The sequence below is a fragment of the Schistocerca cancellata genome, chromosome 2 (assembly GCF_023864275.1).
Source record: "Schistocerca cancellata isolate TAMUIC-IGC-003103 chromosome 2, iqSchCanc2.1, whole genome shotgun sequence".
Lineage (NCBI taxonomy): Eukaryota > Metazoa > Arthropoda > Insecta > Orthoptera > Acrididae > Schistocerca > Schistocerca cancellata.
The window spans coordinates 460,775,936-460,920,114 of NC_064627.1; the positions used below are offsets into that span (position 1 = coordinate 460,775,936).

The following is a 144,179-nucleotide window of genomic DNA, read 5'->3' on the forward strand; positions in this document are numbered from 1 at the left end:
AAGTCCCGTAGTGCTCAGAGCCATTTGAACCATTTTTTCACGCAATTTGGGTGCATAGGTCCTGAGAAGTCAGTACCCAGAACAACCACCTCTGGCCATAATAACGGCCTTGATACGCCTGGGCATTGAGTCAAACAGAGCTTGGATGGCGTGTACAGGTACAGCTGCCCATGCAGCTTCAACACGATACCACAGTTCATCAAGAGTAGTGACTGGCGTATTGTGACGAGCCAGTTGATCGACCACCATTGACCAAACGTTTTCAATTGGGGAGAGATCTGGAGAATGTGCTGGTCAGGGCAGCAGTCGAACATTTTCTGTATCCAGAAAGGCCCTTACAGGACCTGCAACATGCGGTCGTGCATTATCCTGCTCAAATGTAGGGTTTCGCAGGGATCGAATGAAGTGTAGAGCCACGGGTTGTAACACATCTGAAATGTAACGTCCACTGTTCAAAGTGCCGTCAATGCGAACAAGAGGTGACCGTGACGTGTAACCAATGGCACCCCATACCATCACGCCGGGTGATAAGCCAGTATGGCGATGACGAATACACACTTCCAATGTGCGTTCACCGCGATGTCACCAAACACGGATGCGACCATCATGATGCTGTAAACAGAACCTGGATTCATCCGAAAAAATGACGTTTTGCCATTTGTACACCCAGGTTCGTCGTTGAGTACACCATCGCAGGCGCTCCTGTCTGTGATTCAGCGTCAAGGGTAACCGCAGTCATGGTCTCCGAGCTGATAGTCCAAGCTGCTGCAAACGTCGTCGAACTGTTCGTGCAGATGGTTGTTGTCTTGCAAACGTCCCCATCTGTTGACTCAGGGATCGAGACGTGGCTGCACGATCCGTTAAGGCCGGTTCCCACTAGGGCTGCCGCGCGTCAAAACCGCGCGTCAGCGGCGTGGTTGCCATGGAAACGGCGTCAGCGGCAAGGCGCGGCGGGCTCTGCGTCGCGGTTTGCCCATGTCGAACCGCTTCCGCTGCCGCGTGACGCGCTCCAGGTGCGCGCCGCCAATCACAGAACGCGCTGAGCGTGACGTCAGGTACGGCACCCCGGGCCTCACGAACTTCCGCCGAAACGCTGGCGCGGACGCGGCGGCAGCTATGAAAAACATATCATCCGATTCCAAGGAAACTATTCGGTAGAAAAATTTGATTCTTGGGCATGTTACAGCCTGATATCTTCTCTCGATAGAGGACCGAATTTCTTTTCGTTATTCGTCGTGGTTACTTGCTGTATCGCATTTACGTAAACCTTTACACGAAATTTTAATGAGTGTGCAGAGGTGAAAACGCATTGCGTGGACTTTGCGTACAGTTCATTTTAGGTTATACATTATTGCGTATGAAATTTAGTCAACATATCGAAATTGTTTTTAAAGCTGAGAGCAGATCGATAGCTATCACCGTTCTCGAGATATTGGATGATATGTCGGCGGACGGGCTGTGCCGTGACCGCAGGCGGCTCGCTCGCGACGCGTCCGATACTTCGTCCTGCTCGTCGTAAACCATGTGGTTGTATCAACCGCAAATTTCGTAAACGTTTCAAGAAATCGAAATGTGTTTTTTTGCAAACGATAACTTGTGAAAAGTCATGTATTGCGTCACATGATAAATATCCTAAATCTGTTTATCTACCGAGATATGAAAGTAACTACAGTTTTTCAGAAGGGATAGATGAATTTTTTTTAAACGGCATTAATAGCATGTCGAATGAGAAGTTAAACCAAAACTAATTTGCTGGTATGTCATAAGATGTAATTTACTAAATATGTAGAGATATTGATTATTTCCTTTCTTTTTTCTTTATCCAGTGTACTTTACTGATTCAAGACGCGTTTCGCCTTTTACTTTAAGGCATCTTCGGTGGAATCTAGAATGATTCAGTTTTGTTTTTATATGTGATACTTGCAGATTATAAAATAGTTCACATCTTTTTTTACGTGAATGACTGACTACTTATAGTGAATCGAGTTTTTGGCGGACATATACGTTTCCCCTCACCTGGTCACATGCTGGAGGTTGAACTAAAACTTAGATTATGGAACATAAGCACATTTTCATGTTCGCTCTTTTTTCTTCTGTCACTCTAGCAGTAGACGTTTTACTGAAAACTCTGATTTGAAGTCGTAACTACAGTGTGTTCGCCTCATGTCCCTTCCTGTCTGGTTTGTTTATGTACATGTTGCCAAACTGCAGAATTATATGCTGAAAACTAATGTTTGTTTATTTTTGTTCTCCTTATATCTGTATGTGTGTGTGGCTAGCCGGTCATAGTTATAGAAAGTTGAAAGTGAATCCAGTAGTTGTCAGACAGTGGTTGAAAGATTTGGTGTTCAGCTGATTTCAGTTTCGGTTTAAATGTTTTGTGGAGGAGTGCATGGAAGAGTAAATTCACTGCTTACATTAATATATAAAATAGTAGAATAGTATTTCAACAGATGATTATTATCAGAATAGTATCACCCAACCCCTTTGTCCTCACTCTTTGACGCCCCATAATACGTCCTGTCAACTAACCCCTATTGTGGTCAAAGTTGTGCCGTAATTTCCTCTTCCTCCTCTATTTAATTCCGTACCTCTTCTTTAGTCACACGATCCTTGTATCTAATGTTCAGCATTCTTATGAATCACCACGTTTTGAAAGCGTCTATTGTCTTTTTGACAGAACTGTTCATCATCCAAGTTTCACTTACATACAAGGCTGCACTCCACACAAATACCTTTGTAAAATAGTATCCAACCATTAGAATTTATATTCAGTGTGAACAAATTTTCTTTTTCAGCAAGCTTTTCTTGCTATTGACAGTCTTCAGTCAGGTTTGCGTCTGCACCAGGAAATGCCTTACAATTTAAAATCTGGTTTCGAAAACTGTTCCAAATACATATTATTCTTTCGTGATTCTTAAGCAAGGTGCTGGCGATGATTAAATGATGCTCTGTGCGAAGTTCTATCAGGTGGCTTCCACTTTCATCCCTTCCACCTAGCCTTTGTGTTCTTACTGTTTCGTGTACCTGCTACCATATCACATTTTAAATTTTTGTCTCGCTTAACTATCTGAATAATTTCTTTTGTCGTACATTGTTTCAATGTGTTAGGAGATAGTGAACAATCGTGAACGGTAGTCATGAAATCTGTTCATGGTGAAATGAGAAAACATGAATAATGAAATATGTGAAAGAGTACACTGTACAGAAAATGAAAAATTGGTATGTCTACACCCAACTTCGTCTTTCCTTCATGTAGGTGTAAGATATAGTTAATCAAACGCACCGCGCGTTTCAGTGGGTCCTGCCCCGTACCTCAGTGGCTGTCCGTCATTGGCTACCGCTAACGCCTGCCGCTTCCAGATGGGAACGCCAATTCCGCGAGCCGCCGCGTCAACGCGGAAAACGCTTACCGCTGCCGCTGCCGCACGCCGCGCTGCCGCGCTCTAGTGGGAACCGGCCTTTACAGCCACGCGGATAAGATGCCTGTCATCTCGACTGCTACTGATACGAGGCCGTTGGGATCCAGCACGGCATTCCGTATTACCCTCCTGAACCCACGATTCCATATTCTGCTAACAGTCATTGGATCTCGAACAACGCGAGCAGCCATGTTGCGATACGATAAACCGCAATCGCGATAGGCTACAATCCGACCTTTATCAAAGTCGGAAATGTGATGTTACGAATTTCTCCTCCTTACACGAAGCAACACAACGACGTTTCACCAGGCAACGCCGGTCAACTGCTGTTTGTGAATGAGAAATCGGTTGGAAACTTTCCTCACGTCAGCACGTTGTAGATGTCGCCACCTGCGCCAACCTTGTGTGATTGCTCTGAAAAGCTAATCATTTGCACATCACAGCATCTTCTTCCTGTCGGTTAAATTTCGCGTCTGTAGCACGTCATCTTCGTGGTGTAGCAATTTTAATGGACAGTAGTGTATATACTCATAGCCTAGAAGACTTTCTGACATATAGATCGACTTAGGTCCCTCCTCAAGACTGGTCGCCGGCAGACTATGGTACCTTTGACTAAAGAATGAGAGTTGTTTATACTGGTTTGGTGTGTACTTGTTTTGTTACTGCGTCGGTTCTAGTCAGGTAAGTCACGATAAGTCCGTGGCTCACATGCGAAGGAAGTGTACCATACTAGCTGCAATGGGTTCGCTTTCCTGCTGCGTGGTCGATATTTCCACTCCGTCTGCGCCTTGCAAAGTAGTAACTACCTGGCATAATAGCACAGTTATTGTTGTATCATCAAGTAGCCTACAACGCAATACATTCGGTCAGCTTTGATAAGAACCACTTTTGCAGTCCTTTCATTTACCAAAAGATGTATCTCAATTTCTCTCCATTTGCACCAAGTACATCATTTTGTGGTTCATCGCTGTCCTCGTTCAATTCCAGTAACGCCGCCGAAATTTCATTGTTGAGCATTGCAGTTACTTGTGCTGAAGTCTGGCATAATTGTTAACTATACAGGGTGATCCATTGATCGTGACTGGGCCAAATATCTCACGAAATAAGCGTCAAACGAAAAAACTACAAAGAACGAAACTTGTCTAGCTTGAAGGGGGAAACCAGATGGCGCTATGATTGGTCCGCTAGACAGCGCTGTCATAGGTCAAACGGATATCAACTGCGTATTTTAAAATAGGAACCCCCAATTTTTATTACATATTTGTGTAGTACGTATAGAAATATGAATGTTTCAGTTGGACCACTTTTTTCGCTTTGTGATAGATGGCGCTGTAATAGTCACAAACATATGGCTCACAATTTTAGACGAACGGTTGGTAACAGGTAGGTTTTTTAAATTAAAATATAGAACGTAGGTACGTCTGAACATTTTATTTTGGTTGTTCGAATGTGATACATGTACCTTTGTGAAATTATCATTTCTGAGAACGCATGCTGTTACGGCGTGATTACCTGCAAATGCCACATTAATGCAACAAATGCTCAAAATGATGTCCGTCATTTGGCAATACGTGTAACGACATTCCCCTTAACAGCGAGTAGTTAGCCTTCCGTAATGTTCGCACATGCATTGACAATGCGCTGGCGCATGTTGTCAGGCGTTGTCGGTGGATCACGATAGCAAATATCCTTCAACTTTCCCCACAGAAAGAAATCAGGGGACGTCAGATCCAGTGAACGTGCGAGTCATGGTATGGTGCTTCGACGACCAATCCACCTGTCATGAAATATGCTATTCAATACCGCTTCAACTGCACGCGAGCTATGTGCCAGACATCCATCATGTTGGAAGTACATCGCCATTCTATCATGCAGTGAAACATCTTGTAGTTAACATCGGTAGAACATTACGTAGGAAATCAGCATACATTGCACCATTTAGATTGCTATCAATAAAATGGAGGCCAATTATCCTTCCTCCCATAATGCAGCACCATACATTAACCCGCCAAGGTCACTTATGTTCCACTTGTGGCAGCCATCGTGGATTTTCCGTTCCCCAATAGTGCATATTATGACGGTTTTCGTTACCGCTGTTGGTGAATGACGCTTCGTCGCTAAATAGAACGCGTGCAAAAAATCTGTCATCGTCCCGTAATTTCTCTTGTGCCCAGTGGCAAAACTGTACACGACGTTCAAAGTCATCGCCATGCAATTCCTGGTACATAGAAGTATGGTAAGGTGCAATCCATATTGATGTAACATTCTCAACACAGACCTTTTTGGAGATTCCCGATTCTCGCGCAATTTGTCTGCTACTGATGTGCGGATTAGCCGCGACAGCAGCTAAAACACCTACTTGGGCATCATCATTTGTTGCAGGTCGTAGATGACGTTTCACACGTGGCTGAACACTTCCTGTTTCCTTAAATAACGTAACTATCCGGCGAACGGTGCAGACACTTGGATGATGTCGTCCAGGATACCGAGTAGCATACATAGCACACGCCCGTCGGGCATTTTGATCACAATAGCCATACATCGACACGATATCGACCTTTTCCGCAATTGGTGAACGGTCCATTTTAACACGGGTAATGTATCACGAAGCAAATACCGTCCGCACTGGCGGAATGTTACGTGGTACAACGTACTTATACGTTTGTGACTATTACAGCGCCATCTATCACAAAGCGAAAAAAGTGGTCCAACTAAAACATTCATATTTCTTTACGTACTACACGAATATGTAATAAAAATGTGAGTTCCTATTAAAAAAAAAACGCAGTTGATATCCGTTTGACCTGTGGCAGCGCCATCTAGCGGGCCAACCATAGCGGCATCTTGTTTCCCCCCTCAAGCTAGACGAGTTTCGTTCTTTGTAGTTTTTTCTGTTGATGCTTATTTCGTGAGACATTAGGCACGGTCTCTATAAATGGACCACCCTGTATAATCTGATAAAACTACTTTCATGTTTCGAAGTCGTACATTTTCAAAACTGATCACTACGTCGAAGTCCTGATCTGTGGATATGCCTACTACAATGCATTTACTGTTAGTCACATTTAGCTTGTACGTTCTAGTGAAAGTGAATAACCATACGTTCATCACAGCACCAAACAATGCTATAATCCGTTCATCATCAGAATAAACCTGATGTAAACAAACACAAACGCGATGATTCGTCAGAAGCCATAGCATACGTGCACTGGTGTTGTTACGCTCTTGAATGTAGGTCCTACTTACGTGTTAGGTATCTTATTACTAAGTTACGTTAAATGAAACTTTAAGATATTCAAATGTATTAACAGTCATGAACGTCTTTCTTAACCACGCTTTAGCTATGTAGTTTTTATTTCAAAACTCGTGTACAGTCACAGCTTCTCCAGCGCTGCGCTCTGATTGTCGCGCTGTTAAAACGGAATATGTAAATGGCTGAGGCTGCTTTCTGTTCCGCAGTGAAACACGCGCGTGGAAGACGGTTGAAAAGCGCCGAGAAATAAGCTGTTCTTAATGTTATTCATAAGTTTACGGAGATAATCGGCCTTGAAGTATTCCCAGTGTTGTATACACTGCAGTTGAAAAAGTACTCGGCATTGAACGTATAGCGCAGTCGGTAACGTAATGGAATGTGAAGGACATGCAGTTATTCGCGCGTTGGTTCAAGGCACAATCGAACCTCGAATGTTTCTATACCCGGAGGACAAACATTTTCCCGCCGCCAAATGTCACTCTATTACGTGGGTCAAAGGGTGGGAGCTCGCTTATCTCTTTCATGAGGGACCTAAATCTCTCCTCGACTTCTGGACCTATTTACGAACAGCCCATGCAGCTCTCGAAAACACGCCACGTTACCGAACATTATTTGCTAACTATCTTCGAGGGGTCTTTGTTAGACCTCCACTAAATTGGGGGTGGGGGGGGGGGGCTGGCTCAGAGGGCACCTACCCCTCCTCCCCCGGCGGTGTCTGAGTTTAAGCCGCCTAGGATCGATTCTACTTCTGACCTCCGCGGATGGGAGAGCGCCTCGCAGATTGCGCGGGTTTTATTTCTTTTTGCTTTCCCTTTTTCTTTTCTTTTTCTTAACCGAGAATTTATGTATTTTTTCTATGTCGGCGATGTGTTCCACATAATTTCAGGATAATAGTGAATATTACAAAAAACACAATGCAAATAAATAAACAAAAAAGAGTCACTCCATTATCATTTTTTCTTGTCTCGTTCAATTTGAAATACCTATATCTCGTAATTGTAAAACTCCTCATCATTTTTTATGAATAATGCACGTCTTCTTGTTTCTAATTACATATTGAACACGAAATTCCTGTTTCCATTTCAAATAAAAATTCTTGATCATCGATGTTTTATGAAAGACTGTTCTTAAAAGTTGTTTAAATTAAGAAAACATAACAATTTCATTTTTAAGGCAAAAATGAAAACCCAAATCCTCTTTATTTGGACTATGTCCATCGTTTTATAACACAGTGGTAGGTATGTATTGTACAAACATGAAAAACAATCACTTTCACAGCATCGAGCACATCATACAAATGCTGCATTTTTACATTTGCTACTGTACCATTACAAATGGTTCAAATGACTCTGAGCACTATGGGACTTAACTTCTGAGGTCATCAGTCCCCTAGAACTTAGAACTACTTAAACCTAACTAACCTAAGGACGTCACACACATCCATGCCCGAGGCAGGATTCGAACCTGCGACCGTAGCGGTCGCGCGGTTCCAGACAGAAGCGCCTAGAACCGCTCGGCCACATCGGCCGGCGTGTACCATTACAATATGACCCAACAGAACTGATGTGGAACCAAGACGCGGGACTTGGCCCGAGAAGTAACAAGACTGTTAAGCTGACAGACGTACTGGAACTAACGCACGCAGCTTTTTCACACGTCACTGCCGAACGCTGGCGGGTTATAGAACGGCTCTCATAAAAGAAGAGAAATTGCTGCGCCTGGTTGGCTTCGTGGGTTCTGTTGTTGATAGGCTCGTTATCAACGTAGCAGGTGACACTTCCAGAACTGAAATGCATTTCTCGGATCCGGATGAGGAAGGAGCTAAGAGATTACCAGATGACTGACTTTAAGTAGTACCTTCAGTGGCTTCAATATGTAAGTGCACGGTGAAATCCTTCAGTACTCTCTTACGTTACACAGCTTATGCAGAAAAATTACACTGTGGTTTTTTAGCTAAAAACGATAACGTGTTGCGGTTTTCATCTAGTCGTCTAAGAAGAGTATTGTGGGAGATTTCCAGTGTATTATTTCATTCTGCTTAAAAATTAAATGACATTCGAAGCGGATTGTTCCTCTGCTCGTTTCTTTTTACGCGTGAGCTGCAGCTGGCCACGTCACTGTAGGCTAGCTGTACCAACTGACCGGCCAGTGCTGTCCAAGTTTAAATGCGCCGGTAAAGCTGTTGTCCCGTACTATCGCTAAGTCGATGTGCGCGTAACGCACAGCACAAAATGTACCCTTATTATCGTACTTGGAAGTACACGAGACAGCTTGGCTGCAGTCTCACGTGAAACAGAAATCCAATGAGGTTCCAGCAGACGCGGAAGAATACATAGTGCAATGTTTACATCAGGTTTATTCTTATGATGAACGGATTGTAGTGGTTCAGATGGCTCTGAGCACTATGGGACTTAACTTCTGAGTCAGTCCCCTAGAACTTAGAAATAATTAAACCTAACTAATCTAAGGACATCACACACATCCATGCCCGAGGCAGGATTCGAACCTACGACCGTAGCGGTCGCGCGGTTCCTGACTGTAGCGCCTAGAACCTCTCGGCCATTCCGGCCGTCGATTTTAGTGGCTAAAGTTACCCATAAACTACGTGGGAAAACTAAATGTTGTCATTTTTCCTTAAACCACATTTAGCGGTTGAAATTTACATATGAATCATGTATGCTGCAGTAACACTAAGTGCAGTATCACTATACGACTTTATCAGATTTTCAATGATTGTCCCCTGTTTGCTCCCATTCATAGTCTATTAGGTCCAATATTACGACTTACAGACATAAACATAACGATAGCAGACACCCTGACAACTACAGAATCAAGTCTGCGCCTAACAGGTAATCAGAAATCGCGCTGCAGAGAAGAGGTCGACAATGGTCTACTGTTGGATGAAACTGTGGGAAACTGTACCCTAAAATCTTTCTTAGACTCTTCGTTTCATAACCACACCTATGCAAGATTGATAATAGCCAATTCTGAGAGATCTCTGCGTAAAGCTGCAGACAACAAAAGTATGTAAGTGGAGCAGACACGGACGGAGGATCATCCTAGCGAAGATATGGGCTGCAAATGGGGAAATCCATTAACATAAGCGACTTTGACAAAGGTCAGATTATAATTATGCAGAGCCTGTGAACGAGTATCTCGAAACGGCGAAGCTGGTCGAATGCTCACATGCTACTGTCGGTAGCATCTACGAAAAGAGGTAGAAGGGCAATGAAACTATCATTAGGCGCTAAATGGTTGGCCGTCCACCACTCGCCACAGAACGTGGAGTTTGGAGGATTGTCTGCTCTGTAAAGTAGGATAGACGGTGATCTGCTGCATCTCTGCCGAAAGAGCACAATGCTGGTACATGCACAAGTGTTTTGGAGAACACCTTTCATCGTACATAAATTACCGAACTATCAGTTTACTAAGTCACGGCTGCGAAATACTGACACGAATCCTTTACAGACGAATGGAAAAAAACTGGTAGAAGCTGACCTCGGGGAAGATCAGTTTGGATTCCGTAGAAATGTTGGAACACGTGAGGCAATACTGACCCTACGACTTACCTTAGAAGAAAGATTAAGGAAAGGCAAACCTAGGTTTCTAGCATTTGTAGATTTAGAGAAGGCTTTTGACAAAGTTGGCTGAAATACTCTCTTTCAAATTCTGAAGATGGCGGGGGTAAAAAAAAGGGAGCGAAAGGCTATTTAAAATTTGTGCAGAAAGTAGATGGCAGTTATAAGAGTCGAGGGACATGAAAGGGAAGGGAGTGAGACAGGGTTGTAGCCTCTACCCGATGCTATTCAATCTGTATATTGAGCAAGCAGTAAAGGAAACAAAAGAAACTTCGGAGTAGGTATTAAAATCCATGGAGAAGAAATAAAAACTTTGAGGTTCGCCGATGATATTGTAATTCTGTCAGAGACACCAAAGGACTTGGAAGAGCAGTTGAACGGAATGGACAGTGTCTTGAAAGGAGGATATAAGATGAACATCAACAAAAGCAAAACGAGGATAATGGAATGTAGTCGAATTAAGTCGGGTGATGCTGAGGAAATTAGATTAGGGAATGAGACACTTAAAGTAGTAAAGGAGTTTTGCTATTGAAGGAGCAAAATAACTGATGATGGTCGAAGTAGAGAGGATATAAAATGTAGAATGGCAATGGCAAGGAAAGCGTTTCTCAAGAAGAGAAATTTGTTAATATCGAGTATAGATTTAAGTGTCAGGAAGTCGTTTCTGAAAGTATTTGTATGGAGTGTAGCCATGTATGGAAGTGAAACATGGACGATAAATAGTTTGGACAAGAAGAGAATAGTAGCTTTCGAAATGTGTTGCTACAGAAGAATACTGAAGATTAGATGGGTAGATCACATAACTAATGAGGAGGTATTGAATAGAATTGGGGAGAAGAGGGGTTTGTGGCACAACTTGACAAGAAGAAGGGACCGGTTGGTAGGACATGTTCTGAGGCATCAAGGGATCACAAATTTAGCATTGGAGGGCAGCGTGGAGGGTAAAAATCGTAGAGGGAGACCAAGAGATGAATACACTAAGCAGATTCAGAAGGATGTAGGCTGCAGTAGGTACTGGGAGATGAAGAAGCTTGCACAGGATAGAGTAGCATGGAGAGCTGAATCAAAACAGTCTCAGGACTGAAGACCACAACAACAACAACAACAGTTGAATACGGAGCTCCGCAGCAGGCCACCCCTCCGTGTTCACATGTCGAACCAACGACATCGTCAGTTACGATTGAAGTGAGTACAGGACCATCGTGATTCGACCGTCGATCAGTGGAAACGTGTCGGCTCTTCGGGTGAATCACATTTTTGCTAGGTTGTTGCTCGTCTCCACAAACGCCCCCATCGAGGTCAACAGCGGCTTGAAACGTGCAGCGGGCAACGGGCACAGATTGGCGAGAGCAGTACCTTGCTGTGGGAGACATTATCTTCTGATTGCATGAGACCTTTAGTAGTAATCCAAGACACGTTGACAGCTGCGAACCGCCTGCATTCCTTCACGCTTGATGTCCTCCCTGTCGGCGAGGTCATTCGTCATCAGTATAATCATCCGTGTCTCTGAGCCAGAACTGTGCCACAGTGGTTTGAGGAATATTATAGTGAATTCACACTGATATCTCGGCGACCAAATTCGCCTGATGTAAATCCTGTGAAACCCTTCTGGGTCGCTATCGGGCGCCATCACCGCGTACTCAGATCAGCAGCCTCATGACTTAGACATCTAATGCCTCATACCTTCACAAATCCACAGCCAAACTGTCGGATTCCTGATACGCAGAATCAGTGATGTATTTCGTCCCAAAAAACGGACAAACAAGCTATGAAGCAGGTGGTCATAATGTTTTGGCTCATCAGTGTATGTAGCACTGCAAATACAGAAAAAAACCATAAAATGTCATAAATTAGTGGTAAAAATCATTGTATGTATGCATTATACTATGCACGACTATTTCGTTTTGAATATTTTTAGTCATTCCCACGTTCTCTGTCCTTCTTCCACCATGACGCTCACAGCCCTTCATGATTAATGCCTTCCAGCTTTATAACTGTCTGAGGTACGAGGCCTAAATCGTCCTACAGTGATCTGTGGTTGCACATAGTTCACAGTCTAACATATACAGTCACGGAACTCCTGCTCGTTTTTGCTACACATTCTGTTCTATGCTAACAGCATGCCATTGGACTTAGGGTTGCGTTGCAGTTGCGTACAGATGAAAAAGCTTGTGGAGGATAGAGCGCCGTGAAAAGTATCAAACGCCTAAAAGATTCTTTTATATTGACAAATTATGACACATAATTCACTGATTTCGGCGCAAAATTCACTGTCTTCGGCACAAAATTCACTGATTTTTACACAAAATTTACTGATTTCGACGCAAAATTGACTGATTTCGACACGAGATTACTGATTTAGACACAAAATTCACTGATTTCGTCACAAAATTAAGTGATTTTTACCCAAAACTGGAAAATTAAGTTGCACTCTCTATTAGCTTTAGAGCCTGTCAAATGAAGAAGTGATACGGGTGTTTAAACTCTGTCACATGTGGTATACTTGGAAGCAGCTTAGACTGACATCAGGTCGTTATTTATATGACGAACTACTTAAAAACGCAACGCTACCCCAAGCACAAGATGGCTTTCTGCTTATAAGAAGGAGGAATGGAGTTTAGTGTACCATCTACATCGAGATCGTTAGTGCTTGCAGTGATGACGATACAAATCGGTAAATCGGTAGTTACATTGTTGAAGGAACCACATTGACATACTTCAGAAATTGTTTAGAAATCCTTTGGAAATGTTGGATGTCTATCTTTGACAATTAACTTGCTATACATCTTCTGCGGCTTTGCTGAATGGTCATACAGTGCTGTCAATTATCTTCGTTCACAAACCTGCGACACTTGTTGCCGTTCATCTAGTTTACGGCAAGGCAAGGCTTCAGGCAATCAGAAACGTTACGTTAGTTCTTTTACAACTACAGGGTGTACATAAAGCCCGGGAACACTTTCAATTATTTATTGCACAAGAACCAAACATTGTACAGCTATCATACATAGGTCATTTTGAAGAGAAGCACTGAAAGTTTTTTTTTCCTTGTATACCGCCACAGTGTAGTTTGGTAATATGCCGATAATCAGCGCTAGTCGCAAACATGGCGAGTTCAGGTGTGGAGCGAGTTTTCTGTGTGTTGGAGTTCGACAAAAACAAGTGTGCTACAGCTGTTCAGCGGATGTTTAGAACCATTTACGGTAAGAAGCCACCAACAAGGAAGCCCATTTACTACTGACACAACAAATTCGTTCTGATGGGTTGCTTGTGCCCGGCAAACAGAAGCGGACATCCCAGTCTTAGTAAAGTGAATGTGGAGGGAGTACGGGAGACATTCATAGGGAGTCACTGGATATTCCTACTTGGACATGTTGCAGCAGTGGCTGATGCCTCACATGCAATTGGACTCTCCGTTCATTTTTCAGCAGGATGGGGCTCCACCCCATTTTCATCGTGAAGTTCGTGGGTACCTGAACACGGAGTTGCCGCATCGATGGATCGGCTGTGCTACAGAAGGGGACAGCTGTTTCGTGAAATGCCCTCCCTGGTCACCAGATCTCACTCTGAGTGACTTTTCTCTGTGGGGACACATTAAAAATCTGGTGTATGTCTGCTCGACCACGTGATGTAGCAGAGCTCCAGGAGAGAATACGTGAAGCAACTGCCACAGTCGACGATGTCATGCTGGGACGGGTATGGCAGGAATTCGAATACCGTATTGATGTCTGCCGGGTCACTCATCACTCATGGTTCACATATTGAATGTTTGTAAAAAAAACTTCCGGGGTTTCTCTCCAAAATGCAATATGTGTGACATCTGTACAATGTTTAATTCTTGTGCAATAAATAATTGAAAGTGTTCCCTGACTTCATGTGCACCCTGTATTTGCAACACTTGTAGGTACAAGGCATTCACATTATTTCTGCCAAGCTACACTGTGCGACTATGTGGAGCAATTGAGTTATTTGGATACGGCATGATCCAAACTGCTGGAAAACTTTTTTCTTTACTGTTGCACGTAGCTTCAAAACACACAAGTACTACTGATGTCCGACCTCAGAAGGCAGTACCATTCTCGAGACTTTCTGAGTTTCAAAACGTGCATTCCAAGTGCTCATTTAAGCACCAAGGACCTGGTCTTTGACATCATAAAGTATTGGCAAATTGTAGGAGCTTGCCCCGTGCGGCCTCCTACGGGAGTGTAGAATAGATGAGCGGAGGTATGGTGGGGGAGTCGTGTTGAGCGCCAGGACGCTAATAAAACATCATTCAATTAATAGACATTTATTTCAGAGTGTTTTACAATCACTTTGCCTTCACCCACTGCTGCGTAGCAGTGGCTGTGCTGAACCCGCGTTGCATGAAGGCACAGGGTAGCATGTTAGCGCCCAGCAAAGAATCTGCAGGCGCGGGCCTGGCATTGTCTAAGGTTAGTGTCATGGTTCCATTGTAGGAGGGTCTGGGGACTCACACGTTGCTACAAAGCGAAATGGCTGTGGACATCTGTTGAAGTCTCAGCCCTCTCGTTGAGTCAAGCTGTGCTTAGACTGAGCCCAGCAATCTGCATACCCTTGTTATTGGTTGTTGAGATGATATGTAGGTGGAAAACCTATCATCGACACGGGGGACAGTTTGAGAGGCAGTCCTTGCACAAAACCAGAAATGTGGTACTTGTACTGCCCAGGAGTGGTGGCACAGGTGGCCTGCTTCTAAGTTGAACAGCTTGTCGATGGGTACATTGGTTCTTCAACCACAGAAGATTGGCCTGGCCCTCGTATTCAGTCAGTCACCGCCATTGTTATCAGCAGGAATGCAGCTCATAGAGCTGAAGTTTCCTCTACAGCCAGAGCATTGGGCTCTAAGGGGTGGTGGCCACACACACTATGCTCTATTCACCAGGGCATCCTGCAACTGATAGATCTGACCTTCCTTTGGTATCAGTGATGCAGACGGAGTGGCCTAACTCTGAGAGTGAGTGAAAGGAGGGTTTTATAGCAGTCAATGGCTCGATTCCCCCCCCCCCCCCCCTACTCGTGACCAAATGTGCTCTGGTTTCCTGTGTCTGTCAGCTCTCTCGGCGCGCCTACGTTGAACTTCAGACCTTCAAAACGTTTCTTTTTGCAAAGTTTACAACCTGAAAGGCGTTCTTATGACATACCTACGTGAAGTTACTCCACATAACCCCTTTACAGAAGAGTATTGTGTCTGCTCATGCTGTTGTCTAAGTGTTGAAGCAGGTGTTACAGATATTCTCACTCGCTCACTATGAGGCAATAAACACCTTGTATGTTTATATTTCGATTCTTTGGAGTGCTCACATTGGTTATGCTACCGCATCCTCGGCACACGTGTTCCACAAAATTGTTCCATGTGTTCTCACAAAATTTTATTCCTACACATAATTACTGTTCTGCTGTGCATCAAAATACTATGCATTGCAGGACGAATTCTGCATTTTCTAATAAATTCGTCATTAAATAATGTCATCAGCAATGGCTTAACAGGGATCGAATTGCACCATTCTTGTACTGTGTGCATCCATCAAATGTAACAGGAAACGTTTTCATCAGAATATATTTCACTCAAGAAAGGCGACATATGCCCTGTCTGTTCAAAAACCACACATTTCCGTCCCTTTCTTTAGGATATGCTTATCAGAGTCAGAAGATATCTCCATTTTACTGAACTTCCAGACATTTTTTCACCCATACTGCTTCATATACAGCACTTTGTAATCATGATCATAGTTGTTCGAATTCATGACATAGTGTTCACGTCGTCATGTCCGAACTCAGGAAGAAAATGTCTATCTCATGCTCGTCAAATAGCCAGTAAGTTTTACGTATTGTGCGTGCCATGTAAGATCGCTAAAAACATTCCAAAACCACGTCCCTGTCGATCGCTTGCAACTACGAAAACCTGCAGTTACAGGAACATACTTCACAGCCCTATTATTCCCCATTATTCTCAACAAATGAAATATCTGTCTCTTCACTTACGCTACTATCCACGGTATCCACCGGGAACTCTGCTCAGATATGACTGCTGACAAATTTCTATCACTCCAAAGCCAATCTAAAGAAAAAAGTTAAAGAAAAATGTGTACGGTAACTACCTCTGTCAGGATACGGCAGTAGTGCTGTGCAGTTGGTGCAGTAGATAGCACTGTGGGTTAGCACACAGGAGGTGGAGGGTTCGGTTCTCGGTCATGGGATATTTGTTTTTATTTGCTAAAAGTAGTCTGCGTGGAACGGTATCTGGCGACTTAATCGTCGTACAGCGATTACAGTGGGTCTGCTACAAAACATTTGCAGTTACAAATTACGAATTTGGAAATGTAAATACAATCGTTTTCATTGGTCAGCTTTTAAAGAAACCTTTTGCACATCTTGGACACGAATTGTTTCCCACCGTTACATCTACTAGATTCCAAACTTGTTTTGTGTGTATCCTCCCCCAGTGATCCCATCGATTAATACCAGTTTTAATTCTTGCCACGTTTAGGTCCATTACAATCAATTACGCCTTACGTCATCAGTAGGACTAGTAACGAGCTACGCAAATAATTTCGATGGGACCGTTGGGGGAGGATACACAGAAAACAAGTCTGGAATGAAGTAGATGCACTGATGTGAAACAATTCGCGACCACGACATTCAAAAAGTTTCTTTAAAAGCTGGCCAATGGAAACGATTGTATTTCCATTCCTGTGTTCATAATACGTAACTGCAGATGTTCTGTAGAAGACCCCCTGTAATCGCTGTATGAAGATTAAGTCGCCAGATACCGTACCATGCAGACTACTTTTAACAAACAAAAACAAGTAATCCACAAACGAGAATCGAGCCCTCCTGCATGCTAACCCAAAAGAGTAGCCACTGCACCAACTACACAGCAGTATTGCCGTCTCCTGACAGAGGTAGTTATTGTACACGTGATTACAGTATTGCCAGATTGCTGATCTTTGATGTCCATTTACTGCCAGAAATATGCGCAGGACGAAATTTTGTGAGAAACATTTTGGAATTGCCAATATGTGAGGAATCGCACTGCAAAGTCCGTTTGCGCGAATTTTTCTTCACCCTGTACATTTTCACCAAACATGTATTTGACTGTGGATTTACCTTTAAGAAATCGGTGAAAATTTGTGTAAATAGCCCGAAAACTTCTTTTTTGAGTGCCTCCATAAAAAGTTGAATGTATGTACATTCTGTAGCTGGCTTGGTGCTGCATATTGTTATTGTTAGTCAGAGGAGTATGAAGCGGCGTAGCTTTAGTGTTGTTTCATGCTGGAATGGTAATAATGTTGCTATAAATTGCTCCCACAATCGTCAGAATACATCATCGCTGGGTTAGACTCCTCTGATGCATGGTCTGAGTCATGCACCATGTGACGTCAGCTGGTCTCTCTCTCACAGGCAGGCTCTGTCACCCTCCGGTCTGTCAGCGCAGAAGATCTGGTCTCTATGGATTTAGGAATGGGCAACATGCAATCGGCGAAACATGAGGTAGCCTTGGGGGAGGAAGGGGCGCTCATCATTGTTTAAACAAATAAATAAATGTTCCTATGCTATTACACACAAAGTGACAATTGTTTAATCCAAAAGTGAGCTGGTACGTTAAACTTTGGGCAACTGGGAGTGGTGGAGCTAGGAGGTTTCTAGGACATATAATTTATTCAAAATGGCGGATGTCCCCTCCCACCTACCCCTCATCCACCGTCATATAACGTCACACCCTCTCCACCCACTCCCCCAGAAACGGCGGAAAATTTTAGTAGGAAAATTAGGGCAATTGGGCTACCTCCACTAAACCAACTCTCCCACTCCTCCCTCCACTTCTTTGGTGTCACCCACTTCCACCACCACCACGACCCTAGAAGTGGTAGGATATGGTCAGTCTCGGTCCAGCTGCTGAAGAGGGAGATTAGATTAGTGTACTTTATTTATTTTTGGATGGAAACCATCATTCTGTGCTGTAGAGGAAGGCAGGGTATTTAATTAATTAATTAATTGATAGCTCAACTGGGGTACCTCCAGTAACCTCACTTGGAGATGCCTGTGTGTGTTTGCCTCAAGGTGCAGAGACGGACTGAGCTGGTTTGCACTACATCCACCAAAGGCTGCTGTTACCTGTCCCACTCTTACCTCCACTCCTATGACATCACCCACCCCCACTATCACCCCTTCCCTTCAAATGGTACAGTCTCTGTGCAGCTGCCAGAGAGGAAGGTTAGGTTAGTGTAATTTATTTATGATTGTTTTTGGAGGGATACTGACTACTGGACTGTCCTCCACACTCCACCACCCTCTTTTCACTGCCCGCCACCCCTGCTTCTGCCACTCCTGCCCCCACTTGTTTCCAGTTGCTTGTATATATGTTCACTAGAAGTTTGATGACTGCTGCCCTAGTTCCTACAATACAGCCACCAGAGTGAGAAACTTTTGTACAACTATCCCAACACTCCTCCACTACCTGCCCCAACTTTCTACCGCCCCTATCCCAATTTTTTGCTGTTTGTGTGTGTGACTTAGGCTGCTATGTCACTTGAAACTGTTCTACAACCACTGCACTGAGGAGAAAAGCTCAACTGTTAGTGCAGGTGTTACTACATGTCCTAATTACATAATTACATTGCTATAGATTGGTGGGAAACGCCTTGTGTGCTCACCTGAGAATCGATTCCAAAATCTTCACACTCAGTTCATTCATTTGCAATACTGTATCACACCCCCTGCACTCAAACATCGTTCAAGGCACTTAGTATGAAAGGATGGAACATCAAACTATCACAGAAGTACAGGAAGAGTTGCCTCCTGCAAATCTACATATGAATAGCTGCTGGGGGTGGGGCATATTCATAATTTCACATGTACCAACAGACTCATACATTGTTCAAAGCACCTGGCATGAAAGCGAGAGCAAGCAATTGACTGGCATTCATATTTTCAGCAGCAGAAGCACCAGAGATTTTCCCTGGCTTGTCACCATGTCACTGAGGAAAGAAACCCTAACAGCTCTACTAGAATAACACACATTGAGTTAGCAGCCAAAGTTTCAGCATCAGAAACAACAGAGATTTGTCCTGGCTTGTCTACGAGGATGGACTGAAAAGTAATGCCACCACCTTCGTAACTCTTCAACAGTTGGCAGCATTGGTATGCGGCAGGTAGTGGCTTGTTCCGTAGCCTCTTCTCTACAGCTCCAGTTGGTGGGAAGCCTTAGCACTGAACGGTTGTGTTGTTACAGTGTAAAGTGTGGAACGCTGCGTAGACTGTCGGTCAATGTCATTTAAGCAATGTGCAGTCTTTGAATTCTTGACAGCATAGGATGTCGCCACAAAGAGAATGAAAGCAGTTTATGGTGATAGTGTTGATGTGAGTACTGTGCATCATTGGACGAGTAAGTTTACAGATTTTGAGGTGGGAACATCTGACCTGCGTGACAAACAAAGAGTTGGACGTCCTGTGACAGCAACTATAGAGTTTCACAAGCAAAATGTTGACAGATTGATTCAGGACGATCGTCGTATCACTTAGAGAGAAATTGCAAGCACAATCGGCATTTCACAAGAACATGTGGGTCACATTATTGCTCTGCTTGGCCATCGGAATATCTGTGCACGATGGGTACCCCCACAGCAAAGCTTCAGAGACTGAATCTCACCACCGTACGGCATCTTCCATACAGCCCAGATTTAGCATCATCTGACTTCCATCTGTTCCCAATAATGAAAAACGATCTGTGGGGACATCATTATGCTTCTGATGAAGACATTGAGAGAACTGTGAGACTGTGCTTGCGGAAACAGTGTGTTGACTTCTTCCGTGACAGCTTAAGAAACCTTGTTCATCGTTGGCAGAAATGTATCCAATTGGCTGATGATTATGTGGAAAAGCTAATATTGCTAATTAAAGATCACATTCTAAGGATTATTACTGCGTTTGATTTATTAAAATATTCCCATCTAAACCCAATTAACTATGCTAGAGGCATAACTTTTCATTCAATCCTCGTACATGACATTGAGAAAATAAATCCTAACAGACCAACTAGAAGAACAATAACTGAAAGAATCATCAATTAAAAAAAAAAAGACATATAATCTAACAACTAAACACCACTCGAAAACAACAGCCTTGATCCTTCAAATACACACATTCACACATCATGGTAAATGCTTCACTGCTCTCAGAAAGAAAAAAAAACATCGAAATTAGCGCGAAAAACCATCACCCGCCCTTCCTAACTCGAAAACAGCGAGCCGTAATGCAACACACATCGTAAAATGAACGGAAAAGCGTTGTAGTAGCGTCACCCAGCTATCGGAAATAATTCCCTCACCTCCCTTCACCTACCCGTCCATCCTCCATCTCTCCCATCCCCTAGACCTCTCAGAAATAGAAGTGGATTTTATAGTCTGTTTCAGAATCTGTTGTCAGTGGTACATAAAGAGTTCCATCAGCTTCAGGTGGAATGCTTTGTTCTGTGAATGTATTTTTCAGTCCATGGAACAAGAACGAAATTCCAGAGAACTGTCCAGAACGCTTTTTCTGATGTCCGCTGGTTGGGAGAAGAGACTGCCACTGTCACCCACTGCTGACTGCTGTAGCTGTGAGCAGGCACCAAGGCGGGCCACGGTTGGAGACAGAATCTCTGGCGAAGCACATAGCTTGGGCGTTAGCGCTATCAGTGCAGACAAAAGCTACACATACACAATAGGCCGTGACTCTAGTGGGCTACAAAACAAAGTGAGAGAAATGACGACAAAGTATTACTTGTCTAAAAGTGCAGCAGCCACCGCTTAACAGAGACACGTGCTCCACGCCACCAGCAGTCGCCCCCAAAGATGCTCGCCATTTTGAGACAAACATTTCAGTCTAACAGTTGTATTAAATATCCACACACCTCTTATAAGCGAGGATCTATTAAAAACACAATTGCTACCATAATAAGACATTATTGTCTTCACGAAAATAGGCGCAGTCCGTTTTCTTTTAGTTTTATGAGCAAAATCGTTATAGTTTGAGCATTCTTTGTGTACAAGGACAGTACACTCATTTCATTACATTATCAATACAGAACAGCATCTATACAATCATTTTTACGTTTGACTGTAGGATACATTTCATATCTCTCTCTCTTTCTCTCTATCTATCTATATCTCTCTATCTCCCTGCCTCCTATTATTTTGTTACATCCAACAACGTGAAAAATACTACAGCACTGCTGCCAGTTACAGATGATCAAACTGCAGAGGTTGGAGCCCTATAGCGATACATTTGAAATATGTATTAACTTATCTCACATCTCCTATACATGTCCACCCTACGTAAAATCGAAAAAACTTCCACTATTTTACTGTGAAAACTACCAACCACTGTAGAATGTCCTCGTTATTTCAGAAACCTCATCAGAGTGAAGAAAAGGTGAGAACTTAAACTCCAAAGGAAAAAAAGACATAAAGTTTAACAAAATCTCTATATCAACCGATTTCTTTCAGTTTGATGGACAAAATTACATAGTTTGAGAGCGTTCCTGGCGTTCAAATCGTTGTATGTAAATAAACTGTCGTGCATGTGGGTATTACAAACATTTCAGATACTTGAAATAACGTTAATAATAGGCCTACATCCTTTCACGCTATCTGCTCACATGTCGGAAAAAACACAACATCGGCAACAACAAGCTATAATTCAAGAGGATATCGTTTGTATGCAATGGCTGTCCCATTTTACCAGTGCAATGGTACATCGTGCTGGCGTTTATGAAACGTAGGAAACAAGTCGTCAGAGTATGCCTTGTAATAGAACTTTCTAACGTCACCTGTTAAAGAACCCTAGAAGATTTTACCGTTTGCGTGCTGACACTGGACATATTTTCCCCTTAACTCTCCTCTACTGACCTGTGTGTAAAGTTTTTGTCACCTGTACGTGAAGAAGAAGGGTGTACCCAGCAGCAGAGCCTTGCATGGTAATTTTCTAAGAAAATTGGTCATAACACAAGGTGATGATCAACATCGCTCTGGATATAATCCGTGGCAAATCCACATTTGAACACCAACTCCGGCTTGCCCTAGGTCATGGAAGACATCTGCGGCACATGCATAGACACAGACGTACAGAAAATAGAGCAAATGCATTGGATTTGTAGAATATGTGTTTGGAAATGACTGGCTGTATTTGAGTACAGTGCTACACTATACTGTTCAACTAATGTGCTGTTCTATCTTGTACATAAGTATAGTACTCACAAAGGACTATCTCCCTCCATCCAACAGAAGTCTAGGACACAAAATAGCGGAATTGGGATGATCATGTGCTGTCATTATGGATCTTTAAGAGTGTAAAAGGATGTGTGATAGGTGCAGCAGGACACCTTGATTTGTTGTTGTCACTGGAGAATGTAGACAATCTTGTTACGAATATAGGTAATATAACTTGTATCGAAGATCTTATGCTCTTTAACAGGAGGAATTTAAATGTGCTTACACCCCCTACAGAATTGTTTTGCGAAGATATTTCCTCTTTGCAGGGCTCTAGCACTGTCGAAAATAACATACAAGTGGTTGAAATCGTGACTTCGCGATTGGTAATATGCATGCAGAACCTCTATGTGTATGTGTTTAACCCTGGCAGCAGGCGACTGTTGCGATTCGAATGTATAAGTTCCTACCTGTTTGTGTATAAATGACCCTACTGGGGAGACACGCTCTGTTGGTAGGGAGAAGGGAAAATCTTATCGGCCCAGTTTCTGTTCCACCCTTTCATACTTAGTACCTTGAACGATGTATGAGTTCAGGGGGTGTGATACAGTACAGCAAATGTATGCATTGAGCGCGAAAATTTTGGAAGTGAATCTCAGGCAAGCACACAGTGCCTTTCCCACCAATCTATGGCACTGTAGTTACATAATTAGGACATGTATAAATACTTGCATCAACAATTGAACTTTTTTCTCAGTGGGGCGACTGTAAAACAGTTTCAAGTGATATTGCTGCCTAAATCAGACGCATTCGCCAACAAGTGAGGACAGGTATGGTAGAAAGTTGGGGCAAGGGGTTGTGGAATGTGGGGTGGTTGTAGAACAGTTTGAACTCACTCTGGTGGCTGATTGTGAACTAGGGCAGTCAGTCTTTGAACTTCGAGTGAACATATACACATGCAATCGGAAAAAGGTGGTGGTGGGGAGTGACAGAAAGTGAGGGTGGGGGCAGGGCGCAGTGGCGTGTGGAGGAGAGTCCAGCTGTAAATAAATTACACCAATCTAACTTTCGTCACCGCCAGCTGGACAGAGACTGACTATTTCCCACCACTTACAGGGGAGGGGTGGTGGTGGGGTTGGTGGGTGACATCGTTGGAGTGTGGGTTGGGGCAGAGGAGGCGAATGGCGTCCTCTGGTGGATATGGTGGGAACTAGCTCAAAAATAAGAAAATTAATCTTCCTCTCAAATGCAGAATGACTGTTCCCCTCCAAATATAAATAAAGTACACTAACCAAACCCTCCTCTTTGGCAGCTAGACAGGAATGACCATTTCCTGCCATTTCCAGAGGCAGGATGTCATAGGATTAGGGGGTGGGTGGAGCTGGATTAGTGGAGATAAACAATTGCCCTATTTCCCCCCATATCCAGGGATAGGGGTGGGATGTCATAGGGGTGCTGGGGAGGTGGAGGGGGCAGCCGCTGTTTTGAATAAAATGTCTGTTGTAGAAACTGCCTAGCCCCACTACTATTGGATTGGAGTAAATTATTGAAATATAGTAGGTAACAAAACCATTCCCATCCTGCTACACACACCATGTTTCAATAAAGATGACCTACAAATGAGATATCTCCCCACTTAATCATAGCCCATAGTGATTTTATATATAGCACAATTGGTCATCTTGGACTATTTCATCTGAGAGATGGGGGAAAACGTAGAATGTTTTAATATATTATCATTTTATATTTGGCGCAAGTGGCCAAGTCCACCATCTTGGATTTTTGTACATCCCATCTTTTTAAAATGAAATTGTTTGATTTTCTTGCAATTTTTTGAATTTCTCAGCATTTTAAACAGGACAAGTGGCCAAGTTCTGCCTTCTTGGATTATGATGTCAGAGGGGTGTGGGGTGGAAGGGAGTGGGGATATAATTTGCAACACTGCATAATGTCATCAGAAATATGCCGACAATGCAAGCTGCACATGTAGCCCTATTTCCCTCTTACTGAGGACAAGTGATAAGTTTTGCAGTCATTATATTTGGACATTGCTGTCACATACGCACATGCTGTCCATACAAATGTTTCTTTGCTGGTCTGAAAGTGATGTGTGGAAGAAGAGGTAGAGGGAGCATCTCACAACACTAGAGGCAACATTTGGAACGAAGTTGATGTACAGTTGGCAAGGATTGAAATGAAATCAATGTTTTATACTTTTTTTGGGGGGCGGGGGTCTTCAAGAGATAAAATGTGCGGGTGTGTAGACTATTCAATCTTGTCTTTTGTTTAACAATTGTAAATAGCAGCATATATCTGTATTATATAATGAATGATAGATTTCACATAGAAATAGGGATTGTACAATGGTCCAAGATGATTAACAGTAGTTGATTTATTTATCAATTGATTACTTTGATGGGGAGACTGGGAACATCATGGCATTATAGTTTAATGGCAAAAAGAAACCTAAGCCTTATAAGCAGCCTTACAGTCAGAACTATTCCAATACTTGTCCACAGTAATATAGTGAAACAAAGGAAAACTTAACTCATGATGGGTACACGGGGAAAACAGTGCAACCATGTTTGGTTTATTCCAAGTGTACAACACTGTTTTTTTTTGTACATTCTTGCAAATAAGATACTTCATAATGTAAAGTGATAGGGCCATAAACTTCATTTCTCAACACTAGTCAATGCACACACTACCATTCTGGCAATAGAACTTGATGTTTGGTTTCTATCTTGTGTACCAGAACTTACTGTTTAATTACCTATTTTGTGACTGATGAAAGCAGAACTTGGTGAATTTTGACTTGGGTAATGTGAGCTGTTTGGTTTCCTTCTTCACACTGCTAGTGCCAAGGTATCTGGAAGACAAAAAAAGAAAGGTTCCCCACCTTTGTTTTTTGTCGTAGCGATGGGCAGCAGGCAGAAATAAAAATTCAGTGAAGATGTTTGGAAAGAGATCGATGAACAAAGAAACCTTACAGCAACTTTCCAAAGAACGGAAACATAGGGTTTTGGACATTTATTTGGATACAATAAATATTTAGAGGGAAAGGTTTTGGAAATAAAACCAAGGGGAAGCCAACAAAGAAAAAAGTAGCAGATCTACTGGTGGTAAAAAGTATCAAAATTATCAAGAAATGAAGATATAGATGAAAGGCTGCAGCAAGACGACATTGTCTTTTGAAGACTTGATGATGATCTTCGTTTGCATATCACTGTAGTGTTTTATGAGTGTTCTGAACATTTCATTTGCACTCTAAAACAACTTGCAATTATTTGTGAATACTCTGCAGAACATAACGTACAAGAAGACTCCTTGTCATTTTCAGTGGTCTGTAATTCTGAAATAAACTGAAGTTATGCAAGGTGATTACAAACTATTTTTCGAGTTTTGACGCCTAATAGCTTCAGATTCATAATGCTCACCCATGTGTACTAATAACCAACGAAGAGAGCATAGTTTAAAGTTCCTTTTGTTCATGTCACTGCAGATTTCACAGTGATTCGCCAGGTGGCATGGTATTAGCAGTTTGCAAACTAACAACTAATAAACAGAAAGCATTTTGTGTGCTACAATATGAGAAGACTGACTCCATCATTACTGTGAAGCACACAGTCTGAAGACAGTACAGAATAGAGCGTTACAATGTCTGCTTATGCTGCACAAAAAATCTCATTGTTGCAGTGGAGATTGAAAGAGATCCACCAAAGGTGGGATATCTTCAGTGCTGTTTCACATAGCAAAATATATGGTAACTACTTTTTTCCTGGAAAAATTGTGATAAGTACACAGTACCTACACATGCTGCAAGATTGGTTGTTTGCTAAACTGATATTCCAATAAGAGCTGCGCTTTTTTGGTGTAGAGTAGTGTACTGTTATTTGAACGTGGAACTTCCCAGCTGATGGACTGGGTGTTGCACTTGGGCTGATTTGTCGCTCTTTAGGCTCTTGAGTTATTCTGAATTTACGGTTTGTGAGTTTTTTCTTTGGGGGTACGTGAAAGACGGTGTTTGTGTACGATCTTGGCAGACAATACCGACTGAACTTCAGGACCGTATTGCGACTGTGCTGGCCAACACTGACAGTGACATGGACCGAAATTGACTACAGCATAGATATTTGCTGTGTAACACGAGAACACAATGAACATTTGTAACGATGTCTAAGGAACTCGAAAGTGTACTTTTTAATACACTGAGTCATTTACTATTTTGAATTTAATACTTTGTGAAACACTTGTATCCAAAACGCGATGAATCATTTGTGAACACCCTATATAATTGAAACCTATCACTTCAGTTTATGTATAAGATCATTTTTACAATGGTACTGCAGTTCCCGCAAATGTAAATATTAAATGCTAATGGTTCACACATGAACAATGAATGATATCCATTGCAACGACGAGACATTACTTCTTGCCAACGACGTCTTTAAGGACAGAACGCAAGCTGGGTTTGGGCAAGTATGGAGCAAAAAATGAGTTGTGGCGATTTGGAAGGGACCATTTGCCGGACCCCATGGAAAATGGAATGGTAAATCTGGATGGCTGGGTGTTGAGGATTTTGAACCCTGCTCCTCCCAAATGCAAGAGAGCCCTACTGTTGTAGTCATCGTAATTCGTTATTGACTGTTGATGAAAATAATGAAAATAGGAAATTTTCGCTTGAGATACGTGATATTTAGGTTACAAATGACGTATATATCACTATTTTGGGCTGATGTTTACATTTAAGGAGCTCACTTCAACCCACCAACGATTTCGCCACACATTTATTTATATATAATACTAATTTTTTCTCTCATGTGGGAATCATTATTCGTTTTTAATTTTTTTCATAGTTCTTTCTGTTCTGAGATAATTTACTTTTATTCCTCTCTAGATTGCAAGCCTTGTCCAGCCAAATGACACTCGTAAGTAACAACAACGTCAAACATCGTGGCGCGGTCTTCGCCAGTGGCAAAGTTATGTTGTGTTAGTGCGGGTTGTCGCAGGTCCAGGGACAGCAGAGGCGGGAGGGACAAGTCGTAGAATTTTTTAATTAAAAATGAAGTACATTCTGGTCACTGGTGGTGTAATTAGTGGTGTTGGCAAAGGTGTAATAGCTAGTTCATTTGGTACAATTCTTAAATGTTGCAACATTCCAGTTACTTCGATTAAAATTGATCCATATATTAATATCGATGCGGGTACATTTTCTCCATACGAACACGGTAAGAAATAATTTACGTAGTATTTCTTTTCCGTAAAATAACGATTGAAACATGCACAAAGCCTGAACCGCAAAACAGAATTTTTAGTTATATGTTATCAGTAAATCATATTTGGAAGCTACTCGTACAGTAAATTGACAAAGCGCCATAATCCACGTGGTTTTTTTAACGACGATGGGAATATAGTTTGTGATGACTGTGATGTACATTTGCGTTACACAAATGCAGCTGATTTTTGATATAACTTGAGCGACGCTATCCGCCGAATGATTTCTTTCCGCCAAAATATTATTTCATCATTGAAAGTTCACATCCTTCAAACGCCAGCAGAAAGACTAATTTGTATGCGAAAATCGCTGAGGAAATCGTGTAAAATAAAATTTAGTTTTGCATTTTCGCAGTCTTATATGATGTCCTTGACAGTCTTTCCCCCCGATTAATTTTCAGGTTTCACAATGACTTGCCTCATAGATTGTAACTATCATACTTGTTATATAGGTCCATTTTTCTTGTAAGAAGAGTCCTCAGTTGGAATATAAAATTTTAATTGGGAGGGATTCTAGTTAAGCCTTGTCTGTAGTGGATATTTATTTTATCACTAGGAATTGCCTGTATTTGAAGTAGATGTCAAGGTAGATACTTTAAAAAAAGTTTCCTAAAATTGTCTTTTTCTTAGTCAGGCTTCCATATGAAATGCAGGTGTAAAATTTAGTTCCATGATTCTGTTTATCAGAGTGATTCAGTGAGAGCATAAATTTGGAATAGATGTTAAGTATTTATTACTAAACCAAGAAAGATATGGTTAGTATGGTAGAAATGCTTTAGCTTTGCAACAATGTGATTCTCTTCTCTTCAGGTGAAGTTTATGTTTTGGACGATGGTGGAGAAGTTGACCTAGACTTGGGAAACTACGAGAGGTTTCTGGATGTTACACTTCACAGAGACAATAACATTACCACAGGAAAAATATATCAGCATGTGATTAACAAGGAGCGGCGGGGAGATTATCTAGGGAAAACAGTACAAGGTATTTAAAATAGTGAAACTATAGATGACATTTAGTGCTTGATCTTGTTCTGTAATGTGATCTTTTTGTTCTTGGATATGTGTGATGTGGGTATTTTTATATTCTGATTTGTTTTCATTTATTTCTCACTAGCACATGGAAATTTCACAAGTAAAACTTCATAATTGAATAAACAAATTAAAAATTTTCAATTGTTAAGTATTCCATTTTGATTATGACAGAACAGAAAATTGAAACCGTATGTGAAGAGATAGTAAAGGGAAGGAAAACTGGGTCAAGTGAAGATCCCTGTACTGGATGCTGGCTTTGAACATGAAATGTAATTATAATGCAGTGTGTGCTGTCATATATGTGCAAGCGGAAGGAGAATAGAACAGTGGAAATATTTCTTTTGCATCTGTTTAGGTTTTTGGAATGTAGGTTTTCGTCTCAGTTAGTGAAGCCAACAAATGTAAATACAATATGTTAGCTGCAGTGATGATGTACTTACCTATAGCATAGCCAGATATCTTAGTAGGTGGAAAGGTGACAGTTTGGTTGGGAGATGATGATGTGATATCGAATGCTTCTGCTAATCTGAAAAATTTGTTCTAAGTCATATAGGCCTATCAGAAAATTAAATACAGGTACTGATTTTGACACATCTAGTCTATTGGTACTTGTAAATCATATCCCGTACCTACCTGCCTGTATTGCTCCAGGGCTTTGTGTAATTATTTTCTTCCCTTCATCACACATACTGTTCATAAAGTCTTCCTCGAGCCTTGAACTCCCTGAGTCTGAATTGTTTTAGAAACCTTGTAAGCCACTAGTTTTTTTCCAACTTTAGTTATCAAACTGTCCATTCATTTTTACAGGTATCTCTTTTTAATTTGTGTTATTGAGAGCTGGATTCATACAGTAAATATTGTTGTTGGACAAGTTAGTCAAGTACTTTAAATTTGAAAATTTTGAAACCTTAAAAATGTGTTTAGGCCTACTTCTACGTCTGTAGAAGTAAAAAAAAAAAATTGAACAGTACGATGAAGAGGGGAAGTTAGAACCTGGCCCATCTACATCTGTCACAGCTGTATTCTGTTTACTTAGTGGCTCATATTTATTGTGATGAAGGAATTTCGAAAAAGTGTGAAAAGTATATCATACATTGTTGTTAGGTTTGTTTTGTCTTGGTGCTTCAGTAGTTATGAATCCTTGAGTAGGCCTAGTTGATAAGAATCACTTGATTAGCCACAGCTAACTTTCATAGGATCTCAATTTTATTATAGTCGTTCTTCTGGCCCTTCCAACTTTTTACCATTTGTCTGTTTGGTGTATTTTTATAAAAGAAAGTACTTAGGTAAGCTCCCAGAATCAGTGGCTCTTTCTTCTATGAGAAAGACTGAAGTGGAAGGAAGAGGGCTAAAGGGAAAGGACTTGAGAGGTTTAGGGGAAGGGGTAGGTTTTAGGAAAGTCGCCCAGAATTGCAGATCAGGGGAGACTTCCTCGGTGGGGTGAGAAGGAAAGACTGATTGTTGGGGACTGCACTGAATGAGATTGGAAACCTGAGGCCTTAAAGGTGGAAGACACGGTAATATGCACAACAGATATTACTGCAAAATCGTTGTGTGCAAGTTAATAAGAGTGAAAAAGCTAGGTGCGTTGTATGTAACAGAGGTGGGAGGAGGCAGTGAAAAATAGACAGATCAGAAAAGGAAAGACGTATAAAACTAAAACACAGGGAAGAAAGGAGTAGTACGTGGGAAGAAGTGCTGAGATGGAAGAAATTAAAATAAATTAAGACCAGGTGCCTGGTGAGAACCAAGGACATGTGGTAGTGCTAGTGCCCACCTGCGGAGTTTGGAGAAACTGGTGTCTGGAGGAAGAATCCAGACGGTGCTTGTAGTGAAACAGGCTCTGCGGTCACAACTGTCATGTTGTAGAGCATGCTCTGCAACAGTTATGGGGCTGGCATAAGTGGTGGTAGGGGAATGCATGGGGCAGGTCTTGAAGCGACGATGGTCATAGGGGTAGGACCCATAGGGTAGGGAGATGGTGCAGAAGGAGCATAGGATCTGACAAAGATTTTGTGGAGATTGGGAGGGTGACAGAGCTATTCTAGGTGTGGTGGGCAAAATCTCAGACAGAATGGATCTCATTTCAGGGCATGATTTTAGGAAATCATGGTCTTGTCAAAGTAGCTGATTAATACATGTAAGACCAGGATAATACAAACTGACAAGTGATGTACTCCAAATTTGTTTTTTGGAGGGATCAGAAATACCAGGATTGGATGTGATAGCCCGGGAAACCTGTGTTTGAAAGAGGCTGGTGGGGTAATTGAGTCCAGTGAAGGCTGAGGTGAGAATGCTGGTGTATTGCTATAAAGAATCTGTATCAGACTAAATGTGTTTGCCTTGAATGCCAAGGTTGTATGGGAGGGAATATCTCACATAGAAAGGATGGAAACTGTCAAAATGTAAGTACTGGTGTTAGTAGGTTTAATGTGGACAGAATTGTATAGCTGGCCTTAGGTGAGGACGAGGTCAGTATCTAGGAAAATGACATGGGACTCATAATAGGACCATGTGAAATTTAATTGGGAGAAGGTATTTAAAGATTCTAGGAATTTAACAGATCAGCATCACCATTAGTCCATATGGCAAAGATGTCATCAGTGTGACTGTCCCCGCTGCAGGACTTGCCCTACACATTGTCCTACCACCACCTATACCAGCCCTGTAACTGGCAAAACATAGACTATCAAAGGAAGAGCCACCTGTGAAATTTCACATCATGTACCAACTGTTATGCAAACACTGTTTGGCCTTTTACATTGGCATGACTACCGACAAGTTATCATTTTGGGTGAATGGACATAGGCAGAGGGTGTATACTAGCAACACGCACAATCCTGTTGCAGAACTTGCTCTGCAACATGACAGTCATGACCTCGGTGCCTGTTTTACCTTATGCGCCATCTAGATTCTTCCCCCAGATAATATTTTCTCTGAACCCTACAGGTGGGAACTAGCACTACATGTCATTGGTTCTCTCCAGCCACCTGACCTTAATTTATGTTAATTTCTTATGTCTCAGCATTTCTTCACAGTAACTACTCTTTTCTTCACTCGGTTTTAGTTTCCTACATCTTTCATTACCTGTCTATCGTGCATGATGTGTTTGCAGTAATATCTGTTTTGCATATTACCCTGTCTTCCACTTTTAAGCTCTCAGATTTTCAAATCAGGTCCAATGGAGTCCCCAACAGTCAGTCATCCCCCCTCTTCCTTCCCCTGCAATGCATCTGCCAGAAGAAGGAGCCACTGGCTCCAAAAAACTTACAAATTGAAATACCATACCTTTATATGTGTGCTATCCTGGTGCCACTTGTGAGTAGATTTTTTTTTATCTAACCAATTACATTTTATTTTCAGTAAAATTTTTGTTTGGCTTGGGGTGATATGACACCCATTACACAGCCCCACTCCTTTTTGATATGGTCTGATCAGGAAAATCTGTGCAGCACGTAAGGATGTTACTGGAACTTGTATGCTACAACCTATTTATCACTGCCAATATCTCTTTCATAGACCTCGGGCTATGCTCCCAGTCAGTCTTGTCACCACAAGTTTTTTTGCTTTCATATTCATTGGCTTCCCAAACTCTCAACCAAACTGTTGCCTTCTGAACTAACCAAGGCTTTGAGCTACCCTAGAGATCAGGCTGTCTTCGCAACTAGGTTCTTTGCTTTCGCATTCATTACCTTGGCCTTCTTGCAACTCAAGTGTCGCCTTTCCCCTTAATCTAGACATTACTAGGCCACATGCCATAATAGAAATAATAGGATGCGGTAACAGCAGAAAGTAAAGATAATTCTGCCTACACAATGCGTGTAATTTCTCTCTTATTGGGACAAAAAATCACTATTGTTTACAAGTTACTTCTGATCAGACTATCACAAAACAAAAGTTTCCATAATTATACAGATCCCATAATAACAGTTCCAACATTTAAAAAATGCCAAATTGCCTATAGCAATTGATAACAGAAATACCCAGTTGCAGCAAAAGTAGAAAATTAATAAAGGGCCATCCTTAAAACAAGAATAATTCATAGCTGTCTGTCGTGAACACAACATTCCAAATTTCAGAATAAATTGTTAATAATATTTCACCATACAAATTGCCAGAGATATCAACAATAGAAACGGGAATGTACTGCAATAGTAAAATCTGAAGGAAGGGCGATCTACACAACATGAGTAATTTGTGTGAGCCCATCACTGCAAGTAAAATTGTGTATTTTGATCTTTATTTACATCGTAAATGTCAATATCTGACCAAAAATATATTTGCAGAAATAACGTGAGTAATTCGTATTTTCTCATTTCCCAGCTAACAGCTTGTCATTTTATCTACGAATGCGTCACCAATTGGTTGCCACCAGTCATAAAAGTGCAAGCGTTGCCAACATTTGTGCTGTACTGTGAAAAAAACCAGGATGTGGATAGCCCATAGCAAAGTTTAGCTGCTTTTTCTCTTGCTTTCTTAGCCACCCATGACTCAGCTGCCCTCTTCTGGCAATGGGCAATGTTGAAGCATGATCTAAGTCTCAACACTGTTTGCACTTATGTTACTGTCTTTAAAAATTCATATAGAAGGAAACCAGAGCATTTGAGATGGTGTGCTGTAGAAGGCTGTTGAGAATTATAAGGACTGATGATAAAAGAAGTGAGATTCTCTGCAGAATTTTGCTGTGTGCAGAGACAAATTAAGTTTTCTCAATAGACTCACTGAGATGTCTTAGTGTTAAGTTCTGACTTTTAAGAGTAAGTGATTACCTAGAACATCTCATAAACTAGCAGCTGATGATAATTTCCTGGGGACAGTAGATATGTGACATCAGGCATCTGCTGGTGATGACTGAGAAATGTCTATAATTTATGTCAGGTGTACCAACTACTGTTGGGACAAGATGTAGTTACTGTGACGGAGCACTCTCTTGCATTTTAGAAATAGTTTTTACCTTGTGACACTGCGTTTGATAACAATTTTGAAGCTTTCCATGTGGCAGTGACAGTAAATTACAGAACAATGAACATTGTGTTATATTGCCTAGTTGAAACTGAAACTTAATCTTTATGGTGCATGTGTGCAATTGCTTGTTTCCCTCTTTTTGTGAGTCTAGGTGTTGCATATCAACTGCTAATGAACTGATGAGTGTGTATTTACATTTGCAACTCTGTTTGAATACTAATGTTCATTCTTCTAGTTGTGCCACACATCACAGATGCAATTCAAGAATGGGTTGAAAGAGTTGCACACCAGTCAGTCAGTGATGATGGAACTGTACCACAGGCAAGTGAAACTCTTAGAGAGTAGAAAATGGAAATTTACATCCATGGAAATGCCAGAAATAATATAATATTTATAGCCTATAACGCTAGATCACATATGGACTTGTTCAAAATTTAAACAGTTTACTGTTGTTTGTAAGTGTCTATTCAGACACACTTCTATTAGGTGAGTAGCATCCCAATTTCTTTTTCAGTGGTGTGCGTATTCACAGTAGGCTGTGCAGATACATCAGATGTATTCAAATACTTAAAAAAGCCTACATAATAAATGTTCCAATGTAAATGAACACATCATAACTTTCCATCTGTTATTATGTAAACATACACTTTACATCTTTTTCATAGTTCTGGATAACCACGTAAATCATCTTTGTCATAGTCTCTTCTTTTGCAATGAATTGGTGTTAAGGGAGATGTGTTGTCTAGCGTTAAAAGGTTTTTTGACTTTTAACATTTAACCAAATATAACATTGATGTTGATAATTCATGGCAATGTTTGCCGACAAGATAAAGAATGCAACCTTTTAACACTAGATTGCGTACTCACGGCAGTTCTCCTTGGCCGGTTCTTGGTACGACTTGGAAAAAGAGAAAAATTAATGAATGATCGATGATGCGTCGGTTCTCGATTGTGTTTAGGAGACGTACGGATTGATTGCGTGAAAATAGTTTCTCAAATGACCTCTTAACCCGGATTGCTTTCACGCAATCAGACTCTTCAATGAAATTACCTAAGGGACCTATTTGAATAATAATAAAAAAAAAATTGGAAATGAATGCAAAACAGTGAAATTTTGTAAAAAAAGTTGTCAGATCGTAAACTGAACACGTTAATGGTCTCCCAAATACAATCGACACACCGCGATAAAGAGCGAACCTGTCACAAAGTTCATTTAAACATAAACATGATTTGTGGTTAATTTAAAGAAAAGAATAAGCATAGATTTTCTGTACAGTGGAGGAAAAGTATATTTTTAAAGAAGAAAGGCGTTAAACTATAAACATTACCAAATTTACAATGAATACAAAACTTACATTTTTATGTTTTTCTCATACATGGAGCAGTCCAACAATCGCTGCTTTTGTATGTGTGATATTTTGTAAAAATTAAATGTCCTGGCGTGCGCGTTAGTATTTTTTTTTGTCACTAAGTTTACAAAAGCGTTTTCTTTCTTGATGATAACGTGGTTTTTCACACTAAACTTGTAGCGGTGCTACACAAAACGTCTTAACAAGTCGGCAACCAAACATCAAAGGTAATGAAGTACATGTTAACATATCGGCGACCAGAAGTACAACTAACTATAAAGACACTAGAATTTTCCTAACAAATGATACATTGTTCTTTCTTCTGTTTCGCAGCTTCTTGCTATCAAGCGCTGCGGCAATGATTTTAAATATCTGCGCCCAGCGAGTCATAGTATTTAAAAGTACCTTTTAAACGCTGGCCGCGCGTCTTGGTATAGGCGCACGTTATAAACAGATTTCGTTTCTGTACTCTCGCGTTGTCATGCTTAGTATCACTGCAAACTACAGCTTGGTGGCTGTCCTTTTCTCATATGCAAAATGTCTGAAATCCAATAATATCACATTGCTTCCCGCGTGAGGAGCGATGACTCCGTCAGGATCATCGAGACTCACGCGTAGTCGTGATATTATTGCTTTCGTGAAACAAGTTAGTATTACTTGCATAAATTCTTTACAATAGATTTTACACACTGCATCAGACAAAGTGGTTAACATACAGAGTATCGAGTAAGTATATTCGTACGACTGAAATTGATAGTAATTTGTCCATAGGGTAACTACATGACAATTGAACTGTGTCCTTTCTAATGTATTGTACAAGGATAACAAATGTTCATTTCTCGGTAAAAGATAATGAAATTAAGATAGAGAGACACATACATAGATACATTATACATGGCATAATAAATATAAAAAAAAAACAAAGAAATAAATTACTTGACTTCGCAGGAAGTCTGGGTGCTGTGTGCACTCGTGGAAAAAATATGTTACAAAAAATTGACATTCTTGTTTTACAGTGACATACTACAGGAATATTTTTGTCGTTGTTTCGTCGAAGATTTCTTGCAGTAAATACGTAGCACTTTACTTATTTGTGGCTTTTATGACCTGCCAAAAAAAAAAAAAAAAAAAAAAAAAAAAAAAAAAAAAAAAAAAAAAAAAAAAAAAATGTTTCACTACACTTGGGTAGGTATGAGTTGCACTGGGAGTGGTAGAACTTCGGGTATAAATGATGGCACTGCACTTGAGTGGGGAAATTGATTACATTTTCACAGTGGAGGAAAAGCAGGGCATCACTTTCACTGTGAAGTTGGGGTAGTTGTCGGGGTGTGATGTTGCGTTGGAAATACGTCGTGGGTCAGGAACTGGAAGACTGGTTCTGCAACATGTTGAGCCGTATGGTGGCGGTCTCTATTTCACTTGACACTTGTCCGTGCTTCCATTCATGTTTTCGTACATGAAAAATACAGAAAAAAAAATCTGTATTAGAATGTGCTTACTTACTAATAACTTAGTCTAAAAGAAAATTGGGTTAGGTAAGGATAACAATTGTTTATGTACATAAGGTCTCATTCTCTTAGGAATGCTTAGTTCTCATATTTATCTATTTTCCTGGTTTTATCTGGTTCGACACGTTTTCGTCATTACTCGGCCTGGTCAGTAAATTCGGTAGCAATTGTGAAAATCGAGCTTAAGACTCTTCCGATTAGTATCTTTATAATTTCACAAGGTACATGAGTGCTTAATTCATTGCTTTATCATATTTTATTTTGAATGCATTTCAAACACATTTGGCATCCGCGCTCGTTGTGCAAAGAAAAATTGATTGTTGAGCGCTCAGCGTACACAGTGTTACGTCCGTTGGTCACAATCACGTGATAATAACTTGACAGTTCCACAAAGCTAGCAGCAGTATTCTGCGAGAAGCAGAGCGTTAGGTGTCTACTAGCCGTGGTGTGAGTTTTTACACAGTTTTTCATCGACTCTGGATTACGGAAGCAGCCAGATGCGGTGACTCCCGCAGTTGTTTCGAAGAATGTGTCCGTGGAAAGGCGTACAGTACCGTTTGTGGTAAGTACAACACTTATTCACTTTCACTCTTCGGCTTTCTACATCGTGGTTTCGTGGTACAAGTACTTATAACATTACTTCACACGCGGTATTTCACGCGTGTCCTTGGAGTTATCACCTTTTCAGTTCACACGTTATTATTAATTCGTGTTAACATTTATTTGGTCGTCATGTTAAGGTTCACACGCACCACTTTTATACGTGTCCATTAATTACTTGTCTATGGTCGGTTCACACGCAGCAGCATATACGTGTCCATTTATTACTAACTGCATTATTACTACAAAGTACAGTTAACATTTAGTATACATATCATGTCTAAAAATTATTTACAAAGAAATATTTAGTCTCTGTGACTACAAGGCCTGACGAAAAGCGTGTCTCTTGTTCGTAGTTTGTGCTTCCAAGGCACTTTAGGTTTACACTTTGTTCGAAATCTTGTTATTCTTTTCTTTTTACAACAGTTACTCTTTTCGCAAGTTCAGCTCTTTTATTTTCTCTCTATTACGTCGTTAGTTTGAAGACATAGTCAATGTGGCTTCGTTTACGTGATGAACAGTTCGTGTTCAAACTACCATTAGGGAAACTGGGAAGCTCGGTGTTCCCTGTCGTGCAATTGCACATAACAAATCTTAATTGAACTCGCAATTTGCGGAGAATAAGCGTAGCCCGTCGACAACCAATGTGTCACGACTATCCATTCGTATAGCCTGTATGTATCAATCATGCAACCAGCTCGTAAAATTCACTTCTCTACTGGATAAAGTAGGATGGTAAGGATACTGGTTAGAGGAAAACACAAAAGACTTTTATGGAGTGAAGAGTTTTGATGGCAGAGTGTTAATGACGTATGATATGATGAGCTTCACATAAATTATTATCACCTTAGTTTTTCATAACAAATAGTATAATTAAATCGATACAGTAGTTTCAGTGTCGTCTGATCCAGCTCTCTAAACAATTTTCTATGCATATCTAAAATTACTTAAACCATGCATTAGCAGTGAACTGTGTCTGTTAACTATCTCCTGTTCCATGTATCGTAAAATTGTTTTCTAAAAAAAAATCGTCGTATCTCGAGGACCTGAAATAGATATTTCTAGTACTAAACTAATTTATTTATAAATGATCTTTGTATTTCAGCTGCACTGTGCCGTAAAATTGTTATGAGCGTATACAGTTTTCTCCGTATTATAATAAAATAATTGAGTTGCGCACTTCTTTCCTGCTACCTGGATCGTTATTGACTTACTTGATTCTTATATGCTAAGCTGCTGCTTTTTGCCTGCTGCGTTTCATAGGTGGTCTCATAAAATTTGTTGTCACACTCCTTATGCATAACATAACATTTACCTCATTAGAGTAAGCGACCTTGATAATTTTTATTTATTTATTTATTTATTTATTTTTTTACCTACGAGCAATCATTCTGGTCTGAATGATCATTTTAATTTATTTCATTCAAGAGGAGAGAGCTTTGCTATACTTAAAACTAGTGATAGCAGGTGGCACTTAGCACGTCCCTACTATAATATTTATTTGTCAGCTCTTTCGGCTGTGGCCGTTCATGGCTCAATTAACTTAAAACTAACTTACATCTAAGGCAAATCTTGCTCTCCTACAATAAATGTGTTTTACTTAAGGTGCTCATATAAATTACTTATCTTGTTGTGGCAGGTCGACAGGGTGTTAGTCCTGTGCATTACTCTTACATACGTTGGTACTTCACACATAGTATGACAACTTATAGTGTGTGTGTATATTTTATTTTAGCAGCTTAACTTAACAGATATTTTCAATGGTTGACTCGGTATTTCTTCAAGTCTGCGTGATGAAACAATCCTTTTATTCGTCCAGATACAGGGTCAGCTAATAGATAGCAACCAATGTGCGGCTTTCTTAAGATAATATATGGTCCTTCATACAAGTGCTGCCACTTGCGATTCTTATGATGAATCAAAGATGGTTTGAAGTGGGTCTTTAATAGCACTCGTTCATTTATACGATACGATAAGACTTTGCTAATGTGTTTGTCATGCGCCTTTTTTCTTAGGTTGGCATGAGTTGTTAAAGATATGAGAGCTTATTGGTTCCGCAGCTTCCCCGTGGAGGCATAAAGAAGCTGCTAATGGTTTTCCGACTGGGGTGGAGCTGAAATGTCAGTTATTTTTATTTGACTAGTATTTTGCGACCTACCAGGTCGAAAATTTGCGTTCGTATCCCATATGACTTGTGCATCTGTTGGTTGCGTGTTAATTGACATCGCGTTTGGTGCTTGGTTCGCCTGTGTGTAAAAAATAGTCGGATTTCCTTGGCTGTTATAACCGGCGGTGTCAGGAAAAGCATCCGACGAATTGTCCTGAACTGTTGGTTGGGTTGGTGAGAAAATGTCGCATTTTTCGGCTGTGAAAAATTTATTTGCTGGGAGGGAGTGAAGTGACTCGGCTGACTGTACTGTTGTGGATTGTTATAATTGTTCCATTTCTTTCCCTTGTGACGATTTCCATTATTCGTCTTGTTGTTCTGGTACTGGTAATTACCGTTATGATTTATCGGTGAATTACCGTATTGTTGCTGTGTGTTTTGATAAATCGGATTGTACCTATTCTGGTGTGGATGTTTGTTATATTGTTTTCCATTACGGCGGTTGAAACTGTTATGATTGCCGTAAGGCTGAGCGTTTGGTTGTCCCGTGTTATGTTGGTACGACATTCCATTGACACAGTTTGTTATGTGCTGCTGCGGAGCGGGCGGTCCATTATTATAATTATTCCGCGCGCTCGCACGCACATCCTCATAGATCATATCCAAATTGTCAAGAACAGAAAGAAAGGCTTCTAGGTCTTCTTCACTCACATTAACTAGTTTTTCTCTTATTGACACAGGAAGTTTTGACTTTAAGATCATGATTACATCTTTGGTTGAAATGGGCGTGTCCCAATACTGAATTTTACGTAGATATTTTTCAAAATAACGTCTCAAACCTCCTCCTTTGGTGTTGAAAGGTTCGGCATTGTAAACCTCTTTTCGGAGTCTTTGTTGTATACCTGAACTCCAGAATTTATTCAAAAAATGCTTTTCAAAATCTGCATAGGTGTGACATTTGTCTATTATTTCTGTACCCAAATTGATCCTTCACCGTGTACATAGCCTAAGATGAACTGTATCCGCTGCCTGTCGTTCCATGATTCCGGAAAAGCGCCTGTGAATGATTTTAGAAATACCATGGGATGTATGTTTCGTTTTTCAGGTATAAAAGGCTGAAAAACTCTGTGTTTTAGCACACTCTCGTCTCGCATTAGTTCAACGAGTGTTAGTTGATCGGCATGACTACGTGACGTAGAAGTTTCGCCACGCGTATTATTTACTGTTGGTGAGAATTGTACCTGACACTCGGGATATTGACGATTATCGTGTTCTGGCGGTAGCGAATACTCACTTTGATTGTCACCTTGCAATTCCGTAACTTGTCGTCTCAGTTGATCTATATCATTGCTTAGCTGACGTTTCCATTCCGGAAGATCGTGGCTAAATGCTCGTCTGATTTCACCTAATTCACTGGTTAAAGTGTCACCAGAAGTACCGGGAGCGGTTAAGATTTCTGCTGTAGCAGATTTAACCGTACCCTTTAGTTCAGCGTGTACCTTGCTGACAATGTACTGTTCTTTGGATTGCATCCACTCTTCAAATTCCCTATTAAGTGTATTGCTTATACCGGTGTTGACATCTGCGATCTTTTTGTCAATATTGACATCGGATATTTGCTGAGCAAGGTCTTCGACTCGCTCGCCAACGTGGTTGACACTTTCTGTCAATTGACTTACTCTCTTTGAAACATCACTGTAATGTTTCAAAGAGTCACTCGCAGTTGATTTACACACATCTATTTGGGCCTGCATATCTATGAACTTGCTACCAATATTGGTCTCGGCGGATTCCACCATAGAAAGAACACTATCAATTTTTGCGTGTACGCTTGCGTTTAGCTCGCTTGCGTAAGCAGTGGTAATGGCTTTAATTTTTTCTTCCATGGTGTCATTCGATTTTTTGATTTGTGCTTGGATGTCGGTAATAACAGAATTTATATTGTTCATTCGCACTTGAGTGTCCTCTACCCTTGATTCTAAACTGTTGAACCTGCTGTCACTTTGGTTTGCTAACTGACTGATTTGCGTTTCAATATTGTCACTTTGGTTTGTTAACTGTGCCATTCGAGTGTCAAGATTACCCATGTTTGCTTCAAAACTGGTTTTCATATCAGCAAACAATTTTAGTATATCTGACAGCGAGCATTCATGTGACTGCGACGCGGTCTGTGGCGCCGACAGCTCACGTGTCGCTTCGTCGTCTGTTGTTCCCTCACTACGAGATTCAGGTTTGTTTACACCCGCGCGCGGTCTAAGTTGCCTTGGTTGCTCATCAGCCATCGTAAATTTAAAGTAGTTACACTGCACGAGCTAGAAAAGATAATTTTTTTTTTAATTATGATTTTCACTTGTCAGGTGCGCCAAGGATTTCGCGTCCTGATTTCTCAGATATTGCTTGCGCGTTATAAACAATTGAAACTCTGACACACGATAATGCCAATATGGCAACGAGAGAGATAAAATAAATGAAAAACACTTATAGAGCACTGAAACTGGCGGCCATTGTGATTTACTAAAATGCACAACAATGGAATTCTTACTAACTATTTCTAACTATTGTAAGGGAAATGATGTGATAGAGGCGGATCTAATAGTAAAAGGAAACAGAAATTTGGAAATTAAATTGCTTGAGGAAAAGGAAAAAAAGCGTAGAGAGTGAATGTCACGAGCCGACTGAATGCTCGGTACGCAAAGCTTCAAACGTAATGAAAAATCGTACTCACATTAGTTGTCTTGCGCGCTGATATTTATTGCTGTTGTGGATTCTTGCTGCGATTTTCTGCATATGCGTCCTTTATTTATCACTGGTTTTGGCTTCCAATTTTCTCCAGATGGTAGCATGAAAATAAAAAGAACAAATTAGTTTTTTAGTCAAGTCCCTGTTCGGGCGCCACATCTAGCGTTAAAAGGTTTTTTGACTTTTAACATTTAACCAAATATAACATTGATGTTGATAATTCATGGCAATGTTTGCCGACAAGATAAAGAATGCAACCTTTTAACACTAGATTGCGTACTCACGGCAGTTCTCCTTGGCCGTTTCTTGGTACGACTTGGAAAAAGAGAAAAATTAATGAATGATCGATGATGCGTCGGTTCTCGATTGTGTTTAGGAGACGTACGGATTGATTGCGTGAAAATAGTTTCTCAAATGACCTCTTAACCCGGATTGCTTTCACGCAATCAGACTCTTCAATGAAATTACCTAAGGGACCTATTTGAATAATAATAAAAAAAAATTGGAAATGAATGCAAAACAGTGAAATTTTGTAAAAAAAGTTGTCAGATCGTAAACTGAACACGTTAATGGTCTCCCAAATACAATCGACACACCGCGATAAAGAGCGAACCTGTCACAAAGTTCATTTAAACATAAACATGATTTGTGGTTAATTTAAAGAAAAGAATAAGCATAGATTTTCTGTACAGTGGAGGAAAAGTATATTTTTAAAGAAGAAAGGCGTTAAACTATAAACATTACCAAATTTACAATGAATACAAAACTTACATTTTTATGTTTTTCTCATACATGGAGCAGTCCAACAATCGCTGCTTTTGTATGTGTGATATTTTGTAAAAATTAAATGTCCTGGCGTGCGCGTTAGTATTTTTTTTTGTCACTAAGTTTACAAAAGCGTTTTCTTTCTTGATGATAACGTGGTTTTTCACACTAAACTTGTAGCGGTGCTACACAAAACGTCTTAACAAGTCGGCAACCAAACATCAAAGGTAATGAAGTACATGTTAACATATCGGCGACCAGAAGTACAACTAACTATAAAGACACTAGAATTTTCCTAACAAATGATACATTGTTCTTTCTTCTGTTTCGCAGCTTCTTGCTATCAAGCGCTGCGGCAATGATTTTAAATATCTGCGCCCAGCGAGTCATAGTATTTAAAAGTACCTTTTAAACGCTGGCCGCGCGTCTTGGTATAGGCGCACGTTATAAACAGATTTCGTTTCTGTACTCTCGCGTTGTCATGCTTAGTATCACTGCAAACTACAGCTTGGTGGCTGTCCTTTTCTCATATGCAAAATGTCTGAAATCCAATAATATCACAGTTGTCGGGACAAAAAACCACCATTATTACTTACCTCTTTCATTTTTGTCAGTGTTGACTATAAATTTTAATTTTAAAAATGTTTAATATGTTCCTGTCATGCTTTTTATTTTTATAAGTGTTCTGTAGGGGCATTTTCATTCAAAGTCACAGTCGTTTCCAGAAAGTTATCTCCCAATGCAGTGAGATTTCTTGTCATTGAAACCACCGTGTCCTAATTTGAAGTAAATATTTTCATCTCAAATTGTAAACAAATTCAGTAACTGTCATAGCAACGTGCAGAATGTTGGGTTTAGTTGTGTGTGATACTCGCTTGCAGTGCAATGTCATTTCCCATTATGTCAGCTTGATTGTTTGATGAATGCACTTACTTTCAATGTTGGAGTCACATTTCCCATAGGGGTTTTCCTGAGTGATTGTGTGTCCTTCGTGAAGCAGTTCCTGCAACTGAGATACTTGAAGTTTTTCTACTGCTTATTGCCTTTTGCCAACATCTTTTTAGACTCGGGCAACAGTATCTCTAACCATTTAAGTGTTTCCACGCAGTTCAGTAGGTGACAATTTGAACATGAGCAGTCTCTGCCATTATTATGGCATCAATTGATTGACATAGCAATTACATAGTATTTCTCATTGTTTTACAATGGAAAAGCCAGGATGGAGTAATGACAATTTTATGAAAAGGATAGATTGCTACTTACCGTAAAGCAGAGATGTTGAGTCACACAGGCATCTTTAAAAGACTACCAAACACGTAAACTTTTGGCCAGAAGGCCTTCTTCCGAAATACACGCACGCGCACATGCTGTCTGTGGCTGCTGGGGTTAGGCTCAGTCTGGCTGCGGCTGCGAGTGACAGCAGTCGTGTGTGTGAGCTGCATTTGTGTGTGTGTGTGTGTGTGTGTGTGTGTGTGTGTGTGTGTGGTGTCTATTTTGGAAGAAGCCCTTCTGGCCGAAAGTGTGTGTTAAGTAGTGTTGTTGTACCTGTCTGTGACTCAACATCTCTGCTATATGGAAGTAGTAATGTCCTTTTCATAATACTGTCATCACTCCACAAGGTTTTTTAAGTGGTTCCGTTTTGATTATGGGTGCATATTTATGGGTCAGCAAGGTCTTCAGGCTTCAGCATTGACATTGTTGAGCATGAGGAGACCAAGCTGGCAACTGGGGTGTTTCTGACCACTTGTGTGCCTAGCTCTAGGTGAGCCACCACTTCACCATTTGACAGCAGCTCCTGGTAGTGTGAAAAAAAAGTAATACTGTCCCGTGCCTTACTGTGGGATACATCTGCTCATAAGCAATGAGATCATGTGTTATCCATGTGAAGCATTACTTGGTGCTGTCCAAAATTTCTCTCTCCAAACTCATTGTGAAGAAAACAATTGCTTGTCTACACTAAAAAAAACAGTTAATTTTTAGCGCTAAGAGTGGCCTGAGCATTTCTTATTCTAATAGAAATTTCTTGAGTTTCTTGCAGGTATGTTTTCAGAAAAAGGTTAATACTTTTGCCAGTTGTCAAAGATTTTGTCTTTAGCCTTCTACTATTGGTACAGATAAAAAATGAAGTGCATGCTCCAGGGTCAAAAAAGTTACTTCTGTTGGAAAGAAAGTATTGATCAGTCTCTACTGTGGCCATTAACAATGTTGGTGCTGTTTCTCTCTCGCTCGCGTGTGCGGGTGCGGGTGCGCGTGCGCGTGTGTTAGTTAGATGCAGTCAGGACATTTTGTAGCCAGTATGAGATTTCATGCAGAACTCCAGTATCATGGCTGCCAATAATTTTGATTCTGATGCTGTATCTATCACACTACTCTGGAAACTTCTGAGTGCAGTATGCTTGTCATCTTACAAGTGAGCAAATACCCTTCAGTTGTATTATGCAATAAATGATTTCCAGAGTGAATTTTTGACTCTGGAGTGGAGTATGTGCTGATGAGAAACTTCCTGGCAGATTAAAACTCTGCCAGGCCGGGATTTGAACCTGGGTCTTTTGCCTTGCACAAGCAAGCTGTGTCTCTGTAACATCCTTTTTTCCAGGAGTGTTGGTCCTGCACGTTATGCAAGAGATCTATGTGAAGTCTGCAAGGCAGGAGATGAGGTACTGGCAGAGATAAAGCAGTGACGACAGACTGAGTTGTGTTTGGGCAGCTCAGTGGTGAGTGTCCCAGATTAGAGTCCCTGTCTGTCAGGAAGTTTCGGTTTAAGTGATTTGTCCTTGTATGGAAGATGAGACTTCCTGTTGTTCACCCATTGTATTGAAGCCCGCTGTCTCATTGAATGCTATGAACAGCAGGTACACTTTTCTGCAGCATCCTTTGTTTAGAATTGATGCAAACTTGAAACAGTCCCTTTGGGCTTAGAAATGGTAAATTTAAGTGTACAAATAATAGTTTGGAGTGCACTGTTTGCTTATATCAGTTTGTATTTTCTCTGCTGATTTTTGTTTCCGTGGTTGGGATTTGACATATTCTTTCTAAAATTTTGTGTTATCGGTTTCCACTGGGTGCATGGTGCTGAGACAATAACCATGTGAGAGTTTCTGTGCAGAGAATATTTCAGTTTACTGGTCTTTGTTCAGTAGAAGAGGACTTGATGAAAGACATGTGTTGTTCATCTGCAACCTCCAAATCATTATGAGAACAATGGGAAAACAGCACTTTCCAACATTCAGAATGTTTTGGTTGTGTTTAACATTATGAATCCAAATATGACAGAAGCCGACGAAATCATCTTACATTATGAAAGATGTTGCAGAATGTGGCAGGAAAGGATTGGACGAAATTAGTATGATCAACTCCAGATTGTGGTCCCTACGGCACTTGTCGAAGACCACCATTACCTTGCCCCTGTGATACGCCAGATAGTGAAAGGAACTGTCAAAGTAAGCAAGAAATGGCATCCACAGATGTTGAATCCATACATCAGGACTTAATAGGGAATGTTGAAGGAGAGGTGTCTCGATATTTAGCACCAATCTGCCACACCAAACATACCATGAAGAATGGATTTGACCAACTTGGAGTTAAACTACAGTTGTCAAATGACAACCCAGCACCTGATCAACGTGGATACAACCAACTCCTCTACCATGTGTAATGCACCACAGAACAACAGACATTTGAAGAACAGAGGACAACACATTGGTGTGTTTCCAGTGTGGATGCACATAACACGTTCTTAGCTGTTCTCCTCTACTTCTCATCAAGAAGAGAAAAGTGCAGAGACAATGTCCATGTCCTCCATCTGAAGCTTTACTACAGTCAGAGGCAACAAATCAATGTTGGGACTTTCCGTTCAAGGAAACTGAAGACCTGCTTGACAATCACGAAACTTTAGTGGGAGATGTCGCCTCCAATCCTCATCATGGAGAAAAGGATGTAACAACTTGATCAGAATGAGAGAATCTGCAAGTGCAGCCATGCGGAGGACGTTTGATAATGTCAGGGCCCAGGTACTATAGTAGGCTCCAGTGGATCTTCCGAATCATCTGGTTGCTGTCTTGGATATGGGGCAATGCAGTGAGCTGTGGTGCATGCAGTGTGGTTTAGTGGTTAGCATGCTATGGATCACCAGTTCAAATCTGACCACCAGCCATTATTGGTATTTGCTATCAATCATTCTTGGAAGGTTCTTGAAATTTCTTGTGTTTGTAATATTTGTATGTTGGTATCTTCAATGTTTGTATAAATGGCAGCACTCTCTGTCCAGGAATTCAGTTTTGTTCTGTCTGTATACTGGTGTTAGTAACAAATGTACTTTCAGTGCTAAGTGTTGTATTTTGTTGAAGACTGTGCTTTCGGATGTAGACTTAGATGTGGTTACAATTTGGCAATAACACCTACAAAATATTTAATATGTCCGGGTGGAGTGTTGAATACATGTTTATCCACGTGTCTTCCACCTTCTCTGAGAGTACTGTTTGTTTGTTTAGAGTGCCAGTGTCTACAAGTCCTGTTTTGATTCGACTGTGGTATAAACCCTTCACCCTCGTCACCTTCCAATACATACATTACTTCTATTTTTTGTGTGGGTATCCATTATCAGTTACTGTGATGTATGTGTGACACACCTCTTGTACTGTTATAGGTGTGTATTGTTGAGCTTGGTGGCACAATTGGTGATATTGAGGGTATGCCGTTTGTTGAAGCTTTCCGCCAGTTCCAATTCAGAGTCAAAAAAGAGAACTTCTGCTGTGCACACGTGTCCCTGGTGCCTCAAGTAAGTATAGCATTCCCACTTTGTGTAATGGCACGATTTAGACACAGATTTTTTTTCATCAAGTCATAAAATATTGTAAGAGTACAATGAGAGATATCTTTAGATAACTAAAATGTGTCCTGAATCTACCAGCCCCGCTCAACTGGAGAACCGAAGACAAAGCCAACACAGTCAAGTGTCAGAGAACTTAGAGGACTTGGGTTGTCGCCTGACCTGATTGTCTGCCGCAGTGAGAATCCCATAGGGCAGGCTGTCAAAGAGAAGATATCAAACTTCTGCCATGTGGCACCTGAACAGGTATTCTTCATTTCAAGTCCATTTACTCTTGCCCATATTAATTTACAGTCAGATATATTTTTGATCTTGATAGACTTAACGGTTCTTCTGCATGTTGCTTTAAGCATACCTGATAAGTCTAATTTATATGTATTCTACATGTTGCCAAAAATTTCCCTACCTTCATGTGTAGGCTTAAAATGAGAAGGTTCTGGTTGGCAAAAAGCTGAAAATGTTGATATAGATTTAAATATTGATGCAATATTTAATGATTGTTATTCAATTAATACTCTTGAAATAACTTTCAAATGGTTCGTATAACCATGAACATTTATTGAATAACCGTGTACAGATATGCTTTATGAGTTGAGATATCACTCACACTGAATAGATCTGCCGATTTCTTACAAAATTGTTTACATGTCCATTATTGTAGAACTTATTCATTGGCAACTGTTAATATCTACTCGGAAGCACCCATTAAGCAGTCTGTGCGGTATTGGGAACTCCATAGCACACTTGCTATAATGAAAGGTATCTGCTGGCAAAGTCCAACCACTGTACAAGGCACAAAGAGTACTTCAAATTACCTAATACAAAACAAGTATTTGCACTAATACGGAATATCCTGTATATTAAATTGATGCTCCAGTTCATTATCTATGTGATGTCAAGGACACAGGAAACTTTGCACTTCTAATGCTTATAGGAATAGTCTCCAATTTAATTTTGCAGAAATTCTGTAGCCTCACAAAACCAACTCTTCATGTCTAATATGATTCTGAGAGTCACATGAACTGTGGGGCAAGTTCACAGTTAATATTTCAAGATTTTCATTCTCCACCATTTCTTAACACTCAAGTGCTGAAACCTAGCAGACTATTCTTTCTCCTGTGTGGCTGCCCAGACATTGACGGAAGCAAAACCTGTTAGCCCTGTCTCATTATTGGTGCAAGACAATGTCTAAATCAATTTTGCTAAAAGTATGGACAAAGTTTTTGTCAATTTGTCTCGTAATACCTTCCTTGTGAAACAGCTCCGTATGTGGGGAAAGTCTCATCAGCCACCTTCAGGTGCTAATGTGATCTTAGTGAACCATGTTGGCAACAGGAGTAGCATTTACAAAAGGACATTCCACAACAAGCACAATTCACAGTGACTCTACAAACTCAGTTGACAGCTGCCAGTGCAGCGTCCATCTGTTTATGAACAGCAACCAATTCCCCCTTCATGATCCTGCAATGGTCCCAGTCCTTAGCTGTATCTGATGGTGAATGTAACTTTTACAGGAACAAAAAGAAGTAGAGATCTTTAGTGAAAAGCAAAGATAGTGCTTTATTCCCAAGCAGAAACATGATAAAAAATTAAACTAACTACAATGTAGTATGACAAAGTTCGCCAAAACTGTTATTATATGAAAAGCAAACTTCCTCCATCATTTCATGGTTGGATACTGCAGCACTGCATGAGACAACTATTGATCATATTGTTGTGATCCACAAACAGGCAGGCTTTTATTTCACCACAAACAGGCTGGCCTTTATTTCACTGTTTCTCCTGCAAGTAAAGGTGACCATCTCATTATCATGCCGTGCGCCTGTCATATGTATGTTCACTTGTTCTTCAAACAGTGGTAAGACATTATCTATGCACAGCAAAAGTACACTCTTTTGAAGTTCGGTATCTTTTCTTGCATAAGGTAATCCCAGTTAAGATTTGCCTACAGTGTTCGCAATAGTTGCTTTATAGTCTGTAGCCAGAGTCAGAATCACGTAAAATCTATCTGTGAAACAGTGTAACCCTTTATAGATGGATCTCACTGTGCCATTCCTCTCACCTGTGTAACAAGTGAAATCCATACATGACCTTTGACTGTGACGAAACAGTTTTATGCCATATTTATTTGTCTTTTATGGCATTTTCTGTATAAAATGCAAATGCAAACAACCACAAAATTTACACATGCCGTTAATTCATGAAATAATGTATATTCACCCTTGAAACACACGTACACCATTACAAAGAATATTCTTACCTTCTGCAGTTGGTCACGATCAGTTTCACATTTGTTCTTGATTAGTGAAATGTCGTTTACTTGAACATTTATTAGAAGGGACTGAAGTCTGTCAAACCTCACAACATTTGAACAGAAATTGCATTGTACAACAGGATTCTGGCACCAAAAGGTCATGCAAATTGTGTGTGGAAGAGAGGGAGCGAGGGAGAGAGCGGGTCTAGAGATGTGCGGTTCTCATCTAAACAGAGCATAGTTCCCAGAAAGTACATCAGTTTCTGGCATGTGATCAAAGTTCACTCTGTGTGATCATCTTACCCTTAGCCTCAAACTTCTGCACTCTTTGTGTGTAATTTCTGAAGGAATAACACTACTGTTAGCCTCTGAAGTGAAGTGGCTGGATGCCTACTCCCACTGTCTGCTTCAAGCACCAAAGATTGTAGATTCAGTTTAAATCATTCAAGGATTTTCTACCCACAGGATTTTAAATTGGAAACTGATTAAAAATGGAGACTATTTATTACAAACATTCTTCATTATAATTCCAAAATTTCTTTTTGAGCTTAATGTATGTCATCCACACGTTCATCCACTACATAATCTCCCAGAAAAAGTCCTTATTTCCTCTAAATATCAAGTGAACCTGTGAGTAAATTTATTATCTGTTGAATATTGATGGATTAAAAAATTTATCAGTCATTAAAATGTGAGAGGTTTTTCTGCCGCATGGTCATTCTTTATTTAATCAATTTAATTTCGTAAATTCTGGATCTTGATTTTTCTGGATACCTCCTACCATGCTGTTTATAAACACTGCAATTTGTAACAGTTTTCGACTGTATTTTTTGTTTATGGATTTTAAAATATAAGAGCTTCAGATTTTCCAAATCTTTTGAGGAATAAATTTGAGTATAATTCCAAAATTATTGAAGTCATAGAGTTGGCTCTAGAGTAATTTTATAGAACTTCACCTTTGCGTTAATGTGGTATGCAATACGGCATTATTGTAAAAATACTTTAATCTTGTAAAATTCTACAAATTTTGGTTTTCCAAAATCTCAAACACCCTTCTATTTATTATCATAAAATGTATTTCTTTCAAATTTCTGTTTGCATTTTATATAATTTTAAGGTGGGGAAAGGGTGAGATGGAGGGGAAATTTATTTTAAAATACAGTACTGCAATTCACTGACTTTTCTTAGCACTTCATATCACAAAGAATGGTGGCTTTAAATTTACTCTTGGATGACAGTTTTTACAGTGTAGTGTTAACAGATAATAGTGCATATGCCAAGTTTGAAAAAGACTGTTAACCTCTAAAGTGTGTGTTAGTTTTGGTACTGGGTGATATTAACATCACTGAAGCTGATTTTGAAGATAATTAACCTCATTTCTGTTGTTAGTTCATATTTGGTATAGTGATGCAAACCAGTTTTCCAGCTAAACAAAACAATTCAAAACAGGCACAAATTCTCATAACCTATGATTTTTTGGAAAATAACATATTAGTGCCTCAAGATGAAGTTCATTCCTAATGCTGGACCATAACTCACACTGCATCTTTTGTTGTTTACTACCAAGAGGATAGTACTGATCTCTCAAACATCTGATTTATATCTTCATTTGTGACTGCTTACTGCATGATGCAGTGGCATTCAGTGTTTTCTATCAAAGCTGATGAAACGAGGAGTCCCTATGGGCTGCCCTTTGTCTTCATGCTTTTAGTATTTGGTCTGTGAGGGGACATAAACTTCCAAAAGCGGTACACCACACTGAATAAAAAAGTTCATTATTTTAAATTACTAATTGCCTGAAAATGTAGGTATGTATGATTAATTAAAATTTGGTACAAAAATGAGAAACATCAAATAGAAAATAAAACGTTTTAGTTTCTAGAAATTGAGTGTGATACAATTTTATAGTTTAATGAGGTATTTTCACATTTCTTTATGTGCAGGCACAGGCATTCTAATTCTATAAGTATGAAGAAAATCAAAGAGGGCCAGTTCACACGGTTTCCTTGCCAGTAACAAAGGAAAAAAATTGCCTAATAGAAAAATATTTAATTTTTCTAGTGGCAGTGCCACATAATGTAAAAACATTCTCAGCACGTCTTCACAAGGCATAACAATATTGATAAAGACTGGACTGTTTTTACCACAGCACATAGTAAAGAAGGGCTTATGAACAGTCTCAAAAGAATTGCTCCTGAAACAAATTTGCAGAAGGCATTTGAAAATAAAGCCATGACACTTGAGCAACTGTAGAAGTGTAAAAGCCATAACAGATATGACGTTATAACTAACAACTTTTAGCATTGTACTTGATAATAACATAAAAGCTGAAATCTAGATAATACAGAATATAAATATAATAATACAGTGAAATGGCAATTCACTGTTTTAAACAGTATTGGATGACTGTAGTTAAAAAACCATCAAAAACTTTTTATCTATAGAAGCTTTACTCAAGAAACGATTCCTGGCACAGGTTTTGAATTATGTACAACAGAGGAATACTAGCAGAATGAAATAAAATTGTTGTCCTGATCAAGTAAGTCAGAAATAGTCAAAGGAACTTGTACACTACATTCTCTTATTCAGAGTGCCTGAATATCAGGTTGCAATTCAGTCATACTACTTGAATAGTAAATCAATCGTACACATTCATAAGATGTGCATGCATTGAAATTCTGCAACTTAAAATTGCCTTAACCAATCTTACCAGTGCTCAAAGTGGGTGAAATTGGCCCTTAGTCTAATAAGTTTGAAGTTATTGGGTTTTGTGTTCGGATGGAATTCAAGGGGACCTGTTGCTTTATTTTTTTAATTATTCTGATAGGTATTATGTAAGTAAATAATGCATTGTGCCAAAAAAGACAGTTGAAAACTCTTCTAACATAAAGACAGCAGATGGTCATTAATGTCATTTTGCCACAGTGTGTCTGTTTCATGTAAATTTTACAATTTAAATGTTGTGTCAGGTGTGCTATAGGATTAATAAAAATGTTATTTAGGTCTTAGTAAGCCTAATACCTCAGTGTGGTTTTTGAAGGACTGTTCACAGATTATTAAAATGTCTTTCAATTTTTTATGTAATTTAGTGTGTTGTATTTAATTTCATTTCTCCAGTACTCATTTTTCTCTGCCTTTAAATCCGAACCACTATTTGTTGCCATGAATTTTTTTTGGGAAAAAAATGGAAAGGGGGGGTTTTGAAATTTTCCAATACATGTTTTTTGGGTTTTAATAAAATCTTAACAAATGTTACAATGTCCCTTGTCACATGTATCAAATTAAAGCTCAAATAGAGCTCTATTCAATGACAAGAGTTTCAGCTTCTCCTAACATCTATAATTTTGAAGTTAGGTGTTTTTGTTTCAAGGCCCTTTCAAAACAATGATCAGTTTTCATTCATTTAAATTGGGGAAACAAAGGAGCTATGCATTAAGAGTGTGAAGCCCTATGGGCTATAAACCTTTGGTTGACTTGAAATGGGTTGACTTTTTTTTAACAGCAAATTTCCTTTTCAGACATGTTAATGTAATTGAATGAATGTCATTTCAGTTTGTAGATGGTGGAAAATCAAAGGAGAAGTGCATCTATTTAAGGATAGATCATTACTCAACAAATGGAGTTGGTGGTGAGCAGCAAATAGGCATGTAGAATATACTGATTATCACATTCTTTTCTACTGCTCCGTACCTACTCAGTTTGATGACTAGTTACCTGTCCTATAATAGATGTACAAGATAATAAGCATGCAATACTATTAACAATGTGAGATATAGTTGAAATTGCAGTGTAATGGGTTTTAGCAGGAGGAGTATTCTGGCAGAAATGTCTGTTATTGGCAGGAGCCCCCTGAAAACTGTTGGTCTCTCTTGGGTAGTACAAATGTTTCGACTTAGCCTTCAGTAAACATTGGATATGTTGACAGTATCCGATCTCCATTTGAATTCCTTTCAACATTCCTAAATGTTGACCTGCGCAACAAAAGTATTTTTCGCTTACGCAAATAAGCTTATGTTTTTGATGATACAACTCTTGAAGTCAATGCACGGGCAATGTCTGAATTCCACTTCACCCTTTTGCTTTCATTCAATGGCCATCTTATTTGCAGTGAATGACAACACGTTGCACACACTCCTGTGTGATTTGTTTTTTCTTTCATATCAGATGACGTTTTTGTCCACATTAATGAAAAAACATAACAAACAACGTTTATTTTACTTCATAAGGCTACATCACATCTCCTTGTATGTACAACATTCTCGATATTCTTGCCACATCAGTTCTGGATAAAATCTCAAGCTTTCGACGATTACCTCCATCTTCATCATCAGGAGCTGACTGTCTTCACTGCTGCTGCGGCAGCCTTATTTATAGCCCTTGGAAGGTTTCTGATTGGTCTTATGATTGGTAGGCGATTACGTACTGCTGTCGCAGACAATGTCACTGTGTGCGCCGGTGGCACCACCCCTTCTGTTGGAACATAGTCCTTGGAAGGGATGTCTCTGCTGCTTCTTTGCATCAAGCGCTTGTTTCCATGCACAGCTCAGATAGTATCCGCTATCGCGGTTTAAGTTGTTTTGGTTCATTCTTATTTCAACAGCATCCTCAATAACAGAATCCCAGTACGTGGAGGCATGGGACAGAATTTTTGTTTCATTGAACAAAATTTTATATTTGTTCATGAGGCTGTGCTCCGCAATTGCCGATTTCTCCACTTCCTTATTTTTAATATAATGTTGGTGTTCTGCGCAGCAGTCGGAAACGGTACGAATCGTCTGACCTATATAATTACTTCCACACTCGCAGGGTATATTATATACACCAGGGACCCTGAGGCCGAGATTGTCCTTAACAGGGCACATAATCTCTTTAATTTTCTTAGGAGGACGAAAAATCGGTCTTATACCTCATCTATGCAGGAGTCTTCCTATTTTGCTGGAAATCGTGCCACAAAAAGGAAGAACCGCAATCGGTGTTTCATCCTGTGAGTGTGGAGCATTTTTACGTTTTTTTGGATAACGCTGCCTTTATATCGCGTGCACCATAGCCATTCTTTTGGAATGCGTACTTCAGATGGTTCATATCAGACCTTAAGTGGTCCTTGTCAGAAACAGTTTTTGCTCTATATACCAACGTGTTCAAAATGAGCGGGATGATAGCAACTCTGTGCATTCAGGTATAAATCGGTATGCGTCGGCTTATATTGTACAGAGTGGCCAAGACAGACGTCCGCCTGTCGTTGTACTAAAACGTCTAAGAAAGGCAGTCTCCCCTCCTCCTCCATCTTGACAGTGAACTGGATGTTCGAATGTAAGCTGTTCATGTGTTCCATGAATTGTTCGAGAGCTTCTGCACCGTGTGGCCAGATCATAAATGTATCGTCAGTATAACGATAAAATAAGGATGGACGGACGGGAGCCGAATTTAATGCACATTCTTCTAAATTCTCCATAAAAAAGTTAGCCAGTGATGGAGACAACGGAGAGCCCATTGCCATACCGTTCGTCGTTTCGTAAAATTTGTTACCATACAAGAAGTAGGTGGTCGTCATCACGTGCCGGAACAACTTTATTGTTTCAGGAGGAAAAAGATACGCCAGCATTTTCAAAGTGTCCTCCACTGGAACTTTTGTGTACAGCGATACCACATCCATGCTAACAGATGAGAGTTGGTCCAAATGACATTTTATACCTGAATGCACAGTGTTTCCATAATCCTGCTCAGAAGAGAGCCGTTTTGAACACGTTGATATATAGAGCAAAAACTGTTTCTGACAAGGACCACTTATGGTCTGATATGAACCATCTGAAGTACGCGTTCCAAAAGAATGGCTATGGTGCACGCGATATAAAGGCAGCGTTATCCAAAAAAAAAGAAACGTAAAAATACTGCATGCTCACAGGATGAAACATGAGGTATAAGACCGATTTTTCGTCCTCCTAAGAAAATTAGAGAGATTATGTGCTCTGTTAAGGACAATCTCGGCCTCAGGGTCCCTGGTGTATATAATATACCCTGTGAGTGTGGAAGTAATTATATAGGTCAGACGATTCGTACCATTTCCGACTGCTGCACAGAACACCAAAGCCATATTAAAAATAGAGAACTGGAGAAATCGGCAATTGCGGAGCACAGCCTCACGAACAAACATGAATTTTTGTTCGATGAAACAAAAATTCTGTCCCATGCCTCCATGTACTGGCATTATGTTATTAAGGAGGCTGTTGAAATAAGAATGAGCCAAAACAACTTAAACCGCAATAGCGGATACCGTCTGAGCTGTGCGTGGAAACGATCACTTGATGCAGAGAAGCAGCAGAGATGTCCCTTCCAAGGTTTACGTTCCAACGGAAGCGGTGGAGCCACCGGCGCCCACAGTGACATTGTCTGCGACAGCAGTACATAATCGCCGACCAATCAGAAGCCTTCCATGGGCTATAAATAAGGCTACCACAGCAGCAGTGAAGACAGTCAGCTACTGACGATGATGGTAGAGGTAATCGTCGAAAGCTCAAGATTTTATCCAGAACTGATGCGGCAAGAATACCAAGAATGTTTTACATATAAGTGCAGTTGCGAAAAACTTCGTTCCCATCACCTCTCTTTACTGCTATCTCTTTCTGTGCATTTAGTTTTCTTAAAAGTTCAGTCTTGTCCCTCAGTTCCTTAATCTCTAAATCCTTACACTGCACTGAGTTCATAAACAGAATCATTAGCTGTGGTCTGGTTGACTTACTTTCTTTTCGGTGATGTAGTTTTTAGTCACCAAAGCTCGTTTTAGCAAACTTCTTGCTTCACAGCATTTTGCTTGACTTCCAGATCTCTGAGAAACGAGTTAACTTTTATTATTCTTGGAATTATTTACTTACTACTATACAACTACACTAATTTCTCATTATTAATCAATTAAATGCTAGGCAGAAGTGATATTTTATCATTGACATTGATGCCACAATAGCGTACTTCAGCAAAATTTAAAGATAAAAATTCACTAACTCACAACCTTCAACCTGTCGAAGACCTTACCAGTTTAGTTATGCAGACATTGCAACTTATAGTGTTGCTATTAAGTCCTTAGATCAGCATGCAAAAAGCAAGTATAAGAGTTCAGTCGCAAGTTGTACTGTATTCTTACATTGAATTAGTTAACACATCTTGTACAAAAAAAGACTATTTTCATAAGAAATAAAACTTTAGTATCCAGGAGCAAAACTAATAAATCTGAGCAATACAACTTACCGTATTTACTCGAATCTAAGCCGCACCTGAAAAATGAGACTCGAAACAAAGGAAAAAAAAAATTCCCAAATCTAAGCCGCACCTGAAATTTGAGACTCGAAATTCAAGGGGGGAGAAAAGTTTTAGGCCGCACCTCCAAATCGAAACAAAGTTGATCCATTGTAATATGAGACACAATTTAGGTCGAATGAATGACGATACAACTACAGTAGTTTGGTTCGAGTCGAAAGCTTAGCAGTTAAGCATTACCAGGTAGCCATTGCTATGCGTCAGGCGCTCCGTCCGTATTTATACGGATACCCTTCCTTTTTCACGTGCTTCGTCTGGTTTGAATCGATTGATTATTTTGCTTTAATCTGATAAGTGCCGTTTTCTATGTTATAGGTGTTTACGTCAGTCACTCTAAGCTGAAAATGCATTACTATACTGTGTCATGCATTGTTTGACGCATTCGATAGTGCGTGTTTACGGCCTGTCGCTGCTCGCGGCATGACTTGCTTTTGTGCGCGCTACCGCCGCCTACAATTAAAAAAAGAGAGGAATCGTCTCATTAGCGAAACAATGGCAAGAGACTGCTATTTGTTGTTACTTACACTGCTGCTTTCTTTGATAATGATCAACAAGAACCAAATAATAGACTGCGTATGATATAACATGTTCTGAACGAGAGTTTGGCGAAAATTTTTCTCCGTTTGAAACTCTTTGCGGCCGCTTCTTTAGTACATCAAATTCTGCACAGAAATTAGTCATCTTAGATTTAAAAATCTAGTCAGTTGCCGTGCTTCATTTCTGACTGTATCACTATTAGGCATAAGAGTAATACGAATATAAACATGACACGATACGTATATTCTTCCGCGTTTGCTGTTGTCTCACTCTAGTTTCGTAGTTTATTTGGCAGACAGGATTTAAATGAGATAGAAGCAAACACGAAAGAATACATGGCAAAATGTTTATATTCGTATTATTCTTATGGTGAAGAGAACACTGCATGTGTATTTCATCAGGTTCCTATTAGCAACCATCTATTCTCACAGGTGGGAAAAAATTCAGAACGTAGAGTTGGCCATATTGACAAAAATCCCAGTATTACCAGTCGGATTTTCGTAGTACATTGAAATTCGAAGATGAACAATACGGAATTTGTATTTACTTCGTTGGATAATGTATGAAAAAGCAGTGGTCGAAACTCGGGCGGAGAAAAAAAACTCGTCTTCCAATTTTTATGTTATTTACTGACGCAGAGGTTTTGGCGCCAGTATTTATCTTTGTGCGTACAAAGGATGCCTGTGTAGCGAGCGCTACATATATTCGACGGCAGAAGTTAGTTGTGGCGGCACCTATCAACATTTTCAGAACTTCCGCTTGCTTTGCACTCGATTCTAAGCCGCAGGCGGATTTTTTGATTACAAATACCGGAAAAAAAGTGCGGCTTAGATTCGAGTAAATACGGTATTTATTTCCTACACAATATACTGAATCATTCACTGTCATAGAGTAAGCCAGTACCACTTGAAAAAGCATTAAATTTATGTGAATTAATTTATTTTAAGACAATTTTCTAGTTAGAACTATTTTCAGTGTTATTTATGTACTGACATCTTATCTTTCCACTCACATACTTGAGTTCTGTAATTTCTTTCCCATTCCAGTTTGGAATGTTTACGCTGGGTATTACTGTGGCTAGTAGTTTCTTTATTGAAGGTAACACTAAAGTTTGTTTCTCAAATCTCATTGATACTCTTTGGGCTGAAAATCAGTTGAACACACATGCAGTTTTCATATTCACTTTGTCCGTACATTTGTATTAAACTATCCATTCATGTTGCAAGTGCTAGTCTTTTGGAAAACCATAACAACTAATGTTTGTAGTATTTTGAGCAATATTAATGAATTGTAAAGAAAAAAATGGTTCAAATGGCTCTGAGCACTATGGGACTTAACTTCTGAGGTCATCAGTCCCCTAGAATTTTGAACTACTTAAACCTAACTAACCTAAGTACATCACTCACATCCATGCCTGAGGCAGGATTCGAACCTGCGACCGTAGCGGTCGCGCGGTTCCAAACTGTAGCGCCTAGAACTGCGCGGCCACACTGGCCGGCCAGTGAATTGTACCACAGTGTAATTATAGAGGCTTTATTCGTGATTGACATACAGTAAGTTACTTGCTTTGGATGCCCGCCATGGCTTCTGTGTTGTGCTGAATGCACAGCCATGAGAATTCTCAAAGTGAAGTCAAGGCATGCAACCACATCTGGGAATTTTTTACTCACCAAGAGCCAATTGGTCTTTCATTTATCATAGAAAATTGAGTTAAATATTCTCAGTATTAAATTTATCAAGACTTTGCCTGTAGTTCAAACTAAAGTAATACACAAAAGTGGAGACAAAATTCTGAAAGTGTAAAATTAAAGGTGATTCTTCAGCAGCTGTAAGTCCTGAAAGTGGGAGACTATGGTTCAGAGTTAAGTGACTGTTCTTGTAGTGTACTGTAGATAAATGGAGTTTAAGATGTGGTAAAGACTCACACTTCATTTGTTTGAAGCTCTTGTCTTTTGCATTTCCTTTTCGGGTGTTTTTTATTTAGGCAAGTTACTTCATGTTACCATTACTTATATGAGCATTGAAGATCATATTGCTTCTACTGAAACATTAGTAGGTTGTTTTTACTGGCATATCAGTTTTTGTCTTGTTCCTCTGTATTCTTTCTTGACCTAGACAGTATATAATTGTTCCTCAAATTACTCTCCATACTGAATGTTTGTGGTCAGCTCAATTCTAAAGAGCCAGGTAAAACATTCAAAGGACCAGTATTAGATCCTTGTTGATTGAAGAAGTTTTCTGTCACTTCACGCTACTTTCACCTCTGGCAATGTTTGTTGTTGTGAAAAATGACAATTTGTACCACAGTTTGAAGTCCATTTTAAACTGTGGTTTTTATGCAACTCTCTGGGTATGTTAACTTTAAAGGTGGGTGTAAGGTAAGGGCATACCAACGTTACTATGATGATCAAACCAATCTTTCAGGTTGATCGTATTTGTAGCTTTTTTTTTACTTAAAGCTTAAGTATTGTAACAGAATCAAACAATGGAAAATCTAGGAAGGAATGTAACAGTATTATGAAAAGTTGCTACTCACCTTATAGCAGAGATGCTGAGTCGCAGATAGGCACAACAAAAAGACTGTTAGAAAGTGAGCTTTCTTCCAACAAGACCTTCATCGAAAATAGACTCCTCCCCCCCCCCCCCCTCACACACACACACAATGACCGCAGTCTCTGGCTGCTGTGGCCTGGGTCGGGCCTCAGCAGCCAGAGACTGTGGTCATGTGTCAGAGTTAGTTAATTTGTGTGTGTGTGTGTGTGTGTGTGTGTGTGTGTGTGTGTGTGTGTGTTTTCAACGAAGACCTTGTTGGAAGCAGCTGACTTTCTGACAGTGCTGCTTGTGATCTTTCCATTTTTATTAGTAATTAATAACATTTTCTGTGAACTATCTCTTTACAGTCAGAAGAATGAAAAATAAACAAAATGTGCTGTAAAATTAATAAAAAATGTGGAAAGTAGGATATGTAACATTGGCTTTACCCAAGAATTATTGCAAAACAGTAGTTTTCCATGAAAATATGGAATGCCATTCTGCTACTCTTTAGTGTATCATTCTGTGAACATGTGCAGTAAATATTCTGTGCCATATCTCGACCATTAAGTTTCCTTAAACCCTTTTAACTGTGTCAATGGCTATGATGTTAGATCAATTTGGCGAACTGCTCAGCCAAAATTTCTGAATTGCCAAAGTGACTGGGTAATCAAGTCTTGCATCCAGAGTACACTGCAAAACAATTGTGCTGTGGAAATGGACGACTGCATAAAACAATAGGGCCAGTGGAATACTCTGCAGTTGCACATAAGGTGCCTCAGGCAGGCAACATTCTGCTATAACTATGCATTTAAATTGTTAAATTAATCATAAGTCAATGTGAGTACACTTCCATTTGTTATCAAACTGATTTTTATTCCCTGTTTCTTTTAGGTTATATGCATCCATGATTTGAGTTCCATCTATCGTGTACCATTGTTAATGGAATCACAGGGCATTGTAGAATTCTTCAGCGACAGGCTTCAGTTGAATATACCAGTACCAAGGCCCCGACGCTTTATGCAGAAGTGGAAGAATCTTGCCGAAAGGTATTGTGCCATAAATTTATAAATACAACATGTAAATAATGTAGGATTAAAAAAGACCACTCATCGAAAAGCAGAAGCATTGAATTGTCGATAGACACAAACAAATGAAAGAAATGTACTAGCTTTCGAAGTTGTCCTCGGATGAACTGCAAGTGCGCGTGCACGTATGCCCCTACATGACGCAGGCTAGATTAACTGTCTTTCCTTCAAGAACAAGAGTGAAAATTGGTTGAAAGCTGTTACTTTGTATATACACTTTGCGCTCTTTGTTGAGCATCATGAGGATGAAGGGGAGATGGAGACCACTTCCATGTTGCCAAGCCTAGAGCCTGCTGCATACAACAGGCATATCTGTTCAGGTATGCAGAGTCAGTTTCATGCAAGGTGCCAAAATGTAACAGCTGCAATTTTGGTTTAATTGAATGTCCATTGGGATTTCAGTTTTTGGAACAGTTAATTTGTGTAGCAGTTAGTTATGCTTATGGGTTCAGTTAATTCATTGAGCTGCATGCCAGTCTGGTTACTTAAAGCCAATTAAAACATGCAACAACGTGAATAAACACCTGAAAGAGAGTGTGTAGAATTGTGTGAAACATAAATTTCATTTTGTCTCATCTTTGAAGCCTCTGTGGTCTCTCACAAAGTCCCATGGCCAGAACTCGTGCACTCTTAGCAATACGTAGTGCGCAATAAAAATTGTGTGTCATATTGCTTGGTGGATTACTCTTGTTGGTGGACCAGAGTTAATCACCTGCACTGTTAAACTACTAAATCAATCTAAGAAAGATTTACCAGGCTCACTTAGGCATAGGAACACGAGTTAAAAATTGTAACTACTTAGATACCACTAAGAAATATAACTGCTTTCAGAAAGACTCCCAGATCAGTCCTTTAGGTTGTAAATATACATCACAAACAGTCTCTATTCCACTTCTAGCCAGTTTCTAGTAACTCTTGCTGATAATCCCCTTCGAAACAAAACAATATAACATTTAAAAGTCAAAAAGGGAAAACGACACTCACAAACACCACACTTCAAATTTCTGTGGCAACAAATGAAATTTATTTTGGCTTCAATTAGGTCTTGCCCAACCTATCTTGTTTATTATATACTACTGTCCTGCAAACTAATGGCCCTGTACACTGCTAAGAGACATCTACTTACTGAGCATGTGTACTGTCACTCAGCTACTGAAGTGCCACACTGCAGGGTTTGAGGCCTCCCAACCCTTTCTGCCAGCTGTCTTTTAACGAAAAGTTTCCTCTTGACCTAGCGATATGCCATCCTTCCTTATTAACTGCTGTTGCTGAACTGAGTTGTATGGAATGCTTGCACTGTTGGTTGGTATCAAATCACATGCAAATTGAATCGCCCACATGTTATATCACTTCACTCCAATGATTGGTGCTACAAAAGCAAGCACCACAGAATAGCTATATGTACAGGGTGAACATTAATAAAACTGACAAATTGTGGGGACAGATTCTTGACTGGAAATGGAGGAATAAAGGTCCTATGTTCATATGTCAGAAATTGACAGTGTATGTTAAACGACAACAAATCACCCCAGAGCACAGTACAGAGCTGCATCACATCCATGTCACAACAGATGTTCAAAGTGGCCTCCATGGGATGCAGTGCGCACAAAGTACGTGTAATCGTACTTTGGCTTTCACAATGTTGGCAGGTCACTTGCCTGGAGCTTCCTTTAGGATTTGTATCAATATCCTGTAAAATCTGGTTTTCCAAATGTGGTGTAACACAGTCTGCCACCTCCATGTCCACACCCAAAAAGGGCTTGAAATGTTATGTGTTGTGGTTGGTGTCTGTGAGGATACTTGTTTTGGTATAGCCGTGCTGCCTCTCAACCATTTCCATCTGCTTGGCTGTACACAATCATCATCACGTCTTGTTCCTGACGTGAATACCGGACAATTCTTCTACTTGCAGTACAGTGCATCAACCACACAGCCTGCAACACAAAAGGTACACATGGCACACGGTCAGAGGAACTTTCATTTGTCAGTGGCATCTACCAAGGCAAAGATATATTTCTGGACACATGTTCATGGTACTTTTTCCCTCCATTTTCAGCCAGGCATCAGTCCCTGCAGTTTGTCAGTTTTATTACGTACATGAGGAAAATAACAAATGTTGTAACTGGTTTTCATCAGTTTATCATCAATCATCTGCTTAAGAAAAATCACATTTCACATCTTCACAATGCTTTGTCGGTTGCTTCTTGGCTATAGAGACAGACTGCGACTGACAATAAATGCAGCACACTTGGTGCAATGTCGTGAAGCTATGAAATATGGTCTTTCTTTCTTAGATGGTTGCCTGATGATTTGGTTGTTGAAAAAGGATACAAAATTTGTCACTTTAGCGATTCAGATTGTATTATAAGTAAAATAGTAATACGCAAGTGCTGTTCCTTCTTAAACAATGTGCCCAAAATTACAGAAATGTCACCCATAATAAGTATATTTTTACAAACTAATTAGGGTACAGATTCTTTCTATAAAGGCTAACGAGTTTTCATGTACCATTTATGCAGATCATATTTTGACAAACTGCAACATAAAATGTTTGATTTAAGAAATTTTAAGAACCATGAACTACTATCACCTTAGTTTGTACTTCAGTTTATATCAATTCCATCATGATGTTTGAGTTTGTCTCAACCATGTGCCTACAAATTTATGATTTTTTTGTTAACACTTTGTGTTCTGAGCTGTAACACTTAAGCATAAGCTAAGTAAAAAGACTGTTTTACACTATTTACAGTTATAGTAAATCAGAAAGTTAGTATAACAACAAAAGCATTAACGTGAATGAAAAATTTATAAATTTTAATTTTAAGTGGTGCATAATACCTTTTTCTCACATTAACATGTATTTCCATAAAGCAATTTTTATAACATTGTTTTGAAAAGAGGAAAAATTGAGCAAGTACATATGCAAAGAATTTATCAAAGTAGTGTTTAGCAATAAAGCATAAAGCATTTTTATGCACAGTAAATACAATTGAGAACCTTTCATGAAACAGTACTCTTCCTTTTATGACAAATTTTGAAGTACAGTAATTTATAAAGCATGACTTTGCAGTCATTATACTGCTAGCGTGTATCTTAGCATCACACTTTTTCCATCTGTTTCTTACCTCTCTGAGAGCATAGCACTCATTTCTGTGAACAAAACTATCTTCCATTTTGATAGTGTGCAGGTGAAAGATGAGAATTTGTGCTCTGTAACTTCCTCACATTGTTGGGGTTACACATTAGTTTAATAATAATTTTTTTTAGGAAGAAAGAAGCCTCCGCAGATGTACTGCTCACATCTAAACTTGTACTGCACTGTTAAGATTGTCCTGAAAATGCAGCACTATGTAAAATACCAATTTTGCTCATAATAAGCCCTCACCCTTGGTTTTATGGGCTCTTCAAGAGTTTTATCCAGGGGAATAATGCCAGTACTTACCTTTGGGTAACTTAGTCAGCCATACACTTCTAATTCACTGCAGAAAGTTATCTGAAAGTAAAACCATGTTGGATTAACGAGTGGAAGAAAATTAAAAGTATTTTGTTTTAAATATTCTCTACCTGAACTCTCTGAAATGTATTGTAGAAAAAAAAGGGGGGGTATAACCTTTAGCATTTTCATCACTGATAAAACTGCGCCTTGTCATTTTGGCACAAGTAAAAGTGTGCACTAGCCATAAGAAAGAGACTTCTTCAGAATGACCCCACACCATGTAAAGAACAATAATCTAGTTGAGGTTTCTATTGAGGTGCCCAGTTGCTTGGAAAGCATAATGATGTGCACAGGACTCAAAGGTAACATTGAGGAAATGTGCCTTCAAAACTGTGTGTGGCATACTTTAAGGCAGGCCCACTGCACCTGTATAATTTCAGGTGTCAAACACCAAGTGATAAAGGCTTGTATTAAACTTCAGTTCCCTCTAGGTTTTGTACATGAAGCTTTTCCATGTGCTACACACTCTGACCGCACTGAAGGGGTATCTGTTCTCTACCAAACAAAAGCGCTGGCAGGTCGATAGACACACAAACATACACACAAAATTCTAGCTTTCGCAACCAACGGTTGGTTGCCTCGTCAGGAAAGAGGGAAGGAGAGGGAAAGACAAAAGGATATGGGTTTTAAGGGAGAGGGTAAGGAGTCATTCCAATCCCGGGAGCAGAAAGACTTACCTTAGGGGGAAAAAAGGACAGGTATACACTCGCGCGCGCACACACACACATATCCATCCGCATATACACAGACACAAGCAGACACACACACACAGATAGGGAAACATTCCACGTGGGAAAAATATATTTAAAAAGAAAGATGATGAGACTTACCAAACAAAAGCGCTGGCTGGTAAGTCTCATCATCTTTCTTTTTATATATATATATATATATATATATATATATATATATATATATATATATATCTCTGGATCTAGCTACAGCTATATCTATCTATCTCTTCGTTCAATTACAGATTTTCTTTCATCATTACTTTTAAAGTATTTACGATCAGTGTCTTTTAAAATTCTTTGCATTGGTAAAGCACTTTCTTTGATGCCAATTTTCTCATGATTACGTGATGTCGGATACTCATCATTTGTATACATTTCAAATAGGGTATGCATTAAAAGTAGGTTGTTCCAGCTCGTGTGCCCACACGTGTTCAGTCGGGTGCTCCCGGGCACAGCTGACTGTGGGCCGTCTGTCGGCTTGGGCTGCAGTGCATGTGATGTTACTGGTCTGCTCTGGAAGTTGTGAGCAGGGGTAGCCAGGTGGCCAGCATATACCAGGGCAGTTCAATAAGTAATGCAACACATTTTTTTTCTCGGCCAATTTTGGTTGAAAAAACCGGAAATTTCTTGTGGAATATTTTCAAACATTCCCGCTTCGTCTCGTATAGTTTCATTGACTTCAGACAGGTGGCAGCGCTGTACGGAGCTGTTAAAGTGGCGTCTGTAACGGATGTGCGTTGCAAACAACGGGCAGTGATAGAGTTTCTTTTGGTGGAAAACCAGGGCATCTCAGATATTCATAGGCGCTTGCAGAATGTCTACGGTGATCTGGCAGTGGACAAAAGCACGGTGAGTCATTGGGCAAAGCGTGTGTCATCATCGCCGCAAGGTCAAGCAAGACTGTCTGATCTCCCGCGTGCGGGCCGGCCGTGCACAGCTGTGACTCCTGCAATGGCGGAGCGTGCGAACACACTCGTTCGAGATGATCGACGGATCACCATCAAACAACTCAGTGCTCAACTTGACATCTCTGTTGGTAGTGCTGTCACAATTGTTCACCAGTTGGGATATTCAAAGGTTTGTTCCCGCTGGGTCCCTCGTTGTCTAACCGAACACCATAAAGAGCAAAGGAGAACCATCTGTGCGGAATTGCTTGCTCGTCATGTGGCTGAGGGTGACAATTTCTTGTCAAAGATTGTTACAGGCGATGAAACATGGGTTCATCACTTCGAACCTGAAACAAAACGGCAATCAATGGAGTGGCGCCACACCCACTCCCCTACCAAGAAAAAGTTTAAAGCCATACCCTCAACCGGTAAAGTCATGGTTACAGTCTTCTGGGACGCTGAATGGGTTATTCTGTTCGTTGTCCTTCCCCATGGTCAAACGATCAACTCTGAAGTGTATTGTGCTACTCTTCAGAAATTGAAGAAACGACTTCAGCGTGTTCGTAGGCACAAAAATCTGAACGAACTTCTCCTTCTTCATGACAACGCAAGACCTCACACAAGTCTTCGCACCCGAGAGGAGCTCACAAAACTTCAGTGGACTGTTCTTCCTCATACACCCTACAGTCCCGATCTCGCACCGTCAGATTTCCATATGTTTGGCCCAATGAAGGACGCAATCCGTGGGAGGCACTACGCGGATGATGAAGTAGTTATTGATGCAGTACAACGTTGACTCCGACATCGACCAGTGGAATGGTACCGTGCAGGCATACAGGCCCTCATTTCAAGGTGGCATAAGGCCGTAGCATTGAATGAAGATTACGTTGAAAAATGGTGTTGTGTAGCTAAAAGATTGGGGAATAACCTGGTATATTTCAACGCTGAATAAAACAACCCCTGTTTCAGAAAAAAAGTGTGTTGCATTACTTATTGAACTGCCCTCGTACACAGAATACATGCATTAGAGCTGCATGGTGGTTAGCCTACCCAGCCTGCAACTGCCTTCGTGTGAGCTGATGGGTGCCCCGCAGTGCCCAGGCCTATGCATCGGTGTTGAAACAGGCTTCCTTAAACCCTCTTTGTTTTCAATCATCCAGTAGTGTTAAAGTTTTTCTTGTGATTAGAGTGCTATTCATGCAACATGAAAGTGAAGTACAGATTACGACTCAACATGCAGAGAAATCGTAGAGACGCAGATAGGCTAAACTTTGAAGCTATCAGATAAAAAAAGGCCTTCTTCCGAAACAGTTTGTTCTCTTATTGACACTACATGCGTCTGCTGTCAGTTGTTATGCTTTCAAAATATCAACTGATTCATGTTTAAAAAAGTTATAAACTTTTGACCTCCTCAGTTGCTTGATAAGTGCTTCACTTTTAGTCTCTTATTCTCCTGTATTATGTTACCTACAAAGCAGTGTTACCATGATTTACGGTACAGCCTTTGTTAATAATACATTGTGTTTTTGGACACATGACATTTTCATTGAGGCTTACAGGGTGTCCAGAGGCACTAAATCGCATTAAATCTGTAGTGTCCTGTTGCATACTCTTCATCTACTTCTACATCTACATCTACATGACTACTCTGCAATTCACATTTAAGTGCTTGGCAGAGGGTTCATCGAACCACAATCATACTATATCTCTACCATTCCACTCCCGAACAGCGCGCAGGAAAAACGAACACCTAAACCTTTCTGTTCGAGCTCTGATTTCTCTTATTTTATTTTGATGATCATTCCTACCTATGTAGGTTGGGCTCAACAAAATATTTTCGCATTCGGAAGAGAAAGTTGGTGACTGAAATTTCGCAAATAGATCTCGCTGCGACGAAAAACGTCTTTGCTTTAATGACTTCCATCCCAACTCGCGTATCATATGTGCCACACTCTCTCCCCTATTACGTGATAATACAAAACGAGCTGCCCTTTTTTGCACCCTTTCGATGTCCTCCGTCAATCCCACCTGGTAAGGATCCCACACTGCGCAGCAATATTCTAACAGAAGACGAACGAGTGTAGTGTAAGCTGTTTCTTTAGTGGACTTGTTGCATCTCCTAAGTGTCCTGCCAATGAAACGCAACCTTTGGTTCGCCTTTCCCACAATATTGTCGATGTGGTCTTTCCAACTGAAGTTGTTCGTAATTTTAACACCCAGGTACTTAGTTGAATTGACAGCCTTGAGAATTGTACTATTTATCAAGTAATCGAATTCCAACAGATTTCTTTTGGAACTCATGTGGATCACCTCACACTTTTCGTTATTTAGTGTCAACTGCCACCTGCCACACCATACAGCAATCTTTTCTAAATTGCTTTGCAACTGATACTGGTCTTCGGTTGACCTTACTAGACGGTAAATTACAGAATCATCTGCAAACAAGCTAAGAGAACTGCTCAGATTGTCACCCAGGTCATTTATATAGATCAGGAACAGCAGAGGTCCCAGGACGCTTCCCTGGGGAACACCTGATATCACTTCAGTTTTACTCGATGATTTGCCGTCTATTACTACGAACTTATGTCTGCTTTAATTTGTGCCAGGTATTGACTAACAGAAGAGGAGAAATAAAACTGTATTAAAGCGCTTCTGGATACAGCACAGATCCATGTCTGCTTAGTCTCCCAAAAGAGAATACTCAGGGTCTCAATTCCTCTGGAAAATGTGGTATTCTTGGGAATTAAGTTTTACCTGGAAAAATCAGGGAAATCACAAGGAACTTCAGGAATTCAAAAAAAATCTAGTATTGAAATTTAATTTTATGTCGAGTTTTATAAATCACAAACTTTAAAATACTTAATATTTTAAAGTGTGTTAATTATATGAATAATATTCAGTGTAAGTTATTGGTTGAAGTACATTGGTTAATCCCTTAATTACCATATCTCTCTCTCTCTCTCTCTCTCTCTCTCTCTCTCTCTCTCTCTCTCTCTCTCTCTCCAAATTGTGTTCCATAAAGTAATACTTTTTTATTATTGGAAAATCCTATAATGAATGACCACATAACATATAAACATATAAAACTGCTTTTAAAGCTCAAAATAATGAGCTACAACAATTTTGAAAATCACCAATAATAAAATCCTGAGTGTACTTGACTAAAATATCCTGAAACTTGAAGTCATTTTTTAGTTTGTGTGTAGCTGTGAAGTCTAACAATCCATTTCACAAGTTTCCTGTGAACACAAATCATGAAGGATCTGGCTGGAGCACAATGGATGTATTTATCTTGTGCCACTGGTGATAACTTGTCACTCATCTGACAGTCAGTCATCACTTTCTCTCTAATGAAGTAACATCACACTCTTCTTCATTTTCTGAGCTGCTAATTTCGGGGTCATTATAGTAATCCTCTTTACAAAGCACTGCCTAAACAACAATATAGGAGAGAGTCAGAAAGTGTGTGTTTTTTGTTTAGTTTACAAAGCTGCACACAGTAAATATGATATCTATTGGGAACCACCTCAACCAAAACACGACAGCCAAGCCACAAATCTCGTACCAGATACTATCTAGTGGTCGAACAGGTAACTATCAATGATGAAATGGATATAAGTGGGATACTGTTTTTTAAGTTTCCCGAGTATACTAAGGATCAAAATAATAAAAACAAGATAACACAGGGTTTTATGTTAAATGTTTTAACTACCGCTTGTGGCTAGTATGCGTCAACTGAGAGGAAAGAAAAGTCATTATTGCTGTATGCCGTCCACACTTGCTCACCATTAATTTGTAAGTATCTTCTGACACCATCTTCCTCCCCTACACCTGGAATTCTTAGGAATTTTTCTTTTTTTTCTGGTTTGAGCAGCCACACTGATACTTGTTAACACACACTTTCAGTTCATGGCAACTAATTTAAGTTGCAAGGGAGGTGATCAATACTAGAATGATAAAGTACACCTTGGAAGATCAAAGCTGTTGGTAGCATTATCAGGATATATACAAAAAAAGAATACATTTTGTGGGCAGAAAATTTCGTGTCGAAAATCTTTAGCTTTTGATAGGTATCTTATCCCAGGATGATACAGAATCTTCTTAAAGACTTATAATCAGACAATAAATCTTATTAACTTACAGGGTAGACACACTCCGTAAAGATGTAACAATTGCTCTTGTTGGCAAATACACGAAGTTGGAGGACTCTTATGCATCAGTAACTAAGGCCCTACAGCATGCAGCTGTTTGTGCTGGATATCATCTCAGAGTGAAAGTAAGTAAATTTTTGAAAATGAAATTTGTATGTAAGACTTTGGTATGAGAAAGCAACATTAAAATTTTGAATTTGATGGGAGAAAAATTAAATTCCACAGTTGCCTGAGTGAAGTTAATTTGTAAGGGCAAATGAAACTGCTGAGAAATGAATGAGTTAAAACCGTATTTATCTTGAAGATTTTGCCCTTTGGAAGCTAAATTTACTGGGGAAACAAAGAAACTTGTTAGAAAATTTATGGAATCAAATGCTAAATGCTTAGTCATGTATAGAATATGTAATATGTAGTTACAGTAAAAAGTTGAATCACAGAGATGTTATTTAAACACTTACGGGAGAGTGGTGACTTGTTATTGTGTAATATCCTGAAGTGAGGGGTCAAAAATATTTTTGGGGCTGGGCTGAAAAAAAAAAAATAAAAAAAGGGTTGTGTGGTGTAACAAGAAGATAAATGAAATATATGTGCTGGTAATAGATGAGTTTGAAGAAACCAGTTAGAACAAGACAGTGGCAATAAGAAAATTGGCAGAAAGCATAGAATTAACTAAGAACGATCAGTAATTAACACTGAAAATAAATGAAGTGCTGTGGAAAGAGAATGACCTGAAGACAGAGAATTATTGCCGAGTACATTGCCTATATCTAAGTAGAAATTAAAAAAAAAAAATTCTCTAATACTATATATGTATGGTTAAAAAGTAAACACACAGTTTAGTCCCATTACATAATGCATTTAATTGAGGATATAGTTTCACAATAGATATTCTGTTATTACTCTTGTGTAATAGTTTCTAAGCTTCATCAAATTCCTGGCAAACATTGTTATTTTAAGGAGATGGTGATGTACATCTTTTAAATGTGTTTGAATAATCACAATTTGACTATATATCTGTATGTCACTTTCTTGAAACTACAAATTTCATTCAAACAGCACCCCATTGTCAGGTATCTGTATGCTATGAAAAAGACTGTAATTCGGCACAGTGAGCATGTATAACATCAATAGCATAACCTGTACTTACAGAATAGGCTTGACACTTTTTGTGATACAACAGACTCATCTTTATGCTACATCCTGTTAACAAGTTGCATGATACAGAGTACTTTACTGCTGTGCACAATTTTGAAATGGATAATATTCTTATTAACATTGAGGAAGATGCAGAAGGTCATAAGTGGATGCATGTCCTGTAATTACAGTCTTTGTCCATTAATATAGGTAAATGTGACGAATGTTTTGTGGGTAATGATTATTGTTTTAGGTTTGAGATCATTGTGCATAATTATGGTCTTTTTGTGGCTTACAGATGCCAGAGGATGGTCTGTCGTTTGACTGAAAATGGTAGTTTTGATGATTTACCATAATGCCAAATAATGATTTTTCAAAAACAATGTTAAACTTCCCCACCCCATAAGAGTTTGTGTCACATGACGTCAGAATTTACTATCGTCTACCTGAGCTTTACTGAAACGGTGGATAAAAAGAATAGTACAATAGAGGATCATATCACTAAGATTTTGTTGGCTGTAAGCCGTATTAAACTTTTCAAAATGTGACTCATTACATATATTGTTCATAATGGCCAAGAGCTTATATGCATGTAACATAATCCAGTTTTGTAAATGGTGTTTTGGTTAATTTTGGACTTAATTAACATTGTAAATAAATATTACCCTTCATTTACCATTCATGCATTTTAATGAACTACTGAAGGAAGGAAATGAATGAAAGTGAAGTTGAATGCTTTTACCTGTGCTTTCGTAAATTTGTCGTCATTGTAATCATCATCATCAGTTATTGGCATCAAACATGACAATATAAAAATATTAGAAAATTGTAATTGCATTAATTTCTCTTTAAAGCATGAAATCATATTTTTGCAACTTCTTTTTCAGTACATTGAAGCGGCAAATTTAGAAGAAGCTACTAAAGCCAGTGAGCCAGCGAAGTATCATGAATCTTGGCACCAATTGTGTGAGAGCGAGTAAGTCCTTGCCTTAAAGAACAGTTCGGAACAGCATTAAGTATATAGTAAAATTACTGGAATGTGCTGTTTATTGGTCCTTTTGTGGTCTGTTAATTGAGACAGTATTATTTAATTTGAAAAGATTGTTTTACATTGAATAATTGTTCTAATAAACAGAGTATATATTGTTGCAAACAATATTTGGGAGGATGGGGCAGGGGATACTGAACTTCATACTTACCTCAGATTACCTTTATCAGGAGCATGTTAAGTATTTCCTTGTAACCACCCAGGCATAAGGAAAAGTGCACTTTAATTTTCAGCATAGGAATTTAGTGCATGTAATGTTACTACTCTGTCCAGTCATATTAATGTAACCACCTGTCAAAAGCCTGAATAACCACTTTTTGCAGTATGGGCTGCTGTGAGACATGCAGGAAGAGTGTCAGTGAGGTTCTGGAAGGTACTGACAGGGTTGTGATGTCATGCTGACGCCAGTGTCGTGGCCATTTGCACCAGGTTTCTCAGTTGGTCCATGGCGCTATGGCATTTTCGAGGTGGTCCCACAGATTCCCAATTGGGTTTAAATATGGGGAGTATGGTAAACTCATGCTGGTACTCTTCGAACCACGTGCATGCGCTGTGAGCTGTGTGTTATTTTGCATTGTCCTGCTGGTAGATGCCATTGTGTTGAGGAAGCACAAACTGCATGTGGAGTCCGCCGCTCGTGGTCTCGCGGTAGCGTTCTCGCTTCCCGAGCACGGGGTCCCGGGTTCGATTCCCGGCGGGGTCAGGGATTTTCACCTGCCTCGAGATGACTGGGTGTTTGTGTTGTCCTCATCATTTCATCATCATCCAGGAAATTGGCGAAATTGGACTGAGCAAAGATTGGGTAATTGCACGGGCGCTGATAACCACGCAGTTGAGCGCCCCACAAACCAAACATCATCATCATCATCATCTGCATGTGGATAGGTTCATTCGTGTGTTGATCCATTGTGCCTTCGAGAATGATGAGATCACTCATATAATGCCACGAAAACATTTCCCAGATCATAACACTCGCTCCTCTGACCTGGACCCTTCTGACAATTGTTGCAGAGTGTTTGCTTCCAGATGTTTCATGCCAGACATGCCAACTGCCATCATGTGATTAATCTGAAAAAGCCACCTACCACCCATCAGTGGATGTCAAGTTACGGCTTTGACATGCAAATTCTAGGCTTGGTTGCTGATGAACAGCAGCCAGAAAGGGTGCGTGAACCAGGTGCCTGCTGCAGAGGCCAATATGCAGCAACTGTTGCTGGATGTTTGTTGAAGAGACATTGTTGGTGGCCTCTTGGTTAATATGGGTGGTCAGTTGCTCAACTGGTGCATGTCTATTTGTCCATACACATTTTCGCATCTATTGTCACCCATCATCTATTGCCTGTGGTGCACAATAGTTGCCTTGGTAACGGTTTTTGGTAGTGCCATTTTGCCATGCACGGTATACTTTAATGACAGCAGCATGCAAACAGATTACAAACTTGGCTGTTTCAGAAATATTTCCAACCGTGGTCTGAAAACCAGTGGTCATGCCCTTCTGGACATAAGATAAATTGCTCCAATTCTGCATTGTGACAATGACTGCAGTGTTCACCCCACCCCCACCTCCCTCTCCCTTCTACCTCATCCCAGACACACTTTATATACTCTCCAATACTGCTGCTGCCACCTACCATCCGCGAGTAGTTGTTGAACGTTTACGTCCAACACAGGTGATGGTTTCATTAATGTAACTGGACTGTTGGAGTATAAGTTTAGCATATCTTGTTATTTAATGTTTGTATAGATCTTTGCTAGTTGGCCAGAGAAAGGTCTGATTTTATTTTTCAGTTTTTATGTTTATTCTGTAAAAAGTACGTACATATGCATAAAAAGAGTGAGGCAACTATAGTCTGATTAAAATTCCTTGTTAGTTGACACTTCACACATTGAAGCTGGTTTACTCCAATCAGAGTGCTCGTCGTCATGCTTGAACTGTTCAACATAGCCAGACTGTGACAACAAATTTTCAGTTCACTTTCAGCTGGCCTATTTCATCAGACATGCTAACCACGCCAGAAACAACATAGACACAATGACTGTAACATTTCATACACAGCCTAGCCAAACTGCTGGATCCTTCCGCACAATATGTGATTTGGTGTTCATATATTCAATTATCATCATTACAGAGATCGGCCTACAGTAGATCAGCTTCACACACCATTGTGTGAGGCCAAATATTTTGAAGGTACCTAATTGTAATTGCAACTGGTTTTTCTTCCTATCATTCTTTTTTTCATTTGGAATATGTTTGTCGCCTGTAACTTGTAACAAGGGCCAACCAGGGTGCTTAGCAGTTGGTAGCGCATGTAGCGAGTGGAGGATAACTAATGAAAGCTAGAAACTACAGTTCTCTCTTAGTGCTGAAACTGACATTTTTGTGGCTCGAGTTTGCTGGTAGAGAACATCTTTAATCACTGTGAATGAAGTTAGTGTGAATAATAGCTGCAACAGGTTGTTGACTGTCAATTCCTGGATACGCTGCACATCAGGAGATTGTGGTTAGGCTAGGACACAAGTGTAAATTCAGGGCTACAAGACACGTCTGCCTCAATTCCCTCATTGGTCACTAAAAATCAGCTGTGAGCAGAGCACCTAGCTTTACCCTCATAGCTGATCACAGTGGCTTCAAACGTTATTCCATATTGTATGTAACGGCACTTTAGCACTGACCCCGCTGTGTTTGAATGTCACCTTTAACCAGGCAGCAGCTGATGATGTGGCAACATTGTAACGGCAAGTGACAGATGTCAACTACCAAGTAATGTTAATCAGATTACAGTAACTGTGTTAACGAATGGGTCTTGTATTGATTGTTCCCATTGTTGTTACCAATAATTCTATCGCTGATTTCTCTAAGGCAAGAGGAAGTGCTGCCAAATGTGAATGGTAGGAAGTAGGCTGTGTGCTTGCCCACTTACGTTTTCAGTGCACATACATTAAAAGTTGAACTATTTCATGTATTTCCACACAGCAGAATTTATTGCAGTTGGCTGATTGGAAGTGTCTCCAAGAAGCTTTACAAAAATAATCTATCTGCTTGTGAAAGTAATGATACGAATATAATAGAGGGAAACATTCCATGTGGGAAAAATATATCTAAAAACAATGATGATGTGACTTACCAAACGAAAGCGCTGACACGTCGATAGACACACAAACATACACACAAAATTCTAGCTTTTGCAACCAACGGTTGGTTCGTTAGGAAAGAGGGAAGGAGAGGGAAAGACAAAAGGATGTGGGTTTTAAGGGAGAGGGTAAGGAGTCATTCCAATCCCGGGAGCGGAAAGACTTACCTTAGGGGGAATAAAGGAAGGGTATACACTCGCACGCTCGCGCGCGTGCGCACACACACACGCACATCCATCCACACATTACAGACACAAGCAGACATATAAAGAGGCAAAGTGTTTTGGCTATGTGTGGATGGATGTGTGTGTGTGTGTGTGCGCGAGTGTATACCCGTCCTTTTTCCCCCTAAGGTAAGTCTTTCGCTCCCGGGATTGGAATGACTCCTTACCCTCTCCCTTAAAACCCAAATCCTTTCGTCTTTCCCTCTCCTTCGCTCTTTCCTGATGAAGCAACCGTTGGTTGCGAAAGCTAGAATTTTGTGTGTATGTTTGTGTTTGTTTGTGTGTCTATCGATGTGCCAGCACTTTCGTTTGGTAAGTCACATCATCTTTGTTTTTAGATATATGTTTGTGAAAGTATTTAGAAATGCCAACCACTATAAAAACTACATAAAAGACTGCTTAATTTATTTGATACTTCATGTCAGTAAAATAATTTAAGTGCTATGCCATTTTTGTTGAGCTGGGTTGGCACAGATTTTTAATTAAATTCAAATATACATCAGTATTACTGTCAAAAAGTGGTAAATTTAGAATTTCATAGAGCTTAAAAAGGCAGACATTTCATAATGATGAAGAACAGTATTGAAGACTAAACCATCCATAATTTCGTAATAAGGTTTCTGAAAGAACCAACTTTGAAAAATTTTTCTTTCAGTCCAGTGTTGGAAATTAATAATGGAAGTAGCTAAGGTAAGAACTCACTTTATTGCTGAGGCTTTGAGTGATTGATTGGTACATAAACAAGACCAAAACTGTGGCTAAGCTTCCAGATACTTCCTTTCTGCCCCCTCCCCCGCCCCCCCTCTCCCCACACAACCCGCACAACAATAAGATGGGAGGGAGAGACAGAAAACGTGTGGAATAAGAGAGTGGGCTTAACTACCGAACTGTAGCATCTCAGTGAACGGCCAACTCCATCACTAGATGGGCAAGCATCACGCTCTTCAGCACAGTTTGAACACACTGTGAACACAAAATATTTCACTTGAGTGGCTGCTTCACAACTCATATCATTTGCATCCTTGCCACAAACATCAGCTGTTCTGAATTACAGAGATGGGAAATATACTTGCAACCAAAAGGTATTGTTACCTTATGGTGATATCTTTTTCCCTCGTGCAATCTTTGAGTAGCAGAGTCAAATAGTGGCTAGCACGCTGAATGATTGTTGCAGCTGGAGTGCCAGATACAATAAAACGGTCTGGAAGTATACGAATAGTCAGAATGTTGAAGTGTTTGTATTTATATTGTGATAAAGAGCAAGTTATATTATTATAAATAGTGTTTTGATGCAAGTGCTGCACGTGAAGAATTATTTAATTCCTTCTAATGATTGGTATATTTTCTGACTTTGTGTTTATTATACTGGTGTTTATTGTTCCCTCAACAATTAAAGCCTTAAAAGTGCTTGCCATGACCAGGCAATTCTTGGTGAGGAACAAAGTTGGGAGGATAAACTGAGAGAGCCGTTAAAATTGGCATCATAAAAGTGCTGGGGGCATGTGCCTACAACAGGCGAGTGGATCCCCATTATGTGGAGGGGAAAGTGTTGCAGGCCACACAGCTGGAATGGGGCAGTGTTTAACAAATGGTGAACTGAATAAATGAATTGTTTTCACATGATTTAAACGATGGAAGAAACATGCGATTGTGATTGAGCAGCCTTCAGCATCAAAGAGGAGGAAACAACAGCAGCAGCAGCAACAGTTAAAGACTACAAGAAGTAAGTTCATAGGAAACAAAATTGCAGTTTTACTAAGAAGTATTGGTATAAAACGTTTGATTGAAACTGTATTATTTTTGGATTGTGAAATACAGGTGTCGATCCAGAGGGAACTTTGTTCAGCTGTGTTAGAACTGTAGTTTAGGTGTTTATTCAAATTGTTGAGGGTGAACTATTATGAAACTACTCATTGTGGCTGAAACAAGCAAGAAGTGCAGTGAACTCAGTTTTGAAGAATGGTGGCAGAAATTTTGGCAAGAATGGGAATACAAAGAGAAGAAAGAGAAGGAAAGGCAATGGATAAGAAAAGATTTATAAAACTAAAAGGCAGCATCGTAGGTAAGAAAAGAGGAATAAACTATAGAACAACAATGGAGAAAATTTAAAAAAGAATGTAGATCATTTTTGTGGCCATCATCTCACGAATTTGGAAAAGAGTCAGACAAGAGGATTTAGAAGCTGATGATTAAGTAGGAACTCCGAAATTGGACCCAGGCTTATGAAAAAAAGACCAAACTGAAGCAACTACAGGTACGAGTGAAAAAAAATCGGAGTGAATACCGATCTAGGCAAAGTAAAGGGCCAAAAGAAAAGAGCAATGTACAGCCAGTGGATAAAAGTGTAGCTAAAATACAAGGATAAAGGTATATTATGGAGAGTTTAGTAGCATCATGTTTGTATGTTTTGCATGTTAGAAGCAGATGGAATGACTGAACACCAAGTGGAGGTTAACTATAGGGAATATGCCATGAAGATGTGGAAGGGTGAAAGGGAGCAGATGATTACATCTAAAAAGAAAATGATAGAGAATATGTAAGCATTTATATGAAGGGCAGCAGGCAGATTCCATGTTTTTAGATTTCTAGAAAGCGTTTGACATGGTGCTCCACTGCAGACTGTTAACGAAGGTACAAGCATGTGGAATATGTGAATGGCTCGAAAATTTCTTAAGTAATAGAACCTACTATGTTGTTCTCGGCGGCGAGTGTTCATCAGACGAGATGATGATGGTGTCTGGAGTGCTCCAAGGAAATACGATAAGACCACTTATTCTCTATGCACATAAGGACTGATTTTGTTCTCTATATACATAAATGAGCTGACAGATAGGGTGAGCAGCAATCTGCCACTCTTGGCTGACGGTGTTGTTGTGTGTGGGAATTGAGTGACTGTAGGAAGATTCTAGATAACTGCCATTATTTCTAATTGTTGTGAAGAAGAGCAACTTTCTTTAAGTGTAGAAAAATGTAAGTTTGTGCAGATGAGTAAGAAAAACATTCTTATATGTATGATGTTCAGTTGCAGCATTGGTAGTGTGCTGCTTAATATTGTCACATCAGTGAAATGTGTAGTGTAATGTTACAAAACGATATGAAGTGGAAAGAGCAGGTAAGGTAGTAGTAGGGAAGATCGTCAACTTTGATTGGGAGAAATGATGGGCAAACGTACCAGTAACAAATCCAGCAGTGAACTGCTTTGACGTGTTCCTATAACCTGACGTAGTGGAGGTCTTAAGCACTTGAACACTACTCAAGAATGTTTCTTATGTAAAGGAGACTGAGTGTAGAACTCTAGTGGAACCCTTTGAGTATTGCTCAAGTGTTTAGGACACCCACTAGGTCAGATTACACGAAGACACCAAAGCATTTCACTGGCAGGCTGCTAGATTTGTTACCAGTAGGTTTGCTCATAATGCAACTGTTATGAAGGTGCTTCACGAACTCAAATCGAAATCCATGGAGAGAAAACCAATCTTCTTTTCAGAATACAGTATTAAGAAAATTTAAAGAACCAGCATTTGAAGCTGAGTGCAGAATGTTTCTACTGCAGCCAGTATACATTTTGCGTAAGGACCATGAACATAAGAGATATTAGGGCTTCTGTGGAGGCATATAGAGTAATTTTTTCCTTGCTCCAGTTACACATGGAATAAGAAAGTAAATGACTAATAGTAGTGCAAGGTACCCTCTACCAAACACCATACGGTGGCTTGCGAAGTATGTGTGTTGAAATAGATATACTTCTGTATGTTAGAAGAAGACTGTGGGGAGCAGGCACAAATAGATTATGCAACATACTGCAGTTTGATACAGCATCTTCAAGAGGAAGATAACCTTATTAAAGACGAGGAAACTGCCCAGAATATCACAGAAAAGTTACCAAAACTGAAGCAAACTGACCAAAATACCATTAAAGGAAAGTGCACAGAGAAAGGGTACGGTGAAGAAAGGAGGAGAAATCATGGATGAGACAGGAAAACCATATGAGACAGAGGACTCAAAACTGTTTTTAGAGACAGAGGACTCAAAACTGTTTTTAGAGACAGAGGACTCAAAACTGTTTTTAGAGACAGAGGACTCAAAACTGTTTTTAGAGACAGAGGACTCAAAACTGTTTTTAGAGACAGAGGACTCAAAACTGTTTTTAAAACATCATGTATGCCTTGAAAAAAAGAGAGGAACATATTTTACAGAGATTAATGGATTGGCAGAAAGGACAGACTGCGAGCCCCATTATGTTGTAGCAACAGCTAGAATACTGAATACAGATGTGTTCATAAAGATTTTAAAAGTGTGCATGACTGTGTTACGAGAGGTCACTTAGGCCCAGTTTGTTTCACTTCAAGTTGACAACACATCAAAACCAACAGAAGATCCAGAGGGCACTGCAGAGGCACTCCCTTCCCCTCAGCAGCAAGCTCAGCCAAGTCCACAAGGCAACACTGTGCAGGTGCAGGGGCAAGTCTCCTGACTGACTGCAGAAGCCACAGGTGGGGTCAGCTGGGCATGTCTCTGCACATGTGGGGAATGCCACTACCAACAGCTCTCAGGTCAAGCACAACGAGAGGTAACGGCAACCTCCAACACTCGTGTCATGCTAACAGCTGCTATTTGTGACTACATGGGCTACCTCATGAGAGTCCTGTGACCTGCCCATCTTGGTATCTTAACTGAAAAAGCCAAAATTATAAAAACCTAAAATAAGAAGAACCAAAATCAAACAACAAAGGAAATGAGAGAGTATTAGCAAAATCATAAACCATGAACAGGGTCGTGTTAGTACGAGGGTTGCCCAGTAAATAATGCCCCATATTTTTTTTTCTCCGAAATAAAAAATATTAGAAATGTGACACTTTAGGTGCGAGTTATTTGAAGTTTCCCGCGTGTGTACGCAAAGTTTCAATTTCCTCCGACAGAGAGCGGTGGTGTAGGAATGTTCTAAAATGGCGTCTGCAGGTGACATCCGTTATAAACAACGTGCAGTGATTGAATTTCTCGTAGCAGAGGAAGAAATCGTGGGCAATATTCATAAACGCTTGTGCAAAGTCTACGGAACATCTGCAGTCGATAGGAGTACTGTTGGTCGCTGGGCACAGAGGGTGAAAGCATCAGAGGGCGGTGCTGCGGAGCTCCGAGATTTGCCGCGGTCGGGAAGGCCTCCCACGGCTGTCACACCTGACATGTTGCAGCGGGCTGATGTTCTCATTCGACGGGATCGACGCATTACGACTCGACAATTGGCACTGGAGTTGTCAGTAAGCAAAGGAAGTGTGGATGTGATTATCAATCAGCTTGGATACTCAAAAGTGTGTGCAAGATGGGTTCCTCGGTGTCTTACTGTCGATCGCAAATCCCAAAGAAAAGACATTTCTTTCGATTTGTTGCGACGCTTTCACGTTGACGGGGAGGCCTTTTTGTCACGGATTGTGACAGGTGATGAAACTTGGGTGCATCATTTTGAGCCCGAAACAAAAAGACAATCGATGGAATGGCGTCATGCTTATTCTCCACAGAAGAAAAAATTCAAAACAGTTCCTTCAGCCGGAAAAGTCATGATGACTGTGTTTTGGGATTGCGAGGGCGTAATTCTCATTGATGTGATGCCAAAAGGCAGTACCATTAATTCAGAGGCTTATGTCAAAACATTAGACAAACTTAAGCAGCGCTTCCGGCGCCTTGGGCGTCATGTTAACCCACAGGATGTTTTGATTCAGCATGATAACGCTCGTCCTCACACAAGTTTGAGGACTTGTGAACACATCGCGAAACTGGGTTGGATAGTGTTACCCCATCCACCCTACAGCCCCGATTTGGCTCCTTCAGACTTTCACTTGTTTGGGCCAATGAAGAATTTCATTTGTGGAAGACGTTTTGCCGATGACGAAGAAGTGATTCACGAAGTGACAACCTGGCTCCGTAGGCAGAGTACAGATTTTTACCGGCAGGGAATACACGCTCTTGTGTCTCGCTGGAAAAAGGCCGTCGAACTTGAAGGAGATTATGTGGAAAAATAAAGCAAGTAGACAAAACATCAGTCTTTCACATATGTAAATTTGATTGTTGTGGAATAAATACTTCTGGAGAAAAAAAATATGGGGCATTATTTACTGGGCAACCCTCGTACTATGCAATTAGAGCTGTCTGTGACAATACTAGTGTAAAGTGCTTGTGAAAGAAGTTAATTTATAATACTTGTCTATGATTCTAATTTTATTATCTGCAGGAGGTAACCTTGCCTTATGGTATATTATCTTTGCTTTGTTGTAATCTTGGAGTAGTAGTAGAGTAGTGGCTAGCTTGTTGAATGGTTATTGTGATTGGAGTGCAAACATATAATGGAATAATTTGCAAGTACACAGACAGCCAGAGTGCTAAAGGATTTGTATTCATGTTGAAAAAAAAGGACAAGGTGCAGTGTAATAAATAGTGTTTTGATACAGTTTCTGTGTGTGAAGAATTATTTAATTCCTCCTGAAGATCTGTCTGTCTTTATGCTTATCTGATAGATATTCACTCTTTCCCACTCTGATTATAGCCTTGTACAACACATCCTTTGGCCCTCCAAACCTCCTGGCCTTAATCTCTCTAGTCCGAACCAGCTGCTAGCTCCATCCATGTTGAAAAGGTTCTTGTTTGATTCATTCTACACTTAAATCATCCTTCTGACAGTATCCCTCATCCTCTACCTCAGCACTCTCCTCATCATTGTGTGTGGTGTGCAATCTCCCCCCCCCCCCCCTGCCCCTGTGTCGCAGGGAGTTTACTGGTGCTGCATTCCTTTCCTGTGCATGAGCTGCCTCACTCTCTCCACTGTCAGCCATCCCTACCTTCAACCTTCCCTCCGTCCTTCGTGTCTCCTTCCCCTCGTTGCCCACTCCACATGAAACCACCTCTCATCATTTTCAGTCTTGTTTATATGCCTGACAGTCACTCCACATCTCAGTTATAGAGTGAGGTTTTACCTTAGCTTCTTCGATTGCATATATTCATAGAAGGATTTGCCATTACAATCTTCGGAATAAAAAAAATGTTCACTCTCATATTGACAGGTACGTAAACTCAGTGCATTTTGTTTCTGACATGTATCTTCCAATTTACAGTAATGATGATAAGATTATAAGTTTGAAAAACTATCTGTGCATGATTTTCAGTGGTGTGATAGTGCCTGGAGGTTTTGGCAAACGTGGAATGGAAGGCAAGATTGCAGCGTGTAAGTGGTGTCGTGAAAGTGCAAAACCTTTCCTTGGCATCTGCTTGGGCCTGCAGGCAGCAGTCATTGAATTTGCAAGGTACCATGTTTTCTTTTTTTTTCTTTGTTGTAGTCTTTATGTATCTGTTTAGCATTCTCTTTGTGTTATGGAACATATACTACTTCCAATTTCTTGGAGAAGTACCCAAGACCTTTAGTATGCATTTAGTATCTTTTTCGTTTTGTCTACTGTTTAGGTTGGTATCCTACCAATATTCAAAGTACAGGGTGTCTGTAATTAAAGTTCCAGTTTCAAAACAATGTAGACGGAGAATCAATCCTCGCAATGTGGTCAAATTTTAATTACTAGCATATTATTGATGTAGGTGGAAATGCAATGAAACAAAAAAAAAACTGAACAAAAAATTTACTAGTAGATGGCACTGCTAGTGTCTTAATGTAAATAGGTTTGGCTACAAATGGCAGATGGCTATGGTTTGAGTTTCCACATTACACTAACTGTATTTTTCAGTGTGTCTGATAGTACAATTTCTGCAGTCGGCAACTGTGGCACTGTTGGTTTGGTAAGCCCATCCCATGTGGTTGTACCACGTCGGTCAGGAAAAATTGGTTTTTAATTGTCCTGAGGCCAAAAACTGCCTAAAAGCAAAATTACATCACTTTCTGATTGTTGTGAGAATGATGCAAGACATTCTCAACATGCTGTCCACCGTTTTCTGCCAGAAGTTGAAATCGAGAAACGACATGTTCTACAACAGATCGGAGGGTCTCGGGGATCACATTCAGAATGCATTGCACAGAGCGCATCTCCAGTTGAGCTATGTTCGTAAGTGGAGGCATGAACACACATTTCAGACAGTTCCATAGCCAGAAGCCACACAGATTAAGATCAGGTTAACTGGATGACTAGGCTGTAGAGAAATGATGGCTGATATTCTAACATTTGTGAAATGCCACTTCACTGGCTGTGCAATGTGTGGAGTAGTGCCATCATGCATTGGTGTGCATAAGACTCTCATAGTGTTAACTGGTTGTGGTACAGGTAACAGGACCCACAGAACTGATCTATTCGAAACACTACATCCCTATGAAAATCAATGCCGTCAACTTGCACCACACAGTGACCTTCGCAGAAGAAGTGGTACCGGTTGATGAGCATGTGGATTTTCCATTGCCCATGTTCTACAATTCTGCATGTTGACATGTTGTTGGAGATGGAAATGGACTTTGTTTGTCCACAGAATATTCCATGGCCAGTCATTGTCCATTTCCAAGTGAGCAAGAAATTCCAAAGTGTGTGTTTTTCTTGCTGCCAGGTCAACAGAAAGCAACGTCTGAACATTGCTAATTTTGTGTGGATAGCAATGCAGGACATTCCATGCATAGTGCTCACCGGCATGTCCTATGTTCAGGCAATTCCCCATGCACTACATGTTTCCAAACTACCACTCAAGCCCTCTTGCAATGCTGTGGCCACATCTTCCACAGACGTCAGATCAACTGCTTTAGTCCCTCTGCCACATTGCACTTCAAAAGAAGCTGTCTTTACAAATTTTGATATTTTCTACAGACTATAAGACATCAGACGAATGCCTTTTTACATGCACTTGATGTCTGGAACTTCTACTGGGCCACTAGTGCACAGTCACTTCCCTTCTAAAAGAGCTTTAGAGTGTGTGTTGAATAATGTGCTCGGTAGATGCAAAATCGGCAGGGCATGTGTGCAGAGGGCGGTAACAGTGAGATGGCAGGCAGGCAGTTTATGGGAAATGCTGAGCACTGGAGGGAAAGTACCATTTTAAACTGAAGCCTACATTCACATCTTTTGTAAATATTAAGTGGAGCCCGTACACACCTATATTTGCTTGATGACCATTCAAATGGATCCACAGTCACCTATGCTTTGGCTCGTATCTAAAATGAGTTCCGCTGAAAATATAATAACAGTAGCTATTTATTTTCGCGTGCCTTGATAACCATTTATAACTTTCAGAGAAGTGTCGTGAGTCATGAATTTTGAGTAAAACCTAGATTTCTCTTGTGGGCATGTTAGAATTTGCTACTTCCCCCAAAACACAGTGGAGTTTACACAGTGTCACCTCACTAATATATTGATCAGAACACAATTGCAAGAGAATTCTGAAACATTGATGTATTAAGCTTATTAAGTGAGGACCTGAGGACAAGGTAGATCAACAACCGATGAAAAAGCGCATCCTCGGTACAAAAATAAATGTGTAATTCCTTCACTTATGTTGTTTCAATACCCACAGCATTTCTCATTTCCCAAGCTATTGATGGTTCTTAAAACTACATTCTTTCATCAAAAAAGTTTGTAGTTGGTGGAATAACAGAGTAGATAATGACGCTCCACATAATAACCACCGAGCGAGGTGGCGCAGTGGTAGCACACTGGACTCGCATTCGGGAGGACGATGGTTCAATCCTGCATCCGGCCATCCTGATTTAGGTTTTCCGTGATTTCCCTAAATAGCTCCCGTCAAATGCCGGGATGGTTCCTTTGAAAGGGCATGGCCGACTTCCTTCCCTAATCCGATGAGACCGATGACCTCGCTGTTCGGTCTCTTCCCGTAAACAATCCAATCCAACCAATCCATAATAACCATATAATGAAATACTTTTCTCTTTGCATGCTATCATTTGCCAAAATCATGTTTCAGTATCTCATTTCATTCATGAAATACGAGGAATGTTATGGATATTTCATTCTGGCTTTATCGCTGTTGCACATGATCGCAAATGAGTGTGCTACATAAGACCAATTTTCTCAAGATTTGGGATAGAGACCTCCACCTAAATCTAAAGAAAAATTCAGTATCTTAGCTAAATTTCATACACAGCAACATATTTTGTAATATGCACCAAATGCAAAATCATAATGACTATGACCAAAGTGGTGGACACGTCATTAAGAAGCGGACATATAAAGGTGCAAGTAATGCATATAGTTTCTGCTAAATCTTTTGAGAAATATTACAGCGCGAGCACCTCGATTCTGTTGTCTCCGACTGGCCAAAAGTCTGCAAACTATATCAGCCTCCCCTTCTGAGCAAAAGAATTAACTCTCGAAGTGCTTTGGATGAAAATTGTTCAGAGTGCATCGGCCACTGTATCCTGCACGGATTCTACCAACTTCATATGATCCTTCATGGAGACAGTCACATTGGGCACCTCGGATGCTAACTGAGGAACACTCATGCACTGGACATCTGTTGGTGTGCATATTCTGAGGCATCTGTTGGTCAAATTTTCATTAAATTTGTTTTGTTACATGACATTTCCCCCTCTGTCAATTATATGATGATCATATTTGATGTCGTTCTGAGCTGTGGTTCTCTTTCTACAGTGTTTTGAAACTGGAACTCTAATTATGGACACCCTGTACCTTTTGGGTATGAGCAGTGGTAAAGTTACTTTTTAGAGTATTGATGAAATCACCATTTTCGTTTTAGAAAATGTAATGGAAAGATAAATTGGTGTATAGCTCATATAACTAAAATTAATTTCTCCACTGAGATCACTGTTTGAATTGCAAATATTTCTTTAGAATCAGAGGTACAGACTGTTGGATTGTTTTATGCATTTGATATGCTGTGTTTAGTTCAGCAAAACCAATAATACAAATTTATTTTTGATGTTATAGATATGTTTGCTTCATGAACATTCCTTTACCCAGCAGCAAACTCAAACAATGAAATCCAGTAGAAGAGGCACAATGTAGATGTGCTGCTAAGGACTGTATGTAAATCCCTTCATGGAAAGATAAATGTGTTGCTTAATTTTCATGATTCGCAGAATAGAAATAAAGAATTTGATGGTGGGTAACTTTATGTAAGAGTAACAAATTTGAGATAGTTTAAACATATTTGCACCTATGAATTCATAGAAAAGTATGGAAGAAACTTGACAAACAGGCTCCATCACTCTAGACTCTTGTACACCATTTCATTGGCTCATGCCATTGCCAGGCTACAAATCCAAAGCTCATATGTTCAATACTCAGTCATTCCTTGAATTTTAATCTGTCATTGATCACTTCATTCTCTTCTGACGATGTTCGTCAAAGTGAATAATATCGAGAATCATCATCGGCGTTCACATTAAACTGTAGCTCGCCATGTGACTGACTGGATAAGCAAGATGAAACGTCAAGAGTAAGGCAGTGGTGTACCACCTCCGAGAGGACCTTGCCCATTAAAGCACTGTAGTGTTCAAACCAATCTTCAATTTGACGACAGCTTTACCTTTTTTTACAGCTCTGGAATGTTGTGGAATGGAGGTTTGTACTCTTGGATTGTCATCAGAGGAGTCTTTTTACAGTTTCTAAAGCAGTGCTTCATTCAGTTCCAACCAGAATGAGGAGAATCTGTACTGGATAATATGCTTTCATTTATTTATTTTAGTGGAAGGTTTCATTCATTTCTCCTTCAGAAGAGCTGCTACAAAAAATGTGTAGTATTTTTTCTTTTTTTTATGATGATGAGTTCTCTGAAATTTTCAAGAAATAGTACAGGAGGATGATTTAAGAACAATACAGAAAGCATAGCATCCTACTCACCTTGTAGAGAAGATGTTGAGTCAGTGACAGGCACAATGGAAAAGAATGCTAATTTGTATAAGCTTTCGGACAAAATAGGAAAACAAACACGCACACGCACACAATTCAAATACACAAGGTCAGTGTCTTGGGCACTGTGGGTCGTCTGCGACTGACATGAACAGCAAGGATACAATACGGCTCGCTGTAGTGTTTCATGATACTTCTAATTTCTGCACAGGTGTAAAAATCCATATCAAGTCTGTCCGTATTACACTTGCCACTCGGCATTATAGCACTCTGTTTTTCTCCTGGGCATCCAGGGACTGTGTGAGAGTCCATTCAGATGTGGGTGGTAAGTAGTTAACGTCCTGCGAGATGTCACAAAGATTACTGCTGATGCTAGTGTCAACTGGAAAACTTTTTTACAATTACATCATCACACAAGGTGTTCCTTGCTTCGAAATGACAATGAAACCTTGCAATTTCCATAGCTTAAGCAGTTTACACAGATTTGGTGACAGTGTAGCAGGAGTAGCCAGCACAGATTACTGTCCTAGATTCTGATTTGCCAATTTTGGAAACTTTTCCAAGCAGTCAGTTCCAGTCTGCTGGAATGGCATTGCTTCAGGTAAAATTGGTATCAAATGTACTGGAGGCAATCGTGGCACTTCTGTCACTGGCATTCCTTACAGTGGGTCATGTGGCCAGTGATACTTGCTTCTGATTCTTTGTAGAGCCTTCACCAATCCCAAGTGATCAGATGTGGGAGCACCATGGAAATATTGCAGGATAACTGGCCATAGATGAGCTAGGATGGTGAGCAACCATTTCTGCCCCTCTGGATCATAATTTCTCGTATGCTATGTTCTGTTTCTCCTTTGCTTCTTTCTTCCTCCCTTCTTCAAGGCTTGTATGGTTCTGCAGCAGTGCTCTATCTTCCCTCTGTTAAGCAGCAGTGTCATTAAATGCAGCGATGAGATTTCATCCGTGCTGCTGTGTTCCAACAAAGCATTCCTCGAAAGGCAGTTGGCTTCTTGCAGTGACATGCGCTTTTGTATACTATCGCGATTTTGTATTCCTTAAGTCTCAGTGTCCTTCTTGTAAGTTGATCTGACCGATCCTTGATGCTAGAGAGCTAGCCTAGAGAATGGTAATCCATCATAATGGTGAACTGTATGCCAAATGAATACAGCCAAGACTTGTTGATGGCCTTGGACAACTGCGAGGCACTCTTTCTGGATTGTAGAACAGTTCATCTTGGCGTTGGAGAGTACTCTGTAAGCAGAAGCTGTCACCTTTCCGGGACCTTCCTGAATCTGCACAACTACTGTGCATATCCCATAACTGCTAGCATTCATATGAAGTTCTTTCTCATCATTCTTCTCATACAGTGTGACTGAAGATGATGATACACCTCTTTAAGGGCAAGGAAAGATCTTCCTCGAATGAATCCCTGCAGTAGTTATTGGAAGGGACATGTCGTGATATAGAAGTCCTTTATGAACAGCCAGTGGTACAAGTACACTCTGAGAAGACTTCTCATATCACAGATATGCTGAGGAGTCAGTGTATGTGTGATGCCCTTATTTTCTTTTTATCAGGGTGTATTCCATCACCATTAACTAGATGCCCAAAGGTTTTATTTCTTGGTTGACAAGAGGCATTTTTTGGATTGAGGCAGAAGCCTGCACTTTGACCACACTTAAACATGGTTGTCAGGCAATTTAAATGTTCTTCAAATGTCTGCAAAGACACTTCTATCATTTAAGGTGTTGAATCAGTGTCACATCCCAGCTCAGATTCTATCACAAGCTTTGGGTGAAGGTGTGGCCTGCGTGGCACAATCAGAACATTGGCAACAATGCAGGCTGAAGTCTTAGCAACGGTGATTTAGGAACAGAGAAGAGAAACTGTTGGCTTTGTCGGAAGTGAATAAAGGTATAAACAGTTGAAAAATTCAGCGTAACAACAGTCTGTTTTCCAATTTTGAGGTGTGTCGTACAGTGGATGTGAATTTTTCCGCATCAACAATTACACTGTAACACTCTATATGTTAGTTCTTTCCAGCAACTGCCGATTCCTGAATTCTACGTTTTGCTATCGTAGATAAGTGCTCTGCTTGCAACTTTTTCTGACAATACACTATCAGATACTGTAACTACAGTAGGAGGCAAGTGTGAGATAGTGCTTGTTTCTGTCTTTATTCTGATACACAGAAAAGAATAATAATCTGTTGTTCGACTCACGCAGTTAGATTTACTATTTACACTAGGAGATAAGTGCAGGCACTTGTTCCTCTGTATGTTCTGAAATACAGAAAATGCTATTAGTTGTTGCGACACACACAATTGTTCACGATAAGTGACAAGTGTGAGTCAGTCTTTGTACCTTCCAATATTTTGACACACAAAAATATCAACTATTACTCATTGCTGCTACTAGACGCACACTGTGGAGCTTGTTCTTTAACAGGCAGAAAACTCGAGATAACTCGCTAGGTGCTTATCGGAAAAAATTGTCCTCCCTCAGCTATGTACAGAGTTCTCATAGTTCTTACTGCATCAGCATTGAAATGTCACTCTATAGTAATTACTTGCAAAGACTTACATTTTGTATTAGTTGCTTCCTAGGAATCATTGCTTCATGGTACGGACTCAGTGTGAGTAACTTGGTCCATTGCACTAATTGCCTATACACTGATTTTTCAGAGGCTTCTGAATGAGTTTCTCTAGCAGTGTTGGTTTCTCTTAATGCTACCAAAGGTCTTCGTAATTTCTGGAAATGTCCACTGAAAATGATTCACAAACATGGCAGCCTTGCAACCTTTTCCACCATGTGGCTGCATTTACTGGAATTGCATACAGATATGTTATCAGCCTGGCTGTGACCATGGCTAAGATGCACCAGTTTCATCTCTGTGTTGACAGTTTCGTTTGCTCTACTTTCCACCAGTTGTATGCCACACATGTTGTGCATCTCCTTACATTAGAATTTGACAATCAAGATAGTTCTTACATTAATAAATTTTGACAGCCCTGACAGCAGGTCGTTCTTCATACAATTGAACGTGATTGGGAGATTTAATAGTCCAAATGACTTGACTTTGAACTTTTAATAGGCCATCAGGTGCTACAAAGGCAGTCTTTTCCACCGTTAGTCTTGTCACCCTTGATTTGCTAGCTTGTCTGCATTTCCATAGCAGAGAAATATCTTGCACCTTTCAAGCAGTCAAGGATGTCACCAATGTGTGGCAAAGGATAAGCATCTTTTTTATCCATCAGATAATAAAGAATGTCTATGGGGCAGCTTGTTTTTCGAAAACCATCATTGTGGAATGGTGTGACAAGGGGTGCTGCTGCTTTGTGATAGAGATGTTCCCATGCTGCAAATGTCATAATGCAGAAGTTACACCAAATCGAGTTGGAAACATTTGAACCCCAGCCCTACGTAGTTATTGTACCTTCGGTTTATTAAAAAAGGCCTGAAGTGTCGTCAGTTCCTGTTGGATGAAGATATGCAACAGGCAGTTTTGGATTTCTTCATGCAGCAGGACACAATTGTTTTACCACATGTTATCTTCAACCTGGTACGTCGGTGGGTTGATTGCATCAATGCTTATGGCAATTTTGCCTGATTGGCATACTGATTCTAGACTGTTTGGTCTTCAGACGGAACCTTTTTGATCATCCTTATACAAACAAAACATTCAAGAATATGCAATCGTTACAAAAATAAGAAGTTTCAAGAACCTTCTACAAATGATAAATATTAAACGATAAATGTATTTGGTTATTGGGTTTTAAATGGTGACTGGCAGCTTGCCAGCCAGCTGGCCAGCCACTCTAAATGCTACTCCACATTGCATGTAGAACAGCTCATGTCGAAATTTTTAAGTGGTTACGTGATTATTATTATTATTATTATTATTATTATTATTATTATTATTATTATTATTATTTCGTCATCATCATTATTAATTGCTTTATAAATTTTAAGTTAAACAGAGCAAAAATGAAATTGAGAAAATAGTGTGTGCAAATTGTTAGATTCTGCTACCTTTATACATATTCTTTATTAAAATGTATTTTAAATTGGCCAGTTGTTGTTCCATAATATTCAAATTGCAGCTTCACTTACATATTACTATTATCTTCCTAAGTTTAGATTTAGCAAAATTGCAGTGATTATTTTAGAATCATAACCAGCCTATTCTTGTCAAGTATTAAATGAATCATTTGTAAAATTGTATTTTTCTTCTTTATACCTAAATGGTTATCAGAATACAGTTCTTGTCACTGACAAATAATTCGTCTGTGCTGGATGTCCTGATTAATTCATGTAACTGCAGATTCATGTCTCATATGGTTATAATACTAAAAGATATGTACATTTGTTCACCATCTCTTAGGCACAATCTCCAACTTCAGGAAGCTAATTCCACTGAAATCGATCCAGAGACTCCACATCCTGTTGTGATTGATATGCCAGAACACAATACTGGACAAATGGGAGGAACAATGAGGCTTGGGAAACGTATTACTGTCCTTGCACAAACCAATTCAGTTATCAGTGAGTATAAGATTTTCACAGCTATTTTCCCTGGCTTAATGCAAGGCAAACTACTTTCCAGTTCCTGAGGTTTCATTACTGTTCTTACTTTTTCTCTGCTCGATGAAAATTTTTGGAAAAAACATGTGCATTTTCTTAATTTAAGTGACAGGAACTTCTACAGAGTTATCGTTTCCAAATTTTACTCTGAACATTATTATTTTATGTTGAGTTCTGCATACAAATATCGTAGTTACATCTTCAAATTATTAGTTATATGTATCGAAGAATCTACACATCTTAATTAAATGTCATACGCCCAGACTTTAATAATATTAAAAAGTTTATGGAAAAAAGAAAAGGTCAGGAATACATATGATGCATCATATGTTACGTTGTATTCCATTGCTTGCAAATGCGCGAAGGAAGGTGAAAAAGCAACAACGTATTTGGCGTGCCCCATTTTGTAGCCAAAAAATTCGCAAATTTTAAGAAAGTTAATAAATCTGTATGAAAGGTCAATAGAGAAAAGTTGGGTCAAAAGTCACCAAGTGCATTCAAAAGGAAAAGGAGGGGAGAAAGTAATTTTAACATAGAATGAGGACTTGCAAGGGACAATTTTCATAATGAATAGGATTATTACATAAAAAAAATTTGTAAAAATTTAAAAATCTTAGATCATGTCTGAAAAGTCACTCGGACTATGAAGTCAGACACTAAAATGTAGACTTTCACGGCCGGAAATATCATGTCCATTATAATTATCCGGGCTGTTATGCCGTGGTCGGTTGATGAATTCTGTGTCGACACAGAATTCATCAACCGACCACGGCATAACAGCCTGGATAATAATAATGGACACTATGAAGTCTGTAATGAGATATTGTTAAGAGGTGGAAAGAATAATAGATGGGCAACCTCTGGGACATACACCTCACCCCAGTTGCACAAAGATTCCTCAGAGAAGCGTGGGTCTGACTTGAGTTGAATGTTTTTCTGCATTGTTTTGGGAATGTTTTGAGTTCATCTAATTTGTGCTGAAGCCTTTAAGTAGTTCTAAAGTTCGCCAAAGAAGATAAGGTCTATTACTACTGAACACTCACTTGCTCAAATAAGACAAGTAACGACAGAGCATGGATCACTCACACGAAAGTCGCTCTTCTTGTAAAGAGAGATGATGATGCTGTGCAAAAGACTTGATCTTTGTTCCTCCAAAACGTGTAGTATGGAATTGAAGAAACTATTGAGTGGGTGAGATGTCTCAGCAGTTGGACAGTGCTAGTTTAGACTGTTTCGTCACACTACCCTGATTCAGAATGCCAAGCTCCTGGATGAGTTACCAAATGTGACAGAGCTACACAAAAGTGCATGAGACATGAAAATAAGTAGTGAATATAGACACTACCATGTGAAAGGAGAATGGGGTGGCTGATGGTGTGCTCGTTAAATGAGTCATCAGAGGGAAAATGTTAATGGTAAATTACAACAGATGGCAGCATTGTTTGTTTTCAGTGTATTATCACTTCCTGAATGTATAAGTTTAGACAGTATCTGCTCTAAAAGTACAGTCCTGTGTTCCTAGTCCTTAAAGAGTTTGAAGTCAGAATTTCAAACACATTAAGCCGGTATGTAAAAACAAAGCTCTATGTGTGAATATTGTATCAAAGTTTAGCTGGATGTCATTTGATTATTTGCATTGTAAGCAATTGAACATTTATTTTTAAGATAGTTGATAACAGTGATAACTTTTTTGGAATGGTTTTCTTAGAAACTGTCCGTTATGGCAATGTTAAAAAAAATGAAGTCCTTATGACAGAAGAAAGTAGTTAAGAGTTTAAAGTTTTGGTATTTTGTCAGTTCATTATGTACGTACTAAGAAATATCCCATTCCCCTGTCTCATGTTTTTCAGCGTCCCATATACGTCTTATCTTGTTCCTAGAGGAAATTGTGTATATCATATGTACACCTTAATACTAAACAAAGTCCACTATTGGTTTTGCTGCACTGTAATCAAAATATATTCCAATATATTTTAATGAAGGTAGACGCATAAGCAGCAATGACCACTGTTTAATCATTTGTCGTGGCTGTGGACTTGTGGTCCAGGGAAAAACAGAAGGAAAAGGTTAGTTAATTGGCTTTTTGCTTTCTTGTTGACTGCAAGTCTGTTCAGGATGCTCATTGAGGAACATCAGGCACCTTTGTCTGTTTTACAAGAAGCAAAATTTATACTCTGGTGATTGTATGCTAATCTTCATAAATAGGAATATAGCAGACAAAGAAACCTCCAAGGAACACAGCTTGATACAATGCCATTTGAGAGCAGGTTGTCTTTTTTACTTTCTTAAGTAGTATCTGTACTTCATTGGGGGGAGGAGTAGTGGTTGGAAGTGCTGGAAATAAGATCTAGTTGATTACACAAACTGCCACTGGCTTACCTCCTCCTGCCCATGTAACAGGATAGTGTCATCCTGACCCATTTACACACAGGTCATTTACTTGTGGTTTGTTGCTCTCGCAACACAACTCCCACATTTGTAGTGGGACCGTATTTTTAACACAGTGTTTTTTGTATTCTAGTCATGAAGATAACTATTATTTTAAATTTTGCCTGCCCCTTTATTTTGTCTTACAATGAGACAGCTGTACTAAACGTTGAAAAATTTCACATTTTGTATTGCTTCCAATCACCATGTGATTACTTTACGAATGAGCTACTATGTTAAATATTTGGCATTAAGCATGTGAGTGCGAGAAAGTATAAAAAGGTTTGAAATCGTATTCAAAGTTTGTTTGGAGTCTCCGAGTGCTGTCATTCTCAAATACTGGCTGAATAAAGTCAGGGTATTTATGTACACTCACATATATTGTCTCAAGGTACACACAATTTCTAATTGTAATACTCTTCACTAGTAGATTATGACAGCATTATATTTTTTTTAAATTTGAGCAGTACTTATGTGAAATGTTGAGAACCAAATTTTTGTAGCTCACAGAAGCTGTTAGACAGGCACCTTGCAACCTGTTCTGGGATAGCTGCGTAGTAATACAGATAACTGAGATATGTAAATATTGGTACTTGTAAATGTTTATTTTTAGAATAGATCTATGTAATGCATTTGCATAAAAGTCATTGAAACGTAATAATGCAAACTTTGTTTGCTGTTTAACTGTTCCTTTTTTGTGTGTAGTAGCTTTATTGAGAACTTAGCAAAATTAGTGTTATGAAGTTATGGGGTGTGTTTATTAGCAAATCATATTAAAGTGGTATTTGAAAAACAAATTGATTGAAATAAACAGCAAAGAGAGAGGGAGAGGGAGAGGGGGGAAGGGGGGGGGGGAGGGAGGGAGAGAGAGAGAGAGAGAGAGAGAGAGAGAGAACATATATATGTGGTCTCATCAAGAACAATTGTGTAAAGAAAGGAGTAAGTAGGTTTTTTAGTGAAGTTCTGCAGTAACCCATTTTGTCTCACACATTTTAAGCAGGAAACAAGGGTATGGGTCTACAAATGAACAGTGAACTACTACTTATTGTTTCTCAAAGTGATTCATTTCTTTAGATTCCAGAGTTTGATGTATGCTGCATGGTAGTTGAATGTGACATTTCAATATGTGAAAGGAATTGTGATTACATGTACATGACAACTGTCTAGCACGTTCAGAGGTGTTGATGAGCATTCGTGATGTTTGACTTAATTCCTTATGTACTTTACCTTTTTCCTTAAACTCATTCTTTTTGTGACAGTTTCAGTATTCATTAGGTAGTAGTTGCAAGATGGAATTAATTGACTTTGTGCATTTCAAAGAAATGAGGCTTTTACTTTTTACTTTAAATGTTATTGCAGGGCAACTGTATGGCAAGAAAGATCACATTCAAGAAAGGCACAGGCATCGATATGAAGTAAACCCTAAGTATGTTGCTGACTTAGAGTCTGCTGGAATGAAGTTTGTGGGTGAGTCAGTAAAATATTTCACGTTGTTTTTGATGATTCTCAGATACTCTCATATTGTGAAACAATAACAGATTAAAGTTCTTCTTAGGGACATATCAAGTGAATCTCAGGTTGTCAGTCTGATACTGTCATTATTTTACCGAGTGAAAGTAGTATTAAGCAATTTGTTGTTTAAAAATGATCAGATAGGAAGATGACACGTGTGTGCAGCACTAATAATTTACCAAGTGTCAGGTGCTCAGTGCAGCTCAAGAGCACCATTGAGAGAGCACTTGCATTACATGTTGCTGTTTGCAGTCTTGGCATTACTGCAGTAGGATAACTTCACTGTGATGATAGAAACATTGTTGATTTCATTTTCCAGTGCTTGTGTGCTCTGCACTTAGGTTTGGGCTTTGGGGTTGCATGCTTTGGACTGTGTGGCTTTTGCTGCTAGTTTGTATCATTGAAATGAAGTGATTCTTGTTGCATTATGAATATGCAAAAGAGGAAGTTATGGAGCTGGAAATGTATCACAGAGAAAACCTAACATCGACAGTCCCCACTACATCTGTATCTGTACCCCACAGGCAATCTGATGGTGTGGGGCAAAGGACACTTGTGGTACTAACATATAGTGTCTCTCTACCCTGTTCCAATCACAGATAGTACATGAAAAGAATGACTGTTAGTAATCCTCTGTGTGACATCAAATTTATCTGATTTCTCATCGTGGTCATTTAACAGTGAGTTTGTGTGAGGGTTGCCCATTGGAATATGCTGTCTCAGAATTTTAACTGTAAACATCTCCATGATGCAGAAACCCCTCTTGTAGCATCTGCCACCAGAATTTGTTAAAGATTTCGGTAAAGCAGTCAATGTTACTAGGTGAACAGGTGAATAAATGAAACATGTTCTTTGTCATATCTTCTCTCCCTTGTATTAATCGAATGTGATGAGTCCCAGACTGATGAGACTACTCAGAAATCAGTTGAACAAGTGGTTTATAAGCAGTGTCTTGCAAGAATGAATTATGTTATTCAAGGATTCTTCCAATGAATCAGGCTGTTGTCACTTTTATCAAAAACTAAATTTATACAGGGTGCTCCATTGATAGTGACTGGACCAAATATCTCATGAAATAAGCATCAAACGAAAAAACTACGAAGAACGAAACTTGTCTAGTTTGAAGGGGGAATCAGATGGCGCTATGGTTGGCCTGCTAGATGGCGCTGCCATAGGTCAAACGGACATCTGTGTGTGTGTGTGTGTGTGTGTGTGGGGGGGGGGGGGGGGGTTTAGTAACCCCCATTTTTTATTACATATTCGTGTAGTACGTGAAGAAATAAGAATGTTGGACCACTTTTTTTGCTTTGTGATAGATAGTGCTGTAATAGTTTATCTCATGGATGAACAGAGCATGTGTAGATTCTCGAAATTTCTGTTTGCAGAATAAAAGTTTTTTTTTTTTTAAATAGTGAATTACCTTCTCCAAAAAGGTTGTAATGTGTGAGACTAAAGTGTGTCCTACAACTTTGCAACAGAGTGACATCAGCAATATAATCCTGCAATTATGTGCGTCTGTCTGACAACATTTTCTGAAAATAGGTATGACTTGCACTTTTTCTCTCCAATCACTTAATACCCGATGTTGTTCCAGCAGCCTATGATGAACTGCTACTAGATGAGGAGCAAGTTTTTTATATATTGTGTAGAATGTCACAGGAATTTCATGAGGTCCAAAGCCTTTCCACCATTAAGTGGTTTTAGTTGATTTTTTGTTCTGAAATCACATTTCACAGTACCTACAATTTCCGCATTCATACGATGATTGAAAGGAACAATTTTATTATCGTCTTCTACAGTGAAGCAATTTTGATAGGTCAAATTTAGTATTTTGACCTTTTATTTGTCTCCCATTTTGTTGCTGATACGATCACTTGGGTGACGGAATAGATTGATTTTATATAAGGCAGAAACTTCTTAAGAGTTATTTTCAAATTGATTGGCAACAGTTTTGCTTTTAAATTCATTTCGTGCTACGTGCAACACTGTAATTATAATAATTTTGGTTACGTTCTGAAGTATTCATATTGGCATATCCTGTGCTTGTGAAGACACATGCTTCAAAATTCACATGCAATTAACAGGTGCTCTTTAGTCAGGGTGTATTTGCCCCGGGACAACTGGGAGATCCGGGAAAAACCTTCGAACTTTTTAGAATTCCGGGAATTTTTCATTGTTTTAGTTTTCAGTTAAAATTTTGTAATTTTTACTGCTAAGAAAACAAAGGATATTACTGTATCCCGCTGCTGCAGAATAATACTTCAACAACAAAACATAAACAAGAGAAAAAAACGAAAATAGCTTAAATTGGGAAGGAAATGTGTCATATACAACAAAGACACACAGTGCTCATGCAAGCGTCTGCCAACAGCAAAATGTGTCAAAGGCTTTAGGAAGACTATGCAATGGTTCATAACAACAGATTGCCTCCGATGAGCGTGAAGTCCTAAATGTTTACATTAGATTCATTTTAGAGTTAAGAGTGGGCTCGTGCGCATGCGCAGTCGAGTCGAGTTTGAGTTGTAGATTTTCCCGCTTCTGGCTACAGGAATGTGGCTGTTGGCTGTGCAAGCAGTCGCAGCAAGCAGCTAGATGCTACCAGGGAAAGGGGGTGCCAAATTCATATTCTTCAGGTAAAGAACTTGTTTCACAGAGCGCCTAGCATCCAGCGCACGTTTGTCTATCGATTATTCATATGATTTTGAAACGCTTCCCAGTTGGTTTTTGAACATTTTTGAACACATTTTAAGTTGATTTCTGAATGAGTCATAAGTTGATTTTTGAATGCGTGATGTCTGTCAGGAGAATCCTCGTCACATCTAGAAATACACTTTCCGCAGACAAAAGGGGATGGGGCTATACGAGCTGAGCGGAGTAAAGCCAAATAGATGAATGCCAATCACTATCTGATTATGTGGTTGATTGGGTTTGCGAATGATGAGCTTTGTTATAATTACTAGCGAAATCTATAGATTCGGACTACCAGAATGGAAATAAACCACTGACAGGAGTAACAGGTGAGAAAAATTACGTATTATCTTCTTGGTGTACCCAAGAAAATGAAATTTTGACAGAAAATTTATGGCCAGATCACTATACTAGTAAGCCGCTTAAGTTCTATTTTGGAAGTAATGCAGAAAACGTGTTGTATGAACATGTAATAGCGCCTAACAGGATAACTAAACAGGTGATTCTGGCAGGGTCAGTGAAGTTGATTGGCGAACAATTTTTGACAATGGCAGGAATAGCTACAGAATTGTTGATGACAAGATTGTTGGTTAGAATGAAGAAGGAGAAGAAAAGGGGCATCACACAACTTGTGGAAGAATAAGACAATTCCAAATTTATGTAAAAATTTCGTAATACTTCTTTTCAATCTCATGCTTGAGAAACTGATGTGTATGAATGAAATGTGAAACTATTTCCCAACGTAAAGCTTTTTGCTTGTTGTAGGCCTAATAGGCATTTGATATTGGTACTTCATGAATTATATTCTGTCTTTTTATAAAAGTGGCCATTTGTCCCAAAACAGTCTCGTTTATTTGGTGTGTGTTACAAAATTACTGCAATATTAGAAAGTCCTATTTTGTTTTATCTAGCAGACAATGACAAAATAGATGTAATCAGATCGAGAAACCACACCAGTCTTGGGTATTATTTGTGTTAACAGCTTTTTCAGTATTAGATAATGACATTTCGATTTTTCATGTAGCAAAACGTTTGACAAACTTTGATGAGGTAATAGATTCTTTCGCAGAAAGGAAAGCAATCCATGTAAAGCTGAGCAAGATTAGAGAGAGAGAGAGAGAGAGAGAGAGAGAGAGAGATAATGCTAGGGACTAAGGATTGAAGAAATATGTAATTTCTTGCTTATCTCTTGTCTTTATTGGTTTTATGTATCCTATATTTAATTTTATATCACACAAAACAGCAAGTTATTAGCTAATAGGCAATAAAGAGTGCAAATTTTCTGAAGAGTTCTTGTTCTCCTGGTTACAAATACTCCCGTCCGCTATTATTTGCGAGATTAAAGAGGGGCAAGCTGTCAAACCGGCCGACTGGGAGCAGGAGAGGCATCACAGGACATTTCAATTTCCACTGTCCTGAATATAGTTTGATGGCATCCATTACAAAATATACACGTTTCAATTCCACAGAGCGAAATACAGTGACGTGCGATAGAACAACACTTTATGAAGAGGTGTGGCACTGCACTTTGGCACACTTCAGACCAAATAATAAGTCTTAACATTTCCTCGAACACTTGTTTTATGTTTCAGACTTTTCAGGAAGATATGTGCTACAAGATGAACATATTTTTGAAAATTCGATTTTGTTTTAGTATTGACTGCGTTCGCAAATATTGTAGATTTGGGGCTGATGTGCAGAGCAGTCTGAGTTATAGTGGGTAGTCTCCACATGACCCGAGTTTACATTTAGTGATTTTGCTGTTTCACCCTCGTTTACTCTCACGTCAAATGAAAACAATGAGTATCTGTGGCCGGGAGCTATCAAGTGAATTAAAATGCATTCACATAATTATGCAAGGCTAAAATTTGTCATTAGTTTCAGATTTTATTTTATTTCCACGTTTCTGACAGTCAAGCATTAATCGCCTTGCAGAACAATGAAGTTATTTTTGGCTGTTTGCTAAAGAAATGTAACTTTTATAAACTTTTCCGCAGAGGCAGTCAGTGTATTTGAAACGAAATGTTTAATTCCACAGTACTGGCTAGTTTCAACTGTTCACTGCATTTCAAGTGCATGTTTTCATCTTCTAGCACATATGGTATTTTGCCATAATAAAAAACCAAACTTGATATAATACAGTACTGGTGCTCCAAGAAAATTTACATCCCGAAAAACGCACTGAAAAGCTTAATATCAGGTCATGGTCTACTTCATTGGGAATCTGGACATACAAATGTGCACTTTAAGTACGCACATTTTAGTATGCTTCACGAAGTTCCAATGCTCTTGGAGTATCCTCTAATGTCTTGTTTCTTTTATGACATAATGTATGATCTTTTACTATTTCGCATGTACGTACACATGGGCTTCCTACATCATGATAGTGCGGTGTCACCTGTTATCTGCACACACTGACAAGTGCTGAAACGAACCTATTTCTAACAGGTTGTGGGAAAATATTGCAAATGGTAGTTTGAAAAGCGTTACTTTCAAAGTAAATATCCTTTTACGTAAGTTGAACTATTTGCATGAATGTACTGTGAATTTATTAAATCACAGAGCATTTGACTCTCATTTAAAAATCAAATTTTTGATGACGAGCCATTTAGAAGAATTTTGAACCCTGAAGATCAGACATTTATGTCATTATTAAAAATTTTACTGGCACATTTGTGTGATATATCTTAAGTGTAACACGCGCAAAAAAGATGAAAATTATATGCGAAAGCTCAGCTTCTCTTGCAGCTTATTAACTTTGGAGACCAATATTATATGTGAAAGCTTTGTTTTTATTGTAGCAACACTGTGTATATTAATTTAAACTATTAACTTTCCCTGTTTGTGTGTTCATGCTACTTACCAGTGATGTTGCTGTTGGCTGACTACATCACGTGTCCTAGGCTCTGAATATCCGCTGCCATTGGCTGGTGAGATCACGTGACATGAGCTACGACTGGCTTACAATCGCATATCGCAATCTCGATTTCAATGATTCGGAAAGTAACATGCGGTTTTCGGTGGAATTCCAATGTATACTTTCGTAATACGAAAATACGCAGTGTACATGTTGCTGCACATCAAAGATATTTCCAAAACATGTCTTTTTCCCTGTGTTTCATTTTCCAAAGTGCCGGGAAATTCTATGCCTGTGTATAAAACCATAACCATTCAAAGGATTGATAAGGGAAAATATACTGTCACTTAACACGGAAAACACACGTTGTCACCCGGGAGAAAGTGTATTTTTAACCGGGAAATCCTGGAATTTATTTTTCCTTGTCCGCGTATAAACCCTGTTAGTGTCCACACATTGTGTTCTTATAAACAAGCGTCACTGTCAGATTTGGTATTCTGCTTGAAAAACTAATTATGCATATATCTAGGGCAGTAATGTTACATGTGATACAATTTCTATAGATAGTATAATGCTTTGTACATGGAAACTGACGATTCATGTCCACCTTGGAGCTCTTATTTTCTTGTCTGAAAATAAAATACTTGTGTAATTGCTCCCGAAAGTACAGGATACTTGAAGGAGGTTAACTTGTTCTAGTACATTCCTTCTGTAATGACTCGTTTCAAAATAGTATTTTCAGATACAAAGATATAATTGAATAACCTCACTTATTAGCTTATATGGTATTTGGACTTGTTCTCAAGTTTTTAAAACCCTGACATTTTGAACACACAAAAGAATAAAAAAAGAAAGTGTCGCCACTGTCACGTATTTTACGTCCATGATATTTAAGTGCGTGTACGCACGAGGGTGTGCATGCGCATGAAGACCAGTGATCCCTTTAATGCAGATGCCCTTCGGGCTCATACTCTTACGGGAATGGGCGAAATGCTGTGAGTAGTGAGGATAACGGGCAAGGGGCATTATGTTAGTAGTGTGTGGATAAGTTGGATATTTGGGTCTGATGAGAGGCGTGCTAGGGTAGTCCGTGCAGTTGCAATGACCACTGTGTCCGGATGGCTTAGTGGTCAAACATCTGTTCCTAATAAGTAGGAGACCCTAATTTGGCACAAATTTTCAACTTTCCTCATTGATTTCAGTCTATACCCACTTGCAGCATTTTCTGTAATTTCTGTTTTTCTTAAATTAAATGTCAGTCTGCATGAGATTTTCAGTTAATTACATTTAAAATTTATTATTTTGTGGGCTGTTAAATCATTTTACCTCATATTTTTATTAAGGCAATCCTACGAACTGGACTCTTGCGAGTCTAGTGTGCTTTTTTGTCAATAGTTATCTTGGTCAGAAACATTAAACAAAATAATACTAAATACAGATGCAGTTTGTAAACAAACTCTCTTCTTGACCGTTGTTCAAGGCACTGGGACAGATGACATCTCATCAAATCAGAAACATTCTCATCTGCTCTGAGTTGCTGTGTACCCTACAAGCATTATAGTAAGCAAAGAAAGTGATACAATACAGGACAAAGTGTCCCTTCTTCAAAACCAAGGAAGCATGTATGATTCTTCTGGGTATTAGGGCATGTAGCAGTTTGGGGAAATGAGCAAGAAAGACAAAACAGCTGTGGAGGCCTGCAGGGAACACAGTGACAGTATGCTATTTGCCTTCAGGCTGTCATAGAGTCTGAGAACCATGCAGCTATGGGAGGAAGGGCAGCTGTCAGTGAGAGACAATAAGCTGCAGTTAATGAAGCCAACAATCCAGCTGTGTACTTACATACACTCTCTTCAAGCTTTCCAACCTCCCAGTACGTCAACAGTCCAGTGGTTCATGGCTTCATGTTCCAGTGAGGTACTCCCAGTCTCGGGATGTCTGTGACTTACAAATCACCAGGCACTATATTTTAAATGAGGGCATTTCATACTTTGGTGAAAGGATAGAACCAGATGTAAGCTGGGACCAATCCTCAGTTTTAACTAATGTCACGATGAAAGTACTACTAAAATTTAATGTTCTTGCAAAAGGCTTTACAGGTACAATATAGTTAGTGAGTTAAATTATTGATATGTGTCTGTCTACTACAGTTCAGTGCAGTGTTTAACCATGCATATGTTCTATAATGATGAACTGATGCTTTACAGATGTTTGTGATGATTTTTGTCACCTCACAACTGATAATTATCTTTTTTGTTAATTATGCTTAACCAGGTGCATACATCAGATTAGCAATTTTTATTTGTTTGTGGACAGGTCACGATGAGGAGAAAGTTCGAATGGAAGTGTTGGAGTTGGAAGGGCACCCATATTACGTTGCAACACAATATCACCCTGAATATATCTCCCGGCCACTTACACCTTCACCACCATTCCTTGGTCTTATATTAGCATCCGTCAGCCGCCTCCAAGCTTACTTAGCTCGTGGGTGTCGCCTCTCTCCGCAGCAGCTATCTGATGAATCAGGTAATTTGTGGCAGGCTATTTGCTTTATCTACACTTTTTCCTGAAACCTTATCTTAGATGTTTAGACATGTATAATATCATAAAACATAAATTAAACTCTGCAGGAAAAGAAGTAGAATCAGTGAAGTAGCAGTATCAGTAAAAATATTAAATTTAGAATAGACACTGTTTTCCAGAGTTTTTTGTGAAGTATTCATGTTATTGGACATACGTGGAGAAATATGTACCTAGCCAACTTTCCCAGTTCAGTGTCCTGATATATTCAGCATTTTACAGTAGAGGCAACTGTTGGACAGTTTTGTTTAAAAGTTATACAGGGTGTTACAAAAAGGTACGGCCAAACTTTAAGGAAACATTCCTCGCACACAATGAAAGAAAATGTGTTATTTGGACATGTGTCTGGAAACGCTTACTTTCCATGTTAGAGCTCATTTTATTACTTCTCTTCAAATCACATTAATCATGGAATGGAAACACACAGCAACAGAACGTACCAGTGTGACTTCAAACACTTTGTTACAGGAAATGTTCAAAATGTCCTCCGTTAGCGAGGATACATGCTTCCACCCTCCGTCGCATGGACTCCCTGATGCGCTGATGCAGCCCTGGAGAATGGCGTATTGTATCACAGCTGTCCACAATACGAGCACGAGGAGTCTCTACATTTGGTACCGGGGTTGCGTAGACAAGAGATTTCAAATGCCCCCATAAATGAAAGTCAAGAGGGTTGAGGTCAGGAGAGCGTGGAGGCCATGGAATTGGTCCGCCTCTACCAATCCATCGGTCACCGAATCTGTTGTTGAGAAGCGTACGAACACTTCGACTGAAATGTGCAGGAGCTCCATCGTGCATGAACCGCATATTGTGTCGTACTTGTAAAGGCACATGTTCTAGCAGCACAGGTAGAGTATCCCGTATGAAATCATGATAACGTACTCCATTGAGCATAGGTGGAAGAACATGGGGCCCAATCAAGACATCACCAACAATGCCTGCCAAAACGTTCACAGAAAATCTGTGTTGATGACGTGATAGCACAATTGCTTGCGGATTCTCGTCAGCCCACACATGTTGATTGTGAAAATTTACAATTTGATCACGTTGGAATGAAGCCTCATCCGTAAAGAGAACATTTGCACTGAAATGAGGATTGACACATTGTTGGATGAACCATTCGCAGAAGTGTACCCGTGGTGGCCAATCAGCTGCTGATAGTGCCTGGACACACTGTACATGGTACAGAAACAACTGGTTCTTCTGTAGCACTCTCCATACAGTGACGTAGTCAATGTTACCTTGTACAGCAGAAACTTCTCTGACGCTGACATTAGGGTTATCATCAACTGCACGAAGAATTGCCTCGTCCATTGCAGGTGTCCTCATCGTTCTAGGTCTTCCCCAGTCGCGAGTCATAGGCTAGAATGTTCCGTGCTCCCTAAGACGCCGATCAATTGCTTCGAACGTCTTCCCGTCGGGACACCTTTGTTCTGGAAATTTGTCTCGATACAAACGTACCGTGCCACGCCTATTGCCCAGTGCTAATCCATACATCAAATGGGCATCTGCGAACTCTGTATTTGTAAACATTGCACTGACTGCAAAACCACGTTCGTGATGAACACTAACCTGTTGATGCTACGTACTGATGTGCCTGATGCTAGTACTGTAGAGCAACGAGTCGCATGTCAACACAAGCACCGAAGTCAACATTACCTTCCTTCAATTGGGCCAACTGGTGGTGAATCGAGGAAGTACAGTACATACTGACGAAACTAAAATGAGCTCTAACATGGAAATTAAGCGTTTTGGGTCACATGTCCACATAGCATCTTTTCTTTATTTGTGTGTGAGGAATCTTTCCTGAAAGTAACACCCTGTATATTTGGTTCAAATTATTCTTACTTGAAGACATTAAAACCACACTCACTCACATATTTCTGTAATAATAAAGAAATATTGTCCACATAAATGCACAATGTGAGACCTCTCTCAGAAGGTGTGATTTGTAAATTGAAAAGTGAAGAGTCTGAAGATGGAGAATAAGAAAGGTAATGGAGGAAGAATTTATGGATCTCAAAAAAAAAGAAATGGTTTCTCAAATAGTTAGAATTAATTCTGATTTCATAAGTTTAGTACACGCGCGCGCGCGCGCGCGTGTGTGTGTGTGTGTGCGTGCGTGCGTGCGTGCGTGCGTGTGCGTGTGCGTGTAGGGGGGGGGATGACTTTAGATTTGTTCGTGAGATATCTAGTTGAGATCTAGTGAGAAACTGTATAATATCAGCTAAAGAAAACTGCACTGATGCTTTGAATTTCAGAATGTTTGACAAATATTGGCTGTGTGTTTAAAGATTGAATGGCTGCCAGTATGTAAAACTGCCTTTTTTGTCTTATTCAATAATTTTTCATGATCTTTGCCTCCCCCCCCCCCTCTACCTCTACTACAAATTCTTGTAGTGTAGGGTGTGTGTGTGTGTGTGTGTGTGTGTGTGTGTGTGTGTGTGACTTATCTTTATGGCCACTCTTCCCAAATTTAAAATGCATATGCTGTTTCATCTTATGTTGTTCTCTTTTTCTTTTATTTCAGACGAGGAAACTGAAATATTATTAGAAGAAAGCCTTGTCCTTAATGGCCCAGTGGAAAACAATGTACCACCAAGTAGTTAGTGAAATTAATTGGTTTTTTATATTTTATTTGTCTAGAAATGTACTGTCTAAGACGAAGGAAATATTTCCTTGAAGATCTGTAATTTCAACATAGAGCAGTATTATTTTTCGTATTTCATATTTTGAAATATTTTTCAGATAAAGGTAATATTGAAAGTGAAGGTACTTAGGACAAGGAAACTGAAAAAAAATTGTAAGCAGTAAGGAATTTGTAAAAATTCTGTTCTCATCAGTAACTGTATCAGTTAGTGAATTGAAGGAATTCTTTGTATTTCTTGCATTCTCAGGAGCAAAGTTCTCTTCTGAATGTAGCTGAGGGAGGGTGGTGACAGTGAGAATGTTAATTGAAGGTCAGTGGTTAGAGTTCTTACCAACATTATTTATCAATCATTCATAATAATTTTTATGACGTCACTGTGATATAATTGCAGTATAGTTTTCCCAAATATTAAATCATTCTCCTACTGACCCTCCCCAACATACGCACTCCCTTTTCTGTGCTTCTTATTGTTCCAGCTTTTTATGGAACAACATTTTCTCACTTTTTATGGTAAGTGATACTCTTCAGTGGGAGTTGTGCTTATTGAAAGTCTTAGTGACATTATTGTACTTTTGCATTGATGCATACATAGGTTTATTATAAAATGAAATATTTAATTGAAAATATAGTTCTTGGTGCGGTAGTGGAACATTAATTCTGAAATATATCTCATTTTACTAGCAAAATCAAACAATGGGAACTCCAGGGTGAAATATCAACAATATTAGAAAAATGATTGACTGCTACTCATTGTAAAAAAGACACATTGAGTTGCAGACATGCAAAATGAAAATACTGTAACAGATTTAACTTTTGGCCAACACCTTCTTCAGAAATGAAAACTTGCACACATTCACACAAGCAACACACATCACACACACAACTGCTATCTCCAGCAGCTTCGGAATGTCTGTCTGCAACTCAACATGTCATCTTTACGATGATTAGCAATCTATCCTTTTCCTACTAGTGTTGTCCACAGATCGTGGTCTAGTGGCTAGCATTGTCGCCTCTGGATCACGGGCTCTTGGGTTCGATTCCCAGCTGGGTTGAGGATTTTCTCCACCCGGGCACTTGGTGTTTGTGTTGTCATCATCATTTCATCATCATCATTTGTGTCAGTAGCTTGATTGGATTGTGTAAAAAAAGTGGACTGTGTAAAAATTGGGACTTCATACTGGCGCTGATAACCGCGCAGTTTATGGGACTTCGTACGGGCGCTGATGACCGCGCAGTTTAAAGGTCCCCCCAACCCATCATCATCATCATCATCATCATCGTTGTACTAGTGTTTATTTTGTTATTGCTTTGTCAAGATTTAGTGCCACTTGTCAGAGGTAATATTCTACTAGCTGGGCAGTGGTTTGAAGTACCATACACATTATCTTATGAAATATGTGTAAGAAGGCTGCATAGGTACACAAAACATAGGACCAGGTGGGAGTGATATCATATGCAAGTGTAGCACAAACTGGGAATTTGCTTGAACTTCTTGTTAGGAAACAGAACTAATACCCAAAATTTTTTGTTTTTTGCCTGCATTATTTGGTTTTCATCTCTTTGTAATAATTGTTCTTGCCCACTTGGAAAGTTCATGTATACCTTTATCTGTTTTGACTATGTGCCATTTATGTTATTTTAAATAAATGATAATGAAATATTTGTTAGAAATTATAACTTAGTTGGAGTAGAAGGGAAGCGATGTGGTAAATGTATATTTTCTGGTGTGAAACAAGTTGTTGTGTGTGTTAATGTGAATGTAAAATTATGTGGTCTGTGTAAAGTAACAAAAATGCACAAAAGTTCATACTGAAATCCTCCTTTTAGTGATCTTATTTTGTACAATGCCTGTATTTACTTTATAATAATAATTAGAAATGACAGTTGCTTGTGAGAGTCAAGTTGTGTGTCACATGAGCTGTAGAAAGAGAAAAATAATGGCCAGCTGATAATACAGATGATGAAAGTTATGTGGCAGAAGACATGGATAAGTATGCAGTTACTCATTGCTCTCAATTTTAAGCAAGTACTTGGGTTGGAGCTGTGCACTGTGTTGCTAAAAATTCTTCGACGACTGGAATTCCACGTTATCTGTGTCTAGATATGTATTGTATAGTCTTCTAGAATTTCATTTGTCTGAACTTTGTATATTTGTTTGCCATAATTTTCATAACTTTTTATGGTTGTTTTGAGACAGTACAGTGTTTGTGAATACAAATTTTAGCATGAAAGATGGTATGTAGATATCATGGATCATTGTTACAAATACAACATAAAATTATTCTTTTGTATACCAATTAGGATTGAAGTATAGAATGAGTCATGGTCTTCAGTGAGAGCCCAAATTGCTGCAAATTTATTTTGATGGAATTTTTCCTCATGTGCACTATGCATTATTATACCACTTGGTGTTACTGGTGTTAATGTAGATTTGCCATCAATGAAGACCCTCAGTTTTCTTCTTTCATCACACTCCATTTGTAATTTCTTGCAGTCACCACTTTTTCTTTTTTTCCCTCAGATGCACAACCACACTGCACCCCTTTGCTGCAAATTTGGTTTGATACATTCATTACACATGGTCAGTTTTTTTCTGTTAGGTTTCTTTTGAATAAGGTCACAATTTTTCTCCTAAATATCTAAGAAGACATTCTTCAGAAGACATTCTCATTGTGGTCGAAATAGACCTTACGTAATTTTCAGCAGTTTGCTTTTACTCATTGTCTTTGTACCACACTGTGTAAGTTGTGTGTATGGTACCTACTTATTTGTGCAATTAATAGTAAAAATTTGGATTATATTTAACCCATAAAGCAAGATTTTCTGTTTTTTTAAACAAATTATAAGACAAATCCATGTCAGAAAGTAAAGTTCTGCATCTTTTGGTTTGCAGATACTGTTCCTGAAAGTGAATTATGTAGTAAAACATACACATTGTGAATTCTGGCATTACAATAATCCACTCCTTTAATCATATGGATGTACCTCAGCACAAAATATTTTGCTGTGCATAAAACAGCAAAAGAGAGAGTGTGAAATTAAATTCCGATAAAATAATTAATCTGTGACAAAATGTGTACATGTTCCAGTGCACAAACTTCGATGCATTACCAAAGGATTTAGCCAGATCCTTGTATGTCCACAATGTGTCTGTTTTAGTGTGAGTGATTATTAAACAAAGGACTGTATTGAATAAATTATATTTATTGAATAAAATATACTTCCTACATTTAAGATGTCTGAACTATTGTGTTAAAATATGAAATAGCCATTTGTGCATGAAATGTTACTACTTTTCCATTTGTGGGTCAATTCTTTCCATTCCATGTACAGAACCAACTTGAAATAAAACAGTTTTATTATAAATCTTATTGGGTATATGTCAGTCTCATAAACTGAATTATTTTTTCCTCTTGTCCAGTTGTGAAAGAGCCTTGCTCCTGTTGCCACTGTTTTTGTAACATGCTGTTCAGAAGGAAGGTGTTGCTGATAAAACATTCCTGATGTAAGGTGAAATTGAAGTCAATTCTGGCAGAATTTGCACCGTATATTTGCTCTGAATCTGTATGCGCGTGATACTGTGTGTTGCCTAAGATTTTCCAAAATGCTGTGCATAGAAAGTGGATTTTTCTGGGCTTTTACCGCAGGTTCTATTGGTGATAGAAAGACAGTCAAGTGTTTTTGGTAGCCTGTGGGCTGGGGACCATTTGTATACCCAACAGAGGGATTGTTTTATTGTAACTGTCATGCAGTACAAGGTCAAAGTTCGGATATTACACACTTCCTCCTGTTTAGGCAAATGGTAAAAAGGGGCTTACGGAGGCACCATTTAGTTCAAACCTGAAATACACAGCTTTCAGGTACCAAAACTGAGCTACGAATTCCAAGATGGCTAGGCACAGCAAATGGCTGAAATTTTTAGAGTATGTTCCTAAGATCCCGATCTTGAAAAACTATGAAACTCTTCTAGCTGTTTTTATCCATTTCTGAGGTGAAGAGGTTGTGTTACCATACTTGTACACATAAAAGACACCCATAATATCCAATCTGAGGTGAAAACGAAGTTTATAAGTCATGTAGCATGGAGAAATATACTGTAAAGTGTCTCCCTTATCATTGGAAGGGTTCTGAGACCCCCGTGTTGTATTACTGTAACACAAGCAAAATTTTTGTATGTGTAAAATCTGTTAAGAGGTGTAAAATTAGTTTTGCTTTATTTCAACTTTCTGTAAGAAAACTGTCAAAATCTTACTGTCCTGTAAAGTTTGTTTCATATGAGTGACATGCCATGCTGTAGCAAGGAAAAGAAGGGAACCAGCAGAAAAATGCTCTTATCAGAGCACAAAAGACTGATATGCTCCTGTTTTAAAAGACTCTTGACTGAAAAGTCTGGTATCAGCTGCCCCAGTCTACCTTCCTCAGCACATTTAAAATTTTTCCCAAAAATTTTGGCTTAACAGTGCTAGGAAAAGAATGGGGACAGTGCCAGTGGGAGGGGAATAAAGAGAAGGAGAAAGTGAAAATGGGTGAGAGCTGGTGATAATGAGACAGTCTATGACAACAATTGTGAGGAAGAGAGAGATACTGACAGTGAGAAGAGACAGTAGTAGTAGTAGTAGTAGTAGTAGTAGTACATAATGAAGGAGACTGTGGTTGTTAGTAATGAAACAGCGACAGTTAAGAGGCACAAAGAGGTAATAACTATATGAGTGAGGCTGTAATAACTATATGAGTGAGGCTGAATGAATGAGTGGATGAAAGTGGGCAACTGGGAGTGGATGGGTTTGAGCAGACTTGCAGTGAGGGATTAGTGGGTGTGTTAGTGGATTACAGTTTTTGCAGATTGGTGATTGAGATGTGAGTTGCATGTTAAAAAGGATGTGAATATGTTCACATGACAAAAATTTTTGGGAAAATTTTTGAGTGTTGATAAAAGTTGAATGAGGCAGCTGCCATCTGTTTTAAGTCTTTTAAAACGGCAGCATATTAGCATTATTTATGATCCAGTAGGAGCATATTTCCTCTTGTCTGTTTGTGTCCCACTTTAGTATGTTCATCCTTTCATTACTGAGATTTAAAGTTATTTTTTTTTTTTTTCAATCTAAGTGAGGAACTGGCAGTGCTTGAATAAGATGGGTATCTTAAGGAATTCGCTGGTGAACTCTTTGTGTGCACACGTACACGCAAGTGATTATGATAGCCTGCTGTAAAACACTGAAAATAAATCTCATCTTGGTGGCCACAAATTGCAACATAGTCGCAGCAATTTTTTCGAATGATCCAAAAAGATATTTATATATTTATTTCAGTTACAGTTCACAGAAGCTTTAATAAATCACCAAGGTGGTGGTTCTTCTAGAATACCTGGAATTGTCAGGGAGTTACATTTTACATGGAAAAATCTCCAGGAATTTCAGGAACGTCATAAAATCGCATGGAACTCTATGCTTTAACCTACAATCTGACTTTAATTTGAGTCTTATAAACCACACATATTGAAACACTTAATATATCAAAGTGTGTTAATTACATTACATGAATATTTTCACATATAAATTAATAAATTATCGATGTTTTGAAAACTGTGGCAAACTAGCCTACTGTTTATGGCATGTATACCTTAGTGACTAGAGGAACAGAAGCCTTATTGTGAGCTGCTGTGACCCCCGCCCCCCCCCCCTCCTAATAGTTCAATCTTAATTTATCAGTCGGGGACTTCTTATGACGCCATATTTCTCCCCATACCTATAATTGTCAGGATCCCCCCCCCCCCCCGACCTAAAATATACTGAGGCAATTTATTGTACAAAATTATAAACTCAAAGCATCAGAAATCAGTTTGTAAGTTAATGCAACTGTCATAAATCGAAGTACACTTTCTTATTTAATTGGATAGATAAAAAAATCTTCTCACCAAGCGATGGCGGCAGAACACACACAGAAAAGACGGTTGTAATTGGCAAGCTTTTGGAGCCATTGGCTCCTTCTTCGGGCAGAAGGGTAGAAGGGGAAGGAAGAGGGGTGAAGGAAAAGGGGTAGATTTCAGGAAAGTCACCCAGAACTGCGTTTCAGGGAAGACTTACTGTACAGGATGAGAAGGAAAGACTGACTGTTGGGGACTGCATCGGGTGAGATTTGAAAACCTTGCTTGCCAGTTGCGACCGTCTGTTATGGGTGCAGTCTGCCGCCACTTGGTGTGTAGATTTTTTTATCTAGCCAATTAAATAATTTTGTCAATAATTGATTACTTTCATTGTTACATTAGCCCATGTGGCCATCATTCCTTGCTGTGTAGCCCTCTTGTCAGTGTGTGTTGTCATCGGTCTTGTTCAAACTGTCATCTGTTTTCTACCTTATGTCGCAATCCATTTGTTTATTTACCTGTATCTCCAAGATTAATCAGCACTTTACACCTTTTATTGCCATCTCTTACGTCACTTTGATTGTCAAGCTAAGTAGTTTACATTTTTTCTTATGACTTTCGCTCTCTGTTTACCCAGTTTTTACAATTTAATATGTTTTCCAGACTTTCATAAGCGATTTTTTCCTTTTTTTTCTTTTCCAGTCATTTTTTTGTATCATGTAGAAGAGGACGACCTATGACCACCTGCCTCCAAAATGTACAGCACACAATGAGGAGAATGGGTGCAGAAGAAGACACACAAGATCAAAACACATGGAGGAATATTTTGAAAATGTAGTTTAAGAATGTTTATTGTTTGTATTATAATTTCCAAGTAAATTATTATGTTGGAGATAAGTACAAAATAAGTACAAAATAATAATAATAAAAAAAGATTGCCCACTCATTACCTCTTGCTAACAATTTTTGTACAAATTTTTCTAATTTTTCTGAGTTTTTTCCTTGCTTTTCTTCAATTTTTCTATCTCTTCCACCCTGTATTTATTTATTTTTTTTTTTTGCCACTCCCATGATTTCTAACTCTCCAAACTGTCTTCTCTTGCCATGATGAATCACATCTCATATTACATCCATTCTTTTTGAAAACATGCCTTTGCACTATCAAAACTAAGGTCCCACATTCTGTTTCTTGAAACCTGCTAGTCTCTTGGAGTTACTCTAAAAGGCCCAACATTGAAAGTCCCTGTTTCTGGATGGAATCCTACTGTACATCAGGCTCTTTGACAGTTTCAAATACAGCACTCTCTTGCACTTACCCCGCTAATCTGTGACCTAAATGCCCCATCAGCCAAGTTCCACTCTACAAGACTTCTTTCCTTATACAAAATGCTGCAGTTGTTTGCCCCTCATATGTCCTTGAATGATGTCATCCACCAAGCCAACTTCAAACTGGAACAACATGCCAGACTTCACCTCAAAAAGCTATCCCACCTTCTAAACTACGTGCACACTGGTGTTTCCCTTCCTGTCTCTCTACAGCTCCCTAAACAGCCACACCATCAACCACCACTCCTTTCCTACAAATCGAGCTTAGCCAACCTTCTTAACATACCACAGGCTTAACCACTACCTCCCAGACCAAGAATAACCTATAATTGCAAGAACCAGTCACAACAGTACAGTGTCATTAACCTCTCATCTAAGGCACTCACCCCACCTGAATTATCCATTTTGTCTAAGGGCCTCACTTTCAGCCCTAAACCTGTGTTTGATCATGCTGCTTTGGTGAAGGACCCACTTTCCTTCACACATAATGTCCATTGGAAATATCAATTTGCAACCCAATCCCCAAAACCTGTCCAACAGCAAACCTGACATTGAACCCTGCCTTCAACAGCTCAGACCATGACTCCGACTTTGATCCACCACCACTACTTCAGAATCATCCTTTCAAGCCTTCCAAGAATTTCTCACATCCAGCATTGCTTCACAACCCTTCCTCACGTCCCGACAACAGGACCCTAACCTGTCCTCTGCAGAACTCCAGGCTCTATGATCCTTAAAAGCTGATGACTCCATCATTATCTTTCCAGCAGACAAAGGATCTATCAGTATACTACTTGACCGAAAGGAGTGTGATAGTGAAAGTCTACGCCAGCTGTCTGATACCTCTACATACAGCATCTGCCATAAAGATCCCATCCCTGCGATTCAAACTGACCTGCAGTCCCTCCTTAAAACCTCAGGCCCCTCTCAAGGACTAACACCTAAATCCATAGAACTTCTTACCCCACCCAAACCATGCACCCCCACCTTTTACGTTCTTTTTTAGATCTTTAGATCCACAAACACAATCATCCAGGCCATCCTATAGATGCTGGCTTCAAAGCACCCACTGAATGTATATCTGCCTTAGTTGATCAACGCCTGCAATCCATAGTATGAATACTCCGGTGCTACATCAAAGATATCAACCATTTCCTAGACTGTCTGAAATTTGTACCTGTCCCACTCCCACCACACACCTTGTTTGTCACCATTGATGCCACCTCCCTCTGCCGACCGGTGTGGCCGAGCAGTTCTAGGCGCTACAATCTGGAACCGTGCAACCGGTACGGTCGCAGGTTCGAATCCTGCCTTGGGCATGGATGTGTGTGGTGTCTTTAGGTTAGTTAGGTTTAAGTAGTTCTAAGTTCTAGGGGACTGATGACCTCAGAAGTTTAGTCCCATAGTGCTCAGAGCCATTTTGAACCACCTCCCTCTATATCATCATCCCCCACGTACATGGTCTGTCTGCTGCTAAACATTTTCGCAGTCAGTGCCCACCTGATTCCAAACCTACGACATCCTTCCTACTCACCTTAATCGACTTTATACTTACCAACAACTATTTCACCTTTGAGGGACAGACATACAAACAATCAGGGGTATGCCAACCTTTTCATGGGTCACTTGGAGGGGCGTTCCTGGGGTACAGCTCCGGGTTTGGTTTAGATACATTGATGACATCTTCACCATATGGACTCAGGGTGAGGCTGATGTAAAATTCCTGGAATCTCTGAATACCTTCTCCCAATTAAATTTCACATGGTCCTATTCCGAATCCAATGCCACTTGATGCTGATCTCATCCTCACCGAAGGCCAGCTACACACTTCCGCCCACATTAAACCTACCAACAAACAACAGTATTTACATTTTATCTGTTGCCATCCTTTCCATGTCAAATGTTCCCTCCCATACAGCCTTGGCATCCGAGGCAGACGTATTTGTTCAGATGCAGACTCTTTATGGTAATATGCCACAATTCTCACCTCAGCCTTCACTGCATGTAATTACCCCACCAGCCTAGTTAAAAAAAAGCAGATTTCCTGGGCCAACACATCCAGTCCTAGTACTGCTGATTCCTCCAAAAAACAACTTTGGGGCACACCACTTGTCAATCAGTGTTATCTTAGTCTGGAACATGTTAATCGGCTACTTCAACAGGGCCGTGACTTTCGAAAATCATGTTCTGTATGATGGTACTGGGCACTACCTACTGTAATTGAATAGTTTGGCTCGAGCTCCGACATGATATGGCATGAAAATATTTATATTTGTTACACTCAGCTTAATTGAGTGGCCCAGAGATGTGGCTGGTCTCAATGTTTGGTTACTTTTTTCGTCATAGGGTGCCAACTCTTACCTGTCATAAACTCAGTTTTTAAGCTGAAATAAAATATAACAAAACAATGCAGGCAGGTATCACGGTGAAATTTAAAATATTGTCACTCTGTAATTTGTACAAGTAGTTTATTTTTCTTCAATATATTCACTAAACACTTAAAATGCAGTCTGAGGGGCTCTTATGTAAGGGTGGCTGTTAATAACTGATGCTATAACACTTGACTATAAAATTCATATGTTGCGATCACGGCACTCGACAGTCTGTTTACAAAATACACTCTTGTCTGCGGTCCTAAACTACTATATTGTGCTCCACTTGATCGATTTTAAACATCGCTACATACATACTTCTCCCTGAACGTGGCTACCAAACCTAATACTACACCAGACGGGCGGCACGTCCAGCTCTTAGCCTCTCTCAAACTCAACTCCCCCGTCATTAAAGATGGCCACGCTATGCACCCTTGAAACAACTGCCTAACTCAAAACAATGTTCGACAAAAAGAATTACGAATATTCTAAAACTAAACACAAAAAAACATTTGGGAAATTTCCGGGCAATAACAATTTAAGGTCCAGTTTCCTGTATCTGCCACAGTTTTTTCACAAATAATGTTCTTGTGGCATGCTATTGCTTTTCCCGGGTTTTTGATACTTAATGTAAACAAACAAATAAAAATACACACTTAATTACTCATCTACCTCTTTAAACTTTAGAATGCTTCCACTAGTGTCGTCTCTTTAAATTTATTTGTGACCAAAAACACAGTTTCTCTCAGTCGAATCCCATATTCCAACATGTTATTCAAAAATGGTACATATTCAGCTGAATCTTCTATGTTTGCTTGATGCAGCTCTACTAGCTGCATCCGTAAACACTTTGTTCGTATTAATCGGCCAAAGCATTGCCGAGATATTATCTTCTGAATTTTCATAAATTTACAGTTTTTAAGACAACAATAACTTTTAAACTATTATGTATTTTTGTGGCACTTCTAGACAGTTTAGTTTTACATATTTTTCTGTCCATGAATGCCAACTTGCACCTCCGTGTCACTCTTAGTTCTATTTTTATCAATTTTTCTATGGAATATAAATTCCTCCAAACGTGAAAACACGGCATATGTGCTCAGGTTTTTCCAAGCCCACATAAACGCTAGCCGCACGCCACAGCCCCGTAGCAACCGCCAGTCACGTACTCTGCTGTGGGAAACTGCCATTCTAATCTCCTGTCACAGCTTGTATGCTCAAAGCTGAAATGAGATCCAGTTTTCACGCCCCTCACTTCTGTTACATGCGATGCACTTAGCTTTTCACTCTTAACTCACGCATGAAGTTTAAGCAGTAATCTCTCTCTGCATATAATCCTGTCCTCCAACTTTAAGCTCTCAGGTTTTCAAATCTCGTCCGATGCAGTCCCCAACAGCCAGTCTTTCCTTCTCATCCTGTACGGTAAGTCTCCCCTGACCCGCAGTTCTGGGTTACTTTACCAAAATCTACTCCTTTTCCTAGACCTCTCCAGTCCTTTTCTTTCACCCTTCTTCCTTCCCCTTCACCTCTTCTGCCTGAAGAAGGAGCGACTGGCTCCGAAAGCTTGGCAATTACAACCGTCTTTTATGTGTGTGTTCTGCCGCCGTTTGATCAGTAGATTTTTTATCTATCCAATTAAATAATTTTTTCAAGTACACTTTCTGTTAATCTATAGTCAGCTTATGTGAAATTGGTTCGCTCAGTGATGAGCCAAATAAGCTGTGTCAAATTTTAGTATCATACGCACAGTTGTGATAGACATGAAGATAGACTATGAAGAAACACATCAGAGTGCTGTGCAGCAATGACTGACATCTCTGTGGTATGGCATGCTAGGTGTTGCTATTGCACGGCACTTCACATGACTTTTATGTTAACAGTTTGTTTAATAAACAAATGAACAAAATAGTTGTAGTTGGAGTTAACTTAATATAGGTGTCCTCTTCAGAGTGCTAGGATACTATATTATAATTATAAAGAGAAGGGAAGCTGTATTTAATGCTGGCAAACCCAACCCTGCTTCACAATTGCTAAATACGTATTAGAATTGGATGTACATTGTAATCTCCTTCTCCCCCTCTTTCTGTCCATCTCCTCCTATTCCGCCTCTCTGCCCATCTTGTCCTTTCTCTCTGATCTCCAGCTTCATGTATTGTTATTGCATACAAACCCTCGATTGGGAATTGAAGTCCGCTTTTTTAAGTGAGTAAATTGGTTTGGATCACTGGTATAGACGATGTAAGACACTTCTCCAGCAACTGGATGTATGAGGATAGTAGCTTCAATGATGGTATTTCACATTGTCTTAATCTGTGAAAGAATAGTATTACAAGGTTTTGGACAATTCAGATTCTGTAGTAGTATTCTAATGATAAGCCAATAATCCATCAATACAGCTTTTGTTTTTTGTTAAAACCAACTGCAAGGAAGAAAACAAAACAAAACATAGTTGTGTATCGCATTTCTGATTACTCCTTGGCCATTGGCAAGTGTTATGACAGCCAGTGGGCCACTGGTACGCCCCTTATAAACTGCACCGAAAAGTACTGGCACAGGTACATTTTAGTGGTTGTAGGTTAAACGAAACATATATTTCAGAACAGAACCTAGACTTGTGCCACCTTGCATTACATATGTTACAAATATGTCGAAATCACCTGTCCGTAAAGTAACATACAGTGTTATGAAAATAAACATCGCTCTTGTGCATACAAAAAAGTTTTGGCACATGCTTATGAATCGGACAGTGTGTTCATTTTCTTCATTGATGTTCGCCTCCTAATAGCTATTGTGCATCCCTTTAGCATTTATAAACACCTACGTAAACACCTAGGAATGCTTTGTATTAAATTCCGGATGATATCAGGGGTAATTTTCAACCATTCCTCTAGGAGCACTTTCTCCAGGTTGTTTTCACCCGATGGACTCCCTTTTTCTGACTTTCATGTCAAGACGAGCCCACAGATTCTCAATGTGGTTCCCCCTTCTGGGGGCATTGTACAGTAACCACTCCCAGGTTTTCATGGCGGTATGTTTTGGGTCGTTGTCTAGCTGGAAATGAAACACCCCAGTATGGCCCAATGTCTGTGCACTAGCATGTAAATTACCTTGCAACACATCGATGTATCTTTTATGATCCATTGTACTGTGGATTACAGCTAGATTTCTAACACTGGACGCTGCCATGCTACCACCCCCACTGTGTTTGACTGTGGGATGCATGTGTTTGATGTTGAGGTGTGCATTCAGTTTGCGCCAAACTTAATTTCTTGCATCAGATCCGAACAAATTGAACTTCGATTCATTGCTAAATATCACAGTGTTCCAAAACTCCACCGGCTTGCTGATGTAGTCCTTGGCAAACTGCAGGCATTTCTGCCAGTTAATTTCCAATATGTACGGCTTTTTCCTGGGAGAACTTCATGCATGTCAGCCTCATTCAACACATTTTGTATAGTTTGAACACTAACTGTCTTGTTGAACGTTGTCTGAGCAACCTCAGCAATAGTTGCTGCACTTGTAGCAGGTTCCTCACGAGCAAATGCGATGATACGGCGACGGTCTCGGGTTGTAAGCACTTTTGGACGTCCAGGACGACACTTATTCACTGTTGTTCCAGTCTCTCTATATTTATGAATGATGGCTCGTACCGAGGTGTAGCTAACAGACACCTCTGCTCCTATTTGTCAATAGCTTCTCCCTAGTGAATGGAGCAATACCACTCATCACGCAACGCCACTGAATGTTCCTTCTTCTTCGACCCCATTCTGACCACTAATGCGCAACACAGCAACATACTAGCGACTGGGCCATCAACAACATGCAGTGTCTATTGTGTCAGCAGATGGCGTTCCGGTACCTGAAAACCCAGCAATATACTGAGAAGCCACACTCTGTGCCAACACTTGTTGTGTGCAGAGGAGATACATGTTTGCCCTTAACACTGCATTTCTTTGTTAATGGTAGGCACTGTGGGTAGAATTGTAATGTCTGGTATGTGAGGTAGCACGTACATGTGCTGTATACCGAAAGGTGAGGCGTTTGTAACCAGCAACGATAAATAGGCACGTGTGCCAATACTTTTTGGTGCGATTGTATATGCTACCTGTCGGCTGTGTCATCACTGGTGCCTGCAGCATCGCAGTATATGGGCATACGTTGATTCATTGTTCAATGCTCCTGGTTCCACTGTACAATCCTATGCCTTGCTGAGATGCAGGCCACAGTTTCCATTTGGGGTGTTATCGGTGATTTTTATTTTAGTGGCTTCAAGAACACCTCAGCGGCATTAACAGTAACATCTATTTTACAGTGGAGGTAGAAAAAGATCATGCGTTGCCCTTCCTCAACGTCCTTGTCCACCACAAATAAAATGGATGACTTGGCATCCGTTTCTATACAGAACCCACCCACAATGATCTGTCGTTGCACACCATCAGTCATCATCACCCAGCACAGAAGGGCACTGTTTTACAAACATTGGTGCATTGTGCAAGAATGATATCAGACGTTGATAATCTGTCCCATGAGCTGAGCCACCTACGCGATGTCTTCAGGAACAATGGCCATAACATCAATCAAATAAATGGGAGTGATTTCAAGCAAGATTCACAATAAGACCACCAACGGGGAGCAGGGATAAAAAAGTACTTTTTTGCTATTCTGTGGCCCGTTCTGGGCAAAATAAGCTGTCTGTTGAAATGACACAAGATCAAATCGATGTTCAGGCTTCCGACAAAAATCTGTCAATTACTGAGACCAGTTAAAGACCCAGCAGGTCTCAGAACACCTGGGGACTGTAAGATACCTTGCAAGTGTAGCCAGTCATCGTTGGACAATCAATACGCACTGTGGAACAACGTAGGATGGAACATGCGATGTTTTATGGTCTAGACTACCCTGAGAAATCTACTTTAGCTGACCATGCTTTAGAAAACAGACACTGGATAAAATATTCATTGTGGTTCACGGATTGTGTAATTAATGAAGCCATTGAAGTAAGAATCACGTATAACACCCTAAATAACTCAGCATGGTATGAAATCCAGCAGTCACGTGGTTGAAGTGTGTACATCAACATACGCCCACATGTAGTGATGTCGCAGACACCAGTGATGTGATAGCCGGCAGCTAGTCTATATAAGGGGTGTACCAGCAGCCTAGTGGCAGTCATACCTTTTGACAATAACCAAGGAGTGCTTGGCTGAAAGCTCATGTAATTTTAGTCATTTGACGCAGGTGGAAACCCAAGAACGTTTTATTCAATGTTACTGCTGCAAGACTCTGCATTAATACAATTTATCTGATCGTTTAAATGTCCTGTTAATCATTGTCCAAACTGACTGTCGCTAAGGAAAATAAACTGCACATTTTCACTGTACAGCACAGTATTTTCTTTCTCACCATTGGTTTTAACAGAAAACCTGTACATTGGTGTTTAAAAAAATTATATTCTACAGCTATCTGAATGTATATTAGAGTATAATGTAAAAAATTGACTCAAAAGTTCCCGTAATATATGTTTAGCTGGTGAAATGTAGTTAGTACGATGAAACACCGCCAGGTGATACTTCATACATTTTTTGTGAGGTAGTGCCTGAAGCAGCTTTGTGCTAGGTACTTACATTTAGTTTTTATGTACATTTCCCCAGTGTTGTCTGTTGCATGTTTTGCAAAATTGAGTATGGCGGGTGTGTGCGTAAACTTCCATTTCAGACTTAGAAAAACCGTTACGGAAACACGTCATACTGAAGCAGGCATTTGGGGAAGATGCATTAGGTCACAGTCAAAAGTACAGCTGTTTTAAACATTTGCAAGGTAACAGAACACTGTTTGAAGATATAACCATTCAGGAAGGCAGTCAACTGGCATTACTCCTGAAAATGACTCTGCTGTTGGGGATACGATGCAGGAAGGTCATAGGCAAGCCATCTGGGACATATGCAATATTGTGGGCTGTCTTATGGGATGTGTTGGAGGGTTCTGTCAGACAAAAGTGGCGCATGAGAGTGCGAGGTTGCAAACTGCATTGGTTGCCAAGGAGTTCCTGGTGAAAAACAAAATGACAGTTGTTCCTAATCCGCAATGTCAGGCAACCTGGCACTGAGTGACTTTTTCTTTATTCTCTAGAATGAAATCCTAGTTAAAAGGCAGAAGAGTTCACACAACTGAGGAGATTCAAACAGAATCACAAGTGTTACCAAACAAGCTGATAAAAAATGCATTTCAATGTTCGTTGAATAGTCGTTGAGGAGATGCTGTTGGTAGCCCTTGCTTCATGTGGGTGGTCAGTTGCTCAGCAGTGCACATCTATTTGCTCTTAAACATCTCTGCAGCCATCATTTATTCCTGCCATCTGTTGTCTTTGGAGCAGCACAGTTGCCTCAGGGCTGGTTTTGTGTAGTTTCATTTTTCATGTACAGTGTACGAGGGTGGTTTGAAAAGTTCTCGGAAGCACCATGAGAGGTCAGCACTAGCGCAATGAGTTGTTTATGTGGTATTCATTGGACTGTTGCCTGTAAACATGTGTCACGTCAGTGCTCTTGGAAGAGAGCTGTGGCGGTGACATGGCTCTGTTATTGTTCTTACGAAGTGATTTGCGAAGATGCAAATAAATCGAGATTCGAGCAGTGATTAAGTACTCCCAAAGGAAAGGTATGAAAGCAAAGGATGTTCATGCCGATTTCCAGACTACAGCGGGGGACTCTGCTCCTCCATATTCAACTGTTACCAAATGGACAAATGAATTTAAATTTGATCGGGAGAACTTACATGATGATCCCGCACAGTGGCCGGCCGAGATGTGTGACTACTCCAGAAATCATTGCAAAAGCACACAAAATGGTCATGGAGGATCGCCAATCGAAAGTGCGTGAAATTGCTCACACTTGCCAGATGTCATCTGAAATGGTATATCACATTTTAACTGAAGAATTAGAAATGAAAAAATTATCAGCAAGATGAGTGCCACGACTTGTGATGCTGTGTCAAAAATGCATGAGAATGGACATATCGGGACAATGTTTGGCCCATTTTATGAGACACAAAGAAGATTTTTTTGTGTCGGTTTGTGACCACAGATGAAACGTGGGTGCACTACTATACCCCAGAGACAAAACAACAGTCGCCGGCCGCGGTGGCCGTGCGGTTCTGGCACTGCAGTCCGGAACCGCGGGACTGCTACGGTCGCAGGTTCGAATCCTGCCTCGGGCATGGGTGTGTGTGATGTCCTTAGGTTAGTTAGGTTTAAGTAGTTCTAAGTTCTAGGGGACTTATAACCTAAGATGTTGAGTCCCATAGTGCTCAGAGCCAGCCACAAAACAACAGTCAAAGCAGTGGAGAAATGCTGATTCTCTGCCACCAAAGAATGCAAAGACAATTCCTTCGGCAGGAAAGGTCATGATATCAGTGTTGTGAGATGTGAAGGGGAGTCTGTCTGTAGATTATCTTCCCACTGGGCAAACAATTACTGGAGAATACTATGCTAACCTCCTGTACAAATTGCAACAAAAGATATGCGAAAAAAGGCCAGATTTACCAAGGAAGAAAGTCGTCTTCCATCAAAACAATGCGCACCCACACACATGTGCCATCGCCATGGCAAAATTACATGAAGTATGGTATGAACTGTTGCCACACTCTTCTTATTCACCTGATATGTCTCTGTCAGACTTCCATCTCTTCTCAAAACTGAAAATTTTTTTTGGTGGATGGATTCACTTCAAATGAAGAATTGATAGCCGGAGTTGACAACTATTTTGCAGGCCTGGAGGAGACTCGTTTTTGGGATGGGATCAAGGCACTGGAACATCGTTGGACCAAGTGCATTAATCTACAAGGAGACTACATTGAAAAATTAAAAAAAGTTTCAGTGATGTAAGTACCTTTTTTCTATTCTGTTATGAGAACTTTACAAGCCACCCTCGTATTTTAACCGTGGCATCATGGGAACGCTTCCACCCTTGGCCTGAAAACCAATGGTCATACCCCTCTGGACATCGAATAAATCACATTATGACAACGACTTCACTGGTCTCTGTGTCTTTTTTTCCCTTTATTGTCATTTCATTCCCCTCGGCCCACATGGGCCGGGGTGCGGGCTGTTGGCGGTTACAAGTCATCGTTCTTCAGCGATGTGAGAGTAAAAATTTTAAAATATCTTATAAAATTGGACACGGTAATTGACAAAATAAGGGTTTGACATAATAAAAAGACAGGTGATCAGTTGTATAATTTAAATTATAAAAAGCAGTTTTTTTGATTAATTAAAATGACACACTTGGTGTGGCAAATCAATGTTTCGCAAAATGTAAAAGACAGAGGGACACTTCCATAAGTTAAAAAGATAAAAGGCCAGTGTGTTGACTTATTAAGATAGAGAGATAGCTGAGTGAAGTGATGAGAGGGGCTAGACTGCCAGGGAGAGGGGTAGTGTGTAAGAGAGTTTTTGAGTGGGCAGATGTTTGGAGGAGGGATCTGGGAGTGTGAGGAGTGATGCTGTTCTGGGCAAAACCTTAGGACATAGGTGCAGAGAAGAGGAAAGGAAGGGAGCCCTGACTGGGGGAGGTGGGGTGGATTCTGTCAGATTTGGCAGGATGGGTATACCGTATATCATATTAGATTTCATGGTTGTGTGAGGGAAGATGATTAAATTTTTCGTGGGAGGGGACGTGGACAGTGTGGACGTGTAACAATGGGGAAATGTGGTGTTATGGTTGCAGCAGAGTACCAGTAGTGAGCAGGGGGGAAACTAGAAGGTGGGTAGTGTCAAATTTACACATAATGTAGAATATTCAGAGGAGTTCAAAATGGAAGATTAGGGAGGGAAATTTTATAACTTGGTAGTGGATGCTTTTGGGGAATGGTAAGCAGATCCCAAAGGCTAGGCAGAGTGCATGGCATTTGAGGATCTGTAGGACATGATAAAAGAATGGAGGACCAGAAGTCCATGCCATATTTGCATAGCAGAGGATGGGTTGGATCAAGTGTGGAGAACAGTGAAAGGATGCAGCCTCCATGATTGGCCAGTTAGTTGTTTTAGTAATTTTAGAGTATTGTGGGCTTTCTGTCGAATGGTTAGTACATGGGGTTCCATATTATTTGGCAATTGGGTTTTAGTCTGAGATATTTTAGTGTGTTAGTTAACTGGATAGGAAAGCTGTAAATGATAAGGTGAAAGTCGTGCATATGGAAGCTGCTGGTGGTTCGGCCTATAATTATTATTAGCAGAGTTGATTTTGAGGAGTCAAAAATCTTAGCAGTAATCCACGCGCTTTCATATCGAAACTGAAGAGTTTCCTCGTGGGTCACTCCTTCTATTCTGTCGAGGAATTCCTTGAAAAATTAAGCTGATTCTTATTGTATTGTTGATTGCGTTTACTTAGACTTATGGAGTGACTTTTTTCGGCTTCATAAACATTTATTTTTATCTGCTATTACTTTTATTATGTAATTTCATGTACTGACACGTTCCATGACCTCAGAGATTTGCTCCTCAGTTTGGTCCTATGTAACTTGATGTGTAAATAAATAATAATAAAGTTGCACCAGGAGGGGAACCGACTGAGGTGGAGCTAGAGGGATCGGTGGGATTCCTGGGTGTTAGGGTAGAGGACAAGCAACGGGGTGTCATCGGGATACTTTTTCCATGTTCTCCTGTCAAGTTTTATACATCCTTCACTGATAGTGCCCGTGAGTGGTTATTGTAAGTTGATGTTGAACATAGGTGATGGTCACATTAATGTGACTGGGCCCTGTATATCATTGGAGGACCAGAAATTCAGGACTGCATAATATTTCAGATCCTTTGGGACTGTAATGAATGATTATTATTTTTAATCTTACTTGAAGCTAAATAATTCTGTGAATTGTATTATTTTGACATGTCTCATAACATTTTGGCATCGGTAGACCCTACTAAAGCCTTTGCTGTCCATTGTTCGCACCACCATATCATCATAATGATGTAATGCACGACAGTAGGTGTTGATGTTGGTGAATCACTTATTATTAATGACTGAATGACACATACAAATCAAAATATGCATGTTTGCCATTCAGCATACAAGATCCATGTACCAGACGCTTACCCATCAATGCTTTATGAAGTGCTGTTATCTCTCGGGAGATGAGCGTGCCATTAGGCACTCTTTGATGGGCAGCTTGCTATCTTTTGTTCCACAGGTAAAAAATAGTAACTCCAAAAGGGCAGCACTCTCCAGTGACTTGCTTGAATGTAGTGGCCGAGCATACTAGCTGCTGAAGAAATATTAATTCTTTTCAAGTAACACAGGCACTGATACAGTATAACAGGCAACACAAGTAAAATGCTCATGTCATTGCATCTTTCAACCATCTATTCTGTCCATAGACAGAGCTTGTAAGTGTGTGCCTGAAAACCACAATCACATAAACTGTAAATGCACTGGGAAAAAAAGGACAAAATATACTGAGTCTGCTGACGCAAGGAACAAGCAGAACAAATAAAAGAAAATATTCTAGGTAAAAAAACATGAATACACTGTTCACCACTCAGTAAAGGATAGGGTTACCGACTTTTTTTATAGAGAAAATAAAAGACAGAGAAGGAAGTGTACAAAATAAACATTATGCGTTTTCTACAAAAAGCGGTAGGAATATATTTAAAATATGCATACATGTTTTATTTGATATTATTGCTTGTATTTATTTACAGACTTCGCTTCTTTTTGCAAAGAGTCATTCAATTTTTCATATGTAAAGAATTCTTTACAATTAAAATTGAAATTCACTGCTACCTTCAGTTCTGCCTTTATGCGATCAGTGGTACGTTCGTTGCACACCTCTGTCCATTTACTGTTCAGTAGAGGTAAAATTCTTTCTGCTTCAGCATTTGACCCAGGAATTCTAACATATCCAACTACTTTTAGCAAATTGGGAACCTGAACATTTTTGGCTCTCAGCATACAGAAAACATCAACAAACCTTCTGTTTGCATTGCTTTCCATGGATAATCATTACTTCAATATATCCTTTGCTTACAAAAATATTCATACAGACAATCTTCATCTCCAACATTCAACTGAACTGAGTCAATTATTTCTTGAATGTGCTTAAATTTTAGATCGAAATGTAGACAAAGAGGCATGCAGGACTCTACTGGCTTTGGTAACTGGTCTTCAAATGTGGAATTCTTGACCAAATGCTCACTCCTCCAACTTAGCGTAATGTGGTCCTTCCTTCCTCCTGTTTTGAGGTTGGCCAGCAGAGCACAGTACTAACGTAAGCGCTGTTGCCAGTATACTTGTTCACAACAGGACCAGAGATTATAGGGAAAAACCATGGTATATCAGGTGAGATAAATTATTTTAACTACCTTCACAGAAGGTAGAAAAATATGGGATAAATTCGAAATAACAAGGGACACAGTATCTGACAATAAATAAATTAATAAATAAATAAATGGGGTTTCCAGAGCAAAACAAGCAACTCTAGTAATGGACGTGTTTTACAGATTAGTTACTTTAAAATCCACTGTGGTGTGCAAATAGTGACCATTTGTGCCATTCTGTCGCATCCAAGGTGTAATCCTTCAATGATGGCCAGCTTCCAGCATAAGGATGACAGGTTGTCTTCTCTTACAATGACCAGTGCACCAGAGTGCCCATTCTTGACCTGTACTGCAGATGATGTTGGTAGTCAGATGATCAGTGCCACCAAAATATCTGGAGCCCTTGCTACACCAGTCCCACTCTTTGAGCAAGCTCTGTGTGACTGAAGGATATTTCTAATTGCAGTTTCGATCAGGAAATGACATGGGGTGAGAACTAGAGTAAAACAGTACCTTATTTTGGCAAGTCAGGGTTGTCAACTCTTTGAACGTTGGACATACGGTTCACATTGTTCGCCTAAAGTGGTACTTGAAGAAGAACTTCACTTCTGCTTCCGATCTTCCGCCAAGATGTGATGATGCTGAAGGAACTAAGTGTCAATCGACACCTTCATCAACTAGAATTGTTCCGCTGATATGACAGATGGTATCTCTTTTTTCTGGCACCTAATGAGTTATAGAAACATTAGAGGTGTCTAATACCGACCTAGAAGTGATTCTTACTTAAGCCGCAGTGGTCCATCCCACAACAGACCAATTTTTACTGGTCTGCGGGAGACACTACTTGTGATCCCATGTAAGCTAGGTTTCCCATTGTAGGTACACAGTTTCATAATGTGGCTGCTGTGATTTCTTGTATCTCTGTCACACAATTCCCACGAATGTTTTCATATTCCGTCATGAACTCAGTGTAGGTTTCTTAAGCTTCAGTTGTCTTGCTCGTCTCTGTTCGGTCGGAGAGAGGTATTTTACTGCATTACAGAAAGAATCATCTAATTGATCTGGATCTTTGCAAATGGAAAACAGATAACGAATCTGCCTGTGGAATTTTTCGACGTGTGTACCACAAAGTGTGCTTCATACTGTTCCTCCTCTTTCGTCGTCGTAACTATTCTTCTAATTCTTCTGTCACCTAGAATTTCTTCAAATTTTCGAACATGCTTTTTACAAAGCATGACACAACCGGCTACCATGACGAACTGGTATCCACTGCCATCTGATACTGGTCTGATAAAATCCGTCCTAGCTGTCTCCTGTAGCGCAGGGTAATCAGATCCTCTGAAGAGAGCCCCTGACTCGTGAAGTGAGAACAAAACTGTGCTCAGAGCAATAAGTCGATTTTTCCAGGTGGCCAAAACTCTGGATCAGCAACTTGTATATTAGGAAATTACGCGTTCCGTGCTGGGTAAATTACTTGCTCCATTAAGGGGTCACTTATCTTTGGCAAAACTAAACATTGGCAGACACATTGAAGCTGCCTATGTAGGAGCCCATTTGTTCAAAGAGGTTGCACCTACCAAGTTTGAAGCGTTGTGCTCTTACTTCCAGTATGAAGCACAACTGCGACCCAGGATCTAACAGACCTAAAATTCAACACAAAAATAGAAAATTTTCAGTCAGACACCAAACATGCAGGAAAATGCTTTTTTTGGCATGGGCATCAGACCTACGAAAATTTGGCTGCCTTTAAGAAACTTCAGATAATTTGAAATTAAAACAATTCGAAAAATTAATTACTTAATCAAATTTGTCAGGCACCAAAGATAACATACCCACTAAATAAATTTTGAAAGAAAGAAATTTGTTTAAAAAAGACGGAGAAAGCGTTAGACTGATTAAAAGGGTGATTGATGTCGGCTCCATTTCTGTCCTTCTGTCCAGGGAAGTAATGTGAGCAGGCAACAGATGCCTCGCAAAAGCACACAGAAACTCCACATGGAGACGCCAGCGATAAGTGTACAGTTCGGGTGTTGACTAATAAACTTCCCTGGGAAGTAATTTCCGGCGTTCCCCAAGAAAGTGTTATACGCCCTCTATTGTTCCTGATCTATATTAACGACATAGCAGACAATCTGAGTAGTCATCATAGATTGTTTGCAGATGATGCTGTCATTTACCATCTTGTAAAGTCATCAGATGATCAAAACGATTTGCAAAATGATTTAGATAAGGTATCTACACTACTGGCCATTAAAATTGCTACACCAAGAAGAAATGCAGATAATAAACGGGTATTCATTGGACAAATATATTATGCTAGAACTGACATGTGATTACATTTTTATGCAATTCGGGTGCATAGATCCTGAGTAATCAGTAACCAGAATAACCACCTCTGTACAGGTACAGCTGCCCACGCAGTTTCAACACGATACCACAGTTCATCAAGAGTAGTGACCGGCGTATTGTGACGAGCCAGTTGCTGGGCCACCATTGACCAGACGTTTTCAGTTGGTGAGAGATCTGGAGAACGTGCTGGCCAGGGCAGCAGTCGAACATTTTCTGTATCCAGAAAGGCCCGTACAGGACCTGCAACATGCGGTCGTGCATTATCCTGCTGAAATGTAGGGTTTCGCAGGGATCGAATGAAGGGTAGAGCCATGGGTCGTAACACATCTGAAATGTAGCGTCCACTGTTCAAAGTGCCATCAGTGCGAACAAGAGGTGACCGAGACGTGTAACCAATGGCACCCCATACCATCACGCAGGGTGATAAGCCATTATGACGATGACGAATACACCCTTCCAATGTGCGTTCGCCGCGATGTCGCCAAACACGGATGCGACCATCATGATGCTGTAAACAGAACCTGGATTCATCCGAAAAAAATGACGTTTTGCCATTCATGCACCCAGGTTCGTCGTTGAGTACACCATCGCAGGCGCTCCTGTCTGTGATGCAGCGTTAAAGGTAACCGCAGCCATGAAGCTGATAGTCCATGCTGCTACATACGTCGTCGAACTGTTGGTGCAGATGGTTGTTGTCTTGCGAACGTCCCCATCTGTTGACTCAGGGATCGAGACGTGGCTGCACGATCCGTTACAGCCATGCGGATAAGATGCATGTCATCTCGACTGCTAGTGATACGAGGGCGTTGGGATCCAGCACGGCATTCCATATTACCCTCCTGAACCCACCGATTCCATATTCTGCTAACAGTCATTGGATCTCGACCAAAGCGAGCAGCAATGACGCGATACGATAAACCGCAATCGCGATAGGCTACAATCCGACTTAATCAAAGTCGGAAACGTGATGGCACGCATTTCTCCTCCTTACACGAGGCATCACAACAACGTTTCACCAGGAAACGCCGGTCAACTGCGGTTTGTGTAGGAGAAATCGGTTGGACACTTTCCTCATGTCAGCATGTTGTAGATGTCGCCACCGGCGCCAACCTTGGGTGAATACTCTGAGAAGATAATCATTTGTATCTTCTTCCTGTCGGTTAAATTTCGCGTCTGTAGCACGTAATCTTCGTGGTGTAGCAATTTTAATGGCCAGTAGTGTATATGGTGCGAAAAGTGGCACTTGACCGTCAATGAGGAAAAGTGTGAAGTTATTCATGTGAGTACTAAAAGAAATCCGCTAAATTTAGATTATGCGATAAGTCACACAAAGCCGAAGGCTGTAAATTCAACTAAATACTTAGGGATTACAATTACAAATGTACTAAACTGGAACGATCACATAGATAATGTTGTGGGTAGAGTAAACCAAAGACTGCGATTCATTGGAGGAACACTTTGAAGGTGCAACAGGTCTACTAAAGAGACTGCTTACGCCACGCTTGTCCGCCCTATTCTGGCGTATTGATGTGTGATGTGGGATCCGCATCAGGTGGGACTGACACATGACGTCGAAAAAGTAAAAAGAAGGGCAGTTCGTTTTGTATTATCGCTAAATAGGGGAGACAGTGCCACAGACATGATACGTGAATTGTAGTGACACTCATTAAAACAATGGTGTTTTTCGTTGCGACAGGATCTTGCATGAAATTTCAATCACCAGCTTTCTCCTCCGATTGCGAAAACATTCTGTTGGCACCCACCTACATAGGGAGAAATTATCATCACAATAAAATAAGAGAATTCTGGGCTCGCACAGAAAAATTTAAGTGCTCGTTTTTCTCGCGCGCCGCTCGAGAATGGAACGGTAGAGAGACAGCTTGAAGGTGGTTCATTGAACCCTCTGTCAGACACTTTGTTGTGAATAGCAGAGTTATCACTTAGATGTAGATATCCCTTTAAATTTAGCATTTTCTTACGCCCAACAGTTGGATAACACTATAACCGCAAAAAAAAAACACCTCCACCGTACTTCAATGTTGATATTACACATGATGAAAGGTACCATTCTCTAGGCATATGCCAAATCCAAACCCTTCCATCGTAGTTCTACAGGGTATAACGTGATTCAGTACCCCAAATTACTCGTTTCCAGCCATCGTCAGTGGCGTTCCTCTTTATACCACCTCAAACATTGCTAAGTATTACCGAGCGAGGTGGCGCAGTGGTTAGCACACTGGACTCGCTTTCGGGAGGACGACGGTTCAATCTCGTGTCCGGTCATCCTGATTTAGGTTTTCCGTGATTTCCCTAACTCGCTTCAGATAAATTCTGGGATGGTTCATTTGAAAGGGCACGCCCGACTTCCTTCCACATTATTCCTGAATCCGATGAGATGGACGCCCTCGCTGCTTGGTCTCTTCCACCAAAATCAACCTCAATCAACCTCATTGCTTAGCATTAACTAGAGAAATGTCTGATTTATGAGGAGATGCTGGACAATTGAATCCATTCTTTTCAACTCTCTAGGCATTGTAATTGTGGTAGCTGGACTGCCGGTAGCACTTTGGTAGTCACGAGTAATTCCATCCGCAGATTTCATGCGACGTTTTAGAATCACCCTTCGCAAATCTCTAAGGTCCCGGTTCGTTAGTGCATGAAATCTGCCAGGTGTAGGTAAACACTATCAAAAGTATCCGGACACCTGGCTGAAAATGACTTACAAGTTCGTGGCGCCCTCTGTCGGTAATGCTGGAATTCAACACGGTGTTGGCCTGCCCTTATCCTTGATGACACCTTCCACTCTCGCAGGCACACGTTCAATCAGGCGCTGGAAGTTTTCTTGGGGAATGGCAGCCCATTCTTCACGGAGTGCTGCACTGAGGAGAGGTACCGATGTCGGTCAGTGAGGCCTGGCACGAAGTCAGCTTCCGAAAAATCCCAAAGGTGTTCTATAGGACTCAGGTCAGGACTCTGTGCAGGCCAGTCCATTACAGGGATGTTATTGTCGCGTAACCACTCTACCTCAGGCCGTGCATTATGAACTGGTTCTCGATCGTGTTAAAAGCTGCAATCGCTATCCCCGAATTGCTCTTCAACAGTGGGAAGCAAGAACGTACTTAAAACACCAATATGAGCCTGTGCTGTGATAGTGCCACGCAAAACAACAAGGTGCAAGCCCTCTCCATGAAAAACAAGACCACATCATTACACCACCACCTCCGAATTTTACCGTTGGCACTACACTCGGTGGCAGACGACGATCACCGGGCATTCGCCATACCCTCGCCCTGTCATCGGATCGCCACGTTGTGTACCGTGATTCGTCACTCCAAACGACGTTTTTCCACTGTTCAATCATCCAATGTTATATGCTCCTTACACCAAGCGAGGCATCGTTTGGCATTTACTGGCGTGACATGTGGCTCATGAGCAGTCACTCGACCATGAAATTCAAGTTTTCTCACCTCTCACCTAACTGTCATCGCACTTGCAGTGGATCCTGATGTAGTTTGGAATTCCTGTGTGATGGTCTGGATCGATGTCTGCCTATTACACATTACGACCCTCTTCAACTGTCGGCGGTCTCTGTCAGTCAACAGACGAAGTCGGCCTGTACGCTTTTGTGCTGTACGTGTCCCTTCACGTTTCCACTTCACTATCACATCGGAAACAGTGGACTTAAGGATGTCTAGGAGTGTGGAAATCTCGTGTACAGACGTATGACGCAAGTGACAATCAATCACCTGACCACTTCCGAAGTCCGTGAGTTCTGCGGAGTGCCCCATTCTGCTCTCTCACGATCTCTAATGACTACTGAGATCGCTGATATGGAGTAGGTGCCAGTAGGTGGCAGCATAATGCACCTAATATGTTTCTGGAGGTGTCCGGATACTTTTGATCACACAGTTCCTCCGCGTTCCTACTTCACAATCACATCAGCGACTTGGGCAGTCGCTGATATATTTGTTACTCAAGTGACATCCATTGAGGTCACTGAGCTCTGCTGACACCCCTACTGTGTTGTTACTGCTTCTCTACTGAAAAAGTTCTCCCCACTTCCCTTTATACTGGCTGCTCCGTCTCTTGTGATATCTGATGGTCAATTATACATTACATACTTATGTCTAGATATTTTGATCAGATAGTGTACATGCAGACTGTACGTGGAACGACAGGTGGCTCTCCCGCAAACGTTTATTCCATCTTTCGTCCTGTGACAGCCTTAATTTCTTCACAGACTTATAAAATATTTAAACACTAAACATATTTCATGGAGAACTTATGTTCTGGAATCAGAGATAGAGCATAAATAAAATGTATGCATTTATCTTGGCGCTTAATAAGGACGAAAATGAGTTGATCATTATTTTAGGAGACCTTTAACAGTATTCATCAAAAAGATGATAGATTATCAGTATCTTAAAGGCATCATAAAATATTTTCGTTACCTTTCTCTGTGCCTAATTTTGGAGACCATAGGCTTTACGATCAGGGGCAAAAAAGAAACAAAAGCCAAAAAGGAAACGAATCGTTGGAAGACTAAGGAAATGTTGGGGACAATAACAAGCATTGACAGGAAGAGAAAAAGAAGAATAAAAATGGATAGTGTTATAAAGTACTACATCATGCAGTACACTCTTCCAACTTTGAGTACACTGCCATGTAAAGAAAGATGGAAACGGGTAGTTGCGTGACGAGTACCTGTAACAGAACCACATCTGCGTGATAAGAGAAAGAGAAATGATCACGTTAAAGAAAAGGTGATAGAAGGAGATTCCGAAGCGGCAGTAGAAGTAAATAAATATATTAAACTTTCGCAACAAAACCCCCAAATTTGAGAGTATTGACATATCAGTCGGTTGCTTCATAAAAGTGATTTTTCCTGGCGTAGCGTTAGAAGTTTATACATTTATGTTATTCTTGTGACATCAAATGATCAAGAGGAGGAAAATGGCTAGGCGTATTTTATTGGCAAATTACTTGTGCAAACGACTTCATACTATACATTTCGTATTATTAAGTGCAGTACAAATTCAAACAAACTTCTTATTAACACAGAACGTCTGAAATTGTTTATGCAGTAAGACAATTCTGCAATATTTCAGTTGAAGAAACCATCGACAGTACACGCAAGAATCAAGTGAAATATGCCTGACTAAATTTAAGGCATGAAAGTCAATTGCAAGGAATGGCATACATTTTCCGCAACAGATGAACTATGAGAAACACACTCTGAGCATATTCTGCGGACTGAATGTGTAACAGAAGATACAGGCTACTTATATACATTGCGTATTTTGTATTGTGTGTATTAAACTAGTGACACAGAAACGACAGAGAGGCTTCGTCCCGCCTTAGCCCTCGGTTGTTGACAACCCCACAACAGGCCACAGCAGTCCACAGATCCCACCGCCGACCCACACCGAACCCAGGGTTATTGTGCGGTTTGGCCCCAGCGGAAGTCCCCCACCCCCACCCCCTCCCCCCACCCCTCAGTAGAAGTAAGGTGGGGTTTGTAGCACATTTTTGATATCAAACTGATATACAAATTAATTAAATTGATCAATTAAACTCCCCACCCCCACCCCCAACCAAGCCCACCCCTGGCCATCAGATGATGTAACGTATTTTCCCAGCAGCACATGTGCCCCAGCCCCCTCCTCCCTCCCTCGCCCCCGCCTCCCTGCCCACAACCTACCCTATTGGCACATACTTTGAATTTTGGCGGGAACTGCGAATTTTGGCGGAAATTTCTTTGTCCCAGGGCTGTGCTGACATCCCACCCCACCCCACCTCCACACCCCCGCCGGGAATTGGCGGGAAAAAGACTCAGCCTGTCCTGGATAGGATGGATGTATGTCTTTGTTTAAACAGTCTTTATTTAAAAAATTTGAGGCAGTGACTCCATATGGTGTGTTCACCATGGGGTCTGGAGTCCAACTGACCTAGTACACAGCACAGCCACCAGAGGGCGCCATCGTTCCTCCTGTGACGTAATCCAAGATGATGGTCTGGAGGTGAAAATGGCGGGAGAAGGGCTGAGCCTGTTCTGGGCTGCTGGAGAAAGGAAGGAGTGTACCTTATTTATTTCTGGAACAATTTATTTAGGGATGGATTTCACATAGTTTATTTATTACGCTGATACAAAACACTCACCCTGACTTGCTTGAGGTCGCAGTAAATAGTCTACAGACCTGCAAAATACTCGTAAATAAAGTAGTACACTGATGTGCAGAAACGCAAACAACACGTAAATTAAAAAAAAATAATGCAGTACTCACCATACAGACGTGCAAAATACTCTTATATCACCGAAATAATGCATGTGTAACGCTATGCAAACTCGCTCACAACGCTTAAAACACCCGAAAATAATGGAGTGCACAAATACTCAGTGCACGTAAAATACGCAACGTATCAGCGACTCGAAGCCTGATTCTAATGGGCGGAAAGCCCAAGTGTACCCACCCAACGCAATTAAATCACCAGAGGCACTTGGATCTGGCGGGAAATAAAAAATGGCGGTGCCCTTTCCGGGACTCGAACCCTGATTTTTCTGGATGGAAAGTCCCTATAACACATGGAAACTGTCCAGATGCGGGAAAGGAAGGTTAGGTTAGAGTTCTTTATTTTTTTTTGGTCGGAAAACTGACGCAAATGTCGATCCTAATTGCGTAATTAATCACAAAGACTGGTCCTAATTACACAACTATATGCATAACGCTGTACAAATATGGGATAAAATGGCAATACAGCGTAAAGACTGACGATACCATACAACTGATGTTATCCAGCTGGGACAATGTTTCTCTATACCACTCGAAACTGACGCAAAAATGGTTCAAATGGCTCTGAGCACTATGGGACTTAACTTCTGAGGTCATCAGTCCCCTAGAACTTACAACTAATTAAATCTAACTAACCTAAGGACATCACACACATCCATGCCCGAGGCAGGATTCGAACCTGCGACCGTAGTGGTCGCTCAGCTCCAGACTGTAGCGCCTAGAACCGCTCGGCCACCCCGGTCGGCAAAACTGACGCACATATCGATCCTAATTATGTAATTAATCACAAAGATTGGGCCTAATTACACAACTATATGCACAGCGCTGCACAAGGACGCCATAAAATTGCAATACAGCGCAAAAACTGACGATATCATACAACTCGAAACCAGCAACAGAAACTCTCAGACTCAACCCTACACGTACAAGCTGGCGGGAAAAAGGTTGGGGGGAAATACGTTCAACTGACTAGATGCTGATGTTGGACAGAGAGGAGTTTAAAAAGTGTATTACCTGCAAGCATACAGTATCTATCGTTGTTTGACGTCAGAGTTCGCTACAGACACCTATTAAAAATCACCCTACAGCCCAGCTAACCAAAGCCAATACACGCTATCACAGCTGATGGAAACAACGGGTCACAGTTCTAAGTACACTTCGAAATTGTCATAAAAAACCCAGAACTCGTATTGAACAGATCTTAATGCAGCACATGTACTGGGGAAAATCGTCATCCTAAAAGACTACAGAGGAGGCGGTAGTTGAACGTGCATTCTCCTTGATGTATAATCACAAACTGCCTAAAATAGAGGCCCTCTCCCCTCCCTCCCTCCAACCACCTACAGGGTGGATGGACGGAAGGAGGGAGTTACTCCGCCAGCAGCCTCGCAACACGTGTTGGCCACTGTCCACCTCGAGACGATGGTCCTACACGAACACAAAAGCAGGTATAGTTAATGAAACAATAGGAGATAAAAGAACAGCAGTTCCGAATGCATCTTGGTCGTCTAAAGTTTAGTGACACAGCCGCCCTAATGGTTAGGAGGCGCACCTGCGGCGACGAGCTGTCACAGGCTAGACAGGTCCTCAACGCCTCCAGTAGGCCTTTCGTTCTGGAATGGAAAACATTTTTGTTTAATGTCATGAGGACGCTCCAGCAGGGACCGGAGGAGAGCCACGGTCTCGTAGGGAAGTCGCCTGTTGTTCTGCGCTGGACTATGTAACGTCAACTCGACTCCCATAATAAAGCAACTACTAAAAAAAGCAAACAAATCAAATTCGCGATGATAATAAATCTCCTCTTTCCATGAAAACAGACAAAGTCCATTTTCATTTAGTTTATGAGCAAAATCGGTATAATTTCTTACGTTCGACTGCACTCACCCCTCATTATTTTGTGACGTCCAGCGAAGTGTACCGCCACCGATCACAAATGATGAGCAGAGACATACCCACCCTGCGTAAAATCAGGAAAAAAAAAAACATTCGACTATTTTGATGCGAAAACTACCGATCACGCATAATGTCCTCATTATTTCGAAACTAACTTGATCATGAGAGTCACTTTGCATGGTGTTTTTTTTTGTAGTCGGATTACACTCATCAGGTAGGTCAAATGGGAATCTGTATAGGGAACGCAATGTTCTTTTCGAGGAACACAATTGAGAAATGACATGTGAAGCTGATTACAGAGAGATGCTACAGCCCACAACATACATTCTGCGTAAGGACCATGCTATGATAAACACAAACGTCGCGACCACGTTACCGTTACCCTGCATAAAAAGCAGTCTTGAGTCTACAGGTACACACACGAGCCAATGATAGTGTACCGCTTTCTGGTAGAAATACTGTCAGCGATTTTGAATCAAGTCTATCCATTCAACCACTTACTTGCGTTGGATCCTGTAGAGACATCTTTTAATGATTACAGCCACTGGTGAATAATATTCGTGGCACTATCATGTCTCGAAATGAGTCACCTTTTCGAACCTATGTATTAAGAATCCCATATGACAGAAACTCCAGCCCCGTTCTTGTGTTTACCATCACTGGAAGGTGCTGTTCACAACAAGCGTGAGGTAGCACAAATAAAAAGAGGTACTGTTATCTTATTGGTGAAAAAAAAATAAAAATAATAACATGTGTAGGGTATCGCAGCGTATGTAAATAGGACGAGTCTGTAGCAACGAGGAACGATTCCAAACAACTGTATTAAGGTGATGACCTCTACATTTAATTCCATGTTCCACAGCGACAAGCAGCAGATATCCAGTGTTCCATCATGGTTCCCTCCATCTCAACGGAGTGGTGTCAGTCAATCATTATGTGGCAATCAACAACGTACCCAGTGGATCGTCGTGATGGAAAGACGCCATTGATATGGAGCGATGTACTGTTGATAGCGAGATCAATTTTAGTAATTTTACCCAGAAGTCGGAGAGAGCAGTGTCCACCACATTCTGCAACCTGTTTAGAAACAGTGAGCTCGGTTAATGCTGTAGGAGCGTGTTTTGACCACTCGGTGGAAGTGGGAACATGTTCTCATAGCTCCACCACCCATGTACGATGTGTAAGGTCAACGTCAAATGAAGCCTGCTCCTGCAACAGGACGACAGTATGAACAGTTATGGTGGTGTTTCTTGCTTGGAAAATTAGGAAGACTCAACATCGAAGCAGATCCGCATCCCCCAAGATCATCGTTATTCTGTACCATCCAACAGAGAGAAATTAGTAACTATCTGTGTGCCGGCATCGAGCACATCACATGTAACGATCCTATAAAATATACAGGTATTGATCCATTGTACAGGCCAGTGTAAAGTTGCATCGCCTGTACTTAGGAGGATGACCGTATCCCACAAACTATACAATAAGTAGCAATAGAAGCTCCCTGTGACCTCGTGTCGTTGTTTGAAACATTGATTTTTCTGCTGTAACACGCTTTGCACACTGCCATACATTTTGTTTCATCTGCCATGAGTTCTAGGTCTTTGTCAGGGTCTAAACTGACATTAACACATTCTGATCCATTCCTTCTTGCAGAAAACTAGACGTCACTCAGTATAAATTATGTTGCTACTGCTGCTACCATAACACACCACACACACACACGGGATGATTTTAAATAAAATACAGTTACAACATAAGGAAACTGGAAGAGTTTGGCGGCGTTGAGGAGAAGGTGATTGACGACCTCCACATTTAAACTCATCTGTGACAGTGACAGAATAGCTGATGGCTCTCCATTCCGTTTCGACTAGTTCCTCATATTGCAATCATGTACACGATCAGTGTTTCGGTGCTTACCATCCCCAAAATACGTTTCTCCTCCATCAAAATTCTTTCTCCATCTCAGACAAGCGATGTCAATCATTATGTGGTAACCAACAGCTTACCAGTGGACGGATGTGGTGGAAAAGACACCATCGATGTACTATAATAATAAGAATCCCAGTTATAGCGCAAACAATTTTTGCAATTTTACAGTAATTTCAACACAAACCAGTGATGGGACAGCATGTTACCCAATTTCCATATAATCGCTAAACCATCCCTTCTCTATTTTGCGTGTATCATTGCAGATGTAGTTAGATGACTGTGCAGTACGTCCATTCATTATTAATTCTCGTACATATACATCATGAAACTATAGCAGACAGCGCTCCCGACATATTTCTGGCACCTCGAGCATAGTGCTTAATTTACGATCTATCTCTATGCGGATGGGAGTCAAAGAGCAATCTCACAGTCTTAGGATAAAATTAGAGACTGAAAGTCCCTCTCGCACTTTCTTTGATCAACCCACTCTGCAAGCTGGCAGAACCGTTACCGATTTAATCTGCAGCTGACCAGAAGTAGACCGCTACATTCCATCTCTCGTGAATGAATGGAGCTTGCCGAATCCTCGCCTATCCAAGTGCACAAGATTTCCCCAGATGCGCCCATGTTGAGAAGGTTAGCATCCCTTATCGATGTATAGTAGTAGTTTTGAAAGTGCTGTGATTTAATAGCAGACTGTTAAGAAGAACAAGAAATGGATGGTTTTTATGCATGATGGAGGTCCAAACGAATGGAGTTCAAAGCATTTTACGCAAATCAACTACGCTATCAATTTGAAAGTATTGTTACAGTTCTGGGATCAGAACAGGGAGGGTATTGGTAAGAGGGAACATAAACACACGCACTCCTAAGGCTACATGGTTCCGCACTTAAGGCAAGCTACAATGTTAGATCGCTTTAACTTCCGATTCCAATGTAAGAAATATATTTCCAGCGTATGACATACATCCTTCCTGCAGGTCTCTCTACGATAAACTATGGTAAGAAACTGTAAAATGAAAAATCCACTTCCTTAAATTATCGATTCTGTGTGATATGTGCACAATGTAGCTTTCCAGAGATGTATAGCGTCCACTGCTCACATCCAATAACGGTTCACAAATTATACTATGCTCGCATCAGTCCTATATAAAATGATCGTTAGTCACGGAGAATACCTATTACAAGGAAACATATAAACGCATAGCACCGGCGTCTGACATGTGAAATTACAAGTCATGCCGCAACTAACTCTGTAAACAGGACATCTGTCAAGCAGATGTATACATGGGGATTGCAGCGTCTCACAAACACCTGTCATTAACTCTGGATCATCTTAGTTATGAAACTGAAGAATCGATTTTATACCCAAGATACGACAAGGGAATAGAGTTCATCGCATAAATCTTCGTTCGTTTAGTGGAATGTGTCGAAACAGGATGCTCACGTTTCATCACACATGAGATAGAAGTCCTCTGATGACGGAGGGGTTTGCTGTTAACGATTGCAAGTATACAGTGCTCTAAGTCAATTACAGAACATGTGGTTGTATACGAGCCCAACGCAGGCTATGTCACCTGACTGATGCCTCCTGACAGAACAGCGGAAAAAATGGTCAAATGACCTGCGCCAACATCTCCCTCCCTCTCTAGAATGCATCATCAATCTGCCATTAAATCGTACCTCATTACAGATCCATCGCAATCCATCACCCGTCCACTCTCTAGTATCTTTTAACACAGATGCATGTAAGTTTAGAGGCAGATGGTTTTCTGTTTTCCTGAAAAACGTCAAATACAGTAGTCGCGTGTATCATGTTATCTCAATAGACATACAGTAGAATGTTGCCTCAATGGAAAAAAAGAATGCACGTTCAACTACCGCCTCCTCTGCAGTCTTTTAGGATGACGATTTTCCCCAGTACATGTGCTGCATTATGATCCATTCAATACGAGTGCTGGTTTTTTCATGATAATCTCGAAGTGTAATTAGAGCTGTGACGCATTTTTTCCATCAGCTGTGATAGCATGTATTGGTTTCGGTTAGCTGGGCTGTAGGGTGATTTTTAATAGGCGTGTGTAGCGAACTCTGACGTGAAACAACGATAGATATTGAATGCTTGCAGGTAATAAGCTTTTTAAACTTCTCTCTGTCCAACACCAGCATCTAGTCGGTTGAACGTATCCCCCCCACCCCCACCCCCCAGCCTTTTTCCCGCCAGTTTGTAAGTTAGGGGTAGAGTTTCAGTGTTTCTGTCGTTAGCTTCGAGTGGTATTGTCAAATTTTTTGCCAGCAGGATAACACCAGTTGTATGGTATCGTCAGTTTTCTCGGCGTATTGCACTTTTTTCCCATCCTTGTTTAGCGCTATGCATATAGTTGTGTAATTAGGACCGATATTTGTGGTTAATAATGTAATTAGGATCGATATTAGCATCAGTTTCGAGTGGTTTTGAGGAATTTTTTCCCATCAGGATAACACCAGTTGTATGGTATCGTCGTCTTTGTGCTGTACTGCGATTTTATGCCGTCCTTGTGCAGCGCTATGCATATTGTTGTGTAATTAGGACTGATCTTTGTGATTGATTACGTAATTAGGATCGACATTTGCATCAGTTTCCCGATAAAAATAAATAAAGTTGACTGTTTCCATGTGTTAGGGAGTGCACTTGGGCTTTCCATCCAGTAGACTCAGGTTTAGAGTTCCGGGAAGGGCACTGCCATTTTTAATTTCCCTTCAATTCCAAGTATCTCTGATGATTTAATTGCGTTAGGTGGGGATACTTGGGCTTTCTGCCTAGTAGAATCAGGGTCCGAGTCGCTGACACGTTGTTTTTTTTACGGGCACTGAGTGTTTTTGCACTGCATTATTTTGGGTATTATGTGTTGTGAACATGTTTGCATAGCGTTACACATGCGTTATTTCGGTGATCTACGAGTAGTTTTCACGTCTGTATGGTGAGTACTGCATTTTTTTTTTTTTGTAATTTACGTATTGTTTGCGTTTCTGCACATCAGTGTACTACTTTATTTACGAGTAGTTTGCAGGTCTGTAGAATATTTACTTCGACCTCAAGCGCGTCAGGGTGAATATTTTGTGTCAGCATAATAAATAAACTATGTGAAATCCATCCCTAAATAAATGGCTCCAAAAATAATTAAGGTACACTCCTTCCTCTCTCCAGCAGCCCAGAACAAGCTGAGTCCTTTTCCCACCAGTTTCCCCTCCAGACCATCATCTTGGATTACGGCGCCCTCTGGTGGCTGTGCTGTGTACTAGGTCAGTTGGACTCCAGATCTCATGGTGAACACATTGTACGGAGGCACTGCCTCAAATTGCTTAAATAAAGACTGTTTAAATAAAGACATACAAACATAACTTATCCAGGACAGGCTGAGTCTTTTTCCCGCCAATTCCCAGGTGGGAGTGTGGGGGTGGGGTTGGATGATATTTTAGCACAGCCCTGGGACAAAGGAATTACTGCCAAAATTCGAAAATCCCGCCAAAATTCAAAAAATCCGCCAATAGGGTAAATTGTTGGCGGGTGGGAGGGGGGGGGATGATGGTGGTATGAGGGGGCTGGGACACATGTGCAGCTGGGAAAAC

At 40.1% G+C, this 144,179-nt stretch overlaps 1 protein-coding gene across 1 annotated transcript; it reads left to right on the forward strand.

The window, feature by feature from the left end:
• Positions 1-27,444: 27,444 nt before the first annotated feature.
• Positions 27,445-110,609, forward strand: LOC126161965 (CTP synthase). The gene is made up of 13 exons (XM_049918149.1): positions 27,445-27,687; positions 28,544-28,714; positions 33,965-34,050; positions 47,443-47,574; positions 47,707-47,871; positions 61,151-61,305; positions 70,602-70,734; positions 72,631-72,719; positions 83,302-83,439; positions 92,330-92,490; positions 96,316-96,423; positions 104,330-104,539; positions 107,124-110,609. The coding sequence occupies exons 1-13, from the start codon at positions 27,522-27,524 to the stop codon at positions 107,201-107,203; spliced, it is 1,794 nt and encodes a 597-aa protein (XP_049774106.1). The 5' UTR covers positions 27,445-27,521; the 3' UTR covers positions 107,204-110,609.
• Positions 110,610-144,179: the final 33,570 nt, after the last annotated feature.

Bases quoted from the DNA above. Each gene is read 5' to 3' on its own strand.
- LOC126161965 (XM_049918149.1), top strand. From the start codon at position 27,522: ATGAAGTACATTCTGGTCACTGGTGGTGTAATTAGTGGTGTTGGCAAA. The intron at 83,440-92,329 runs GTACCATGTTTT...ACCATCTCTTAG, and splicing joins GCAGTCATTGAATTTGCAAG to GCACAATCTCCAACTTCAGG. The intron at 96,424-104,329 runs GTGAGTCAGTAA...GTTTGTGGACAG, and splicing joins TGCTGGAATGAAGTTTGTGG to GTCACGATGAGGAGAAAGTT.